The sequence below is a fragment of the Cibotium barometz genome, chromosome 34 (assembly GCF_041138505.1).
Source record: "Cibotium barometz isolate CiBa-2024 chromosome 34, ASM4113850v1, whole genome shotgun sequence".
NCBI classification, from domain to species: Eukaryota; Viridiplantae; Streptophyta; class Polypodiopsida; order Cyatheales; family Cibotiaceae; genus Cibotium; species Cibotium barometz.
Genome location: NC_141079.1, coordinates 17,033,123 through 17,177,301, shown reverse-complemented (window position 1 = coordinate 17,177,301; position 144,179 = coordinate 17,033,123).

Below are 144,179 nucleotides of genomic sequence, written 5' to 3'. Positions count from 1 at the left end.
AAGATGACGTCGTCTGCACAGCACCTAGTATAAGCTATGGTGGCTCTGGTAGTAGCAGGTATAGCTATAATGCAATAATGCTATAATGGCGGATGGTCTGCAGTTATAGCTATAATCCAAGCATCATTTGTAGATGCATAATGTGTGGCGAAAGACTAGATTGAGTAGCGCTGATGGCAGACGTATGTGTACAAGGAACTATGGCGGAAGCTGAGCTTGAGTAGAGACAGAAGAGACTGAGTAGGGCTGCTGGCTAGCGATGGGGCAGAGACTGTGTGGCTAGTGACGGAAGAGACTGCAGCAGCTGGTGGCTAGCGACAGAAGAGTAGGGCTGCTGGCTAGCGATGGCATTTTTGGTAGCATTCCAGTCCATTATGCGCATAATACACAGCCCTTGAGGCTTTGAAGACGGCCATTGATCTTCGTTTTGCTACCATTTGAATCTATTGCTTCAAAGCCATAGAAGGCTAGCACAAGATCCATTCCATTTGGTTGATGCAGCAGCTTGAGCAGCATTTGCACTTGGCATCCACATTCATTTTGGTGATTTCTCGGATCTTTTTAGTGATGAGGGATTCTAATCAAGGAGATTTTGGATGGCTTGGATTCTATCTACATCAAGCTTCATGTCAAGGGAATGCTTCATCAACTAGCTTTATGTGCCAAGTAGTAAGAGGCCTTCCAAGTAGTAAGAGGCCTTCCAAGTTTCCAATCAATTTCATTGAAGAATCAAGGATTGTCATCCCTTTAAAACCCTAATCATGCACATGATGGTGAGCTTCTTGCCATTGAGGAGCAACTAGGGAAGCTTATCCATTATTCATTGCAATTCCATGGTTGTAATGATGACATCTTCATGAACTATTGAAGGGATATTGAAGCATTTAGACACATTACATCCCATTGATGATGTCTATGCTTCTATTGGCATAACCTATGAGATGGTGTAGATATTGACTCACATACTCTTGATGGTTATGATGGATGTGATTCTATGCATTGAAGGAGCTTGATGTGTGATTGGAATCAATTGGTAATGCTACATTCAAATGCAAGTTATGCCATTTGATGCCAATTACTCATAAGCAGCTTTTGGGAGTGATACCGATTGGATATTGATGTCATTGGTATATGGTATTACCTCACTTGTGCTTATTGATTGATGTTGGATCTTTGGATGAATGGTGGACATTTGGAGCTATGTGGATAAGCATGAGTTCATGCATAATGGTTTATGAGTATATTGTAATGGGCATGAGTCATGTCACATCCTTGTAAGTGATCCACCTCATTTTCATATTCAAGCTATATGCACCTCACAATTGTTTTTACTCACTTCAATTTCCAGAAACTAGATATGTTGGTGAGGGTACCTCGGGTGTTGGCGGAGAGGACCAAGGGAGGAGCATGGCTTGAATCCACTGTGCCGTGAGTGCCGTGGGGTAAAGCGGTACGGTGGAGGATTAGGTGTGGAGATGAAGACTTGGCCTCAACCCGTGCCTTGGTTCGAACTAGGTACGGGGGTGAGAAGAGCTTGGCCAGGAGATCGGCAAGCTTCAACGCGCTACACCGATGATCTTCTTCGCACAATCATCCTCTTGGTTTATGTACATGGCAATGGCGCTTTAATATGGACATCTCATGGGAATTGATTTTGCATTATGCCATGGGAAACGTATGGTGAATGCTTGGAATTGCAAGGAATTTATATGCCTTTTGGTGATGCAAGTTGAGGCACATGCTATGTAATGGATGGGAATTCATAAGAGGATTATGGATTTTTGCAATGCTACTTGAGAAAAATTGAGATTTAGCTCCTAATTTAAAGGAAACTATGTCAAAATTTTCTCAAATTTCTATCATACATGGACAATTGAAGCTTGTGAAGCATAATTTACAGACCTTGGGATGCCAATGAGGTGTGGAAGGTGTTGACATTGGTTTGGGAGTCAATTGGGCGCACAAAAAGGGTCACTTTAGCAAGAATCTGCAAAAACCCTAATTCAATCCCAACCCTTTTGGACTGAATTAAAAGGGACCATATGAGCTCTTAGTGCTTCCTTAGAGCTACCCAACAAGCCCTTAACCTCTGCATTTTGATATCTCTTTAGGGTAGAATTTAGGGTGTTTGCAGAAACAATAAACCGTAATTCAGTCACAGGGGTTTGAAGGTCTTCTAGATCTAATTATATAGGCTTATAGTACTCATCGAAGGCTTTCATTTGAGCTAAAAAGTTTTGCATTTGGATATCTCTAGCTCAAGTTGTACCCAAAATACCGTTTCAGCCTATAACCCTATAAACCCTAAAACAAAGAATAGTAGCACACCTCATCTCTTTTGGGTCTTTGCATAGTGGCCTAATACACTTCATTAGCTCTCCAACAAGCTTTAGATCACTTCAATCAGACATCCCTACCTCAATTTAGAGCCAAATTACTGAAACGAAGGTTTCCATGGGGCCGAAGCCAAAAGGGCGACCGAGGCGCAACACTTTGGCGCAACACTTTGTATAGGGTGAAGAGGCACTGATGGAACAAGGAATTTTGGATGCTTTGGAGGATAACTTTTTACTCTAACGTAGTCAAGACCATTACTGATCACGTTGATCCGACTGCACCTATAAAGATACTCGGTCGGATCAAGGATGAAACTTGCACTTGAATCATTGGGATCAACGCTTTTTTCCCCATCAAGAGGCACAGCTATTGATTCCTATCCATAGAACAATTACTATTCGGAATTTATTTTATCTATCGTAATAACAAAAATTGAGTCTCGATTTACGGATCCATCAGTCCAGCCTAACCCCATCCAGTCCCATGGGTTAGCCAAATATGCTGGACATTTTGAGAGGCTCGGGAGGAATCTTACAATCAAGGGATAAAGATACTCATATAGAATGCATTATCAGTTAACAATTCATTCAGAATATCTCATTCATATCTTTAACACAACAATGGTCCATTGGACTGAGTTTTTTTTCCATTTGAAGAGTCCTCCATGGGGATTTTAATTTTTTTATATTTTTAATTTATTAACCCTTAACTTGATCCACTGATCAAAAGTTAACAGTAGTAATCTGCCAGCACAATCCACTAATCTCATAGTGATTTGTTGAGGTCATTAACGTCATTCCAGTTAAGAACATCATCATAGGGACTCGTCCCATTTGCGGTTTCACTCAGCTTATTACATTTCAACCAAATTTCAGGGATTATCATTTTTCAATCAGAATCCAAATCAACTCATCAGTTCTCAACCAGAATTAAAAATCATATCAACCACATTCGAATTCATCATCTAGATAGCATTAATGCTTATAATTTTAAGTCTTAGATTTACTCATATATACTGCCAGTAAAGAGCTGCAGTTATACCCTCGGTATATACGGGTAGTCATGGTTCTTGGAACTATAAGGTAAATACCATCATGTCTAGGCCTCAAAAAAGTCAAGGATTCCATACAATTGCGGTACTTCCATCTGAAGACCCAATTACCAATTTACGAATTTCAGTTTGAATATCAATTTGTATGAATTTTATCACACAATTACAACCTTTTAGTGCCTCTTGATAAATTTTTAACATATTTGGCTTCTTGGTTGATCCCCATTAGCCAAATGGCTCTGATACCAACTGTAAGATCCCCGTCCCCACCGCGCAATGGATTCGGGGTGCTAGCAGCGGAAGTAGCACTTCTTGCACGGGGCAGGGTCCCACACTCGAGGCCTCGCCCACAGATATCTGGACAAGAGACTAATCCATCGGTTTTTCCAAAACCAAACCCGAAAAAACTTCCTTTGCCCGGAAAGCACGGGCGATTCCACCAGGATAACTTTTTCCTAACATAGTCAAAAGCCTTAACTAACTGAGCTCATCTGACCGAACCCGTAAGTCCCATAGTCAGATCAGGGAAAAAGACTGTACTTGGATCATAGAGACCAACACTTTTTTCCTCATTGAGAGGCACAGCCGTTGATTCTTTTCCATAGAATAATTTTTGTCCGAAATTTACTTCATCTATCGAACTAAACAGAAATTGAGTCTCGATTTACGGATCCATCAGTCTAGCAGTCCCATGGGTTAGCCAACCGCCCAACCACTGTAGTGATGGGATCCAATTAGGAATTTGGTTAGGTTTTGTCTCGGGTACCAGGGAAAAGAGTTCCCAAGTCCCCTAGCCGGAAGTTCATGCAAACATAAAACTAGTCACACCACTTACACACCCAATATGAAATTACCTTTTTTTCAGCATCAACTATCTTTAAAACAATCCTTTAATGAAACCATTGTCACTGATCACAATCCTCAAAATCTCTGGTTGAATCCTTATTTCCAATCAATCCTTCATCGGTGAACTTATGGCATCATTGGCAACCAGAACGCTCACCACCTATTCACACAGGGGGCTTTTCGATAGTTCCTAGCTCATAGCAACCGGCAATATTTTCACATAACAAAATGGAATCTCCGTGGAAGATCAGCAAGATCAACCAACAGATCCATATTGTGAGATCCCTGTTCCCACCGAGCAACGGATTCAGGGTACTAGCAGCGGAAGTAGCACTTCTCGCGCGGGACAGGGGTCCCACACTCGGGGCCTCGCCCACGGATATCCGGACAAGAGACTAATCCATCGGTTTGTCCAAAACCGAAACCGGAAAAAACTTCCTTTACCCGGAAAGCACGGGCGATTCCACCAGGATAACTCTTTATTCTAACGTAGTCAAGATCATTACTGATCAAACTGATCTGACTGCACCTTTAACGGTACTTGGTCAAATCAAGGAAGAACTTGCACTTGGATCATTGGGATCAACGCTTTTTTCCCCATCAAGAGGCACAGCCGTTGATTCCTATCCATAGAACAATTTCTATCCGGGATTTACTTCATCTATCGTAATAATAGAAATTAAATCTCGATTTACGGATCCATCAGTCCAGCCTAACCCCATCCGATCCCATGGGTTAGCCAACCGCCCAACCACTGTAGTGATGGGATCCAATTTGGAATTTGGTTAGGTTTTGTCCCGGGTACCAAGGAAAAGAGTTCCAAGGCCCCCTAGCCGGAAGTTCATGCAAACATAAAACTAGTCATACCACTTACACACCCAATATGAAATTGCCTTTTTCTTAGCATCAACTAGCTTTAAAACAATCCTTTAATAAAACCATTATGTCACTGATGACAATCCTCAAAGTCTCTGGTTGAATCCTTATTTCCAATCATTCTTTCATCGGTATACTTATGGCATCATTGGCAACCAAAACGCTCACCACCTGTTCTCTCAGGGGCCTTTTCCATGGTTCCTAGCTCATAGTAACCGGCAATATATTCATATAATAGAATGGAGTCTCCTTGGAAGATCAGCAAGATCAACCCACAGATCCATATAAAAGAGCCATGGACTCATCTGTTGAGGACCAGCAAGGTCAATCAACCAGATCCATGCCCGGTTTCAGAAAACAACTCTTACTTCTTATTCCAATATCTTCCACGACGCACGTGTGGGTATCTTCGGCGACCCAGAGCCCGAGCACCGTATGGTCAGCACCCTCTAGGATCCTTCGCAGGTGACCTAGCGCTTCACTCATAGGCCGCTTCCTTGGTCCCTCATCCACCGTACCGGAAGCTCACCATTTAAATCGAGCCGAGGCTGGTCAAGACCTCGATCGACCTTGCTACGCGAGACGTCCTCCATTGACTCTCCGTCAGCAGTTGCAACTTTATCAGTTCAGTCTTCATGACCTTAATCCTCAAGACGGTCAAAATGCTTCTCCAGCATTCTTGACATAAAATAGTCATTTACAAACAGTCACAAATACAGTTTCTATAACGAACTCTTGTCTTTCCATATTATCCACTCTCGGACCACATTACTTATTCCACATTCCATTCAATGTGTACTCGTTCTCATCCATTCACTCATATAGACTACACATTATCTCACATACACCTTCATATTCATTATTCTACATACATATCCATGTTCGTACGTCCACATCATACATCCAATTTCACATTCATACATACGCATCTACATGCATACATCCACATCCACATTCATACATCCATACCTCCATTTCCACATCCACACATCCACATTCATATTCATACATCCACATTCACATGCATACATCCATTTTCACATCCTCATTCATACATCCACATTCACATACATACATCCACATCCGTATCTACATCTATACATCCACATCCACATCAACATTCACATTCATACATATACATCTACATGTATACATCCATTTTCACATCCTCATTCATACATACACATCCACATACATACATACACATCCGTATCTACATCCATACATCCACATCCACATCCACATTCACATTCATACATATACATCTACATGTATACATACACATCCGTATCTACATCCATACATCCACATCCACATCCACATCAACATTCACATTTATACATATACATCTACATGTATACATCCACATCACATTCATACAACCATATTACATCCATTCTCGTCCTAACACATCCCATATACATCTTTACACATCCTAACTCATCTTAACACATTCTATCACATCTCATACACATCTTATCACATCTTTTTACATCTCATACACCTCTTATCACATCCTATCACTTTCCATACGCATCTTATCAAATCTTATCACATCTCATACACATCTTATCACATCTTTTTACATCTCATACACCTCTTATCACATCCTATCACTTTCCATACGCATCTTATCAATTCTTATCACATCTCATACACCTCTTATCACATCTTATCACATTTCATATCTTTTTTTTAAAAGAGAATTCTTATATTTGATATAAGATTTCTCTACACATTTATTTATACATAAATTCCATTTAAAGAGACTAACACTTTCGAAATTAAAATCAATCTTTTATGCATCTTCTTATGCATAATTTCAATTTGGTAGGGAATTACACTTTTAGAATAAAAGAATTTCTCTTATGCATCTAAGTTAAGCATAAAATCCATTTATGAGGAAAATCACACTTTTAGTATAAAAAGAATATCTTTTATGCATACCTATATGCATGAAATCCAATATGATAAAAGTAACACTTTTGATATAAAAATTTTTCCTTTATGCATACTTCTATGCATGAAAATTAAAAATGATAAAAGTAACACTTTTGATATAAAAATTTTCTTTTATGCATACTTTTATGCATGAAAATTAAAAATGATAAAAGTAACACTTTTGATATAAAAAAAAATTTCTTTTATGCATACTTCTATGCATGAAAATTAAAAATGATAAAAGTAACACTTTTGATATAAAAAATTTTCTTTTATGCATACTTCTATGCATGAAAATTAAAAATGATAAAAGTAACACTTTTGATATAAAAATTTTCTTTTATGCATACTTCTATGCATGAAAATTAAAAATGATAAAAGTAATACTTTTGATATAAAAATTTTTCCTTTATGCATACTTCTATGCATGAAAATTAAAAATGATAAAAGTAACACTTTTGATATAAAAAATTTTCCTTTATGCATACTTCTATGCATGAAAATTAAAAATGATAAAAATAACACTTTTGATATAAAAATTTATCCACTATGCATACTTCTATGCTTGAAATAAAAATGGTAAAAATAACACTTTTGATATAAAAATTTATCCATTATGCATACTTCTATGCATGAAATAAAAATGGTAAAAATAACACTTTTGATATAAAAATTTATCCATTATGCATACCTCTATGCATGAAATAAAAATGGTAAAAATAACACTTTTGATATAAAAATTTATCCATTATGCATACCTCTATGCATGAAATAAAAATGGTAAAAATAACACTTTTGATATAAAAATTTATCCATTATGCATACCTCTATGCATGAAATAAAAATGGTAAAAATAACACTTTTGATATAAAAACTTATCCTTTATGCATGATATTAAAATTTAATTTCTCCATGATTGTAATGAAATTCTTTCAATTAATCTAGGATGATAATTCCTAGAATATGGTAGGAAGTCCTCTTTTTATGCTTTGAATGAGATTATTTTATGCATAATTTTTATAAAAATTTTGCCATAGCTCCGCTGCTATGACTGATAAATCTCAATTTTTCTAAGGGATAATGCTTATCATTAAGGAAATAATTAAAATAATCTCTAATTAGATTATTAATCCATAATGGATTGAATCATACATAAACTAAAAGCATAGAAAAAAGCCATTAATTTGGCCTCAAGCATAGCTTAATCTTGGGTTAAGGAAAAGCTTTATGAAAAGCTTGATTTGGATTGAGAATGGGTCATGAGTATGACCATTTCTTGAGTGAGAGAGAGAATTTACATAAAAATCATTAGAATTTAAACATAAATGAAAATTAACTTCAATAACATTATGTAACTCTTCACTACTATTCAAACTTCAATAGCATTTAAAAAAAACCATACCAATTAAACTTCTCAAGCTTGAGAGGGGTTGAGAAGAGAGAAACATTGAGAAATTATAGAAAGATCAATATTCACTAATTACCTTACAACTTGCTTGATTCTTTGTTCACGGTAGAGGCCCCCAACCATGTTACCATATTATAGTAGTGATGTGTGTGAACACACTTAGGACCGCCGGGGCACTTTTTCCCTCACTAGGAGGTTTTTTCCCCCGTGCATTGTATATACGCCCATTATCTTCTAGGGCTTGTTATCTTTCATTTTTGGCACTCATAATACACTACTGTGTTGTGCTCAAGCTTCCTCATCTTCTTGAAGTTGTGTGTGCATTCCTGCAACCCTAATTCCAACAATTGGTATCAGAGCAGGCTTCCTCCTCCCGGGCAGCATCACCGGCACCTGCCGCTTCATCTCCTCCGATTGCAACGAGGTTTCACGAGCGTCTGCAGGTTAGTATATGCCGTGGGAGAGCCCGTAGGGCTTGGTCGTTTCAGAATTTTGATCTGAAGTCATTTCGCCCTCCATTTTTGCATTCCAAGTACTGCGCAGGCAAAATCGTCCTACTGTGCAGATTTTCTGTCAAGATTAAAATCTGCAGGACAGGTGCCCATTCGTCTGTTTTGGGCTGTGCTATATAGCACAGGTCGATTTTATACAGGTTTACCTCTTGCAGACAGCATTTACATCTAGTAGTACAGTCATTGGCCATGGCTGACAACAATGATGTATTCCGCATGTTGGCTGCTGAGGATAAGTTGGATGGCACCAACTATCCATTGTGGGCATATATGATGCGACATGTATTGGTAGCAAAGGGGTTATGGAATATTGTGCAGGGTATTGATGCACGTCCTATTGTGGCTGGGAATGCTGCAAACACATCAGAAACAGGTACTGTTGATGATGGTGCAGGCACAAGTGCTGTAGCAGCTGTTCGAGAACCACCACTTTCAGCAGAGCAGATTCGTTGGGATGGTAGAGATGCGCAGGCTCATGCCTTGATTGCGCTGTCTGTCAAACGTACCATTATCCCACATATTCGCTCCTGCAGGACTTCTAAGGATGCTTGGGATGTACTTGCCACATTGTATCAGGCAAGAAATGAGGCTCGTGTTGCTTATCTCCGAAAACAGTTGGAGAATGAGCATATGAACGAAGGTGATTCTATGGATAGCTTTTTGACAAAGATCAAGGATTTCAAAGAGCAGCTCATTTCTGCAGATGAAATCCTGTCAGACAGTTCACTTGTGCAGACTGTTTTGAATGGTCTACCAGATTCTTATCAGGGTTTTGCTTCCACTCTTCGCTTGATGATGAAAGGCAATCCCAATGCCTTATCATTTGAGGAGTTAGTTTCTGTTTTGCTGCAAGAAGACCAGTCAAGGCAAAACAAGAATAGTATGCGTGTCGCAGATCAAGCTTTCGGTGCTAGTCAGAGAAGCGGGAAAGGTAAAGCTGGCTTTTCTTCTAGTAAGCAGAAATTTGCAAATGCTGCGCAACCAAAGAAGGAAGACAAAGATGAGAAGAAGGGTGACAAACAGAAGACATTTTGCAAGTACTGTAAGGGAAATGATCATGTCATCAAAGCGTGTCCTAAGCTGGCTGCGAAAGAGGCTAAGAAGAAAGAGGCTGGTATGGCTGTTGCAGATGCCTCTCCTTCTAACAATGAATCTGCTAATGTTGTGCTAGATACAGAATGGGCATTCAATGCGCAGTGCAGTTATGACCCATCTTTGCATGACACATGTATGTCTGCAGTAGATTCAGATGTATGGTACTTTGACAGTGGTGCCACTAAGCATATCACCTCGCAGCGCAGTTTATTCACTTTCCTTGAGTCTGCTCCCACAGGGAATACTGTCACTTGTGCCAATAACTCCTCTTATCCCGTTAAAGGAGTTGGACAGATTGTGCTGAATGTTGCAAATGGCAACACCTTTACACTTTTTGATGCATTGTATGTGCCAGGGATCAAAAAGAATCTGCTGTCAGTCTCCGCATTTGCCAAAACAGGTTTGGTTGTAAAATTTGTGGATGACAGATGTACTGTTCATGATCTCTCTTGTGGTGACATCATTGTAGCATCTGGTTCACTATGTCGAGGGCTGTATAAGCTCAATATGGATGGCAAATGTGTAGAGGATTCAGCATGTGCTATTATGGATACGCAGGCTATTTCAAATGCAAAACTGTGGCATGCACGTTTTGGTCATCTGAATTTTGCAAGTTTGCTGCGCCTGCAGAAATCTGAAATGGTGTCTTCTTTGCCTAAGCTTGAGGCACCTGTCAAGCATGTTTGTGAGGGCTGCATATTGGGTAAAATGCAGCGTGCTTCCTTTCCCAAAGATGGATCAGTGAGAGCTGAACGCAGATTGCAGCTTGTTCACAGTGATGTTTGTGGTCCCATGCAAACTCCATCATTTGGAAACTACCTTTACTTCGTGACTTTCATTGATGATTTTACCAGGCATGCATGGGTATATCCTTTGAAGGCAAAGTCCGAAGTGTTTTTGTGCTTCAAACAGTTTTTGGTTATGGCTGAAAATGTGTCAGAAAGTAAGATGGGCACCCTCCGTTCAGATCGAGGGGGGGAGTATATGTCTTCAGAATTTAATGCATTTCTGGCTGAGCGTGGGATAAAACACCAATGTACAGTGCCGTATACACCACAGCAAAATGGTGTGGCTGAGAGAAAAAACAGGTCTCTCATGGAAATGGCAAGATGTATGGTTAAGAGTCAAAGTCTACCACATGGTTTTTGGCTTGAGGCTGTCATGTGTGCCACTTATGTACTAAACAGGTGTCCCACCAAAGCATTACAGGTTGTCACTCCATATGAGGCTTGGCATGGCCGCAAGCCATCTGTTGGCCATTTACGTGTTTTTGGTTGCCTGGCATATGCATTAGTACCTGTGCAACATCGCAGAAAATTGGATGACAAAGCTGTCAAATGTATTTTTGTTGGATATAGTGCTGAGAGCAAAGGCTATCGTTTGTATCATCCACAGACAAAGCGCATTTTGGTTAGCCGTGATGTTGTATTTGTGGAAGATGCAGTTCAGCCCTTGGTTTCATGTACTAAGGAGACAGATATCAGCTCACGTGATGTCTATGATACATTGTTGCCTCTTTTCAGTGGTGCACAGTCAAGTGCAATACCTCATGAGGCAGTTTTTCAGCCTATGCAGGTTTTAAATGATGGCACAGATCAGCCTATATCTGATGCAGATGTGCATGATGCACTTGAGGATGAGAGACATGAGATTGAGGGCTCTAGGAATATGCCTAGATGGCTGGTGCAGACTTTGCGTGACAGCAAGTTGGATGCCCCTTTGTCTAGTCGCACTCGTTCTGGCTCTCATGGTGCCTCTTATGCGTCAGATTGTTATGCATTGGCTGTTTCTAGTATGTGCGATGAAAGTGAGCCTGTTTCATTTGATGAGGCACAAAGTTCAGAAAATTGGATGGCTGCTATGCAAGCAGAATACGATGCTATTATGAAGAATGGTACATGGTCTTTATGTGACTTGCCCCCTGGCAAGAAGGCCATTGGCACTAAGTGGGTATACAAATTGAAGCGTAAGCCTGATGGCACAGTGGATCGCCATAAGGCTAGGCTTGTTGCAAAAGGTTATGCTCAAGAGAAGGGCATTGATTTTGATGAGACTTTTGCTCCCACATGTCGTATGACCACTGTTCGTAGCATCTGTGCATTAGCAGCTCATAATGGTTGGAATGTACATCAGCTGGACATAAAGACTGCGTTCTTAAATGGAGATTTGCATGAGGAGGTGTATGTATCGCAGCCTCGTGGTTTTGTTCAAAGAGGGCAGGAAAACAAAGTGTGCAGGTTAAAAAAGGCTTTATATGGTTTAAAGCAAGCTCCAAGAGCTTGGTATGAAAAAATACATGCATATTTGACTGCACATGGGTTTCAGAATAGTCCAACAGAAAGCACTTTGTATGTTAAACGTGTGGATGGTGTACATCTAATCATTGCTCTCTATGTCGATGACATGCTGCTCACAGGACCAAATAAGAGTCATATTGCTGATTTTAAGGCTGATTTGAATGCCTCTTTTGAGATGTCAGATTTGGGGCATTTGCATCATTATTTGGGGATACAATTTAAGCAGTGTGATGGAGGTATTGCTTTGTGTCAGACAAAGTATATTGAAACATTGTTGCGGAGATTTGGCCTTGAAGACTGCAAGCCTATTGCTACTCCAATGGAGACAGGTTTGAAGTTGAGTCTTCATGATGCTGGAGATCACTTTGATGTCACACTCTATCAGACAGCTGTTGGTTGCCTCATTTATGTATGCATTACGAGGCCAGACATTCAGTTTGCAGTCTCACAGGTGAGCAGATTTATGCATAGCCCAGGCATTAAGCATTGGCAGGCAGTGAAGCGTATCTTTCGCTATTTGAGTGGTACTCGGCATCTTGGGTTGTTTTATCCCAAGGGGGGATCATTGCCGCCAGATTTACATGCTTTTTCAGATTCTGACTGGGCTGGTTGTTATGACACACGCGTGTCCACGAGTGGTTTTTGCTTCATGCTTGGAAGCTCATGCATATCATGGTTGAGCAAGAAGCAGCCTACTGTGGCCACTTCTAGTTGTGAAGCTGAGTACAGGGCAGCTTTCACAGCTACGGTTGAGTGTGTGTGGCTCAGACGCCTTATGGCTGATTTGGGTGTTGGGCAGCCATCTGCCACCACCATCTTCACTGACAGTCAGAGCGCATTGGCAGTTGCGCGGAACCCAGTGTTCCATGCTCGTACGAAGCACATTGAGGTGCACTACCATTATGTCAGGGAGAGACTCTCTGCAGGAGAGATCAGTTTGGCTTATGTGCCAACACAGGATAACCTTGCAGACCTTTTCACAAAGGCTCTGCCTCGTGAGAAGTTCGAAGCTTTTCGCAAAGCTTTGGGCTTACTCCCTTTTGTGGATTCGTCCACATAGCTAGACACTTCCCTATACATGAGTGCTAGCTCTTGTTCACCGCATCACTCCAGGGGGGATTTGTTACCATATTATAGTAGTGATGTGTGTGAACACACTTAGGACCGCCGGGGCACTTTTTCCCTCACTAGGAGGTTTTTTCCCCCGTGCATTGTATATACGCCCATTATCTTCTAGGGCTTGTTATCTTTCATTTTTGGCACTCATAATACACTACTGTGTTGTGCTCAAGCTTCCTCATCTTCTTGAAGTTGTGTGTGCATTCCTGCAACCCTAATTCCAACAAACCAATCAATTGGTTAAGTATGTTGATGGAGCCACTAATGGGGATTGAAGAAAGAGGGAAGCTCCAAAAACTAGTGAATTATTAAATGAATTCACAGTTCTTGGCTTAGGTGGAGTAGAGTAACGATGCATAAACACTATCTATTTTTCAACAAGGGGGAGGCTTCTATTTATAGGAAAAATTGAGCTCCTAACCAAACAAACTGATTCTAGAATTTTCTAAATCAGTTTGGTCAATATTTGACCATTTTTAGCTCAGTTAAGCTAACTTTTTGGAACTAGACTTGAATGAGGAGAGAGGAGAGATGAAATATCTCAATTTTTATGAGTTTAAAACTCATTCAAGCATGTGAAATATGCACCTCCTTTAAAGAACTCCCCTTCCTTACATATGTGTCGTAATGGAATCATTTTAATATTGCTCATAGTTTTTTTACTAATAAACCTTGTACATTTTCAACTCTTCATCTTATGTGAAATATGCACCTCCTTTAAAGAATTCCCCTTCCTTACATATGTGTCATAATGGAATCATTTTAATATTGCTCATAGTTTTTTACTAATAAACCTTGTACATTTTCAACTCTTCATCTTATGTGAAATATGCACCTCCTTTAAAGAATTCCCCTTCCTTACATATGTGTCATAATGGCATCATTTTAATATTGCTCATAGTTTTTTACTAATAAACCTTGTACATTTTCAACTCTTCATCTTATGTGAGCATTTACTCATTTTTGGATACCCAAAATATCTCATATTTTTAATATTGCTCATAGTTTTTTACTAATAAACCTTGTACATTTTCAACTCTTCACCTTATGTGAGCATTTACTCATTTTTGGGTATCTTCTTTTTACAAATTTGGATTTATCTCTTCCCTACACATGGATTGATGCTATTGGCCCATAGGAACCTTAATTGGACCATAGTCTAAAGATTTCTGAAAATCTAGACCCTTAGACTAAGGTTCTTTATACCTATTTCCAATTAATTCCAATTGCACATTGGAAAATTCTTTTTGAATTTCTGTTTCAGGGGAACTCATCTCAATTATAAGAGATATTTTTCTATCCAAAAATATTCAAAATCTGAATATTCTCTCTCTAGAATAATTTTCCTCTCTCTAGGCTAAAATAGTTAGCAACAGGGTCTTTATATTTCTGAAGAGGGTTGATTACAGGGGAAGATACTAGACATCAAAGAGGGGTTGGGGGAGGAATCTTACATTCTACCCCACTTAAAAAACGCGAGATGTCCTCATCTCGCAACTTGTGATAATTTCGCAAGATTCACGAATATGAGACTTAGAGAAAAATTTTAATCAAGATTAACCACCAAGATAAGTCTTAAAGAGAGCAAGATTCAAAATACGAACAAGATTTAAACTTTATTCATTCTCGAAACTTATACAGTAAAGATAGAGGAACTCTTTACACTTCCATAAGCCCGTCCATCATATGGTCACAAAAGCAGTCCTCACAAGCTGCACAAGTATAAGGTAACTCATCTATGGGAATGATTCTGTGGGTTATTGCTGCGCCTATCTCAGTGGTATGAGGTGTTCTAACAAAAGGACCTCTGAGAGGCAAGCCAAAAACGGGGTAAAGGCATATCTTCTCATGAGGAAGAAAACACGCCAGTAAGAAGACCCGCTCAGAAAACCCAAGATGTCTTGATCTCATGACGCAGTAGTATCGAGGACCCAAACCCAAGGCTTCGATAACCATGGCCAAGCGGACATTGTTACGAAAGTGCTGCTGACCCCAGGGTGTTACCCTAGTTATGTCTTGATAGGTCCGCCATTTGGTCTGCGCTACAGAAGTTCCTAGGTGAGGAAAAAGTGAGCGCTCATACTGTTCTATAAAATCCTTCTTCACAGACTCACTTGCGTCTTGAAGGTGAGGAATCATTATGGATAAAACTAATTCTTGTTGCCAAGCCATGAAGGAGATTAAGAAAGAAAGGAGATGGATGGGAGTAAGATTACTGTGAACGACAAGTAAAAGTTGCGACTTATATAAAGGAAGGAGCTAGCGTAACTTAGAAGCCAACGGTAACTTGCCACTGAAGTTTTACCGTCTTTCCATGATTTGGATTTGGCACATTTTTCTATAGAAGGCATTCAGAACTTTGAGATGAGGAGATAAAAGAAGGTGAGATTACTGTGAACGACAAGTAAAAGTTGCTACTTATATAAAGGAAGGAGCTAGCGTAACTTAGAAGCCAACGGTAACTTGCCACTGAAGTTTTACCGTCTTTCCATGATTTGGATTTGGCACATTTTTCTATAGAAGGCATTCAGAACTTTGAGATGAGGAGATAAAAGAAGTTCGTAAGCTAAATCACCTACTTTCTTTGGTCCACAATATCTGGGAGATAACTTCTTATACTTCCCAAGAGATAAAGAACTTCTTTTGGGCCGTACTCGAATGAAGACCAAAACCTTGATATCCAAAACATCGATTCTCACTTCTGAACTCATTGTTCTGAATCTTAAAACAGGTGGGACTCTTGAGAAGTATTCAGGGAAAAGGTTCTTCCTTTTTTAAACAGAATCTTTCTTTTATTTTAGAGAGAGAATAATTATAAGATCAGAAAGGGAGATTCTTACTCCTGTATACCTCGTTGGGGGAGAATCTTACATTCTACCCCACTTGAAAAGTGCGAGATGTCCTCATCTCGCAAGGTAGAGGACAACTCTTTTTCTAAAGATCCAATTTATTCTGGGGTTCCTTATATTCTGGTCAACCCAACAGAATACGGAGATAATTATCCCTTATATAGAACTCATCATTAAATAACAATTCATTCAGATCATATCATTCATATCTTTAACACGATAATGGTCCATTAGACTGAAAATTTTCCTTCTGAACATTCCTCCACAGGAATTTTAACTAAAATTCCTCCACAGGAATTTTAGTTAAGCAAGTTCTCAATTTGTCATCCCTTAACTTAATCTACCGTCTCAAGTGTTAACAGTAGCAATCTGACAGCACAATCCACTAATCTCATAGTGATTTGGTGAAATCATTATCATCATTCCAGTTATGAATATCATCACTGGGACTCGTCCCATTCATCCTCATTGTGGTTTCGCTCAGCTTATTACATTTCAACTAAATTTCGAAAATCGTCATTTTTCAATCAGAATCCAATTCAATTCATCAATTCTCAAACAGAATTAAAAATCATATCAACCACATTCGAAATCATCATCTGGATAGCATTAACGCTTATAATTTCAAGTCTTAGATTTACTCGTATATACTGTCGGTAAAGAGCTGCAGTTATACCCTCGGTATATACGGATAGTCATGATACTCGAAACTATAAGGTAAATACCATCATGTCTAGGTCTCAAGCAAGTCAGGGTTCCATACAATTGCGGTACTTCCAATTGAAGACCCAATTATTAATTTACGAATTTCAATTTGAATTAACAATTTGTATGAATTATATCAAACAATTACAACCTTTTTGTGCGTCTTGATAAACTTTTGACATAATTTGCTCCTCAGTTGATCTTATTGGAGATCTATGACTTAAGTCTGATAAATAGATTTTTCTTTATCCGATCGTCCGTTAAAAAAAACATTTGTATATTTATATACAAGTTGCAATAATTACATAGAGTGGCTCGGCTCCAAAATTCAAAATCTCTTCGAGAGACGCATAAGACGACGGTACTCGGCCATAGTCATGCCCTGTTACATAAGTTCTCTAACTGCGAAGGGAGCTATTATTTTCTCCTTAGGGATAAATCGACTAAGGAGTCTATAAATTCGACATGAAAGTCTGAAATTTCGAGGTGTCGAATGATATAGAATGACACCACGCACCATTTTCAGCTTTAACAGGATCATAGTCAATGAGAGATTCTGCCACAGCATTGTATGGTGGTTGCAATGGGCGTGGACATATTGCCCTGCAAACCACTTATGTTGTATTCTCTCCGCTGGGGTAGGAAAATATAAATCCGCGAAATGGCGTGCGAGTCTTGCTCGGCTTGTTTGAGTTGAAGTGGAAGAGATGAGATGCTCGAAGGCAAATGCAATCATATCTTGAGACTGGGTGAGGTCGGGAATACCAGATAAATGTGGAACTTCCATCTATAAAAACAATTTCTTTGATTAAAATTTCTTCATTAAAGAAGCTTACGGGATGAAAATACATTATGAAAATGCTGTTTCTGAATTCTTATTACCAATTTCAGATAAGAATTTAATTATCTTTATTAGCTTTCAAAAGCTGCTCTGATACCAACTGTGAGATCCCTGTTCCCACCGAGCAACGGATTCAGGGTACTAGCAGCGGAAGTAGCACTTCTCGCGCGGGACAGGGGTCCCACACTCGGGGCCTCGCCCACGGATATCCGGACAAGAGACTAATCCGTCGGTTTGTCCAAAACCGAAACCGGAAAAAACTTCCTTTACCCGGAAAGCACGGGCGATTCCACCAGGATAACTCTTTATTCTAACGTAGTCAAGATCATTACTGATCAAACTGATCTGACTGCACCTTTAACGGTACTTGGTCGAATCAAGGAAGAACTTGCACTTGGATCATTGGGATCAACGCTTTTTTCCCCATCAAGAGGCACAGCCGTTGATTCCTATCCATAGAACAATTTCTATCCGGGATTTACTTCATCTATCGTAATAATAGAAATTAAATCTCGATTTACGGATCCATCAGTCCAGCCTAACCCCATCCGATCCCATGGGTTAGCCAACCGCCCAACCACTGTAGTGATGGGATCCAATTTGGAATTTGGTTAGGTTTTGTCCCGGGTACCAAGGAAAAGAGTTCCAAGGCCCCCTAGCCGGAAGTTCATGCAAACATAAAACTAGTCATACCACTTACACACCCAATATGAAATTGCCTTTTTCTTAGCATCAACTAGCTTTAAAACAATCCTTTAATAAAACCATTATGTCACTGATGACAATCCTCAAAGTCTCTGGTTGAATCCTTATTTCCAATCATTCTTTCATCGGTATACTTATGGCATCATTGGCAACCAAAACGCTCACCACCTGTTCTCTCAGGGGCCTTTTCCATGGTTCCTAGCTCATAGTAACCGGCAATATATTCATATAATAGAATGGAGTCTCCTTGGAAGATCAGCAAGATCAACCCACAGATCCATATAAAAGAGCCATGGACTCATCTGTTGAGGACCAGCAAGGTCAATCAACCAGATCCATGCCCGGTTTCAGAAAACAACTCTTACTTCTTATTCCAATATCTTCCACGACGCACGTGTGGGTATCTTCGGCGACCCAGAGCCCGAGCACCGTATGGTCAGCACCCTCTAGGATCCTTCGCAGGTGACCTAGCGCTTCACTCATAGGCCGCTTCCTTGGTCCCTCATCCACCGTACCGGAAGCTCACCATTTAAATCGAGCCGAGGCTGGTCAAGACCTCGATCGACCTTGCTACGCGAGACGTCCTCCATTGACTCTCCGTCAGCAGTTGCAACTTTATCAGTTCAGTCTTCATGACCTTAATCCTCAAGACGGTCAAAATGCTTCTCCAGCATTCTTGACATAAAATAGTCATTTACAAACAGTCACAAATACAGTTTCTATAACGAACTCTTGTCTTTCCATATTATCCACTCTCGGACCACATTACTTATTCCACATTCCATTCAATGTGTACTCGTTCTCATCCATTCACTCATATAGACTACACATTATCTCACATACACCTTCATATTCATTATTCTACATACATATCCATGTTCGTACGTCCACATCATACATCCAATTTCACATTCATACATACGCATCTACATGCATACATCCACATCCACATTCATACATCCATACCTCCATTTCCACATCCACACATCCACATTCATATTCATACATCCACATTCACATGCATACATCCATTTTCACATCCTCATTCATACATCCACATTCACATACATACATCCACATCCGTATCTACATCTATACATCCACATCCACATCAACATTCACATTCATACATATACATCTACATGTATACATCCATTTTCACATCCTCATTCATACATACACATCCACATACATACATACACATCCGTATCTACATCCATACATCCACATCCACATCCACATTCACATTCATACATATACATCTACATGTATACATACACATCCGTATCTACATCCATACATCCACATCCACATCCACATCAACATTCACATTTATACATATACATCTACATGTATACATCCACATCACATTCATACAACCATATTACATCCATTCTCGTCCTAACACATCCCATATACATCTTAACACATCCTAACTCATCTTAACACATTCTATCACATCTCATACACATCTTATCACATCTTTTTACATCTCATACACCTCTTATCACATCCTATCACTTTCCATACGCATCTTATCAAATCTTATCACATCTCATACACATCTTATCACATCTTTTTACATCTCATACACCTCTTATCACATCCTATCACTTTCCATACGCATCTTATCAATTCTTATCACATCTCATACACCTCTTATCACATCTTATCACATTTCATATCTTTTTTTTAAAAGAGAATTCTTATATTTGATATAAGATTTCTCTACACATTTATTTATACATAAATTCCATTTAAAGAGACTAACACTTTCGAAATTAAAATCAATCTTTTATGCATCTTCTTATGCATAATTTCAATTTGGTAGGGAATTACACTTTTAGAATAAAAGAATTTCTCTTATGCATCTAAGTTAAGCATAAAATCCATTTATGAGGAAAATCACACTTTTAGTATAAAAAGAATATCTTTTATGCATACCTATATGCATGAAATCCAATATGATAAAAGTAACACTTTTGATATAAAAATTTTTCCTTTATGCATACTTCTATGCATGAAAATTAAAAATGATAAAAGTAACACTTTTGATATAAAAATTTTCTTTTATGCATACTTTTATGCATGAAAATTAAAAATGATAAAAGTAACACTTTTGATATAAAAAAAATTTCTTTTATACATACTTCTATGCATGAAAATTAAAAATGATAAAAGTAACACTTTTGATATAAAAAATTTTCTTTTATGCATACTTCTATGCATGAAAATTAAAAATGATAAAAGTAACACTTTTGATATAAAAATTTTCTTTTATGCATACTTCTATGCATGAAAATTAAAAATGATAAAAGTAATACTTTTGATATAAAAATTTTTCCTTTATGCATACTTCTATGCATGAAAATTAAAAATGATAAAAGTAACACTTTTGATATAAAAAATTTTCCTTTATGCATACTTCTATGCATGAAAATTAAAAATGATAAAAATAACACTTTTGATATAAAAATTTATCCACTATGCATACTTCTATGCATGAAATAAAAATGGTAAAAATAACACTTTTGATATAAAAATTTATCCATTATGCATACTTCTATGCATGAAATAAAAATGGTAAAAATAACACTTTTGATATAAAAATTTATCCATTATGCATACTTCTATGCATGAAATAAAAATGGTAAAAATAACACTTTTGATATAAAAATTTATCCATTATGCATACCTCTATGCATGAAATAAAAATGGTAAAAATAACACTTTTGATATAAAAATTTATCCATTATGCATACCTCTATGCATGAAATAAAAATGGTAAAAATAACACTTTTGATATAAAAACTTATCCTTTATGCATGATATTAAAATTTAATTTCTCCATGATTGTAATGAAATTCTTTCAATTAATCTAGGATGATAATTCCTAGAATATGGTAGGAAGTCCTCTTTTTATGCTTTGAATGAGATTATTTTATGCATAATTTTTATAAAAATTTTGCCATAGCTCCGCTGCTATGACTGATAAATCTCAATTTTTCTAAGGGATAATGCTTATCATTAAGGAAATAATTAAAATAATCTCTAATTAGATTATTAATCCATAATGGATTGAATCATACATAAACTAAAAGCATAGAAAAAAGCCATTAATTTGGCCTCAAGCATAGCTTAATCTTGGGTTAAGGAAAAGCTTTATGAAAAGCTTGATTTGGATTGAGAATGGGTCATGAGTATGACCATTTCTTGAGTGAGAGAGAGAATTTACATAAAAATCATTAGAATTTAAACATAAATGAAAATTAACTTCAATAACATTATGTAACTCTTCACTACTATTCAAACTTCAATAGCATTTAAAAAAAAACCATACCAAGTAAACTTCTCAAGCTTGAGAGGGGTTGAGAAGAGAGAAACATTGAGAAATTATAGAAAGATCAATATTCACTAATTACCTTACAACTTGCTTGATTCTTTGTTCACGGTAGAGGCCCCCAACCAATCAATTGGTTAAGTATGTTGATGGAGCCACTAATGGGGATTGAAGAAAGAGGGAAGCTCCAAAAACTAGTGAATTATTAAATGAATTCACAGTTCTTGGCTTAGGTGGAGTAGAGTAACGATGCATAAACACTATCTATTTTTCAACAAGGGGGAGGCTTCTATTTATAGGAAAAATTGAGCTCCTAACCAAACAAACTGATTCTAGAATTTTCTAAATCAGTTTGGTCAATATTTGACCATTTTTAGCTCAGTTAAGCTAACTTTTTGGAACTAGACTTGAATGAGGAGAGAGGAGAGATGAAATATCTCAATTTTTATGAGTTTAAAACTCATTCAAGCATGTGAAATATGCACCTCCTTTAAAGAACTCCCTTCCTTACATATGTGTCATAATGGAATCATTTTAATATTGCTCATAGTTTTTTTACTAATAAACCTTGTACATTTTCAACTCTTCATCTTATGTGAAATATGCACCTCCTTTAAAGAATTCCCCTTCCTTACATATGTGTCATAATGGAATCATTTTAATATTGCTCATAGTTTTTTACTAATAAACCTTGTACATTTTCAACTCTTCATCTTATGTGAAATATGCACCTCCTTTAAAGAATTCCCCTTCCTTACATATGTGTCATAATGGCATCATTTTAATATTGCTCATAGTTTTTTACTAATAAACCTTGTACATTTTCAACTCTTCATCTTATGTGAGCATTTACTCATTTTTGGATACCCAAAATATCTCATATTTTTAATATTGCTCATAGTTTTTTACTAATAAACCTTGTACATTTTCAACTCTTCACCTTATGTGAGCATTTACTCATTTTTGGGTATCTTCTTTTTACAAATTTGGATTTATCTCTTCCCTACACATGGATTGATGCTATTGGCCCATAGGAACCTTAATTGGACCATAGTCTAAAGATTTCTGAAAATCTAGACCCTTAGACTAAGGTTCTTTATACCTATTTCCAATTAATTCCAATTGCACATTGGAAAATTCTTTTTGAATTTCTGTTTCAGGGGAACTCATCTCAATTATAAGAGATATTTTTCTATCCAAAAATATTCAAAATCTGAATATTCTCTCTCTAGAATAATTTTCCTCTCTCTAGGCTAAAATAGTTAGCAACAGGGTCTTTATATTTCTGAAGAGGGTTGATTACAGGGGAAGATACTAGACATCAAAGAGGGGTTGGGGGAGGAATCTTACACATATAAAAGAGTCATGGACTCATCCGTTGAGGACAAGCAAGGTCAATCAACAAGATCCATGCCCAGTTTTAGAAAACAACTCTTAGTCCTTGATTCCATATCTTCCACGATGCACGTGTGGGTATCTTCGGCGACCCAGAGCCCGAGCATCGTATGGTCAGCACCCCCTAGGATCCTTCGCAGGTCACCTAACGCTTCACTCATAGGCCGCTTCCTTGGTCCCTCATCCACCGTACCGAAAGCTCACCATTTAAATCGAATCGAGGCTGGTCAAGACCTCGGCCGACCATGCTACGCGAGATGTCCTCCGTTGACTCTCCGTCAGCTGTTGCAACTTTATCAGTTAGGTCTCCACGACCTTAATCACAAGACGGTCAAAATGCTTCCCCAGCATTCTTGACATAAAACAGTCATTTACAAACAGGTCACAAATACACTTTCTATAATGAACTCTCGTCTTTCCACATTATCCCTCTCATCAGTCCACATTACTTATTCCACATTCCATTCATATGTGTACTCATTGTCATCCAATCACATCATTTTCCATCTCATCACCTCAGGTTCATTCACATCACATATCATTTATTCACATCCCAATTCACATGTCATCACATCTCATCCATTCACTCATATCGACGTCACATCATTTCACATACACATTCACATTCATTATTCTTCATACACATCCACATTCATACATCCATATCCATACATCCACTTCCACATCCGCATTCATACATACACATCCATATCTACATCCACATTCATACATCCACATCCACATCCATACATCCATTTCCACATCCACATTCACATCCATACATCCATTTTCACATCCACATTCATACATCCATATCCACATCCACATCCCCTTTCACATTCATATATCTACATCCACATTCACATCCACATCCACATCTACATTCATACATCCACACATTCCCATTCACATTCATACATCCACATCCACATCCACATCCACATTTATATATCCACATCCACATCATCCATGCATCCATTTACATCAACCCACATCATTTACACATCAAACCACATCATCCATACATCAATCTACATTAACCTACATCATTCACACATCAAACCACATCATCCATTCACATCCGATTCACATGCCGTCATTCATTCACATCCCTTATCATTCATTCATATCACGATTCACATTCCTTCACATCCTATACCATTCATTCACATCCTAATTCACAGGACTTCACATCCATTCATCCATTTTAATTTATCTGATTCATTTTAATTTATCTGATTCATATCACTTCCATCCACCCATTTATATCTATCTGATTCCTATCACATCACATCACATCTATTTATAGAATGTAAGAGAATTCTAATTTATTTGATATAAAGATTCTTTACGCATCTAATTAGGCATAAAGACAACTTTAGTAGGAATAACACTTTTATAAAAATCCTTTTATGCATCTATTTAGGCATAAATTCAATTTTAAGAAAAATAACACTTTCAAATTAAAAAATAACCTTTTATGCATTTTACTATGCATAAATTCCATTTTAATGAGAATAACACTTTAAAAATAAAAATAAATCTTTTAAGCATTTTACTATGCATAAATTCCATTTTAATGAGAATAACACTTTCAAAATAAAAATAAATATTTTATGCATCTATCTATGCATAAATTCAATTTCAATGAAAATAATACTTTCAAAATAAAAATAAATCTTTTATGCATCTTTCTATGCATAAAATCAAAATTGACGAAAATAACTCTTTTGAATTAAAAATAAAATTCTTTATGCATCTATTTATGCATAAAAACAAAATTGATGAAAATAACTCTTTTGAAATAAAAATAGATTTCTTTATGCATCTTTCTATGCATAAAATCAAAATTGATGTAAATAACTCTTTTGAATTAAACATAAAGTTCCTTATACATTTATTTATGCATAAAAACAAAATTGATGAGAATAACACTTTTGGATTAAAATAAATTCTTTATGCATCTTCCCATGCATAAATTTAATTTACTAGGAATTACACTTTTAGAATGAAAGAATTTCTCTTATGCATCTTCCCATGCATAAAAACTAAATCCAATGAAAAATATCTCTTTTAAAATAAAAACTTTCTTTTATGCATAAATTCAATTCTGATGAAAGTCACGCTTTTATAATAAAACAATTTCTTTTATGCATCTAATTTATGCATAAAAATCATTTATGATAAAAAACATACTTTTAATATATAAAAAATCTTTTATGCATATGTTTATGCATACAAATCATTTATGATGAAAATCACTCTTTTAATATAAAAGAATTTCTTTTATGCATCCCTTTATGCATAAAAATCATTTATGATGAAAATCACACTTTTAATATATATATATATATATATATATATATATATATATATATATAATCTTTTATGCATATGTTTATGCATACAAATTATTTATGATAAAAATCACTCTTTTAATATAAAATAATTTCTTTTATGCATCCCTTTATGCATAAAAATCATTTATGATGAAAATCATACTTTTAATATAAAAAAAATCTTTTATGCATATGTTTATGCATACAAATCATTTATGATAAAAATCACTCTTTTAATATAAAAAATTTCTTTTATGCATCCCTTTATGCATAAAAATCATTTATGATGAAAATCACACTTTTAATATATAAAAAATCTTTTATGCATATAAATCATTTATGATGAAAATCACTCTTTTAATATAAAAGAATTTCTTTTATACATCCCTTTATGCATAAAAATCATTTATAATGAAAATCACACTTTTAATATTAAAAAAATCTTTTATGCATATGTTTGTGCATACAAATCATTTATGATGAAAATCACTCTTTTAATATAAAAGAATTTCTTTTATGCATCTCTTTATGCATAAAAATCATTTATGATGAAAATCACTCTTTTAATATAAAATAATTTCTTTTATGCATACAAATCATTTATGATGAAAATCACTCTTTTAATATAAAAGAATTTCTTTTATGCATCCCATTATGCATCACACTTTTAATATATAAAAAAATCTTTTATGCACATGTTTATGCATACAAATCATTTGTGATGAAAATCACTCTTTTAATATTAAAGAATTTCTTTTATGCATATGTTTATGCATACAAATCATTTATGATGAAAATCACTCTTTTAATATAAAATAATTTCTTTTATGCATCCATTTATGCATAAAATCATTTATGATGAATATAACACTTTTATAATCAAATTAACAATTTCAATATGCTTCCTTCTATGCATAGAATTTAATTCTAAAGAAAGTAACACTTTTTTTAATAAAATATTTTTAGTATGCATTTTTCTATACCTAGGATGAAAAATAACACTTTAAGAGTACATATACGATGGGAATTACTTTTTTTGAATTAAAAAAATAAAACTTATTTTACGTAATTTTAGAAATATTTGCCATAACCTCCTTTGTATGGCTGACCATTTTTCAATTTTTACTCTCTAAAATTAATTAGAATTTTACCAAGAGTATTTAAATCATTCTAATGTAAACATTTTCTACTTATTTAAGAGAAACATTATGAAAAACTTGATTTTATCCATTAATCATTCATCTAGGCCCACTTTTGCTAATGAATGCTAATGATAGTGATTAAGTGCTAATCATAGTAATTAAGAGAGCTAAATCTTGGAGCCTTCAATTGAGCTTGTGGAAGTAGACATTGAAGGGGATTTTTACACCGGCTTGTTTCCCTTGATGAGGACAAGTGTCATATAAAGAGAAATTAGCTCTAATTATCAAAAAATGGGTGCAACCTTTTGATTTCAGGCGACTAGTTTTTTCTTTATAGCAGCCAACATACTGAATCATTAAACTTAAGATTTGTTTTGTAGATGCCTTAGGGTATGTGTAACACACACCTAGTAGGGTTTGAGCCAATTTAAGCTATCGTGGGAGGGCAGCGAATTGACTGAGAAGGTAACGATAACTTTTCTGCTTCTGTGAGCTAACGAGGCGACAAAATTAGCTGGTTCCTTGTAAGTGGGAAGTCGCCTTGATGTAATAAAGCTATAGCCAAAAAGGTTTGAGCAAAGGTGATGAGAGTTGGGAGAAATGGGCTTGGCAAATCAGCACCACAAAGAGGGCAAGAGGATAAGATTATGATTAGTGATTAAAAAATTAATTATTGAAGGGTAACTAATATGGACTTAGTAATGTGGGAATAGGGAAGGCTACCATGTTGAAAGTCATGGATATCATGTGCATGATCAAGGTGATTAGTGTTAATCTTATACTAATCTAATATGATTAGTATACTAATCTAATATGATTAGTATACTAATCTACTGTGATTAGAGTGAATTAATCTAAGGTGGATGTAATCTAAGTTTACTTATGTTGGTGAAGTGCAATAGACTCAAGCACAATTAGGTTACAAGATTAAGACTTGTACTCATAAAGAAGCTTGAGATGTGTGCAAGTGATATGATTTCATTGCTTGAAATGGCCCCTTTTTATATGAGGAGGTACACCCTTGGCTTGTACATCAATGTGAGATAAATCCCTTTGCTCATGTGGCTTCATGATAGGCTTTGCACTTTCTTGGCTTACTTAACTCACTCCCTATCTCTTCTTTATGCTCTTCTCAATGCTCTTCAATTTGTCTTCTTTCCACTTGAGGGTAAACATGGCCTTCTCCTACTTTGCATGCATCTCTGCTATCCTATCTTGATTGTCTTCTTCATCTTCTTTTTTATTTTCTTCATTCATTATCACCTTAGGTTGTGTGTTACTGGCGAGTGATGGGCTACGAGAAGCGGACGGGTGTCTCAGGGCCGACACAGAAAGGAAGAGCGCTATGCTGTCGGGAAGATTAATGGTGGTGGTAGTCAAAGCCAACATGTAATGATGGCACTGATAGGAGCAGAGACCATGAAGATGGTGGACGTGGGCACCATTTCAAAGCTAGCTACAACAGGTAAATGATAATGTGGAGGGTATGGTAATAGCCAACACGGAGGACAACAGAGCCACAATAGCTTCAGGTTAACATGAACACGGCGGAGAAGCATGGTGGTATAGAGCACCATGGTTGCTTGGAGGCCAAGGCCAAGATAGCACTGGGGGCTTTGGTAGCTACAATATCTCTTGATGGTGATGGCATAGTTGAGCAGAAATGAGAGGCGACAAAAAAATAGGCAACATAGGTGCATTAAGGATCTGGAGAGGCATGGACAATCTTTGATACAACTTATTGAAATTAGGGCACCCAGGAGATGAGAAAAGCTAAGGATGGTGAAAGATGTCCAGGGTGTCTGTCTGTGTGTAGAGAGAGAGAGAGAGAGAGAGAGAGAGAGAGAGAGAGAGAGAGAGAGAATTGCTCAACTCAAATGATGAATTAATTAATGATATGTTGAAGCTTAGTGCATGCTTTGTAGGCACTTGCCTTATCTTTTGACTAAGTTACACACACTAAAAAATTGACACATGGCATTCTCCATGACATAATATCTAGTATTAAGTAGCTATTCACACACACACATACACTCATCACAATTATAAGAGAGTGTTCATGGACACACAAACTGGGGTTTACACACAAGAAGGCATACATGCACACATGAATACCCAATAGTTGGATGGCCCTTGACTAAGTTGCTTATGAAAAATCAGCAAAGTTGCAATCTCAGTAGTACCAAAGGGTTCTTCATGTTGTCGATTCTCTAACGACTCACTTGAGGAAGATGTGTCTGTGAACTTGCCATTACAAGCAAGTTCTAGTTCTACTACTATGTCTGGGCCAGCAGCAAAAGCTGAGAGTAGCAGTGTACGTCCATGGTCAGGACGTTTGAGGCATGAGAGTGTGAGCACTGGGAGTAGTGCTATGGATAAAGGCAAGAAGAAAGTCGAAGGAATTGGGATCACAGGTTATGAGTCATCTAGCTCTGAGAGTTTGGATGAGGAGCTCGGCATACCTGTTTTACGCACACCTGGTGCTAGGCAGGACAGATATGTGCCACCACATGCTAGAGTTACAGGTGTACAGAGTGACCCGCATGCATTGCAGAGATCCCAGAGAGTCAGATATCCAGTTGAAAGATTGACATATAGAGATTTTGCTATGCACTATGCATACATGACATCTATGGTAAAGCATGTGGAACCTACATGCTATACAGAGGCTATTGGAGAGCATGTATGGGAGAAAGCCATGGATGAAGAGATGGATGCTTTGGACAAAAATGATACATGGGAATTGGCTGAGTTACCTCAAGGAAAGAATGCAATTGGTTGCAAATGGGTGTACAAGGTAAAGTGCAAGTCAGATGGCAGCCTAGAGAGACATAAGGCAAGGCTGGTCGCTAAAGGATATGCACAAACTTATGGTCTTGATTATGATGAAACTTTCAGCCCAGTGGCTAAGATGGCTACAGTGAGGTCTATCATTGCACTAGCAGCACAAAAGGGTTGGGCTTTACATCAAATGGATGTAAAAAATGCTTTCTTGAATGGTGAACTACAAGAAGAGGTGTACATGGAACAGCCAGAAGGAGATGTACATCCAAAATATCCTACTTTTGTTTGCAGGTTAAAGAAAGCAATCTATGGTTTGAAGCAAGCACCTCGTGCTTGGAGTGACAAGATCAGCAGATATCTTGTCAGTATTGGATTTGTGGTTGGAAATGCAGACTCTTCACTTTATGTGAAGAAGACACATGATGGTATCGTGATGATAGTCATTTATGTTGATGATTTGATTATCACAGGTGATTGTGGGAAAGGCATTGATGAGGTTAAGGCCTCTTTATGCAAAGAGTTTGATATGAAAGACCTTGGTGATTTAAGGTTCTTTCTTGGCATTGAGGTGATAAGAACAAGCAAGGGTATATGGTTGGTGCAAAGGCAATATGCACTTGACATGCTGGCAAAGTATGGTATGACAGCATGCAAACCAATGTTGACACCATTAGAGCAAAACATGAAGCTTAGGGCTGATTTGGGTGATGAGCTTGATGATATCACCATGTACAGGAAAATGGTTGGTAGCCTTATCTACATGACCATTACGAGGCCAGATCTCAGTTATGCAGTTGGTTTGGTGAGTCAGTTTATGCAGAGTCCTCGTAAACCTCACTTGGATGCTGTGAGACGTATTCTGAGATACGTCAAAACTACCGTGCATTATGGTCTTTTCTATGAGGCAGGAAAAGACATGCATGTCTATGGATATACAGATGCAGATTGGGCCGGTAGTGCATATGACAGGAGGTCTACCAGTGGCTATGTTTTCAGCCTTGGTAGTGGAGCTGTGAGTTGGAGCAATAAAAAGCAACCTACAGTTGCTTTATCTACCACAGAGGCAGAGTATCGTGGAGCAGCCATAGCTGCATGTGAGGCTATGTGGTTGAAGAAGTTGCTAGATGATGTCCGGTTACAGAGTGATATGCGAGTTGTCATTCATTGTGACAACATGAGTAGTATTCAGCTTGCTAGCAACCCAGTTTATCATGCCAGGACCAAACATATTGAGGTTCACTATCACTTCATCAGAGAGAAAGTGCTAGATGGGCATGTTGATTTGACATATGTGCAGACAGATGAGCAGGTTGCAGATATCTTTACCAAAGCACTTGGTAAGGATAAGTTCAAGTATTTCCGTACTAGATTGGGAGTCCTAGAGATGGACATGTCGAGCTTGAGGGGGAGTGTTGAAATGTCAAGCTCGTATACAGCTGGAGGATAGCACATGGGTGCTGACAGAGTGACAGTATGGTAGATAGATATCGTGTGGTGTGTTTATGACCGCGTCCAGCTGGTCATGTGTGGTGTGGACATTACATTAGGTTTACTTTGTAGTGTGGACATAACACTATGTTGTGTTCTCTTTTGTGTGTGTGAGAGAGATGGTGACTATGGCTTCTCTCCTTCTTTATGATTGATGGATATGGATTAGGGTTTGCTTCTCTTGTGTGTGCTCCTCCCTGCTTCTGTTTTTTATCAATATTCACCACCTCTAGATGAAGAGCAACTCATGGCCAGGTTCATTCGAGGAATGAACGAACCCTTGGACACACTGGTCAAAAATGCCAAGCCAATGTCCATGGCTGAAGCAGTAAGAATGGCAAAGGATTTTTCCAAAGCCTTTGTAGTAAAGGTCCCGCCAAAGCCTGCACCCTCTAACTTTAAAAGATTCCAAGCCCAGGGAAGTACTTCAAACTTTCCACCCCCGAAGAGGCAGCAAGGCCCGAATCAGAATCAGGATGCAGGAAGATTCAGAAGTGAAGGAAGACCCTTCCCCCAGAATACTTTTTCAGGAGCCCCACCTCTTTCAAGAAATCAGAGGGATGAGCTCAGAACTAAAAACCGATGTTTTGGATGCCAGAGTTTTGGTCACCAGTTAAAAGACTGCCTGACTCCTGCCATGTCAAGGAGACAGGGAAGTCAAGGACCCCGAATTCAGAGACCAACCCCTTCATACCAATCTAATCAAGGTCCGTCTCGCCCAAGCTAGGGAAACCCCAAAAGAACTCCAACTCAGCCATCTGTCTCTGTCTAGAGTAACCTCAGAACTCCTTCCCAGAACTGGGGCAACCAAAGAGAAAGAGTTCCACCTCAGACTGCAAGTAGCCAAAGTAGTCACAATTTCAGATGTAGTAGAAGAGGAACGAGGGTAGATCTATGATGCCATTGAAAATCAAGGGCCTAACCCCATCATCCATACTCCACCAGAGTATCAAGGTAAGCCTTTTAAGCTTTTGATTGATTCTAGCAGTTCTCATTCATTCATTTCCCCTGGATGCTTGCGTAAGCTAGTCTTAGAACAGAAATCAGGGAAATCTATGCAAGTTGAATTGGCCAGTGGGAAGATTCTTTTCACTAACCATGAGACAGATCTTATCCAGTTCAAACTAGATGGTAATGTAACCGACTATCAGTTCAAAGTCTTACCTCTGGGAGTTTTTGACGGGATCCTTGGAATGGATTGGCTCCACAAAAATCAAGCTGACATACACTGTCACAATAAATGACCTTCACGAGAACAAAGTTCAAGGAACTGGAGTTTCCGGATCCCCAGACCTTCAGTTAGTAAAAGCTTCCAAGTTGTTGAAAGGACTTAGGAAGAAGCAGCAAATTTATGTTGTCAAAATGAACCCAGTAGACTCAAATCTTAAGGCTAAAGAACCAGAATGGTTAAGTGAATTTGATGATCTATTCCCAGCAAAACTAACTGAAATGCCACCAATCCGGGAAGTAGATCATGTGATTGAATTGACCCCCGGAGCTCAGCCCGTAGCCCTGCGCACGTACAAAATGCCAGTTCCTGAAGCCATTGAACTCAAGGAACAGCTTAGACAGCTGTTAGAATAAGGGTTTGTAAGACCCAGTGTTTCACCTTGGGGTGCGCCAGTTCTCTTTCAGAAAAAGAAAGATGAAACGCTTAGACTCTGTGTGGACTACAGAGGTCTGAATCAGCACAGTTAGGAATAAGTATCCTATCCCAAGAATTGATGAGCTTTTGGATAGGCTAAATGGAGCCCAGATCTTCACAAAGATAGATCTCAAATTCGGGTATTACCAGATCAGGATCAATGATCAAGATATACCAAAAACAGCCATCAATACTTGCTATGGGCATTATGAATTTACTGTCATGCCGTTTGGATTGACAAATGCCCCAACTACATTCAATCGCTTAATGCAGGACATTCTCAGAGAATACTTGGATGATTTTGTTCTAGTTTTCTTTGATAACATTCTGATTTACTCAAGGAATGCAACTGACCATGAGACTAAAGTTCTTGAGATTCTAAGGAAGCACCAACTCTTTGCCAAAAAGAGCAAATGCACTTTCTCTGCCGACCATGTTGAATACTTGGGCTTTCTGGTATCCAAAGATGGAATTTCTCCAGATTCCACAAAAGTCCATGTTCAATTTCACTAACTCGTGAATTTGGTCAAAGTCTCTACACAAAAGAATTTGTAGTCTCTATAGAATGTGAAAGACGAGTCGTAGGGGTCGGCAAAGCCTTACCACAGACTATCTTAAATGGTGTTGTCTTAGTAGTAGCAGTATGGACGGTTATTATATGCAAATTGCAAAATATGTAAATACTTATCCCATTGCTTTAGGCTGAGATGAAAGATAAGAAATAATACTAATTTACATAACTTTCAGAGTAAGGTCTCCCTTTTGGAGGGTAGATGTGATTGAACATCTCATGGACTAAGTTTGAATCCCTTATATAGGGTTGCCCAAGGATCATCTTATATGATCCTATTGAAAGGCTCATCACCACAAAAGATAGGCAAAAAATCAAGCCAAGGTTTTGATTTTCGCATTACATAATAGGACACCAAGTGACGTAGCATTATTTTCATCAGCTAAACTTCACCGAGAGATTGGTATTGTCTAGATGAGGGTTTCCCCAAGTTTCCTGACAACTCCCTTGCTAATAATGCTAACTACAATGCCACCATCTAAGGTTGCAATGAGTTGTTTGCCTTTGTAAGCAACATTGTGTTCATTTTCTCACTCTCAAAGTAGTGTCTTAACTTGTTTATGGGAACCTTGGGTAATCCTCATTTGGATTTTATCTTTCTCTATCACCTCAAGGATTGATTGAATGGGCCTTAGAGATTTTCTCTATTTTGTTCTCTCTATGTGGGCTCTTAAAATTCCTTCCAGGTTGGTGTGTAAGATCTTTCTATAAATGTGAAATTATTTATAACAAAAAACTTATGGGCACTTGGACTTCATAGGATAGAAAAGCAATGAGATTAGTGATGTCTATCACTTACTAGTCATATCCACTAGGTAATGGGCTAGGACGTGGTATGGTAGGGACTCAAATTTTCCTTGTTCCAACAATTAGTAATAACAACACATCAAGTATGCAAAAGTGCAATGGGGGTTGGAGGTGATTGTTGGAAAGGGGCTAGACTCGTTCAGCTGCTCTGCTGATGTGGGTAGCTATTATTAGAAATTTAGCAACCTATTGGTAGCCTTAGCAATGGAAGCATTGTATAGGGCCTGTTGTTGTAGTTGGGGTTATTTATGTCTTGAGCCTTGAGCCTTTGGTATGTTGGCTATTATAGCTTAGGGTTATTTATTTCTTGAGCCTTTGGTATAGCTATACATGGTTATTCATGTCTTGATCCTTTGGTATGTTGGCTAATATAGCTTAGGGTTATTTATTTCTTGACCCTTTGGTATAGCTATACATGGTTATTCATGTCTTGATCCTTTGGTATAGCTACATGAGTTTGGTAATAAATGGTTATTTATGTCTTGATCCTTTGGTATAGCCATACATATGGTATTTATGTCTTGATCCTTCATAGTATAGCTACATAAGTGTGGTATACTTACGTCAAAGTTTGCAAGGTCTGGATGGGATTTTAAGAGTTCACTCTCACATAATAAACAAGAGGCACATTCACCAAGTATCCTACAGTTTACTCTCAACTCTCTCTCTCTCTCTCTCTCTCTCTCTCTCTCTCTCTATCTCTCTCTCTCTCTCTCTCTCTAACACACAAGAAACTCGAATTGGCACAGAGGGGGACTGTTCCTTAGATGATGAGAAAAAGTCACTTATATACGATTGGCCCTTATTCACCCAAAAACCTTATTGTAAGCTTGGTTATTGGCCACCAAGAATCCTACGTCTCTCTAACATAATTGGCTACTTGATCACCAAAAAACCTACATCTTGCTAAATTTTATCGTAATTCTCTTCTAGTATGCATTTAAGTATTGAGATATCTCCCTTTGAGGCTCTTTATGGGTATCAAGTGCTTGTGTGTTCCATAGTTTTCCAAGAAGACAAGGTGGTAAACCCATCAGCTAAAAGAAGAGTTGGAAAAAATGAAACAACTTCTTCAACTATATAAGGGCAATATGAAGAAAGCCCAAGAGGTTATAAAGGCTAATGCAGATGAGCATAAGCATGATGTAAAGATTTAAGAAGGAGATTATATACTCTTGAACCTACCAAAGAGCTACCACAACACTTTCAAGGGTTCCACTAATCCCAAGTTTGCTCATAGGTACTATGGTCTATACTTGGTACTCAAAAGGGGTTGGTGATTTTTCCTGCAAGCTTGGCCTCCCTCACTCTACAACAATAATCCATGATGTATTTCATTCGTATAATCCCAAGAAGTATATGGCTTCTATCCCTGGAGAAGTGGAAGAGTTTCCACCTATGGGTGAAGAGGGAGAAAACATTTATGAGCCAGAGAGGATTTTGGGAAAGAAGGACAAGAGTAGAGGAGCTCCTCATCAAATGAAAGTATTTACCCTTGGGGATGATGTCATCATCAGTCACCACTCATCTTATCATGTCGTATGTTTAGATATTCAGTGTTGTGTTTGATGACATCATTTAGGAAATGAGTGCCATGATCTGAAACCAACTCAGAGGGAGTTTTAAAACTACAAATTGTTTTCTCAATTAAAAAATCAGTCGTTGTTTGGGCATTATCCTTTCTTACCGCACAAGCCTTGTACTATTCGCAATAAAAAATAATCAGTTGCAACTATAATGTAATTCGTTTGTATACAAGCTTTCCTATGGGCAATAACAAGGTCTATCTATGGAGGATGTTTCTTGACCATGTGGTATGATTGATTGAAGGTTCACTCAATAATTTCTTTGGAGGCTTTATTCATGGGACCATATGGAAATCAAGGATATTTATTTTCTCACACTTGGAGGATCTAGTTCTATATCGAGTATGAGCATGGTTACTTTTGGAGATCTTCCTATCTTTTTTTTTGGTCTAATGGATATAATAAAACCTTCACTTCTCATTGATGTATAATTATAATTATAATTATAATTATATATATATATATATATATTAGATTTGAGGATAAAATCTTTGGGAAGGGATGGCTCGTAATGAAGTAACAACTTCATTAGTTAGATTTACGATGGTGTGAGTGGATGAGATTTTGGTAAGAACTAAATAAAATTTTTGGTATCCATTTAATATTTTTAATAGGATGATTCTTGAAAGTCACAAGATACTTGACATAAGTGCTGCATATGTGTGTGTAGTGATGGTCTCATGGTCAATGATAGACTCAGGCACAAGATGTTTTTCTTCATCTACTAACTCAGTAGGCTCTTCTAATATTGGATGAGAAGGGTAGAGGTCCTCAAAATGGTCTCAAAAACATGAAAAGAATAATGAATATGTCAATTGGAAGGTAGCTCCAACTTAAATGCGCTCTCATTTATATTGGCAATAATCATCTTGAAAGGTACATAAAATCTAGGAGCTAACTTTACCATAGGGTTGGTCCCTATGGACTTAAGTCTCATTTTCTCAATACGAATAAGCAAATAGTTGTCTTCATTGAAGATGATGACATGTTTATGTTTACTATTTGTATACTTCATGTACTTCTGTCGAGCATTTTGAATGTTCAATTTCACTAACTCGTGAATTTGGTCAAAGTCTCTACACAAAAGAATTTGTAGCTTCTATAGAATGTGAAAGACGAGCCGTAGGGGTCGGCAAAGCCTTACCATAGACTATCTTAAATGGTGTTGTCTTAGTAGTAGTAGTGGTATGGACGGTTATTATATGCAAATTACAAAATATGTAAATACTTATCCCCCTGCTTTAGGCTGAGATGAAAGATAAGAAATAATAATAATTTACATAACTTTCAGAGTAAGGTCTCCTTTTTGGAGGGTAGATGTGATTGGCCATCTCATGGACTAAGTTTGAATCCCTTATATAGGGTTGCCCAAGGATCATCTTATATGATCCTATTGAAAGGTTTATCACCACAAAAGATAGGCAAAAAATCAATCCAAGGTTTTGATTTTCGCATTACATAATAGGACACCAAATGACATAGCATTATTTTCATCAGCTAAACTTCACCGAGAGATTGGTATTGTCTAGGTGATGGTTTCCCCAAGTTTCCTAACGACTCGCTTGCTAATAATGCTAACTACAATGCCACCATCTAAGATTGCAATGAGTTGTTTGCCTTTGTAAGCAACATTGTGTTCAGTTTCTCACTCTCAAAGTAGTGTCTTAACTTGTTTATGGGAACCTTGGGTAATCCTCATTTGGATTTTATCTTTCTCTAGCACCTCAAGGATTGATTGAATGGGCCTTAGAGATTTGCTCTATTTTTTTCTGTCTATGTGGGCTCTTAAAATTCCTTCCAGGTGTGTAAGATCTTGCTATAAATGTGGAATTATTTACAACAAAAAACTTATGGGCACTTGGACTTCATAGGATAGAAAAGCAATGAGATTAGTGATGTCTATCACCTACTAGTCATATCCACTAGGTGATGGGCTAGGACGTGGTATGGTAGGGACTCAAATTTTCCTTGTTCCAACAATTAGTAATAACAACACATCGAGTATGCAAAGGTGCAATGGGGGTTGGAGGTGATTGTTGGAAAGGGACTAGACTAGTTCAGCTATTACTGATGTTGGTAGCTATTATAGAAATTTAGCAACCTATTGGCAGCCTTAGCAATGGAAGCATTGTATAGGGCCTGTTGTTGTAGTTGGGGTTATTTATGTCTTGAGCCTTGAGCCTTTGGTATGTTGGCTATTATAGCGTATGGTTGTTTATGTCTTGTAGCTTAGGGTGATTTATTTCTTAAGCCTTTGGTATAGCTATACATGGTTATTCATGTCTTGATCCTTTGGTATAGCTACATGAGTTTGGTAATAAATGGTTATTTATGTCTTGATCCTTTGGTATAGCCATACAGGTAGCACTAAGGCTACTTTCACGGGGGAAGTAGAAAGTGATGCTACCTAGGATTAGATGCTTGGTTGTTTCTTTAGCAATCATGATTAACATATTTTAAGAAATGGGCACAATATAAGTTAACACATGGTTATAAGTGGGGACACCACAAACCAAACCATATTTCTTTGAGAGGATATAGATGTCGGTATCTAATGGGGGGGTTGTTAAGTATTATCTTGCTGCCCAGTATTAGCTAAGTTTATTCAATGAGATTTTAATGATTGAGGGTATAATAAGATTCTACTACTATGGCAAAGGGCCACTGTATAGAACTAGCATCGTTTCCCATTTTTGCTAAGGCATACTTGGGGATTCGCTAGCTTTCATGGTGCTATTATGGGCTTTTGTTCCCAAAGGAGGTACTAAAAGTTGCTTTAACACTTGCATCACATGGATCAAACACGAAGCTTATCATAGATTTGCTTCATGTATTAGTTGATGCCAAGAATAGATCTCTTCAATCGGGAATAGATTATTATAGATATGCCTCATGTGTAGTAGTTGAGGCCAATAATAGATCTGTTCGATGGGAAGCAAGTGATAGTGTGTAAGTGGTTGAGGTGGCCTCATAAGTTTGCTTCTTTCATGGATTATTTAGAATATGCCATCATTGACTCCCATTTTGTCATCTTGTTTTCATGTATCTAATGGTCTCTTTCCTTAGTGCCATATGGAGGAAACTTGTTGTAAGGCAACCTTACAAATTTTGTATGTATTTGAACATGTACATAAGGAGGATTATCTTAACTTTTCCATCTTATTTAGAGACCTACATTCTTCTTCTTCAAACTAGGTCTTGCTGAAACGATCAGAATAGCTTTCAAGCTTTTTATAGGTTTAGTATATTCCTTTGATAGAGGTTATAATTCTTATCCTCAATTCCACACATTAATTATTAAAGTTTTGAAGTTCTCTTTTTATGTAGGACTTGAATTTTATGGTTTTTGCCTTGTTTGATGTCATTTTTTTAGAAGACGCATCATAATTTGGTATATATTTTTCACACAAAACCTCACAAATAAACCTTTGCCTTTCAATCATATGTTGTTTCCCTTTTCATGTAGGAGTTGGTGGATTTTATGGTTTTGCCTTGTTTAAGAGAGTTCATCTTACACATACTTTTCACACCAAAAAGTAAAGATGTTCCTCTCCCTTTGGATCATCTACTGTAAAAATGAGCCCCTACTTAGGCTCTTTTTTTTAAGGAAACAAATAAAAGCTCACTTACTCATCACTTGGTTGTTCTGATCTTTGAATGCTACAATGATGATTCATGTGTTATTGTTGAAGAAGCACGTGAAACCTACTAAAAAGAGTGGTGTCATAATGTTTGAAGCCTTTGGATGTTACGTCGAAGTTTGCAAGGTCTGGATGGATTCTTAAGAGTTTAGAGGGAAATTTTTTTTGAAGCAAAAAATGAGCCACACCTAATCAAGAGTTGGTGATTTTCACATGCCAAATTTCTTATAATTATCAACTCTAGTCTTAGTGTGTTAGAATTGTTTGCAACATGTTGTTACTACTTTCTTCAAGGGTGGCTTTACCAAGAGGCTACAACAGTTAGTCATATTAAAACGACAAGTGTGAGCCTACCACAACAAGCTCAGTATCCTCACGAGTTAAAGGTCAACAATGACTACTTTGAAAAGCTGTCCCTCCAAATTCCTCTCCTTATTTACACCGCTAGGAGGTTCGCATGCACCCACAAGGACTCTCACTCTTGCTCACTCTCACATAATAAACAAGAGGCACATTCACCAAGAATCCTACAGTTTACTCTCAACTCTCTCTCTCTCTCTCTCTCTCTCTCTCTCTCTCTCTCTAACACACAAGAAACTCAAATTGGCACAAAGGGGGACTGTTCCTTAGATGATGAGAAAAAGTCACTTATATATGATTGGCCCTTATTCACCCAAAAACCTTATTATAAGCTTGGTTATTGGCCACCAAGAATCCTACGTCTCTCTGTAAGGTTCCCCCCTTCTAAAATAGGAGAAACACTTAAGATAGTCTACTAAGTCTTAACTTGGAGAAAATTTCCTATTTATCGACACCTTGACCATGTAGAGATTCAAGGATACGATTCATAGGTAAGACCTAGTCCTATCCCGCAGGGGAAGCGTGATCTTCTAAAAATCAAATCACCCATAGGGTAATAAATTGGGCAACTACTAGACTTGATTTCTAGAGGCAATGCTTTTCTCCTCATCCATGCAAGGCACAACCGCTAACCTAGTCTTCTAGAGTAGAGTTGTCCAAGAACCTAGTTATCTAGCGTAGGGCTTTCACTTAATCTATTGGAAAGCTACTCGACTAATCGGGTCCACCCGTCCGTAGGATGGTGCCATGGAGGCATTCCATCCTCCCACTTTCCACCCTACTCACGCGTCAATTTGTTTTCTAATTAATCCTACCACACTGTTTTGACATAAATAAATATGTTCCTTAATTAAGGCCCTTTTCACAAGGTTTGTTAAAACAGCCTTTTTACACAATACAATCATGCCAAAAATTATTGAATACAACAGCATCACACAATTCATAACTTCATACAATTTTATGTCATTATTTTTAAAAGGAAAAGATACACACTAATATAAAAAAAACTCTTCTTTAAAATATAACCAAGCTAACCTGGCCACCATTTCCTTGAGGAGCTTGAAAAGGGAGGGTTGGAGCCGCGCATCGGGAGCATCTTCCCTAATCTCGTTATTGTGCGCTCCTCTCAAGGCAATATTCTGACATTTTTGGGATGGGGCCATCTTGGATGTCGACTTGTAGGGCTCACTGCCGCGGTTGAAACGCTTTAGTCGGATCTCAATTCTAAGATTGTTTGCTCACCGTATGAGCAAAAGACTATTGCGCATGAACCCTTTCTTAAGGCAAAAACCTCTTATTAAAGTCTACGTAAAATGGGGGGCGGGGGGGGGGATTGTGAGATGTCCTTAAGACAAAAACGTTTTGCTAAAAGGGAGAAGGGCTGAGGGTTGCTGTAAGTCTCTTCACACGGGGGGGAGAAGAGTTAAGGACACTGCCTCCAAGCAAGAGGGGGATGGAGGAAAATTGCCTTATGTGAAAAGAGGCAAATGAGGGGGTGTGAGAGGGGTGTGAGAGGGGTGGCTGCAAGGGGCAGTTGTACTACAGCAAGCACACTGCAAAGGGACAGACGACGGTACGGACGGCGGTACAACAAGGCATACGCTGCACAGAAATGCGTGTTGCCTGTGGAGCACCCCGGGGGTTTATATAGCTGTGGGGTATGGGTACGGGCACTGCGCAAAGCAAGGACGAAAGGATGGTGTACCGTCAAAGGCTATGGATCAGTGGCCTGCATGGGTCTAGGGGAAAGGTACGGTGTTAGTTATCAGGGAAAGGAGGTACCTTATCTGGTCTGGGGCAGCATGGGTGTCCACGTAGCTGTACGTGTGGACCACACAGTGGGCGGCCGTCCTTTGGTTCTTGTGCGGCCATCATACAGGCACCCTGGTAAGTGTGTATACGGTCCAAAATTTGGGGTGGGATCCCCAAATTTGGGACGTCCATCTCGATTTATGTGTCGGACCACCCCGGGGGGCGATTTTTTTTTTAATCCGGGAGGTTCTCTTGGTCATTGGGGTTCAGATCGTTCGTCAATCGGACACCCGGTCGTGCATTTATTAAGGTTTAAAGGTCGTCGCTTTTTAACTAAAATGACTGAAATTTACGTATAAGCTTGATCCGGTGTCCGTTTTGGATGCTGTAAAATCCTATAATAGGGTAAAATCGCGCGTAGATTCCAAATTTTGACTCAAAATTTGAAGATTCTAAGTAGAAATGACTCAAATAATAAAATCATTTATTTTTATACCATAAAAACTCATAAATTTATCTATTACATGAACATTTCTTTATTTGTGAAGATGGGTATGTTACATCCTTCCCCCCTTAAAGAAATCGAGATGTCCTCATCTCATCATGAATTGGGGATAATCCTTTAAGAGTGTAGCTTCATCTTCCCAAGTTGCATCCTCTTCAGGGTAATCTTTCCACTATACTAGATGTTCTACAAGAGTTCTATTTCGGAGTTGCCTTTGCCTAGAATCTATGATGCTACAGGGCTGTAATTCAAGGACTCCTTGAGTAGGGATTACAACTTGTTCATCATCAAGAATATGATCGAGACTGGATACATATGGTTTTAACAAACTTACATGAAATACATTGTGGACTTTGATATGGGGGGCTGGGAGTTGGAGTTTATAGGCACTTTTACCTAGACACTTGATAACTGTATAGGGACCACAATACCTAGGGCTAAGTTTTTTATATTTCCCAAGTGATAGAGAACTTCGTTTGGGTCACACTCGTAGAAGAACTCTGTCTCCTTCCTTGAAGATCCTTTCAGACCTCTTGGTGTCAGCATAATGCTTTTGTCGATCTTGGGCAGCTTTAATATCCTTTTGGATTGCCGTGGTTTGTTCCTCCATCTCTTCAAGCATTTTCCTGGATGCCTCAACTCTTATGGTCGGATCAGAGAAATTTAGAGGAGACAAGCTTGCCCATAGAGTGCTTTGAATGGTGACATTCCTATGCTCTGATGATAAGATGCATTGTAGGCAAATTCTACCAGAGGAAGGTATTGAATCCACCTTCTTGGTTCCCGTCCACAATATGCTCTGAGAATGTCTTCAATTACTTGATTGACTCTCTCAGTCTGGCCATCGATCTTTGGATGATGAGTTGTGCTAATGCAAAGTTGGATGATGAGCTGTGCTAAAGCAAAGTTGAGTTCCCAGGGCTTGAAATAAGGACTGCCAGAACTTTGAAGTGAAGTCAGAATCCCGATCACTTACTATCCTTTTTGGGAGACCATGAAGTTTGAGGACTTCCTTGATGAATATTCGAGCAACATCAGAAGCTTTGAAGGTCTTCTTCGCTGGTATAAGGTGAGCTACTTTGGTAAGTAAGTTCACTACTACCAGAATGGAGTCATATCCTCCTTGAACTGTGGGGAGACTTGTGACAAAATGTCGAAGTCATGTTCTTGTAGAATTTCAATCCATCTCCTTTGCTGCATGTTGAGGTTAGGCTGGGTGAAGATCCACTTTAGACTTTTGTGGTCAGTTACAAGCTGGAATTTTTCCCCCAAGAGATAATGTCTCCATAATTTGAGGCAATGAACAACTGCTAAGAGCTCCAAATCATGGGTGGCATAATTTGCTAAATTGCTTCATATTGCTTCATCTTGCAAGAAGTATAAGCGACTGGTCTTCCTTCTTGGCCTAAGACACCACCAAGTGCTAGACTACTAGCATCAGTAACTACTTCAAATTCCTTGACGAAATCAGGAAGTTTCAGGACTGGGGCAGAAGTAATAATGATCTTGAGCTGATCAAAACTATTTTGATGGATTGGCAGCCACACTATTTTACAATCCTTCTTAAGAAGATCCGTCAAAGGTGCAGCCTACCAAGGCATAATCTTTGATAAAAATCCTATACCATCTCGTGATTCCCAAAAACCCACGAACTTCATGAACTGATTTAGGGGGTGGCCACTCCAGAATATCCTTGACCTTGGCGGGGTCTACTGAAATGCCATCTTTGGAGACGATGAATCCAAGATACTCAATTTGATGAGTAAAGAAGGTACATTTGCTCTTCTTGGCATAGAGTTTGTGTTTGCGCAATAATTGCAGAACTCTATGCACATGCTCTTCACGAACTGATTTAGAGGGTGGCCACTCCAGAATATCCTTGACCTTGGCGGGGTCTACTGAAATGCCATCTTTGGAGACGATGAATCCAAGATACTCAATTTGGTGATGAGTAAAGAAGGTACATTTTCTCTTCTTGGCATAGAGTTTGTGTTTGCACAATAATTGCAGAACTCTACGCACATGCTCTTCATGCTCTTCCATTGATTTGGAGTAGATTAAGATGTCATCAAAGAAAACAAGCACAAATTAATCCAAGTAAGGACAGAATATATCTTGCATTAGGCGGTTGAAGGTTGCAGGAGCATTGGTTAACCCGAATGACATTACAGTAAACTCATAGTGGCCATAACGGGTATTGAAGGTTGTCTTGGGTATATTTGCTTCCTTGACTTTGATATGATAGTAACCAGACCTCAAATCTATTTTTAGAAGACTTTGGCCCCATGAAGCCTGTCAAGAAGTTTGTCGATGCGAGGGATAGGATACTTATTCTTAACAGCAGCCAATGACTTGATTTAGCCCTCAATAATCTATGCAGAGGCGGAGAGTTCCGTCCTTCTTTTTTTGGAAAAGAACAGGTGCCCCCCAACAAGGAGAGCTACTGGGGCGTACGAATCCTTGCTCAATGAGTTGGGAAAGTTGCTCTTTAAGTTCAATGGCTTCAGGAAACGGACATTTTATAGGGCGTTTTTACAACGGGTTGAGCTCTAGGGATCACCTTGATTTCATGATCGACTTCTCGAGGAGGCGGTAGCCCTGTAAGCTTGTCAGGGAAGATGTTAGAGAATTCTTGGAGCCAAGAGGGTTCTGTCTCCATACTAGGTTCAATGGCTTTGTTGAGCTTGACTAAGAAAACTTGCTGACCTTTACGTGTTCCCTTGAGAAGATGTTTTGCCTTGACTACCTTAGATTTAGGTTTTCCTGTTATCCCCTGAACAGATATTACTTGGCCATGCTCATTTTCAAAAGTGATACTCCCTTGATTACAATGAATGCTAGCTTTGTTTGCAATTAACCAATCCATCCCAAGGATTCCATCATAAATTCCTAATGGCAAGACTCTAAAGTGGCCATGAGTTTGCTCATTACCCAGCTCAAAATCAAGGTTTCCTATAGAGTGGCGAGATACTACTTCTTTTCCACTGGCTAACTCTACAGCCATTCTTCTAGCTGTTTTTTGACTGAAGTTTAATTTTTGCAAACACCTAGGAGAAAGAAATGAATGGGTACTGCCACAATCAATCAAAAGCTGAAATGGCTTACTTTGATGAGTAGTTGGTGTTTGGATTACACCAAATTGTTTATTCAGACCTTGGTGTTCTACTATCGCATGGACGGTGGCACGCTCTTCTTTAGCCATTTCCAAGGTCGGTTCTTCACTTATAATACAGGCGGTCCTAGCAACTGCTCCTCCGCGACCTCTGCCACACCCACCGCCTCTTGCACCTTGGTGGATAGGGGTTCCACGGCCTTGATTTCCTCTACTACCTTGGGGAAATAATGTTGCCATCTTGGGAAAGTTGGCTCTAAAGTGTCCCGGCTCATTGTACTCAAAACACAGAGGGCCTTCTTTGGAAGAAGCAACATACGAGCGAGGGACAAAAGAGTTGCCTTGTCGCCCTCTGTTGTAGTAGAGGAAATTCTGTTGGGGTTTCTTATAGGGTTGATCTTTAGGATTTGCCTCAGGGTAGGATCTCTTTTAATGCTTAGGTTTGTCAGTCCTCATTTCTTTCACAAGGGGCTTTGCTCGTATGAGAGAATCCTGTAATGTGCTTGGCCTCATTTCTTTAAGGCAGGAATCTAAGGGTTCATTTAACCCTTGGCAAAAATGAGCCACTTGCTGGGAAGTAGTCATAGCTGGGGCATACTTCCGAAGAGTGATAAATTTGGAATAGTAGTCCTCAAGAGTTAAGTTGCACTGCCTAAGACTAAAAAACTCATTCATCTTTATGGATTCATGGGATGGGGGAAGATATATTTCTTTCACTGTCTGCTTGATGTCTTCCCACGTTTGAGAATGCTCAGTGACTTCCTTGTCACGGCACCACTGTTTCCACCAGAGTTTAGCATCTCTGATGAGGCGAAACCGTGCAAGCATAGACTGATTTGCTACTCCAGTATCGGCGGTAGAGAAATAATCGTCCATCGCCTCAATCCAGACTTCAGCATCCTTCTCAACCTTTGAGCCTTCTCCTTTAAAGGAGGGAGGTTGCATTTGCTTGAGCAGGAGCTTCTTCTCCTGGGTATCAGTGTAAAGCACATTGGGAAGTGGAGGGTGATCGTCCTAGCCATCATTGTAAAAACAATTTTAAGATTACAAGATTCATTTTTGCACAACGCAGTCGGTGGTAAGGTTCCCAATTCAATCTGCTCGGATGAAGAAATATCTCGGCCCACGACTCCAAAAATCTCTACCCCATCCTCTTTCAATACGAGAGAAATGAGGGAGGGACATCTTCTCTAGTATCTACACCATGGTGTCACGGAACTCGAAACTTGAGGAGTGACTAGCAGTCTCGAAGATGCATTGGAAAACTAGAAACTTCGAGTAGGCATCTTCCTCTTCCTACAATCATTCAAACATCAATTCAACTTGTTTGTTTTAGTAGGATGTTTTTATTAATCAGCATTATGTTAGGTAAAACATTCCTTAAATGGTAATTCCTAGGAGCAAAGATCGGCTCTGATACCAATTGTAAGGCTCCCCCCTTCTAAAATAGGAGAAACACTTAAGATAGTCCACTAAGTCTTAACTTGGAGAAAATTTCCTATTTATTGACACCTTGACCATATAGAGATTCAAGGATACGATTCATAGGTAAGACCTAGTCCTATCCTGCAGGGGAAGCGTGATCTTCTAAAAGTCAAATCACCCATAGGGTAATTTATCATAAATTGGACAACTACTAGACTTGATTTCTAGAGGCAACGCTTTTTTCCTCATCCATGCAAGGCACAGCCCCGCTGACCTAGTCTTCTAGAGTAGAGTTGCCCAAGAACCTAATTATCTAGCCTAAGACTTTCACTTAATCTGTTGGAAAGCTACTCGACTAATCGGATCCACCCGTCCGTGTAGGATGGTGCCATCGGGGCATGCCATCCTCCCACTTTCCACCCTACTCACGCGTCAATTTATTTTCTAATTAATCTTACCACACTGTTTGTTGACATAAATAAACATGTTCCTTAATTAAGGCCCTTTTCACAAGGTTTGTTAAAAGAGCCTTTTTACACAATACAAACAGCTCTTTAATTGTAAAACAATAGGGTTCAAGGGGGATATTCTTGAAACAAAGGGGTTAAGAAGGTACAAGGGTAGGTTCGGAGCTTAGTACTATTGGAGAGGCATTTGCTCAATGCTCCATCCTTGGATGTGCTCTATTTTGTAAGGCCCCTTTATGTTTGGACCCTTGATCCAAAACATGCTGGAATAGGCACAAAAGGAAAAGCAAGAAAAATTGGCATACGAAAGGTTAAGAAAAGAAGCATAAGACGAGGCTAAGGCTAAGCCAAGGCCAAATGAAGTGGATAGATACTCCAGATAAACATGGCTAGTCTAACCTTGATTGAGGAGACGAGGACCTTGAGATCGAGCCTATGTGGCTCAAAGTAGGGCTCTCTATTTGGGGGGGCCACAACTAATCTCCTCATAATGATTGACTCGAGGGGGCAAGTCACAACTTGCCCCACAACTAATCTCCTCGAACCCTCCCTTTTCAAGCTCCTCAAGGAAATGGTGACCAGGTTAGCTTGGTTATATTTTAAAGAAGAGTTTTTTTATATTAGTGTGTATCTTTTCCTTTTAAAAATAATGACATAAAATTGTATGAAGTTACCAATTGTGTGATGCTGCTGTACTCAATAAATTGCATTGAAATTGTTATCTTTAAAGAGTGCAAGTTTTTCTTGGCTTCAACGCTAACTTCGTTCCGTGCTTGTGTAGTCGGGCAGCGTCATTAGCAAATCCTGGGAATGGCCCAAGGTATCCCTCATACCATTGGGAGAATAAGGTTCGCCGATTGAGGCGAGAGGTTATGATGTTGCCTAGTTCTGAGGGCCCAGGCTAGTGCGGTAAATAAGCCCACCCTAGTGTGCAAACATCCCTCTGAGGGGCGGGAGGATCGAGCGATGGAGCCTGAGAGGGCGACAGGCCGGCTTGATTCCTCGTCGTCAGCGACGGCCGATGATGAGGTGTATGGTCCCGTAGGGTTTTGCCCAGCATGTAGAGGCTAGAAGGCCAAATTCTAGATCATCAGCAGAATAAAGGAAAAGAATAAGAGAGCCGGTTTGGCTTGTATGGAATTGATTCATGTATAAATTTTTGATATATATATCTTGTGGTGAGCCATTAGCTACTACGACACTGTAATAAGATAATCCTCCTTATGTACATGTTCAAAAATACATACGAAATTCCTAAGGTTGCCTTACAACAAGTTTCCTCCATATGGCACTAAGGAAAGAGACCATTAGATCCATGAAAACAAGACGACAAAATGGGAGTCAATGATGGCATTCAAGAACATAAACAGGGCATGATCTCTAGTTATTTGAAGCTTTTGGGCTAGAATAGTGAAACTCTATGCACTACCTCTATCAACCAATGCTCTCCAAGCCCATCTTCAACATGGAGAGGAAAATGTTTACCAAATAAGTTTCTATCCTCCGGGTGAGTCGGTACAAGAAAAAACAAACTATATGTAAAGCCACAAAGCCTAAAAACCTTAAAATTTTTTTAGATATAATAGGAGCTGAATATTGCCATGGGGAGACTAGTAGCAAATGTTGGAGATGTTAAACCCAAAGAAAATACAGAGTCTCAAGGAAATAATGGTGTGGAGAATTCATAAGCATCAAAGCCAGTATTTGACATGCTGTGAGAACATTTCCTATGTATACTAACATGACCCTAGGAACCGATGGAAAGGTTTATGGGGTCACTACATAGCATAAAGCTATCATTAGTAAACGGTTTCATTCACCAATCAAAATATGTGTGGATTATGCAAAAAAATAAGGGCTTAAAGGAGCTTACTTATCATAAGATTTCATTGAATGTGTTATCAAAGAACGAGAATGCGAGTAAATCTAGTACCATGTGGCTCACTATACATCCATGCTTTTTTATTAAGTAGTGCTTGAAAATAGCATTCCATTTTTTGTGTGCTTACATCACAAATTGTGCTTGTGTAAAAGTGACCAAGGAGACACACGTATATGCTATTATTCTAAATAATCCATGAAAGAAGCAAACTTATGAGGCCACCTCAACCACTTACACACTATCACTTGCTTCCCAATCGAACAGACCTATTATTGGCCTCAACTACTACACATGAAACATATCTATAATAATCTATTCCCGATTGAAGAGATCTTTTCTTGGCGTCAAAACTAATACATGAAGCAAATCTATGATAAGCTTCGTGTTTGATCCATGTGATGCAAGTGTTAAAGCAACTTTTAGTACCTCCTCTGGGAACAAAAGCCCATAATAGCACCATGCAAGCCAGCGAATCCCCAAGTGTGCAGCAAAAATGGAAAACGATGCTAGTTCTATACAGTGGCCCTCTGCCATAATAGTAGAATCTTGCTATACCCTCAATCGTTAAAAATCTCATTGAATAAACTTAGCTAATACTGGGCAGCAAGATAATACTTAACAACCCCCCCATTAGATACCGACATCTATATCCTTTCAAAGAAATATGGTTTGGTTTGTGGTGTCCCCACTTATAACCATGTGTTCTCTTATATTGTGCCCATTTCCTAAAATATGTTAATCATGATTGCTAAAGAAACAACCAAGCATCTAATCCTAGGTAGCATCACTTTCTTCTTCCCCCATGAAAGTAGCCTTAGTGCTACCTATACCACCTAATACGCAACCCCCAGTTGACAATACACCTCAAGGAGCTCCAAATCCAATCCTCAAGGGCGTGTATATAGAAGAATGCACAATATTGAAAGTAGGGTCATACCCATCACAATTTATTACCAAACTTATGTAGCTATATTAAAGGATCAAGACATAAATACTATGTATGGCTATACCAAAGGATCAAGACATGAATAACCATGTATAGCTATACCAAAGGCTCAAAAAATAAATACCCCTAAGCTACAAGACATAAATAACCCTAAGCTATAATAGCCAACATACCAAAGGCTCAAGACATAAATAACCCCAACTACAACAATAGGCCCTATACAATGCTTCCATTGCTAAGGCATCCAATAGGTTGCTAAATTTCTATAATAGCTACCAACATCAGAGCTGAACTAGTCTAGCCCCTTTCCCCAACAATCACCTCTTACCCCCATTGCACCTTTGCATACTCGATGTGTTGTTATTACTAATTGTTGGAACAAGGAAAATTTGAGTCCCTACCATACCGCGTCCTAGCCCATCACCTAGTGGATATGACTAGTAAGTGATAGACATCACTAATCTCATTGCTTTTCTATCCTATGAAGTCCAAGTGCCCATAAGTTTTTTGTTGTAAATAATCCAACATTTATAGCAAGATCTTACACACCTGGAAGGAATTTTAAGAGCCCACATGGACAGAAAAAAATAGAGCAAATCTCTAAGGCCCATTCAATCAATCCTTGAGGTGCTAGAGAAAGATAAAATCCAAATGAGGATTACCCAAGGTTCCCATAAACAAGTTAAGACACTACTTTGAGAGTGAGAAACTGAACACAATGTTGCTTACAAAGGCAAACAACTCATTGCAATCTTAGATGGTGGCACTGTAGTTAGCATTATTAGTAAGCGAGTTGTTAGGAAACTTGGGGAAACCCTCACCTAGACAATACCAATCTCTCGGTGAAGTTTAGCTGATGAAAATAATGCTACGTCACTTGGTGTCCTATTATGTAATGCGAAAATCAAAACCTTGGCTTGATTTTTTGCCTATCTTTTGTGGTGATGAGCCATTCAATAGGATCATATAAGATGATCCTTGGGCAACCCTATATAAGGGATTCAAACTTAGTCCATGAGATGGCCAATCACATCTACCCTCCAAAAAGGAGACCTTACTCTGAAAGTTATGTAAATTATTATTATTTCTTATCTTTCATCTCAGCCTAAAGCAGTGGGATAAGTATTTACATATTTTGTAATTTGCATATAATAACCATCCATACTACTACTACTACTAAGACAACACCATTTAAGATAGTCTATGGTAAGGCTTTGCCGACCCCTACGGCTCGTCTTTCACATTCTATAGAGGCTACAAATTCTTTTGTGTAGAGACTTTGACCAAATTCACGAGTTAGTGAAATTGAACATTCAAAATGCTCGACAGAAGTATATGAAGTATACAAATAGTAAACATAAACATGTCATCATCTTTGAGCTAGGGAGCAACATTGTCTTAATGAGATATTGACTAGCACATCACCATTCTCAACAACATCAATATCAAGAAGTTTATTTTCTGCACCAAAAGAATCTTCATCTTGATCCATTGGGACTAGTTTTGTACCTAGCATTCGACTGCGCTTATAATAAAAAGAAAAAATAAAATTTTGTGATGCAACCATGTACTTCAGTTACATAGAAGGTTGGACAACCTCACAAAACACTGAACTACATGTCTTCTTATCCCAACCTTTATCCAGAAATTGTGGCATGCATGCCAGACTTGTTGCTTTAACTGTGAACATTGTTTTTGAAACCTTCACTGGAAAGGTATTAAACAAGTCTACAAAAACTGTGAGAGGCATGCATAAAGAAATTTTTATTATCCTTGTGGCAATATTGGGTCTCAGAGCTTTCTGTACTTCTTTGAAAAGCTTGGCCCTATATGTCTCTGTAACACTAAAATGTGGGAGAGGCCAATCCACTGAATTCCATGCTGAAAGGTCTTGTTTTCTTAACACACCATGTGTGTTAGCATTGTCCAGCAACAACTGATAAAAATGATCAGTAAAAAATATACCCGATTGAGCTAGCTCTATTGCACATCGACCTTGGTATTGTTGTTCTCCTATCGATCCATGCAAAACATCTATAAATCCCAGAATACAATCGATGTTTTGCCATGTCTCATATGATGAAGGGTATAAATCTGAAATAAAATAACACAAGAATGTCAATAAGCAAAGAAAGAAAGCTTCATCTTAAAAATCCATACACCTCATAAAGAACAAAACCACAATAGAAAAATATACAATTAGGCCTGTGTTGTGGAAGATCATATGGATAGTCTCGCAAGACAAGTTCTTTATGCATGTACACATGCTGAATCAAAACTTCTTTCATCGATATCTTCCCTCTGGTGATTTTAAAATCTCGTACTCTTCCCTTCCATGACGCCAAGAAAATGTTTTTTGTCTGGGGTCTCTTTCTTTTGCTAGGTTGCATGAGCACCCATGCTCCTTTCAAAACAGTAAACCTTTCCCAAGTTCCTTCCGTTTTGATTGTACTTGAATTCTCTACCGAAGAAATAGAAGAAGCAGGTCGACGGGGTAAGGATGTGTGGTATAATTCTGCCTTCATAGCATTATCATCCACAAAGCGTCTTCCACAAGAACGGCCATAATTTTTATTCACCATGGAGACCTTGTGAATCTGTAACAACAGCAAAGTAATGTAAACAAGATAACAAAGTGAAGTTTCAAGAAAGAGAAAGTGGGTAGACAGACAGTTGACAAGAAACATCTTACTCTAAGCCAAACAAGATCAAGGGAGCAGTTTTGGAAAAGAAGAGGCTACTGCACAATGAGGCAGCAGTGGTATAGAATGGTAGACCTTTCAAAGGAAAGGCAGCACAACATTTCAAAGTTCAAAGGAAGGTGGAAGCAAGAAGGCCCTTGTCAGAGAAAATTTCAGACTAGATTCTATCTTCATGTCTAAAGATCTTGTGAGAATAAAAAACCAATCTCCACATTAATGTAGCACACTTGTACCTACATGAAGTATTGTTTCTTTTATCTATTTTCTCTTATTTTTGTGAATTTCCAACGTTACGTTAGCCCTCTGTTGATTGGTTGAGAGCTTATTTTTCCAAACCGTAAAAGGCCCCAAAATGAGCTCCCTTTTTTTCCTAATGGCTTGTAGAGTTAGAGAAGTTTATGTGGGAGTAATTCCTCCAAGGAGTGTTCATCGCAAAGAAGCCTAAGGGCACTCGCATTAGTAAATCTCTGAAAAGATCTATAATGCCCAAGGAGGGAAACCCTTATGACATATCTATTGTTGTCTCCCTCATCTTTTGCTTTGTACCAACTAGCAAGCTCATCAAACACCACATCTCGTGAGATGACTACTTGTCTAGTTTGAGGGTTATAACATTTGTAGGCCTTTCGATCCTGTGCATATCCAACAAATACACATTTCTCTGCCTTAGGATCCAACTTCCGTCTTCTTTCATCAGGCACATGGACATAAGCTACGTATCCAAAGACTTTGAGATGTCCAATGTCTGGCCTGTAACCTGTAAGCCGCATCTCTGGCGTGCTTCCATGAATGGCTGCTGTAGGTGTTTTGTTCAGGATATACACTGCAGTACCACATGCTTCTGCCCAATAGTAATCTGGCATGCTCTTTTCATTGAGCATTGCCCTTGCCACTTCACATATGACTCGATTCTTTCTCTCAGCCACACCATTCTGCTGAGGTGTATACCTGCATGTCAACTGTCTTCTTATCCCATGCTTCCGCAAGAAATGCTCAAAAGCTTTTGAGGTGTATTCACCACCTCCATTTGTTCTCAAACATTTAATCCAACAGCCATATTGCTTTTCTACAAGAGCTTTGAAATCCATGAACTTTTCTAGCACTTCACTCTTCTCTTTCAAAAAATATATCCATGTCATCCTGCTGAAGTCATCTATAAATGTCACATAGTATAGACTTCCTTTGATAGATGGATTTTGTGCAGGGCCCCATACATCACTGTGTACTATCTCAAGTGGCCTGTTACTCATATTTCCTTCTCTAGGAAACCTCAACCTTGCCTGCTTTCCAAACTGACAGGCTTCACAAACATGCATATGTCCATCATATTTGAATCGAGGCAATCCACTGACAATGCCTCTTGTTTGCATGTTCTTTAATCTCTGTATATTGACATGTCCAATCCTCTTGTGCCACATGTCAATGTCCTGCACAATCCCATTGCTCTTTGAAAACATGGCTGAGCTCAATTCTGGTATGCCTGCATCCCAATTTGAACAACCTTCCTTCCTTCTTGCCCTTGGCAATCAATCTACAGCCATGCTTAAAGTCTTCCACAAAACAGCCATTCTCATTGAATCTTACTTGTAGTCCCTGCTCAACCATTTGGCCTACTGATGCCAAATTCTTTGTGATGGATGGTACATATAACACTTCTGACATATTCTTCACATTTCCATCATGCATCCTCAAAGGCACACTGCCAACATGTGTTATAAGATGCTGAGTATCATCTCCTGTGACCACATAACCATTTGTATCCACCAATGGTTGCATCTTCTCAAACCACTCACCATGACATGTCATGTGGTTTGAGGCACCTGAATCCATATACCATGACTCATCTCCAGCATTCTGAGAATCCATTGTCCCCATAATGTGCTTCATTGCAAAAAGATGATTTGAACTCCCATCATTGTTACTGGTAGATGCATAATTTCCATGTTGTGGTCTTCCATTCCTCACATCATTCTGCTTTTTGTAACAATCTTTTGCCATATGTCCAAGTTTGCCACAATAGTGACATTCAATCCCATTCAAATTTTGTTGAGGACCTTGCCATCGTCCTCTACCACGAGCACCTGTTCCAAATCTCCCCCTATGGGATTGAAATCCACGACCTCCACGTGATCCAAATGATGACTGTGAATTCTGAAAATTTTGATTTGATTGTGGTTGAGTAGACCTGTCATTCCAACCACGTCCTCCACGGCCTCGAGGGGTAAATCTCCCCCTGCCTCGAAAGCCTCTAGATGAGTAAAAAGCCTGATTCCTTGCATGCTCATCATTGCTTGACGAGGATGCACCACCTGTAACACTCATACCACCAAGGCCAAGCTTCAATTCTTCCACAATGAGCAATGACACAAGCTCATTAAAGTCTAGCATTCCTCCCAACCTTACTGAGATGGAAGTATCAAAAGATTTGTATTCTTTGCCTAAACCACGCAATGTGAGAGCAACCAAATCATCATCATCCATTGGGGCATGGATTGATGACAAGGAATCTGCATAACCCTTGATTTCCTGAACATACTCATGTATACTCCTATTCCTTCGTGTTACACTGTGAATCTGTTGCTTTAGTTGTATCTTCCTTGCACCAGTGTCTGTCTCATACATTCGGCACAATATACCCCAGGCTTCTTTTGGTGTATCTGCATCTTGGATATGAATAAGCAAGGCATCTGTTACACATATTGAAAAATAATGCAACACTTTCGAAGACCGCTCTACCCATTGCTTGTGAGCCAGTAACTGAGCATTATTTGGTTGAGGAGGTAGATATGGCTCCGGGTCTTCCTCCGAGACGAGACTCCATAAACCTTTGCCTTTCAAAAAACTCTTCATTCGAAACTTCCACACTTGAAAGTTAGTGCGGTCAAGCTTCTCTCCAACAATCTGTATCGGACCATCTCCCATTGTTGCAAAAATATAGTAGATGTACCCCTTTGACAAATTGTATACAGGACCTGTAAAGCTTCAAATCTCTCCAAATCACATCAAATGCTTGCAAATTGTGTGCATTAACATCCCACAATGATTCACCAACAATGTACACTCGATCAAAGTTGAACCAAATGATACTCCTTCACAAAAAATTTTCTGGTTTTTTTCTCGCCATCGCCAGTAACCAGTCAAGATTATGCTCTAAATCCTTCAAATCTTGTCCAAATTCAATGATTCAACTTGCATTGGCTTCCCAACACATTGCTCCAACATATCCTAGAAGGGTTTGATCAAATTCTTCAAGGTGAATGAGAACCACCAATTTTTGTAGCTCCCTGGTTTGCTTTTTTCTGCATCTGTCAGGTACCACCTCTCACTAAAAATGCTCTATCTCCTTCAAATCTTATCCAAATTCAAAACTTTATGAATCAAAAGCTTAGCAACTCATAGGAATCTACTTGTACCAAAGGAATTAGGCCAATTTGATATACACAAGGATTAATGCCTTGATTAATAATGCTCTGTTTCTGGACAGACTTTCTGCAAACCTGCAAACCTCTACTAATTGAGTTCAATGAGCTCCAAATACATCAAATGAGCTGCAAACAAGCATCACAAGGCCTTAGAAATGTCTTTGCTAACTTCCCCAAGCTTTGAATGGCATCAAATGGAGTAACAATGAATGAATTAGTCCAAATACTATGCAACCTGTCCAAGAACCTGCTCCAGCATGCGCCGCCTGCTCCTGGAGCTCTAGGAGAGAGGGGTTATCACTATTGAGTTGATAGATCTCTTAGAAATGACCTAATCTATCATGGGTATGAAGGGCTAGCTCTAATTTTGAGTAAACTTGCCACATTTGATCCTCCACGGGGCATATGTTCTCTGGTTTGCAGGAGTCAAAAAAAACCAGAATTTTTCTTTCACAAATCACCTGAAATACATCAATGTTTCATGCAATGGTTTGCTCCAGTGTTGCTAATACATGTGCCCTTTCACAATACATGAGAACCTCTGTGTTTCCTTTGTATTTGCCCCAATACTTTTGACAAAATACATTCCTTCACAAGCTTTCCATGAAAGCTTCAAAACCAGAAATTTTCTGCTTGCTTTATGCACTTCAATCTTCACTGAACTTGCTCTTTGATACCTACAATCCGCAGAGGGGGTCTTGCTACACTCACCAATGGTCCTTAGCTCTCAGATCTGATGCCGATGTGTGCTCCATAGCTTCTCCTTTGCTCCAAGCTCCAATGGCTCCTTCACAGCTTTTTCTTCTTCTTCCCTCTTCTCTCACTCACTCTCACAACACAGCTAATGAGCTCTTGGCTCTGATACCATGATAAAAAACAGAAGCAGGGAGGAGCACACACAAGAGAAGCAAACCCTAATCCATATCCATCAATCATAAAGAAGGAGAGAAGCCATAGTCACCATCTCTCTCACACACACAAAAGAGAACACAACATAGTGTTATGTCCACACTACAAAGTAAACCTAATGTAATGTCCACACCACACATGACCAGCTGGACGCGGTCATAAACACACCACACGATATCTATCTACCATACTGTCACTCTGTCAGCACCCATGTGCTATCCTCCAGCTGTATATGAGCTTGACATTTCAACAAATATTTGAGTAGAAGAGCAAAGGCCTGGTGATATTCCTCGATGGTTTTGCTCTCCTGCTTTAGCTCTAAAAATTTGTTCATTTTGGTTTCCAAAAATCCAGGGGGACAAAATCTCTTTCTTAGATAGGTTTTTAGATCATTCCAGGATAGTATTTATGGCCAGACGGTTAGTGTCACAGTGGTTCCTCCATGCTACCCTGGCTGTTTCCACTATTTTGAGCCAGGCAAGAGCCATTTTGCTCCGCTCATTGTAGCCTGTGACCTCAAAATATTCGTCCATGCCTAGGTTCTCCCCTTCTCCTTTGAAGGGTCCTGGCTGAGTCCTATGAAGAGCCTTGCAAACATCAGGGTCAAGCTCGTCATCTTCAGAGAGAGGGTCTGGCTGACGGCCACGATTTCCTCGTCTCATGATTCTGCCAAAAATTTATATATTATTGAATTTTTATTTTGATATCATCCATGAGATCCTAAGACTTAAGAGGTTCGAAAAAATAATTTCTTAAACAAGACAATGATCTTATTGGAGATCTATGACATATGTCCGATAATAGATTTTTCTTTATCAGATCATTCATAAACAATCATTTATTCAACAGGGAATTTTTCTCTGGAAAATATTTCTTTATTTATATAAAAGTTGTAATATACACATAGAGCAGCTCGCGACTCCAGAATCACCGCCTCAGTCGTAATCGCATAAAGAAGCGAAACTGCGAAGAAGACATACCATGGTATACACGATTCATTACACAAAGAGGTGCTCTAATTCTATTTCTCAGGATAAAGCGGCTAAGAAGTCTAAAAAATCGGCATGAAGTTTTGAATTCCTGGGTGAATGATCACATAGTAGAACGTGCTGAACAAGCCCTAGTCTTATCAGAATCATGGCCAAGGAAATATTTTGCCTGAGCCTCGGATGTTGACTGGTACTGATGTTAATACACCGTCCTCCATAGAACCACATATACCGACGTCGCTCAAGAGGATCAGGAAAGTAAAGACTCTCAAAATGGCGAGCGAGTCTCACTCTGCTCATTCAGGTCGTAGCAGAGTTGATGAGGTGATCAAATGCAAAAGCTATCATATCCTGACTCTGAGAGAGTCCAAGAATTCCAGATAGGATCGGGGTGTCCATCTATAAATTTCCAATTCGATTTATAAGTTTTCAATTTTTGAAGTTCATTCACATAGTATTAACAAGTGAAAAACATTTCATTCCCAGATTTCTATAAAAAAAATTTAGGTAATTTCCGCTATGATACCAATTGTGAGATCCCTCTGCCCCCTCCACGCATTGGATTCCCGGTAGCTGACAGCGGAAGCAGTCCCCTCATGTGCGGGGGCAGGGTTTCTCACTCGGGGCCTCGCCCACGAATGTCCGGGCACGAGACTAGGCTGGTGGTCACTCCGAAAATCGAAATCGGGAAAATTTCCCATGCCTGGAAAGCGGGGACGATTCCACCTTTTTGAATTTTTCTTAATGAGTTTTTTAACGAGATCAAAATCTAAACTATCCTCCACCTGAATAAACCAGATAGAAGGAAACTATCATTGATATAATTTGATCATCTGAGCAATTCAACGCTTTTTTCTAATCAAGATTAGGCGCAGCCGTTGATCCACTCAATCGAGAATTTTATCAGGGAATTAACTATCTACTCGAATCCTAGCGTAATTCTAAGATTTTTCAGTTAGATTATTAAAACTCCACTGATTCCAGCCTACCCCATCCGGCCCATGGGTTAGCCACCACCCTGCCACTGGAATCGGTAGATCCAAACAAGTACTCACCCACCCATAATTGAAATTCCTTTCTTAACTTTAGCTTTAGAAAATAGATACGCACATACTCCTCTTTAAAACTTTTAAAAAAAATCCATTGACAAACAATTCACTGGTTACACATGTCATACTTCAAAATTTCCATTGAGTCTTTGTTTCTCACAAAACAGTATCACTCTGTTGAGACCAGCGAGTCAACAATGAGATCCAGTGATAGATTACAATAACATTGGTCTGTCATACAATATCTTCCTCGACATACGTATGGGTGTCCTCGGCACCGCGAGCCCGTGCATCACCTAGTCAGAACCCTCCAGGATCCTCCTTAGGTGTCCAGGCACTTCACTCAAGGACCACTTTGTCGGCCCTCGCCCATCGTACCGGAAGCGCACCATTTTAACCATACCGAGGTTGGTCAAGACCTCGGCAGGCTTTGCCGCGTGAGCTGTCCCTCGAACACTCCCCGCCAGCTATTGCAACCGAACTTCCCTTAGATAAACATATATGCCAAATGCTCCCTCCGTAAGACAGTCTTTTAAGAAAACAGGGTTTCTATGCAAGTTTATAGTTTTGATTTTGTTTGAATACCATGAATAAATCTTAAATCCGTATCCCAATACTTCTAGATCCAGGTCTGAATTCCAAACAGAATTCCTCGAATTCTGTTAACTTGATCCTCAAATCAAAATCAAAAGTCTTAACTTAGTTTCAGATTCGGTGGGTGATTTGAGTACATTTTTCCTGAACTGAGCACATCGTCATTGACGAAGGAATTAGGTCTTGGTCAATAGTCAGAATCAGAGTTTGAGTCTGGAAAAGTTCTTCCTAAACTATCTTTCTCGAAAGATACTATTTCAATTTCTCTTTTTCTAAATTTTGTTTGAACGAATATTTGCTTTACAGATTTCAAAAACATGAATTTCTTATGAGGAATAAAATAATCATTTATCTCAATCTCCGACTTCAATAGTTTAATTGAATTTTCTCATTACCATCTTAGTGAATATGAAACGGTAGCATTTCTTCTCACAGATTATCTACTTATTCATTTTTTTAATTTTTATAAAAATTAAACAGAGGATTAAGGAAAACCCTTATTTAATTATAAAGATTCTATATGCATCTAATTATGCATAAAATCCGATTCTGATGAAAGTCACACTTTTATCATCATAAAAATTCATTTATGATGAAAATCACTCTTTTAACATGAAGAATTTCTTTTATGCATATGTTTATGCATACAAATCATTTATGATGAAAATCACTCTTTTAATCAAAAAATATCTTTTATGCACCCATTTACACATAAAAACCATTTATGATGAAAATCACACTTTTAATATAAAAAATTTCTTTTATGCACCCATTTATGCATAAAAATCATTATGATGAAAGTAACACTTTTATAAAAAAAAAATAATCTTTTATGTATACTTCTATGCATGAAAATCAAATATGATAAGAGTAACTCTTTTATAATAAAAAAATAATCTTTTATGCATACTTCTATGCATGAAAATCAAATATGATAAAAGTAACACTTTTATAATAATAATAATAATCTTTTATGCATACTTCTATGCATGAAAATTCAAATATGATAAAAGTAACACTTTTATTAAATAAAAAAATCTTTTATGCATAGTTTTATGCATAAAAATTAAATATGATAAAAGTAACACTTTTATAATTAAAAAAAAATCTTTTATGCATACTTCTATGCATGAAAATCAAATATGATAAAAGTAACACTTTTATAATTAAAAAATAATCTTTTATGCATACTTCTATGCATGAAAATCAAATATGATAAAAGTAGCACTTTTATAATAATAAAAAATCTTTTATACATACTTCTATGCATGAAAATCAAATATGATAAATGTAACTCTTTTATAATAAAAAATAATCTTTTATGCATACTTCTATGCATGAAAATCAAATATGATAAAAGTAACACTTTTATAATTAAAAAAATAATCTTTTATGCATACTTCTATGCATGAAAATTCAAATATGATAAAAGTAACACTTTTATAAAAAGTAATAATCTTTTATGCATAAAAATCAAATATGATAAAAGTAACACTTTTATAATTAAAAAATAATCTTTTATGCATACTTCTATGCATGAAAATCAAATATGATAAAAGTAACACTTTTATAATAATATGCATACTTCTATGCATGAAAATCAAATATGATAAAAGTAACTCTTTTATAATTAAAAAAATAATCTTTTATGCATACTTCTATGCATGAAAATCAAATATGATAAAAGTAACACTTTTATAATTAAAAAAATAATCTTTTATGCATACTTCTATGCATGAAAATTCAAATATGATAAAAGTAACACTTTTATATAAAAAAAATCTTTTATGCATAAAAATCAAATATGATAAAAGTAACACTTTTATAATAAAATTAAGATTCTTTTATACAAATAATCAAAATGCATCTTCTATGCATGAAAATGACACTTTAGAATATAGAAATCATAAGGATTACTCTTTTAGAATAATGAAAGATAATACTTATTTCCAAATTTTTAAAAAATTTTGCCATAACCTCCTTTGTATGGCTGACCATTTTTTAAATTTTTTAGTCTCTAGAATTAATTAGAAATGCACCAAGAGTGTTTAAATGATTCTAAAGTAACATTTTTCTACTTATTTAAGAGAACATTATGAAAAACTTGATTTTATTCATTAATCATTCACCTAGGATAAAGAATGGTTGGATTTACTAGAGAAGAGAGGGGAATGCCTTTTGTAATGAGGCATAACATCATTTGCAATGTAGAGAAGACAAAAATCATAAAAAAACCATAAAATGAATGGAAAAGAGAAGAATCTCCAACTTACTTAGGAATTTGAGAGCTTTCCTTTGGCTTGATGGTTTGAGGGTTCTACTCTTGTTTGAGACAAGAGTGGCCACCAATCTTCTAGAAGAAGGAAGCTCAAAAACTAATGAATTATGAATACAATTCACTATTTTTGGCACTTGGGAGTGACAGGGTAACAGTGAAAAACACTATTGAGTTTCAACAAAGGGGAGGGCTTCTATTTATAGGAAAAAGGGAGCTTCTAACCAAGCCAACTAATTCTACAATTTTCCAGATCAGTTTGGATAATTTTTGACCATTTTTAGGTCAGTTTTGCTCACTTTTTGGATCTAGTTGAAACAAGAGAGAGGAGAGATAAAAATATCTCATTATTTGGGAGTTTAAAACTCATTCAAGCATGTGAAATAGGAGCCTCCTTCATGAGGGAAATTCCCCCATGCAGAGGTGTCAAAAATGCATCATTACTTCTAAATATTTTCCTTTTTTAACTATTAACCTTGTCCTTAGTCAACTCTTCATCTTATGTGAGTATTTACTCATTTTTGGGGGATTTTTCTTTTATTTCTTCATTTATCTCCTCCCTACATCTGGATGAATCTTATTGGTCCATAGAAACCTTAATTTAAAATTTCGAAAAAATCTTCACCCCCAGGATAATGCTTCTTGAACAGATTATACTTAATTTCTAATGCACCTTCTGAAAATCTTTTTGAACTTCTGTTTCAGGGGAACTTATTTTAATAAGATGAGATATTTTCTATCCAACAATATTGAAAAACTAAATTATCACTCTCTAGAAGATTTTCTCTCTCTAGGCCAAAACTGGCATAAACAAGATCTTTTATATTTCTGAAGAGGGATTTGATTAGAGGGAAAGATGCTGGACATCTTGAGAGGCTGGGGAGGAATCTTACAAAAATGGTCTCAAAAACATGAAAAGAATAATGAATATGTCAATTGGAAGGTAGCTCCAACTTAAATGCACTATCATTTATCTTGGCAATAATCATCTTGAAAGGTACATAAAATCTAGGAGCTAACTTTACCATAGGGTTGGTCCCTATGGCCTTAAGTCTCATTCTCTCAATACGAATAAGCAAATAGTTGCCTTCATTGAAGATGATGACATGTTTATGTTTACTATTTGTATACTTCATGTACTCGTGAATTTGGTCAAAGTCTCTACACAAAAGAATTTGTAGCCTCTATAGAATGTGAAGGACGAGCCGTAGGGGTCGGCAAAGCCTTACCATAGACTATCTTAAATGGTGTTGTCTTAGTAGTAGTAGTAGTAGTATGGACGGTTATTATATGCAAATTACAAAATATGTAAATACTTATCCCACTGCTTTAGGCTGAGATGAAAGATAAGAAATAATAATAATTTACATAACTTTTAGAGTAAGGTCTCCTTTTTGGAGGGTAGATGTGATTGGCCATCTCATGGACTAAGTTTGAATCCCTTATATAGGGTTGCCCAAGGATCATCTTATATGATCCTATTGAAAGGCTCATCACCACAAAAGATAGGCAAAAAATCAAGCCAAGGTTTTGATTTTCGCATTACATAATAGGACACCAAGTGACGTAGCATTATTTTCATCAGCTAAACTTCACCGAGAGATTGGTATTGTCTAGGTGAGGGTTTCCCCAAGTTTCCTAACTCGCTTGCTAATAATGCTAACTACAATGCCACCATCTAAGATTGCAATGAGTTGTTTGCCTTTGTAAGCAACATTGTGTTCAGTTCCTCACTCTCAAAGTAGTGTCTTAACTTGTTTATGGGAACCTTGGGTAATCCTCATTTGGATTTTATCTTTCTCTAGCACCTCAAGGATTGATTGAATGGGCCTTAGAGATTTGCTCTATTTTTTTCTCTCTATGTAGGCTCTTAAAATTCCTTCCAGGTTGGTGTGTAAGATCTTGCTATAAATGTGTGGAATTATTTAAATCAAAAAACTTATGGGCACTTGGACTTCATAGGATAGAAAAGAAATGAGATAAGTGATGTCTATCACTTACTAGTAATATCCACTAGGTGATGGGCTAGGACGCGATATGGTAGGGACTCAAAGTTTCCTTGTTCCAACAATTAGTAATAACAACACATCGAGTATGCAAAGGTGCAATGGGGGTTGGAGGTGATTGTTGGAAAGGGGCTAGACTAGTTCAGCCTGCTGATGTGGGTAGCTATTATTAGAAATTTAGCAACCTATTGGCAGCCTTAGCAATGGAAGCATTGTATAGGGCCTGTTGTTGTAGTTGGGGTTATTTATGTCTTGAGCCTTGAGCCTTTGGTATGTTGGCTATTATAGCTTAGGGTTATTTATTTCTTGAGCCTTTGGTATAGCTATACATGGTTATTCATGTCTTGATCCTTTGGTATGCTGGCTATTATAGCTTAGGGTTATTTATTTCTTGAGCCTTTGGTATAGCTATACATGGTTATTCATGTCTTGATCCTTTGGTATAGCTACATGAGTTTGGTAATAAATGGTTATTTATGTCTTGATCCTTTGGTATAGCCATACATGGTATTTATGTCTTGATCCTTTATAGTATAGCTACATAAGTTTGGTAATAAATTGTGATGGGCTGAAACTCTTCATTGAGTAAAGTGAAATGACTTAGGTGTGAGTCCACTCCACACATACTTGCATACAGTGTCATAGTAGCTAATGGCTCACCATCTAACAGCTCTTTAATTGTAAAACAATAGGGTTCAAGGGGGCTATTCTTGAAACAAAGGGGTTAAGAAGGTACAAGGGTAGGTTCGGACCTTAGTACTATTGGAGAGGCATTTGCTCAATGCTCCACCCTTGGATGTGCTCTATTTTGTAAGGCCCCTTTATGTGAGGAGTAGCCATTGTGGTGGTGAGCACCCGAGCACCTTGAATAATTCCCACTTTAGACACTAGATGGTGGCAGATGGTTAGGAGATGACTTAGGTAGACTTAACACTCCTCTGCCACGCGTAGGATGCATGCTTGTAAGGTCTATGTGATTGCATTATTAGTGAGTGCTCGGGGGGTTGCGGAGCTAGAAGGTCTCAGAAGATGGATGTGGGGGCTATGTTAAGTTCCTATTAGGCTTAGTTGTAATCTAATATGGTCCTACTCAAATGATATGGTCAGTTGGTCCTTGTGGACAAAGTTGTGGATATGGCCATACTGACCTTGGGTACTATATATAGACTAGTTTGGCAACCTTAGTTTATTATCAAGCTCATTGTGTTTGAGGACTCTTTTAAGAAATGACATCTTCCTTAAAAGCTCCTTATCTAGCACATGGGTGGATGGATGTCATCAGCTTGTAATCAAGTTTGCAAGCCAAAATATTATTTACTCCCTACTTCTTTCTGTACTTCAGTGTTTTGTATTGTGTTGATGGCCCTACTTTCAATACTATGCATTCTTCTATATACACGCCCTTGAGGATTGGATTTGGAGCTCCTTGAGTTGTATTGTAAACTTGGGGGGTTGAGTGTTAGGTGGTATAGGTAGCACTAAGGCTACTTTCACGGGGGAAGAAGAAAGTGATGCTACCTAGGATTAGATGCTTGGTTGTTTCTTTAGCAATCATGATTAACATATTTTAGGAAATGGGCACAATATAAGAGAACACATGGTTATGAGTGGGGACACCACCAACCAAACCATATTTCTTTGAGAGGATATAGATGTCGGTATCTAATGGGGGGGTTGTTAAGTATTATCCTGCTCCCAGTATTAGCTAAGTTTATTCAATGAGATTTTTAATGATTGAGGGTATAACAAGATCCTACTACTATAGCAGAGGGCCACTGTATAGAACTAGCATCGTTTCCCATTTTTGCTAAGGCACACTTGGGGATTCGCTGGCTTGCATGGTGCTATTATGGGCTTTTGTTCCCAAAGGAGGTACTAACACTTGCATCACATGGATCAATCACGAAGCTTATCATAGATTTGCTTCATGTATTAGTTGACTCCAAGAATAGATCTCTTCAATCGGAAATAGATTATTATAGATATGCCTCATGTGTAGTAGTTGAGGCCAATAATAGATCTATTCGATTGGGAAGCAAGTGATAGTGTGTAAGTGGTTGAGGTGGCCTCATGAGTTTGCTTCTTTCATGGATTATTTAGAATAGCATATAAGTGTCTCCTTGGTCACGTTTACACAAGCACAATTTGCGATGTAAGAACACAAAAAATGCAATGCTATTTTCAAGCACTACTTAATAAAAAGCCATGGATGTATAGTGAGCCACATGGTACTAGATTTCTCATTCTTTGATAACACATTCAGTGAAATCTTGTGATAAGTAAGCTCCTTTAAGCCCTTATTTTTTTGCATAATCCACACATATTTTGATTGGTGAACGAAACCCTTTCCATCGGTTCCTATGGTCATGTTAGTATACATAGGAAATGTTCTCAGCATGTCAAATACTGGCTTTGATGCTTATGAATTCTCCACACCATTATTTCCTTGAGACTCTATATTTTCTTTGGGTTTAACATCTCCAACATTTGCTACTAGTCTCCCCATGGCAATATTCAGGTCCTATTATATCTGAATATTTTTTAAGGTTTTTAGGCTTTGTGGCTTCACATATAGTTTTTTTTTTCTTGTAATGATTCACCCGGAGGATAGAAACTTATTTGGTAAACATTTTCCTCTGCATGTTGAAGATGGGATTGGAGAGCATTGGTTGATAGAGGTAGTGCATAGAGTTTCGCTATTCTAGCCCAAAAGCTTCAAATAACTAGAGATCATGCCCTGTTTATGTTCTTGAATGCCATCATTGACCCCATTTTGTCGTCTTGTTTTCATGGATCTAATGGTCTCTTTCCTTAGTGCCATATGGAGGAAACTTGTTGTAAGGCAACCTTAGGAATTTTGTATGTATTTTTGAACATGTACATAAGGAGGTTTATCTTAACTTTTCCCTCTTATTTAGAGACCTACATTCTTCTTCTTCAAACTAGGTCTTGCTGAAACGATCAGAAGAGCTTTCAAGCTTTTTATAGCTTTAATATATTCCTTTTATAGAGGTTATAATTTTTATCCTCAATTCTACACATTAATTATTAAAGTTTTGAAGTTCTCTTTTTATGTAGGAGTTGAATTTTATGGTTTTTGCCTTGTTTGATGTCATTTTTTTAGAAGACGCATCATAATTTGGTATATATTTTTCACACAAAACCTCACAAATAAACCCTTGCCTTTCCATCATATGTTGTTTCCCTTTTCATGTAGGAGTTGGTGGATTTTATGCTTTTGCCTTGTTTAAGAGAGGTATCTTCATCTGACACATATTTTGCGCACCAAAAAGTAGAGATTTTTCTCTCCCTTTGGATCATCTACTGTAAAAATGAGCCCCTACTTAGGCCCTTTTTTAAAGGAAACAAATAAAAGCTCACTTACTCATCACTTGGTTGTTCTGATCTTTGGACTGGATGGATTTTTAAGAGTTTAGAGGAAAAAAAATTTTGAAGCAAAAAATGAGCCACACTTGGTCAAGAGTTGGTGATTTTCACATGCCAAATTTTTTATAATTATCAACTCTAGTCTTAGTGTATTAGAATTGTTTGTAACATGTTGTTACTACTTTCTTCAAGGGTGGCTTTACCAAGAGGCTACAACAGTTAGTCATATTAAAACGACAAGTGTGAGCCTACCACAACAAGCTCACTATCCTCACGAGTTAAAGGTCAACAATGACTACTTTGAAAAGCTGTCCCTCCAAATTCCTCTCCTTATTTACACCGCTAGGAGGTTCGCATGCACCCACAAGGACTCTCACTCTTGCTGACTCTCACATAATAAACAAGAGGCACATTCACCAAGAGTCCTACAGTTTACTCTCAACTCTCTCTCTCTCACTCTCTCTCTCTTTCTCTCTCTAACACACAAGAAACTCAAATTGGCACAAAGGGGGACTGTTCCTTAGATGATGAGAAAAAGTCACTTATAGATACGATTGGCCCTTATTCACCCGAAAACCTTATTGTAAGCTTGGTTATTGGCCACCAAGAATCCTACGTCTCTCTAACATAATTGGCCCCTTGATCACCAAAAAACCTACATCTTGCTAAATTTTACCGTAATTCTAGTAAGCATTTAAGCATTGAGATATCTCCCTTTGAGGCTCTTTATGGGTATCAAGTGCTTGTGTGTTTCATAGCTTTCCAAGAAGACAAGGTGGTAAACCCATTAGCTAAAAGAAGAGTTGGAAAAATTGAAACAACTTCTTCAACTATGTAAGGGCAATATGAAGAAAGCCCAAGAGGTTATAAAGGCTAATGCAGATGAGCATAAGCATGATATGTAAAGATTTAAGAAGGAGATTATATACTCTTGAACCTACCAAAGAGCTACCACAACACTTTCAAGGGTTCCACTAATCCCAAGTTTGCTCATAGGTACTATGGTCTATACTTGGTACTCAAAAGGGTTGGTGATTTTTCCTGCAAGCTTGGCCTCCCTCATTCTACAATAATCCATGATGTATTTCATTCGTATAATCCCAAGAAGTATATGGGTTCTATCCTTGGAGAAGTGGAAGAGTTTCCACCTATGGGTGAAGAGGGAGAAAACATTTATGAGCCAAAGAGCATTGTGGGGAAGAAGGACAAGAGAGTTAAGGAATAGAAGCATAGAGGAGTTCCTCATCAAATGAAAGTATTTACCCTTGGGGATGATGTCATCATTGGTCACACCACTCATCTTATCATGTCTTTTGTTTAGATATTCAGTGTTGTGTTCGATGACATCATTTAGGAAATGAGTGCCACGATCTAAAACCAACTCAGAGGGGTTTTTAAAACTACATATTGTTTTCTCAATTAAAAAATCAGTCGTTGTTTGGGCATTATCCTTTCTTACCGCCGCACAAACCTTATATTATTCTCAGTAAAATAATCAGTTGTTACAACTATAATGTAATTCGTTTGCCTACAAGCTTTCCTATGTGCAATAACAAGGTCTGTCTATGGAGGATGTTTCTTGACCATGTGGTATGATTGATTAAAGGTTCACTCAATAATTTCTTTGGAGGCTTTATTCATGGGACCATATGGAAATCAAGGATATTTATTTTCTCACACTTGGAGGATCTAGTTCTATATCGAGTATGAGCATGGTTACTTTTGGAGATCTTCCTATCTTTTTTTTTGGTCTAATGGATATGATAAAACCTTCACTTCTCATTGATGTATAACTATATATATAAATATATATATTAGATTTTGAGGATAAAATCTTTGGGAAGGGATGGCTCGTAATGAAGTAACAACTTCATAAGTTAGATTTACGATGGTATGAGTGGATGAGATTTTGGTAAGAACTGAATAAAATTTTTGGTATCCATTTAATATTTTTAATAGGATGATTCTTGAAAGTCACAAGATACTTGACATAAGTGCTGCATATGTGTGTGTAGTGATGGTCTCATCGTCAATGATAGACTCAGGCACAAGATGTTTTTCTTCATCTACTAACTCAGCAGGCTCTTCTAATATTGGATGAGAAGGGTAGAGGTCCTCAAAATGGTCTCAAAAACATGAAAAGATTAATGAAATTGTCAATTGGAAGGTAGCTCCAACTTTCTTGCACTATCATTTATCTTGGCAATAATCATCTTGAAAGGTACATAAAATCTAGGAGCTAACTTTACCATAGGGTTGGTCTCTATGGACTTAAGTCTCTCATTTTCTCAATACAAATAAGCAAATAAATGCCTTCATTGAAGATGATGACATGTTTATGTTTACTATTTGCATACTTCATGTACTTCTGTCGAGCTTTTTGAATGTTCAATTTCACTAACTCGTGAATTTGTCAAAGTCTCTACACAAAAGAATTTGTAGCCTCTATAGAATGTGAAAGACGAGCCGTAGGGGTCGGCAAAGCCTTACCATAGACTATCTTAAATGGTGTTGTCTTAGTAGTAGCAGTATGGACGGTTATTATATGCAAATTGCAAAATATGTAAATACTTATCCCACTGCTTTAGGCTGAGATGAAAGATAAGAAATAATAATAATTTACATAACTTTCAGAGTAAGGTCTCCCTTTTGGAGGGTAGATGTGATTGGCCATCTCATGGACTAAGTTTGAATCCCTTATATAGGGTTGCCCAAGGATCATCTTATATGATCCTATTGAAAGACTCATCACCACAAAAGATAGGCAAAAAATCAAGCCAAGGTTTTGATTTTCGCATTACATAATAGGACACCAAGTGACGTAGCATTATTTTCATCAGCTAAACTTCACCGAGAGATTGGTATTGTCTAGGTGAGGGTTTCCCCAAGTTTCCTAACAACTCGCTTGCTAATAATGCTAACTACAATGCCACCATCTAAGATTGCAATGAGTTGTTTGCCTTTGTAAGCAACATTGTGTTCAGTTTCTCACTCTCAAAGTAGTGTCTTAACTTGTTTATGGGAACCTTGGGTAATCCTCATTTGGATTTTATCTTTCTCTAGCACCTCAAGGATTGATTGAATGGGCCATAGAGATTTGCTCTATTTTTTTCTCTCTATGTGGGCTCTTAAAATTCCTTCTAGGTTGGTGTGTAAGATCTTGCTATAAATGTGTGGAATTATTTAAAACAAAAAACTTATGGGACTTGGACTTCATAGGATAGAAAAGCAATGAGATTAGTGATGTCTATCACTTACTAGTCATATCCACTAGGTGATGGGCTAGGACGTGGTACGGTAGGGACTCAAATTTTCCTTGTTCCAACAATAACAACACATCGAGTATGCAAAGGTGCAATCGGGGTTGGAGGTGATTGTTGGAAAGGGGCTAGACTAGTTCAGCTGCTGATGTGGGTAGCTATTATTAGAAATTTAGCAACCTATTGGCAGCCTTAGCAATGGAAGCATTATATAGGGCGTGTTGTTTTGTAGTTGGCGTAATTTATGTCTTGAGCCTTGAGCCTTTGGTATGTTGGCTATTATAGCTTAGGGTTATTTATTTCTTGAGCCTTTGGTATAGCTATACATGGTTATTTGTGTCTTGATCCTTTGGTATGTTGGCTATTATAGCTTAGGGTTATTTATTTCTTGAGCCTTTGGTATAGCTATACATGGTTATTCATGTCTTGATCCTTTGGTATAGCTACATGAGTTTGGTAATAAATGGTTATTTATGTCTTGATCCTTTGGTATAGCCATACATGGTATTTATGTCTTGGTCCTTTATAGTATAGCTACATAAGTTTGGTAATAAATTGTGATGGGCTGAAACTCTTCATTGAGTAAAGTGAAATGACTTAGGTGTGAGTCCACTCCACACATACTTGCATACAGTGTCATAGTAGCTAATGGCTCACCATCTAAGAGCTCTTTAATTGTAAAACAATAGGGTTCAAGGGGGCTATTCTTGAAACAAAGGGGTTAAGAAGGTACAAGGGTAGGTTCGGAGCTTAGTACTATTGGAGAGGCGTTTGCTCAATGCTCCACCCTTGGATGTGCTCTATTTTGTAAGGCCCCTTTATGAGGAGTAGCCACTGTGGTGGTGGTGAGCACCCGAGCACCTCGAACAATTCCCACTTTAGATGTGAGATCCCTGTTCCCACCGCGCAACGGATTCGGGGTACTAGTAGCGGAAGTAGCACATCTAGCGTGGGAAGGGTCCCACACTCGGGGCCTCGTCCACACGGATATCTGGACAAGAGACTAATCCGTCGGTTTTTCCAAAACCGAACCCGAAAAAACTTCCCTTACCCGGAAAGCACGGACGATTCCACCAGGATAACTTTTTACTCTAACGTAGTCAAGATCATTTTTGATCACGCTGATCCGACTGCACCTATAAAGATACTCGTTCGGATCAAGGAAGAAACTTGCACTTGGATCATTGGGATCAATGCTTTTTTCCCCATCAAGAGGCACAGCCGTTGATTCCTATCCATAGAACAATTACTATTCGGGATTTATTTTATCTATCGTAATAACAAAAATTGAGTCTCGATTTATGGATCCATCAGTCTAGCCTAACCCCTTCCAGTCCCATGGGTTAGCCAACTGCCCAACCACTGTAGTGATGGGATCCAATTAAGAATTTGGTTAGGTTTTGTCCCGGGTACCAAGGAAAAGAGTTCCAAGGCTCCCTAGCCGGAAGTTCATGCAAAAATAAAACTAGTCACACCACTTACACTCCTAATATGAAATTGCCTTTTCACAGATTCAACCAGTTTTAAAACAATCCTTTAATAAAACCATAGTATCACTGATCACCATCTTCCAAATTATCCGGTTGATTCTTAATTTCCCATCATTCCTTCATCAGAGTATCTATGGCATCATTGGCAACCAGAACGCTCACCACCTGTGTCCACTCACAGGGGCCTTTTCAATAATTCCTAGCCCATAATACTCGGCAATATAATCACTTATAAAAATCAAGATGGACTCTCGTTGAAGATTAGCAAGATCAACCAATAGATCCATATAAAGAGCCATGGACTCATCCATTGAAGAGACCAGCAAGGTCAATCAACCAGATCCATGCCCGATTTCAGAAAACAACTCTTACTCCTTGTTTCAATATCTTCCTCGATGCATGCGTGGGTATCCTAGGCGACCCAGAGCCCGAGCACCGTATGGTCAGCACCCTCTAGGATCCTTCGCAGGTGACCTAGCGCTTCACTCATAGGCCGCTTCCTTGGTCCCTCATCCACCGTACCGGAAGCTCACCATTTTAATCAACCCGAGGCTGGTCAAGACCTCGGTCGACCTTGCTACGCGAGACGTCCTCCATTGACTCTCCGTCAGCAGTTGCAACTTTATCAGTTAGGTCTCCACGACCTTAATCACAAGACGGTCAAAATGCTTTCCCAGCATTCTTGACATAAAACAATCATTTACAAACAGCATTTACAAACAGTTTACAAATACAGTTTCTATATTAACTCTCATTTTTCCACATTATCCCTCATCAACCCACATTACTTATTCCACATTCCATTTATATGTGTACTCATCCAATCACATCATTTTCCATCTCCTCACTTTAGATTCCTTCACATCACATATCATATATTCACATCTATACATATATCTACATCTACATCCACATCCATACATCCACATCTACATCCATGCATCCATTTTCACATCCACATCTACATGCACATTCACATCTTTACATCCACATCTATATGCATACATTCATATCTACATGCATACATCCACAACACCATGCATACATCCACATCCACATTCACATTCACATCCATACATCTACATCTACATGCATACATCCACATCTCCATGCATACATCCACATCCACATTCACATTCACATTCACATCCATACATCTACATCTACATGCATACATCCACATCTCCATGCATACATCCACCTCCATATTCACATTCACGTCCATACATCTACATCTACATGCATACATCCACCTCCACATTCACATCCACATCTATACATCTACATCTACATGCATACATCCACATCCACATTCACACTCACATCCATACATCTACATCTACATGCATACATCCACATCTCCATGCATACATCCACATCCACATTCACATTCACATCCATATATCTACGTCTACATGCATACATCCACCTCCACATTCACATCCACATCTATACATCTACATCTACATGCATACATCCACATCTCCATTCATATCCACATCTATACATCTACATCTACATCTACATGCATACATGCACATCTCCATTCACATCCACATATATACATCTACATGCATACATCCACATCTCCATTCACATCCACATCTATACATCTACATCTACATGCATACATCCACATCTCCATTCACTTCCACATCTATACATCTACATGCATACATCCACATCTCCATTCACATCCACATCTATACATCTACATCTACATGCATACATCCACACCTCCATTCACATCCACATCTATATATCTACATCTACATGCATACATCCACACCTCCATTCACATCCACATCTATACATCTACATCTACATGCATACATCCACATCCACATCTCCATTCACATCCACATCTACATCTACATCTACATGCATACCTCCACACCTCCATGATTACAATAAAATTCTTTTAATTAATCTAGGATGATAATTCCTAGAATATGGTAGGAAGTCCTCTTTTCATGCTTTGAATGAAATTATTTTATGTGTAATTTTTATAAAAATTTTGCCATAACTCTGCTGCTATGACTGATAAATCTCAATTATCTAAAAAGATAAAGCTTATTACATTAAGAGAATGATTAGAATGATCTCTAATTGGATCATTAATCCATAATGGATTGAATCATCAATATTCATGAAATACATAAACTAAAAGCATAGGGAAAGCCATTAATTTAGTCTTAAGTATAGATTATCTTGGATTAAGAAAAAGCTTTATGAAAAGCTTCATTTAGATTGAGAATAGATCATGAGTATGACCATTTCTTGAGTGTGAGAGAGATATTACATAAAAACCATTAGAATTAAGCATAAATGGAAATTTATGTAATTCTTTACTATCATTCATTAATTACTTCAATAGCATTCAAAAAAACCATTTCAATTAGGCTTCTCAAGCTTGAGAGGGGTTGAGAAGAGAGAAACATTGAGAAATTAGAGAAAAGATAAAAATTCACCACACTTACCTTACAAATTGCTTGATTCTTTGTTCACGGTAGAGGCCCCCAACCATTCAATTGGTTTAGTATGTTGATGGAGCCACCAATGGAGATTGAAGAAAGAGGGAAGCTCCAATTTCTTACAAATTGGAGAGAATTTTAGAGAATAGTAAATATTAGCATTATTTCAACATAGTTCTAGAATAGTAAAATTCTCCTCCTTTTTTTCAAAGGACTCATGTTCTATTTATAGGAGAGGGAGGCTCTAACCAAGGCTAACTGATTTCTAGAATTTTCCAGATTCAGTTTGGTTGAATTTGGACTAGATTTGGACCTAGTTTGGTTACTTTTTTTATTCGGTTTGGTTCCTTTTTTATTTGGTTTGGTTCAAGAGAGAGGAGAGATAAAAATATCACATTATCTTTGAGTTTAAAACTCATTCAAGCATGTGAAATATGCACCTCCTTTAATGGACTCCCCTTCCTTACATATGTGTCAAAATGGAATGATTATACCCAAAATATCTCATATTTTTAATATTGCTCATAGTTTTTTACTAATAAACCTTGTACATTTTCAACTCTTCATCTTATGTGAGCATTTACTCATTTTTGGATACCCAAAATATCTCATATTTTTAATATTGCTCATAGTTTTTTACTAATAAACCTTGTACATATTCAACTCTTCATCTTATGTGAGCATTTACTCATTTTTGGATACTCAATTTATCTCATTTTTTTGATATTACTCATAGTTTTTTACTAATAAACCTTGTACATATTCAACTCTTCATCTTATGTGAGCATTTACTCATTTTTGGGTATCTTCTTTTACAAATTGGATTTATCTCCTCCCTACACATGGATTGATGCTATTGGCCCATAGGAACCTTAATTAGACCATAATCCAAAAATTTCTGAAAATCTAGACTCTTAGACTAAGGTACTTTATACCCATTTCCAATTGCACATTGGAAAGTTCTTTTTGAATTTCTGTTTCAGGGAAACTTATTTTAATAATATGAGAAATTTTTCTATCTAAAAATATTCAAAATCTTAAAATTCTCTCTCTAGAATATTTTCTCTCTCTAGGTTCAAACAGTTATAAACAAGATCTTTTATATTTCTGAAGAGGGATTTAATTACAGGGGGAAATGCTGGACATCTTGAGAGGCTGGGGAGGAATCTTACATTAGACTCTAGATGGTGGCCAGATGGTTAGGAGATGACTTAGGTAGACTTAACACTCCTTTGCCACGTAGGATGCATGCTTGTAAGGTCTATGTGATTGCATTATTAGTGAGTGCTCAGGGGGTTGCGGAGCTAGAAGGTCTCAGAAGATGGATGTGGGGGCTATGTGATTGCATTATTAGTGAGTGCTCAGGGGGTTGCGGAGCTAGAAGGTCTCAGAAGATGGATGTGGGGGCTATGTTAAGTTCCTATTAGGCTTAGTTGTAATCTAATATGGTCCTACTCAAATGTTATGGTCAGAGTTGGTCCTTGTGGACAAAGTTGTGGACATGGCCAACCTACGTCCATACCGACCTTGGGTACTATATATCATCTAGTTTGGCAACCTTAGTTTATTATCAAGCTCATTGTGTTTGAGGACTCTTTTAAGAAATGACATCCTCCTTAAAAGCTCCTTATCTAGCACATGGGTGGATGGATGTCATCAGCTTGTAATCAAGTTTGCAAGCCAAAATATTATTTACTCCCCACTTCTTTCTGTACTTCAGTGTTTTGTATTGTGTTGATGGCCCTACTTTCAATACTGTGCATTCTTCTATATACACGCCCTTGAGGATTGGATTTGGAGCTCCTTGAGTTGTATTGTAAACTTGGGGGGTTGAGTGTTAGGTGGTATAGGTAGCACTAAGGCTACTTTCACGGGGGAAGAAGAAAGTGATGCTACCTAGGATTAGATGCTTGTTGTTTCTTTAGCAATCATGATTAACATATTTTAGGAAATGGGCACAATATAAGAGAACACATGGTTATGAGTGGGGACACCACAAACCAAACCATATTTCTTTGAGAGGATATAAATGTCGGTATCTAATGGGGGGGTTGTTAAGTATTATCCTGCTACCCAGTATTAGCTAAGTTTGTTCAATGAGATTTTTAACGATTGAGGGTATAACAAGATCCTACTACTATAGCAGAGGGCCACTGTATAGAACTAGCATCGTTTCCCATTTTTGCTAAGGCACACTTGGGGATTCACTAGCTTGCATGGTGCTATTATGGGCTTTTGTTCCCAAAGGAGGTACTAACACTTGCATCACATGGATCAAACATGAAGCTTATCATAGATTTGCTTCATGTATTAGTTGACGCCAAGAGTAGATCTCTTCAATCGGGAATAGATTATTGTAAGATTCCTCCCCAGCCTCTCAAAATGTCCAGCATCTTCCCCTGTAATCAATCCCCTCTTCAGAAATATAAAAGACCTTGTTTCTAACTGTTTTAACCTAGAGAGAGAACGTATTCTAGAGAGAGAATATTCAGATTTTTAATATTTTTGGATAGAAAATTATCTCATCTTATTAAAATAAGTTTCCCTGAAACAGAAATTCAAAAAGAACTTTCCAATGTGCAATTAGAATTTATTGGAAATGGGTATAAAGGACCTTAGCCTAAGGGTCTAGATTTTCAGAAATTTTTGGATTATGGTCCAATTAAGGTTCTTATGGGCCAATAGCATCAATCCATGTGTAGGGAGGAGGAGATAAATCCAATTTTGTAAAAGAAGATACCCAAAAATAAGTAAATGCTCACATAAGATGAAGAGTTGACTATGTACAAGGTTTATTAGTAAGAAACTATGAGTAATATCAAAAATATGAGATATTTTGGGTATCCAAAAATGAGTAAATGCTCACATAAGATGAAGAGTTGAAAGTGTACAAGGTTTATTAGTAAAAAACTATGAGAAATATTAAAAATATGAGATATTTTGGGTATCCAAAAATGAGTAAATGCTCACACAAGATGAAGAGTTGAAAATGTACAAGGTTTATTAGTAAAAAAACTATGAGCAATATTAAAAATATGAGATATTTTGGGTATAATGATTCCATTTTGACACATATGTAAGGAAGGGGAGTTCTTTAAAGGAGGTGCATATTTCACATGCTTGAATGAGTTTTAAACTAAAAAATAATGTGATATTTTTATCTCTCCTCTCTCTTAAACCAAACCAAATCAAAATAGAACCAAACCGAATCAAAAAGTAACCAAACTAGATCCAAATCTAGTCCAAATTCGACCAAACTGAATCTGGAAAATTCTAGAATTCAGTTAGCTTTGGTTAGAGCTTCCCTCTCCTATAAATAGAACATGAGTCCTTTGAAAAAAAAGGAAGAATTTTACTATACTAGAGTTATGCTAAAATAATGCTAGTTTTTACTATTCTCTAAAATTCTCTCCAAATTGAAGAAATTAGAGCTTCCCTCTTTCTTCAATCCCCATTGGTGGCTCCATCAACATACTTAACCAATTGATTGGCTGGGGGCCTCTACCGTGAACAAAGAATCAAGCAATTTGTAAGGTAAATGGTAAATTTTGATCTTTTCTATAATTTCTCAAGGTTTCTCTCTTCTCAACCCCTCTCAAGCTTGAGAAGCTTAATTGGAATGGTTTTTGAATGCTATTGAAGTTAATTGATGAATGGTAGTGAAGAGTTACATAATTTGATGAATGCTATTGAAGTTAATTGATTAATGATAGTTAAGAGTTACATAAATTTCCATTTATATTTAATTCAAATGGTTTTTATGTAATTTCTCTCTCTCACTCAAGAAATGGTCATACTCATGACCCATTCTCAATCCAAATGAAGCTTTTCATAAAGTTTATCCTTAATCCAAGATTAATCTATACTTGAGGTCAAATTAATGGCTTTTTTCTATGCTGTTAGTTTATGTATTTCATGAATATTGATGATTCAATCCATTATGGATTAATGATCCAATTAGGGATCATTCTAATTATTTTCTTAATGATAAGCTTTATCCCTTAGAAAAATTGAGATTTATCAGTCATAGCAGCAGAGCTATGGAAAAATTTTTATAAAAATTACGCATAAAATAATTTCATTCAAAGCATGAAAAGAGGACTTCCTACCATATTCTAGGAATTATCATCCTAGATTAATTGAAAGATATTCATTGTAAGCCTAGAGAAATTGATTTTTATATTATGCATAATTGAAATTCATGCATAGAGGTATGCATAAGAGATGAATATTTTATTATAAAAGAGTTACTTTTAGCATATTGGATTTCATGCATAGAGGTATGCATAAAAGATATTCTTTTTATACTAAAAGTGTGATTTTTCATCATAAATGGATTTTATGCATAACTTAGATGCATAAGAGAAATTCTTTTATTCTAAAAGTGTAATTCCTACCAAATTGAATTTATGCATAAGAAGATGCATAAAAGATTGGTTTTTAATTCAAAAGTGTCATTCTCATCTAAATTGAATTTATGCATAGGAAAATGCATAAAAGATTGAAATTTAATTCAAAAGTGTCATTTTCATTTAAAATGAATTTATGCATAAGAAGATGCAAACACAAGATGTTTTTCTTCATCTACTACTAACCCAGTAAGCTCTTCTAATATTCAATGAGAAGGGTAGAGGTCCTCAAAATGGTCTCAAAAACATGAAAAGAATAATGAATATGTCAATTGGAAGGTAGCTCCAACTTAAATGCACTATCATTTATCTTGGCGCAATAATCATCTTGAAAGGTACATAAAATCTAGGAGCTAACTTTACCACCATAGGGTTGGTCTCTATGGACTTAAATCTCATTTTCTCAATATGAATAAGTAAATAGTTGCCTTCATTGAAGATGATGACATGTTTATGTTTACTATTTGCATACTTCATGTACTTCTGTCGAGCTTTTTTAATGTTCAATTTCACTAACTCGTGAATTTGGTCAAAGTCTCTACACAAAAGAATTTGTAGCCTCTATAGAATGTGAAAGACGAGCTGTAGGGGTCGGCAAAGCCTTACCATAGACTATATTAAATGGTGTTGTCTTAGTAGTAGCAGTATGGACGGTTATTATATGTAAATAGTTATCCCACTACTTTAGGCTGAGATGAAAGATAAGAAATAAGAATAATTTACATAACTTTCAGAGTAAGGTCTCCCTTTTGGAGGGTAGATGTGATTGGCCATCTCATGGACTAACTTTGAATCCCTTATATAGGGTTGCCCAAGGATCATCTTATATGATCCTATTGAAAGGCTCATCACCACAAAAGATAGGCAAAAGTTCAAGCCAAGGTTTTGATTTTTGCATTACATAATAGGACACCAAGTGACGTAGCAGCATTATTTTCATCTGCTAAACTTCACCAAGAGATTGGTATTGTCTAGGTGAGGGTTTCCCCAAGTTTCCTGACAACTCCCTTGCTAATAATGCTAACTACAATGCCACCATCTAAGATTGCAATGAGTTGTTTGCCTTTGTAAGGAACATTGTGTTCATTTTCTCACTCTCAAAGTAGTGTCTTAACTTGTTTATGGGAACCTTGGGTAATCCTCATTTGGATTTTATCTTTCTCTAGCACCTCAAGGATTGATTGAATGGGCCTTAGAGATTTGCTCTATTTTTCTCTCTCTATGTGGGCTCTTAAAATTACTTCGAGGTTGGTATGTAAGATCTTGCTATAAATGTGGAATTATTTACAACAAAAAACTTATGGGCACTTGGACTTCATAGGATAGAAAAGCAATGAGATTAGTGATGTCTATCACTTACTAGTCATATCCACTAAGTGATGGGCTAGGACGCGGTATGGTAGGGACGCAAATTTTCCTTGTTCCGACAATTAGTAATAACAACACATCGAGTATGCAAAGGTGCAATGGGGGTTGGAGGTGATTGTTGGAAAGGGGCTAGACTAGTTTAGCTTCTGCTGATGTTGGTAGCTATTATTAGAAATTTAGCAACCTATTGGCAACATTAGCAATGGAAGCATTGTATAGGGCCTGTTGTTGTAGTTGGGGTTATTTATATCTTGAGCCTTGAGCCTTTGGTATGTTGGCTATTATAGCTTAGGGTTATTTGTTTCTTGAGCCTTTGGTATAGCTATACATGGTTATTCATGTCTTGATCCTTTGGTATGTTGGCTATTATAGCTTAGGGTTATTTATTTCCTGAGCTTTTGGTATAGCTATACATGGTTATTCATGTCTTGATCCTTTGGTATAGCTACATGAGTTTGGTAATAAATGGTTATTTATGTCTTGATCCTTTGGTATAGCCATACATGGTATTTATGTCTTGATCCTTTATAGTATCGCTACTACATAAGTTTGGTAATAAATTGTGATGGGCTCAAACTCTTCATTGAGTAAAGTGAAATGACTTAGGTGTGAGTCCACTCCACACATACTTGCATACAATGTCGTAGTAGCTAATGGCTCACCATCTAACAGCTCTTTAATTGTAAAACAATAGGGTTCAAGGGAGCCATTCTTGAAACAAAGGGGTTAAGAAGGTACAAGGGTAGGTTCGGAGCTTAGTACTATTGGAGAGGCATTTGCTCAATGCTCCACCCTTGGATGTGCTCTATTTTGTAAGGCCCCTTTATGAGGAGTAGCCATCGTGGTGGTGTTGAGCACCCGAGCCCCTCGAACAATTCCCACTTTAGACACTAGATGGTGGCCACATGGTTAGGAGATGACTTAGGTAGACTTAACACTCCTCTGCCACGTAGGATGCATGCTTGTAAGGTCTATGTGATTGCATTATTAGTGAGTGCTCGGGGGGTTGCGGAGCTAGAAGGTCTTAGAAGATGGATGTGGGGGCTATGTTAAGTTCCTATTAGGCTTAGTTGTAATCTAATATGGTCCTACTCAAATGATATGGTCAGAGTTGGTCCTTGTGGACAAAGTTGTGGACATGGCGGACCTACGTCCATACCAACCTTGGGTACTATATATCGTCTAGTTTGGCAACCTTAGTTTATTATCAAGCTCATTGTGTTTGAGGACTCTTTTAAGAAATGACATCCTCCTTAAAAGCTCCTTATCTACCACATGGATGGATGAATGTCATCAGTTTGTAATCAAGTTTGCAAGCCAAAATATTATTTACTCCCACTTCTTTCTGTACTTCAGTGTTTTGTATTGTGTTGATGGCCCTACTTTCAATATTGTGCATTCTTCTATATACACGCCCTTGAGGATTGGATTTGGAGCTCCTTGAGTTGTATTGTCAACTTGGGGTTGAGTGTTTGGTGGTATAGGTAGCACTAAGGCTAGTTTCACGGCGGGGGAAGAAGAAAGTGATGCTACCTAGGATTAGATGCTTGGTTGTTTCTTTAGCAATCATGATTAACATATTTTAGGAAATGGGCACAATATAAGAGAACACATGGTTATGAGTGGGGACACCACAAACCGAAGCATATTTCTTTGAGAGGATATAGATGTCGGTATCTAATGGGGGGGTTGTTAAGTATTATCCTGCTACCCAGTATTAGCTAAGTTTGTTCAATGAGATTTTTAACGATTGAGGGTATAACAAGATCCTACTACTATGGCAGAGGGCCACTGTATAGAACTATCATTGTTTCCCATTTTTGCTAAGGCACACTTGGGGATTCGCTGGCTTGCATGGTGCTATTATGGGCCTTTGTTCCCAAAGGAGGTACTAAAAGTTGCTTTAACACTTGCATCACATGGATCAAACACGAAGCTTATCATAGATTTGCTTCATGTATTAGTTGACGCCAAGAATAGATCTCTTCAATCGGGAATAGATTATTATAGATATGCCTCATGTGTAGTAGTTGAGGCCAATAATAGATCTGTTCGATTGGGAAGCAAGTGATAGTGTGTAAGTGGTTGAGGTGGCCTCATAAGTTTGCTTCTTTCATGGATTATTTAGAATAGCATATAGGTGTGTCTCCTTGGTCACTTTTACACAAGCACAATTTGCGACGTAAGCACACAAAAAATGCAATGCTATTTTCAAGCACTACTTAATAAAAAAGCATGGATGTATAGTGAGCCACATGGTACTAGATTTCTCGTTCTTTGATAACACATTCATTGAAATCTTGTGATAAGTAAGCTCCTTTAAGACCTTATTTTTTTGCATAATCCACACATATTTTGATTGGTGAACGAAACCCTTTACTAATGATAGCTTTATGCTATATGTAGTGACCCCATAAACCTTTCCATCGGTTCCTATATGGTCATGTTAGTATACATAGGAAATGTTCTCAGCATGTCAAATACTGGCTTTGATGCTTATGAATTCTCCACACCATTATTTCCTTGAGACTCTGTATTTTCTTTGGGTTTAACATCTCCAACATTTGCTACTAGTCTCCCCATGGCAATATTCAGCTCCTATTATATCTGGAAAATTTTTAAGGTTTTTAGGCTTTGTGGCTTCACATATAGTTTTTTTTTTCTTGTAATGATTCACCCGGAGGATAGAAACTTATTTGGTAAACATTTTCCTCTGCATGTTAAATATGGGCTTGGAGAGCATTGGTTGATAGAGGTAGTGCATAGAGTTTCGCTATTCTAGCCCAAAAGCTTCAAATAACTAGAGATCATGCCCTGTTTAAGTTCTTGAATGCCATCATTGACTCCCATTTTGTCGTCTTGTTTTCATGGATCTAATGGTCTCTTTCCTTGCCATATGGAGGACACTTGTTGTAAGGACCTTAGGAGTTTTGTATGTATTTTTGAACATGTACATAAGGAGGATTCTCTTACCTTTTCCCTCTTATTTAGAGACCTACATTCTTCTTCTTCAAACTAGGTCTTGCTGAAACGAAATCTTTTTATAGCTTTAATATATTCCTTTTATAGAGGTTATAATTCTTATCCTCAATTCCACACATTAATTATTAAAGTTTTGAAGTTCTCTTTTTATGTAGGAGTTGGATTTTGTGGTTTTTGCCTTGTTTGATGTCATTTTTTTAGAAGACGCATCATAATTTGGTATATATTTTTCACACAAAACCTCACAAATAAACCCTTGCCTTTCAATCCTATGTTGTTTCCCTTTTCATGTAGGAGTTGGTGGATTTTATGGTTTTGCCTTGTTTAAGAGAGGTGTCTTCATCTGACACATATTTGGTGCACCAAAAAGTAGAGATTTTCCTCCCCCTTTGGATCATCTACGTAAAAATGAGCCCCTACTTAGGCCCTTTTTTTTAAGGAAACAAATAAAAGCTCACTTACTCATCACTTGGTTGTTCTGATCTTTGAATGCTACAATGATGATACATGTCTTATTGTTGATGAAAAAGCAGGTGAAACCTACTAAAAAGAGTGGTGTCATAATGTTTGAAGCCTTTGGATGTATTTACGTCAAAGTTTGCAAGGTCTGGATGGAATTTTAAGAGTTTAGAGGAAATTTTTTTTTGAAGCAAAAAATGAGCCACAATTGGTCCTCAAGAGTTGGTGATTTTCACATGCCAAATTTTTTATAATTATCAACTCTAGTCTTAGTGTGTTAGAATTGTTTGCAACATGTTGTGACTACTTTCTTCAAGGGTGGCTTTACCAAGAGGCTACAACAGTTAGTCATATTAAAATGACAAGTGGGAGCCTACCACAATAAGCTTAGTAACCTCACGAGTTAAAGGTCAACAATGACTACTTTGAAAAGTTGTCCCTCCAAATTCCTCTCCTTATTTACACCGCTAGGAGGTTCGCATGCACCCACAAGGACTCTCACTCTTGCTCACTCTCACATAATAAACAAGAGGCACATTCACCAAGAATCCTACAGTTTACTCTCAACTCTCTCTCTCTCTCTCTCCCTCTCTCTCTCTCTCTAATACACAAGAAACTCAAATTGGCACACAAAGGGGGACTGTTCCTTAGATGATGAGAAAAAGTCACTTATATATGATTGGCCCTTATTCACCCAAAAACCTTATTGTAAGCTTGGTTATTGGCCACCAAGAATCCTACGTCTCTCTAACATAATTGGCCCCTTGATCACCAAAAAATCTACATCTTGCTAAATTTTACCGTAATTCTAGTAAGCATTTAAGCATTGAGATATCTCCCTTTGAGGCTCTTTATGGGTATCAAGTGCTTGTGTGTTCCATAGCTTTCCAAGAAGACAAGGTGGTAAACCCATTAGCTAAAAGAAGAGTTGGAAAAATGGAAACAACTTCTTCAACTATGTAAGGGCAATATGAAGAAAGCCCAAGAGGTTATAAAGGCTAATGCAGATGAGCATAAGCATGATGTAAAGATTTAAGAAGGAGATTATATACTCTTGAACCTACCAAAGAGCTACCACAACACTTTCAAGGGTTCCACTAATCCCAAGTTTGCTCATAGGTACTATGGTCTATACTTGGTACTCAAAAGGGTTGGTGATTTTTCCTGCAAGCTTGGCCTCCCTCATTCTACAATAATCCATGATGTATTTCATTCGTATAATCTCAAGAAGTATATGGGTTCTATCCGTGGAGAAGTGGAAGAGTTTCCACCTATGGGTGAAGAGGGAGAAAACATTTATGAGCCAGAGAGGATTGTGGGGAAGAAGGACAAGAGAGTTAAGGAATAGAAGCATGGAGGAGTTCCGCATCAAATGAAAGTATTTACCCTTGGGGATGATGTCATCATCGGTCACACCACTCATCTTATCATGTCATATGTTTAGATAATCAGTGTTGTGTTCGATGACATCATTTAGGAAATGAGTGCCATGATCTGAAACCAACTCAAAGGAAATCTTAAAACTATAAATTGTTTTCTCAATTAAAAAATCAGTCGTTGTTTGTGCATTATCCTTTCTTACCGCACAAGCCTTATACTATTTTCAGTAAAATAGTCAGTTGCAACCATAATGTAATTCATTTGCCTATACAAGCTTTCCTATGTGCAATAACAAGGTCTGTCTATGGAGGATGTTTCTTGACCATGTGGTATAATTGATTAAAGGTTCACTCAATAATTTCTTTGGAGGCTTTATTCATGGGACCATATGGAAATCAAGGATATTTATTTTCTCACACTTGGAGGATCTAGTTCTATATCGAGTATGAGCATGGTTACTTTTGGAGATCTTCCTATCTTTTTTTTGGTCTAATGGATATGATAAAACCTTCACTTCTCATTGATGTATAATTATATATATAAATATATATATTAGATTTTGAGGATAAAATCTTTGGGAAGGGATGGCTCGTAAATGAAGTAACAACTTCATTAGTTAGATTTACGATGGTATGAGAGTGGATGAGATTTTGGTAAGAACTAAATAAAATTTTTGGTATCCATTTAATATTTTTAATAGGATGATTCTTGAAAGTCACAAGATACTTGACATAAGTGCTGCATATGTGTGTGTAGTGATGGTCTCATGGTCAATGATAGACTCAGGCACAAGATGTTTTTCCTTATCTACTACTAACTCAGCAAGCTCTTCTAATATTCAATGAGAAGGGTAGAGGTCCTCAAAATGGTCTCAAAAACATGAAAAGAATAATGAATATGTCAATTGGAAGGTAGCTCCAACTTAAATGCACTATCATTTATCTTGGCGCAATAATCATCTTGAAAGGTACATAAAATCTAGGAGCTAACTTTACCACCATAGGGTTGGTCTCTATGGACTTAAATCTCATTTTCTCAATATGAATAAGCCAATAGTTGCCTTCATTGAAGATGATGACATGTTTATGTTTACTATTTGCATACTTCATGTACTTCTGTCGAGCTTTTTGAATGTTCAATTTCACTAACTCGTGAATTTGGTCAAAGTCTCTACACAAAAGAATTTGTAGTCTCTATAGAATGTGAAAGACGATCTGTAGGGGTCGGCAAAGCCTTACCATAGACTAAATGGTGTTGTCTTAGTAGTAGCAGTATGGACATTTATTATATGCAAATTGCAAAATATGTAAATACTTATCCCACTGCTTTAGGCTGAGATGAAAGATAAGAAATAATAATAATTTACATAAGTTTCAGAGTAAGGTCTCCCTTTTGGAGGGTAGATGTGATTGGCCATCTCATGGACTAAGTTTGAATCCCTTATATAGGGTTGCCCAAGGATCATCTTATATGATCCTATTGAAAGGCTCATCACCACAAAAGATAGGCAAAAAATCAAGCCAAGGTTTTGATTTTTGCATTACATAATAGGACACCAAGTGACGTAGCAGCATTATTTTCATAAGCTAAACTTCACTAAGAGATTGGTATTGTCTAGGTGAGGGTTTCCCCAAGTTTCCTGACAACTCCCTTGCCAATAATGCTAACTACAATGCCACCATCTAAGATTCCAATGAGTTGTTTGCCTTTGTAACATTGTGTTCATTTTCTCACTCTCAAAGTAGTGTCTTAACTTGTTTATGGGAACCTTGGGTAATCCTCATTTGGATTTTATCTTTCTCTAGCACCTCAAGGATTGATTGAATGGGCCTTAGAGATTTGCTCTATTTTTTTCTCTCTATGTGGGCTCTTAAAATTACTTTGAGGTTGGTATGTAAGATCTTGCTATAAATGTGGAATTATTTACAACAAAAAACTTATGGGCACTTGGACTTCATAGGATAGAAGAGACAATGAGATTAGTGATGTCTATCACTTACTAGGACGCGGTATGGTAGGGACTCAAATTTTCCTTGTTCCAACAATTATTTACAACAAAAAACTTATGGGCACTTGGACTTCATAGGATAGAAAAGCAATGAGATTAGTGATGTCTATCACTTACTAGGACGCGGTATGGTAGGGACTCAAATTTTCCTTACTAGTCATATCCACTAAGTGATGGGCTAGGACGCGGTATGGTAGGGACTCAAATTTTCCTTGTTCCAACAATTAGTAATAACAACACATCGATTATGCAAAGGTGCAATGGGGGTTGGAGGTGATTGTTGGAAAGGGGCTAGACTAGTTTAGCTTCTGCTCATGTTGGTAGCTATTATTAGAAATTTAGCAACCTATTGACAGCATTAGCAATGGAAGCATTGTATAGGGCCTGTTGTTGTAGTTAGGGTTATTTATGTCTTGAGCCTTGAGCCTTTGGTAATTGGCTATTATAGCTTAGGGTTATTTATTTCTTGAGCCTTTGGTATAGCTATACATGGTTATTCATGTCTTGATCCTTTGGTATGTTGGCTATTATAGCTTAGGGTTATTTTTTTCTTGAGCCTTTGGTATAGCTATACATGGTTATTCATGTCTTGATTCTTTGGTATAGCTACATGAGTCTGGTAATAAATGGTTATTTATGTCTTGATCCTTTGATATAGCCATACATGGTATTTATGGCTTGATCCTTTATAGTATAGCTACATAAGTTTGGTAATAAATTGTGATGGGCTCAAACTCTTCATTGAGTAAAGTGAAATGACTTAGGTGTGAGTCCACTCCACACATACCTGCATACAGACAGTGTCGTAGTAGCTAATGGCTCACCATCTAACAGCTCAAGGGGGTTCAAGGGGGCTATTCTTGAAACAATAGGGTTCAAGGGGGCTATTCTTGAAACAAAGGGGTTAAGAAGGTACAAGGGTAGGTTCGGAGCTTAGTACTATTGGAGAGGCATTTGCAAATGGTCAATGCTCCACCCTTGGATGTGCTATTCTTGAAACAAAGGGGTTAACAAGGTACAAGGGTAGGTTCGGAGCTTAGTACTATTGGAGAGGCATTTGCTCAATGCTCCACCCTTGGATGTGCTCTATTTTGTAAGGCCCCTTTATGAGGAGTAGCCATTGTGGTGGTGAGTACCCGAGCACCTCGAACAATTCCCACTTAAAACACTACATGGTGGCCAGATGGTTAGGAGATGACTTAGGTAGACTTAACACTCCTTTGCCCGCCACGTAGGATGCATGCTTGTAAGGTCTATGTGATTGCATTATTAGTGAGTGCTCGGGGGGTTTCGGAGCTAGAAGGTCTCAGAAGATGGATGTGGGGGCTATGTTAAGTTCCTATTAGGCTTAGTTGTAATCTAATATGGTCCTACTCAAATGATATGGTCAGTTGGTCCTTGTGGACAAAGTTGTGGATATGGCCATACTGACCTTCGGTACTATATATAGACAAGTTTGGCAACCTTAGTTTATTATCAAGCTCATTGTGTTTGAGGACTCTTTTAAGAAATGACATCCTCCTTAAAAGCTCCTTATCTACCACATGGGTGGATGGATGTCATCAGCTTGTAATCAAGTTTGCAAGCCAAAATATTATTTACTCCCCACTTCTTTCTGTACTTCAGTGTTTTGTATTGTGTTGATGGCCCTACTTTCAATATTGTGCATTCTTCTATATACACGCCCTTGAGGATTGGATTTGGAGCTCCTTGAGTTGTATTGTCAACTTGGGGTTGAGTGTTAGGTGGTATAGGTAGCACTAAGGCTACTTTCACGGGGGAAGAAGAAAGTGATGCTACCTAGGATTAGATGCTTGGTTGTTTCTTTAGCAATCATGATTAACATATTTTAGGAAATGGGCACAATATAAGAGAACACATGGTTATGAGTGGGGACACCACAAACCAAAGCATATTTCTTTGAGAGGATATAGATGTCGGTATCTAATGGGGGGGTTGTTAAGTATTATCCTACTGCCGAGTATTAGCTAAGTTTATTCAATGAGATTTTTAACGATTGAGGGTATAACAAGATTCTACTACTATGGCAGAGGGCCACTGTATAGAACTAGCATCGTTTCCCATTTTTGCTAAGGCACACTTGGGGATTCACTCGCTTGCATGGTGCTATTATGGGCCTTTGTTCCCAAAGGAGGTACTAAAAGTTGCTTTAACACTTGCATCACATGGATCAAACACGAAGCTTATCATAGATTTGCTTCATGTATTAGTTGATGCCAAGAATAGATCTCTTCAATCGGGAATAGATTATTATAGATATGCCTCATGTGTAGTAGTTGAGGCCAATAATAGATCTGTTCGATTGGGAAGCAAGTGATAGTGTGTAAGTGGTTGAGGTGGCCTCATAAGTTTGCTTCTTTCATGGATTATTTAGAATAGCATATAAGTGTGTCTCCTTGGTCACTTTTACACAAGCACAATTTGCGACGTAAGCACACAAAAAATGCAATGCTAGTTTCAAGCACTACTTAATAAAAAAGCATGGATGTATAGTGAGCCACATGGTACTAGATTTCTCGTTCTTTGATAACACATTCATTGAAATCTTGTGATAAGTAAGCTCCTTTAAGCCCTTATTTTTTTTGCATAATCCACACATATTTTGATTGGTGAACGAAACCCTTTACTAATGATAGCTTTATGCTATATGTAGTGACCCCATAAACCTTTCCATCGGTTCCTATATGGTCATGTTAGTATACATAGGAAATGTTCTCAGCATGTCAAATACTGGCTTTGATGCTTATGAATTCTCCACACCATTATTTCCTTGAGACTCTGTATTTTCTTTGGGTTTAACATCTCCAACATTTGCTACTAGTCTCCCCATGGCAATATTCAGCTCCTATTATATCTGAAAATTTTTTAAGGTTATTGGGCTTTGTGGCTTCACATATAGTTTTTTTTTTCTTGTAATGATTCACCCGGAGGATAGAAACTTATTTGGTAAACATTTTCCTCTGCATGTTAAAGATGGGCTTGGAGAGCATTGGTTGATAGAGGTAGTGCATAGAGTTTCGCTATTCTAGCCCAAAAGCTTCAAATAACTAGAGATCATGCCCTGTTTAAGTTCTTGAATGCCATCATTGACTCCCATTTTGTCGTCTTGTTTTCATGGATCTGATGGTCTCTTTCCTTGCCATATGGAGGAAACTTGTTGTAAGGCAACCTTAGGAGTTTTGTATGTATTTTTGAACATGTACATAAGGAGGATTCTCTTACCTTTTCCCTCTTATTTAGAGACCTACATTCTTCTTCTTCAAACTAGGTCTTGCTGAAATAAAATCTTTTTATAGCTTTAATATATTCCTTTTATAGAGGTTATAATTCTTATCCTCAATTCCACACATTAATTATTAAAGTTTTGAAGTTCTCTTTTTATGTAGGAGTTGGATTTTATGTTTTTTGCCTTGTTTGATATCATTTTTTTAGAAGACGCATCATAATTTGGTATATATTTTTCACACAAAACCTCACAAATAAACCCTTGCCTTTCAATCATGTGTTGTTTCCCTTTTCATGTAGGAGTTGGTGGATTTTATGGTTTTGCCTTGTTTAAGAGAGGTGTCTTCATCTGACACAAATTTTGTGCACCAAAAAGTAGAGATTTTCCTCCCCCTTTGGATCATCTACGTAAAAATGAGCCCCTACTTAGGCCCTTTTTTTTAAGAAAACAAATAAAAGCTCACTTACTCATCACTTGGTTGTTCTGATCTTTGAATGCTACAATAATGATACATGTCTTATTGTTGATGAAGAAGCAGGTGAAACCTACTAAAAAGAGTGGTGTCATAATGTTTGAAGCCTCTGGATGTATTTACGTCGAAGTTTGCAAGGTCTGGATGGATTTTTAAGAGTTTAGAGGAAATTTTTTTTTGAAGCAAAAAATGAGCCACAGTTGATCCTCAAGAGTTGGTGATTTTCACATGCCAAATTTTTTATAATGATCAACTCTAGCCTTAGTGTGTTAGAATTGTTTGCAACATGTTGTGACTACTTTCTTCAAGGGTGGCTTTACCAAGAGGCTACAACAGTTAGTCATATTAAAATGACAAGAGTGAGCCTACCACAACAAGCTCAGTATCCTCACGAGTTAAAGGTCAACAATGACTACTTTGAAAAGTTGTCCCTCCAAATTCCTCTCCTTATTTACACCGCTAGGAGGTTTGCATGCACCCAGAAGGACTCTCACTCTTGCTTACTCTCACATAACAAACAAGAGGCACATTCACCAAGAATCCTACAGTTTACTCTCAACTCTCTCTCTCTCTCTCTCTCTCTCTCTCTCTCTCTCTCTCTCTCTCTCTCTAACACACAAGAAACTCAAATTGGCACAAAGGGGGACTGTTCCTTAGATAAATGAGAAAACGTCACTTATATACGATTGGCCCTTATTCACCCGAAAACCTCATTGTAAGCTTGGTTATCGGCCACCAAGAATCCTACGTCTCTCTAACATAATTGGCCCCTTGATCACCAAAAAACCTACATCTTGCTAAATTTTACCGTAATTCTAGTAAGCATTTAAGCATTGAGATATCTCCCTTTGAGGCTCTTTATGGGTATCAAGTGCTTGTGTGTTCCATAGCTTTCCAAGAAGACAAGGTGGTAAACCCATTAGCTAAAAGAAGAGTTGGAAAAAATGAAACAACTTCTTCAACTATGTAAGGGCAATATGAAGAAAGCCCAAGAGGTTATAAAGGCTAATGCAGATGAGCATAAGCATGATGTAAAGATTTAAGAAGGAGATTATATACTCTTTAACCTACCAAAGAGCTACCACAACACTTTCAAGGGTTCCACTAATCCCAAGTTTGCTCATAGGTACTATGGTCTATACTTGGTACTCAAAAGGGTTGGTGATTTTTCCTGCACGCTTGGCCTCCCTCATTCTACAATAATCCATGATGTATTTCATTCATATAATCCCAAGAAGTATATGGGTTCTATCCCTGGGGAAGTGGAAGAGTTTCCACCTATGGGTGAAGAGGGAGAAAACACTTATGAGCCAGAGAGGATTGTGGGGAAGAAGGACAAGAGAGTTAAGGAATAGAAGCATAGAGGAGTTCCTCATCAAATGAAAGTATTTACCCTTGGGGATGATGTCATCATCCATCACACCACTCGTCTTATCATGTCGTATGTTTAGATATTCAGTGTTGTGCTCGATGACATCATTTAGGAAATGAGTGCCACGATCTGAAACCAACTCAGAGGGAGTTTTAAAACTACAAATTGTTTTCTCAATTAAAAAATCAGTCATTGTTTGGGCATTATCCTTTCTTACCGCACAAGCCTTATACTTTTCTCAGTAAAATAGTCAGTTGCAACCATAATGTAATTCGTTTGCCTACTACAAGCTTTCGTATGTGCAATAACAAGGTCTGTCTATGGAGGATGTTTCTTGACCATGTGGTATAATTGATTAAAGGTTCACTCAATAATTTGTTTGGAGGCTTTATTCATGGGACCATATGGAAATCAAGGATATTTATTTTCTCACACTTGGAGGATCTAGTTCTATATCGAGTATGAGCATGGTTACTTTTGGAGATCTTCCTATCTTTTTTTTGGTCTAATGGATATGATAAAACCTTCACTTCTCATTGATGTATAATTATATATATAAATATATATATTAGATTTTGAGGATAAAATCTTTGGGAAGGGATGGCTCGTAAATGAAGTAACAACTTCATTAGTTAGATTTACGATGGTATGAGAGTGGATGAGATTTTGGTAAGAACTAAATAAAATTTTTGGTATCCATTTAATATTTTTAATAGGATGATTCTTGAAAGTCACAAGTAAAATCTTTGGGAAGGGATGGCTCGTAAATGAAGTAACAACTTCATTAGTTAGATTTATGATGGTATGAGAGTGGATGATATTTTGGTAAGAACTGAATAAAATTTTTGGTATCCATTTAATATTTTTAATAGGATGATTCTTGAAAGTCACAAGATACTTGACATAAGTGCTGCATATGTGTGTGTAGTGATGGTCTCATGGTCAATGATAGACTCAGGCACAAGATGTTTTTCTTCATCTACTACTAACTCGGCAAGCTCTTCTAATATTCAATGAGAAGGGTAGAGGTCCTCAAAATTGTCTCAAAAACATGAAAAGAATAATGAATATGTCAATTGGAAGGTAGCTCCAACTTAAATGCACTATCATTTATCTTGGCGCAATAATCATCTTGAAAGGTACATAAAATCTAGGAGCTAACTTTACCACCATAGGGTTGGTCTCTATGGACTTAAATCTCATTTTCTCAATATGAATAAGCAAATAGTTACCTTCATTGAAGATGATGACATGTTTATGTTTACTATTTGCATACTTCATGTACTTCTGTCGAGCTTTTTTAATGTTCAATTTCACTAACTCGTGAATTTGGTCAAAGTCTCTACACAAAAGAATTTGTAGCCTCTATAGAATGTAAAAGACGAGCCATAGGGGTCGGTAAAGCCTTACCATAGACTATATTAAATGGTGTTGTCTTAGTAGTAGTAGTATGGACGGTTATTATATGCAAATTGCAAAATATGTAAATACTTATCCCACTGCTTTAGGCTGAGATGAAAGATAAGAAATAATAATAATTTACATAACTTTCAGAGTAAGGTCTCCCTTTTGGAGGGTAGATGTGATTGGCCATCTCATGGACTAACTTTGAATCCCTTATATAGGGTTGCCCAAGGATCATCTTATATGATCCTACTGAAAGGCTCATCACCACAAAAGATAGGCAAAAAATCAAGCCAAGGTTTTGATTTTTGCATTACATAATAGGACACCAAGTGACGTAGCAGCATTTTTTTCATAAGCTAAACTTCACCGAGAGATTGGTATTGTCTAGGTGAGGGTTTCCCCAAGTTTCCTGACAACTCCCTTGCCAATAATGCTAACTACAATGCCACCATCTAAGATTGCAATGAGTTGTTTGCCTTTGTAAGCAACATTGTGTTCATTTTCTCACTCTCAAAGTAGTGTCTTAACTTGTTTATGGGAACCTTGGGTAATCCTCATTTGGATTTTATCTTTCTCTAGCACCTCAAGGATTGATTGAATGGGCCTTAGAGATTTGCTCTATTTTTTTCTCTCTATGTGGGCTCTTAAAATTACTTCGAGGTTGGTGTGTAAGATCTTGCTATAAATGTGGAATTACTTACAACAAAAAACTTATGGGCACTTGGACTTCATAGGATAGAAAAGGAATGAGATTAGTGATGTCTATCACTTACTAGTCATATCCACTAAGTGATGGGCTAGGACGCGGTATGGTAGGGACTCAAATTCTCCTTGTTCCAACAATTAGTAATAACAACACATCGAGTATGCAAAGGTGCAATGGGGGTTGGAGGTGATTGTTAGAAAGGGGCTAGACTAGTTCAGCTTGTGCTGATGTTGGTAGCTATTATTAGATATTTAGCAACCTACTGGCAGCATTAGCAATGGAAGCATTGTATAGGGCCTGTTGTTGTAGTTGGGGTTATTTATGTCTTGAGCCTTGAGCCTTTGGTAATTGGCTATTATAGCTTAGGGTTATTTATTTCTTGAGCCTTTGGTATAGCTATACATGGTTATTCATGTCTTGATCCTTTGGTATGTTGGCTATTATAGCTTAGGGTTATTTATTTCTTGAGCCTTTGGTATAGCTATACATGGTTATTCATGTCTTGATCCTTTGGTATAGCTACATGAGTTTAATAATAAATGGTTATTTATGTCTTGATCCTTTGGTATAGCCATACATGGTATTTATGGCTTGATCCTTTATAGTATAGCTATATAAGTTTGGTAATAAATTGTGATGGGCTCAAACTCTTCATTGAGTAAAGTGAAATGACTTAGGTGTGAGTCCACTCCACACATACTTGCATACATGGCTCACCATCTAACAGCTCTTTAATTGTGAAACAATAGGGTTCAAGGGGGCTATTCTTGAAACAAAGGGGTTAAGAAGGTACAAGGGTAGGTTCGTCGGAGCTTAGTACTATTGGAGAGGCATTTGCTCAATGGAGTACCCGAGCACCTCGAACAATTCCCACTTAAAACACTAGATAGTGGCCAGATGGTTAGGAGATGACTTAGGTACACTTAACACTCCTTTGCCCGCCACGTAGGATGCATGCTTATAAGGTCTATGTGATTGCATTATTAGTGAGTGCTTGGGGGGTTTCGGAGCTAGAAGGTCTCAGAAGATGGATGTGGGGGCTATGTTAAGTTCCTATTAGGCTTAGTTGTAATCTAATATGGTCCTACTCAAATGATATGGTCAGTTGGTCCTTGTGGACAAAGTTGTGGATATGGCCATAGTGACCTTCGGTACTATATATAGACTAGTTTGGCAACCTTAGTTTATTATCAAGCTCATTGTATTTGAGGACTCTTTTAAGAAATGACATCCTCCTTAAAAGCTCCTTATCTACCACATGGGTGGATGGATGTCATCAGCTTGTAATCAAGTTTGCAAGCCAAAATATTATTTACTCCCCACTTCTTTCTGTACTTCAGTGTTTTGTATTGTGTTGATGGCCCTACTTTCAATATTGTGCATTCTTCTATATACACGCCCTTGAGGATTGGATTTGGAGCTCCTTGAGTTGTATTGTCAACTTGGGATTGAGTGTTAGGTGGTATAGGTAGCACTAAGGCTACTTTCACGGGGGAAGAAGAAAGTGATGCTACCTAGGATTAGATGCTTGGTTGTTTCTTTAGCAATCATGATTAACATATTTTAGGAAATGGGCACAATATAAGAGAACACATGGTTATGAGTGGGGACACCACAAACCAAACCATATTTCTTTGAGAGGATATAGATGTCGATATCTAATGGGGGGGGTTGTTAAGTATTATCCTTCTGCCCAGTGTATTAGCTAAGTTTATTTAATGAGATTTTTAACGATTGAGGGTATAACAAGATTCTACTACTATGGCAGAGGGCCACTGTATAGAACTAGCATCGTTTCCCATTTTTGCTAAGGCACACTTGGGGATTCGCTAGCTTGCATGGTGCTATTATGGGATTTTGTTCCCAAAGGAGGTACTAAAAGCTGCTTTAACACTTGCATCACATGGATCAAACACGAAGCTTATCATAGATTTGCTTCGTGTATTAGTTGACGCCAAGAGTAGATCTCTTCAATCGGGAATAGATTATTATAGATATGCCTCATGTGTAGTAGTTGAGGCCAATAATAGATCTGTTTGATTGGGAAGCAAGTGATAGTGTGTAAGTGGTTGAGGTGGCCTCATAAGTTTGCTTCTTTCATGGATTATTTAGAATAGCATATAAGTGTGTCTCCTTGGTCACTTTTACACAAGCACAATTTGCGACGTAAGCACACAAAAAATGCAATGCTATTTTCAAGCACTACTTAATAAAAAAGCATGGATGTATAGTAAGCCACATGGTACTATATTTCTCGTTCTTTGATAACACATTCATTGAAATCTTGTGATAAGTAAGCTCCTTTAAGCCCTTATTTTTTTGCATAATCCACACATATTTTGATTGGTGAACGAAACCCTTTACTAATGATAGCTGTAAGATTCCTCCCCAGCCCCTCAAGATATCCAGCATCTTTCCCTGTAATTAATTCCCTCTTCAGAATTATAAGAGATCTCGTCTCTGCCTGTTTTGACATAGAGAGAGAAAATATTCTAGAGAGAGAATATTCAGATTATGAATATTTTTGGATAGAAAAATAACTCATCTTATTAAAATAAGTTCCCTTGAAACAGAAATTCAAAAAGAATTTTTCAATGTGCAATTGGAATTAGTTGAAAATAGGTATAAAGGACCTTAGCCTAAGGGTCTAGATTTTCAAAAAATTTTGGATTATGATCCAATTAAGATTCCTTTGGGCCAATAAGATCAATCCATGTGTGGGGAGGAGATAAATCCAATTTTGTAAAAGATGATACCCAAAAATGAGTAAATGCTCACATAAGATGAAGAGTTGAAAATGTACAAGGTTTATTAGTAAAAAACTATGAGCAATATTAAAAATATGAGATATTTTGGGTATCCAAAAATAAGTAAATGCTCACATAAGATGAAGAGTTGAAAATATACAAGGTTTATTAGTAAAAAAACTATGAGCAATATTAAAAATATGAGATATTTTGGGTATAATGATTCCATTTTGACACATATGTAAGGGAGGGGAGAAGAATTCTAGAGTTATGCTGAAATAATGCTAGTTTCTACTATTCTCTAAAATTCTCTCCAAATTGAAGAAATTGGAGCTTCCCTCTTTCTTCAATCCCCATTGGTGGCTCCATCAACATACTAAACCAATTGATTGGTTGGGGGCCTCTACCGTGAACAAAGAATCAAGCAATTTGTAAGGTAAGTGTGGTGAATTTTGATCTTTTCTATATTTTCTCAATGTTTCTCTCTTCTCAACCCCTCTCAAGCTTGAGAAGCTTAATTGAAATGGTTTTTTTGAATGCTATTGAAGTAATTAATGAATGATAGTAAAGAATTACATAAATTTCCATTTATGCTTAATTCTAATGGTTTTTATGTAATATCTCTCTCACACTCAAGAAATGGTCATACTCATGATCATTTCCCAATCCAAATGAAGCTTTTCATAAAGTTTTTCCTTAATCCAAGATTAATCTATGCTTAAGACCAAATTAATGGCTTTCCCTATGCTTTTAGTTTATGTATTTCATGAATATTGATGATTCAATCCATTATGGATTAATGATCCAATTGGGGATCATTCTAATTATTTCCTTAATGATAAGCTTTATCCCTTAGAAAATTTGAGATCTATCAGTCATAGCAGCGGAGCTATGGCAAAATTTTCATAAAAATTACGCATAAAATAATTTCATTCAAAGCATGAAAAGAGGATTTCCTACCATATTCTAGGAATTATCATCCTAGATTAATTGAAAGATATTCATTGTAATCCTAGAGAAATTGATTTTTATATTATGCATAATTGATTTTCATGCATAGAGGTATGCATAGAAGATGATTATTTTATTATAATAGAGTTAATTTTAGCATAATTGAATTTCATGCATAGAGGTATGCATAAGAGATGAATATTTTATTATAAAAGAGTTACTTTTAGCAAAATTGAATTTCATGCATAGAGGTATGCATAAGAGATGAATATTTTATTATAAAAGAGTTACTTTTAGCATAATTGAATTTCATGCATAGAGGTATGCATAAGAGATGAATATTTTATTATAAAAGTGTTACTTTTAGCAAAATTGAATTTCATGCATAGAGGTATGCATAAGAGATGAATATTTTATTATAAAAGAGTTACTTTTAGCATAATTGAATTTCATGCATAGAGGTATGCATAAGAGATGAATATTTTATCATAAAAGAGTTACTTTTAGCAAAATTGAATTTCATGCATAGAGGTATGCATAAGAGATGAATATTTTATCATAAAAGAGTTACTTTTAGCATAATTGAATTTCATGCATAGAGGTATGCATAAGAGATGAATATTTTATTATAAAAGAGTTACTTTTAACATAATTGAATTTCATGCATAGAGGTATGCATAAGAGATGAATATTTTATTATAAAAGTGTTACTTTTAGCATAATTGAATTTCATGCATAGAGGTATGCATAAGAGATGAATATTTTATTATAAAAGAGTTACTTTTAGCATAATTAAATTTCATGCATAGAGGTAAGCATAAGAGATGAATATTTTATTATAAAAGTGTTACTTTTAGCATAATTGAATTTCATGCATAGAGGTATGCATAATAGATAATTATTTTATTATAAAAGTGTTACTTTTAGCATAATTGAATTTCATGCATAGAGGTATGCATAAAAGATATGGGAAGTGATAAGATGTGATAAGATGCATATGAGATGAGTTAGGATGTGATAAGATGAGTTAAGAAGTGATAGGATGTGTATGGGATGAGGTAAGAAGTGTATGTGATGGGATAAGATGTATATGGGTTGTGATAGGGTGAGAATATGGATGTGAATGTGGATGGGTATGTATGGATGTATGCATGTAGATGTGGATGCATGTGTGGATGTATGGATGTGAATGAGGATGTGGATGTGGATGCATGGATGTAAATGTGGATATGTATGTATGGATGTATGCATGTAGATGTGAGTGTGAATGTGGATGTATGGATGTAAATGAGGATGTGGATGTAGATGCATGGATGGGATGTGGATGTATGCATGTAGATGTGAATGTACGCATATAGATGTGGATGTATGGATGTAAATGTGCATGTAGATGTGGATGTATGGATGAGGATGCATGAATGTGCATGTAGGTGTGGATGTGAAAATAGATGCATGGATGTAGATGTGGATGTATGGATGTGAATGTGGATGTGGATGTGGATATATGTATGGATGTGAATATATGATATGTGATGTGAAGGAATCTGAAGTGATGAGATGGAAAATGATGTGATGGGATGAGTACACATATAAATGGAATGTGGAATAAGTAATGTGGATTGATGAGGGATAATGTGGAAAAATGAGAGTTAATATAGAAACTGTATTTGTAAACTGTTGTAAATGCTGTTTGTAAATGACTGTTTTATGTCAAGAATGCTGGGAAAGCATTTTGACCGTCTTGTGATTAAGGTCGTGGAGACCTAACTGATAAAGTTGCAACTGCTGACAGAGAGTCAATGGAGGACGTCTCGCGTAGCAAGGTCGACCGAGGTCTTGACCAGCCTCGGTTCGATTAAAATGGTGAGCTTCCGCCGGTACGGTGGATGAGGGACCAAGGAAGCGGCCTATGAGTGAAGCGCCAGGTCACCTGTGAAGGATCCTAGAGGGTGCTGACCATACGGTGCTCGGGCTCTTGGTCGCCTAGGATACCCACGCGTGCGTCGAGGAAGATATTGGAACAAGGAGTAAGAGTTGTTTTGTGAAACCGGGCATGGATCTGGTTGATTGACCTTGCTGGTCTTCAATGGATGAGTCCATGGCTCTTTATATGGATTTGTTGGTTGATCTTGCTGATCTTCAACGAGAGTCCATCTTGATTTTTATAAGTGATTATATTGCCGAGTATTATGGGCTAGGAACTATTGAAAAGGCCCCTGAGTGGACAGGTGGTGAGCGTTCTAGTTGTCAATGATGCCATAGATACTCTGATGAAGGAATGATGGGAAATTAAGAATCAACCGGATAAATTGGAAGATTGTGATCAGTGGTACTATGGTTTCATTAAAGGATTGTTTTAAAACTGGTTGAATCTGTGAAAAGGTAATTTCATATTGGGTGTGTAAGTGGTGTGGCTAATTTTATGTTTGCATGAACTTCCGGCTAGGGGGGCCTTGGAACTCTTTTCCTTGGTACCCGGGACAAAACCTAACCAAATTCCAAATTGGATCCCATCACTACAGTGGTTGGGCGGTTGGCTAACCCATGGGACTGGATGGGGCTAGGCTGGACTGATGGATCCGTAAATCGAGACTCAATTTCTGTTATTACGATAGATAAAGTAAATCTCGAATAGTAATTATTCTATGGATAGGAATCAACGGTTGTGCCTCCTTGATGGGGAAAAAAGCGTTGATCCCAATGATCCAAGTGCAAGTTTCTTCCTTGATCTGACCGAGTATCTTTATAGGTGCAATCGGATCAGCTTGATCAGTAATGGTCTTGACTACGTTAGAGTAAAAAGTTATCCTGGTGGAATCGCCCGTGCTTTCCGGGTAAGGGAAGTTTTTCCGAGTCCGGTTTTGGAAAAACCGACGGATTAGTCTCTTGTCCGGATATCCGTGGACGAGGCCCCGAATGTGGGACCCCTGTCCCGCGCGAGAAGTGCTACTTCTGCTGCTAGTTCCTGAATCCGTTGCTCGGTGGGAACAGGGGGATCTCACAGTTGGTATCAGAGCGAATTGGCTAATAAAGATCAACTGAGAAGACAAATATGTCAAAAATTTATCAAGAAACACAAAAAGGTTGTAATTGTGTGATATAAGTCATACAATTTTCAAACTGAAATTCGTAATTTGGTAGTTGGGTCTTCAGATGGAAGTACCACAATTATATAGAATTCCTGACTTGCTTGAGGCCTAGACATGATGGTATTCAGCTTATAATTCCAAGGGCCGTGACTACCCGTATATACCAAGAGTATAACTGCAGCTCTTTAGTGACAGTATATACGAGTAAATCTAAGACTTGAAATTATAAGCGTTAATGCTATCCAGATGATGATTTTGAATGTGGTTGATATGATTTTTAATTCTGTTTAAGAATTGATTAATTGATTTGGATTCTGATTGAAAATTCTGATTGAAAAATGATGATTTCTGAAATTTAGTTGAAATATAATAACCTGAACGAAACCACAATGAGGATGAATGGGACGAGTCCCTGTGATGATATTCATAACTGGAATGATGATAATGAATTCAGCAGATCACTATGAGATTAGTGGATTGTGCTGTCAGATTGCTACTGTTAACACTTGACCGGTAGATCAAGTTAAGGGATGCCAAATTGAGAACTTGCTTGACTGAAATTTTCGTGGAGGAATGTTCAGAAAGAAATTTTCGGTCTAATGGACCATTATCACATTAAAAATATGAATTTTATGATCTGAATGAATTATATTTAATGATGAGTTCTATATAAGGGATATTTATCCCAGTATTCTGTTGGGTTGACCAGAATATAAGGAACCCCATAATAAAATTGGATCTTGAGAAAAAGAGTTGTCCTCTACCTTGCGAGATGAGGACATCTCGCACTTTTTTAAGTGGGGTAGAATGTAAGATTCCTCCCCAGCCTTCGAGGTATACAGGAGTAAGAATCTCCCTTTTTGATCTTATAATTATTCCCTCTCTAAAATAAAAGAAAGATTCTGTTAAAAAAAGGAAGACCCTTTCCCTAGAATACTTCTCAGGAGTAACGCCTGTTTTAAGGATTCAGAACAATGAGTTCAGAAGTGAAAATCGGACTTTTGGATACCAAGGTTTTGGTTTTCATTCGAGTTCGGAAAAACTTCCTTCACCCGGAAAGCACGAACGATTCCACCAAGATAACTCTTTACTCTAACGTAGTCAAGACCATTACTGAACAAGCTGATCCGACTGCACCTATAAAGATACTCAGTCAGATCAAGGAAGAAACTTGCACTTGGATCATTGGGATCAACGCTTTTTTCCCCATCAAGAGGCACAGCCGTTGATTCCTATCCATAGAACAATTACTATCCGAGATTTACTTTATCTATCGTAATAACAGAAGTTGAGTCTCGATTTACGGATCCATCAGTCCAGCCCAACCCCATCTAGTCCCATGGGTTATCCAACCTCCCAACCACTGTAGTGATGGGATCCAATTAGGAATTTGGTTAGGTTTTGTCCCGGGTACGAGGGAAAAGAGTTCCCAGGTCCCCTAGTCGAAAATTCATGCAAACATAAAACTAGTCACACCACTTACACACCCAATATGAAACTGCCTTTTTCTCAGCATCAACTAACTTTAAAACAATCCTTTAATGAAACCATTATGTCAGTGATGACAATCCTCGAAATCTCTGATTGAATCCATATTTCCAATCATTCATTCATCGGTGTACTTATGGCATCATTGGCAACCAGAACACTCACCACCTATTCACTCAGGGGCCTTTTCAATAGTTCCTAGCTCATAGTACCCGACAATATTTTCACATATAAAAATCAAGATGGAATCCTCGTTGAAGATCACCAAGATCAATCAACAGATCCATATAAGAGAGCCATGGACTCATCCGTTGAGGACCAGCAAGGTCAATCAACCAGATCCATGCCCGGTTTCAGAAAACAACTCTTACTCCTTGTTCCAATATCTTCCACGATACACGTGGGTATCTTCGGCGACCTAGAGCTTCATTCATAGGCCGCTTCCTTGGTCCCTCATCCACCATACCGGAAGCTCACCATTTAAATCGAACCGAGGCTGGTCAAGACCTTGGTCGACCTTGCTACGCGAGACGTCCTCCATTGACTCTCCGTCACAGCAGTTGCAACTTTATCAGTTAAGTCTCCATGACCTTAATCCAGAAGACGGTCAAAATGCTTCCCCAACATTCTTGACATAAAACAGTCATTTACAAACAGTCACAAAATACAGTTTCTATATCGAATTCTCGTCTTTCCACATTATCCCTCCTCAGTCCATATTACTTATTCCACATTCCATTCATATGTGTACTCATTCTCATCCATTCACTCATATCGGATGACACATTATTTCACATACACATTCACATTCATTATTCTACATACATATCCATGCTCGTACATCCACATCATACATCCAATCCCATATCCACATTCATACATACACATCCATATACATACATCCACATCCGTATCTACATCCATACATCCACATTCACATTCACATTCATACATACACATCTACATGCATACATCCATTTTCACATTCATACATCCACACTCCCATTTCCACATCCACACATCCACATTCACATTCATACATCACATCCACGTACATACATCCACATCCGTATCTACATCCATACATCCATATCCATATCCATATCCACATTCACATTCATACATCCATTTTCACATTCCCATTCATATAACCACATACGCCTTCCCATCTATTCTTTTACATCACATCCATTCTCGCCCTATCACAACCCATATACATCTTATCCCATCACATACCCTTCTTACCTCATCCCATACACATCTTATCACATCTTAACTCATCTTATCAGATCCTAACTTATTTCATAAGCATCTTATCACATCTTATCACATCTCATACAGCTCTTATCACATCCTATCACATCTTATATCTATTTATAGAATACAAGAGAATTCTTATATTTGATATAAGATTTCTTTACACATTTATTTATGCATAAATTCCATTTGAGGAGACTAACACTTTCGAAATAAAAAACAATCTTTTATGCATCTTCCTATGCATAAATTCATTTTAAATAAAAATGATATTTTTGAATCAAAATTCAATCTTTTATGCATCTTCCTATGTATAAATTCAATTTAGATGAGAATTGACACTTTTGAATTAAAAGTCCATCTTTTATGCATCTTCCTATGCATAAATTTAATTTAGATGAGAATGACACTTTTGAATTAAAAATCAATCTTTTATGCATCTTCTTATGCATAAATTCAATTTGGATGAGAATGACACTTTTGAATTAAAAATCAATCTTTTATGCATCTTCTTATGCATAAATTCAATTTGGTAGGAATTACACTTTTAGAATAAAAGAATTTCTCTTATGCATCTAAGTTATGCATAAAATCCATTTATGATGAAAATCACACTTTTAGTATAAAAAGAATATCTTTTATGCATACCTCTATGCATGAAATCCAATATGATAAAAGTAACACTTTTACAATAAAATAATCAACTTTTATGCATACCTCTATGCATGAAATTCAAATATGATAAAAGTAACACTTTTATAATAAAATAATCAACTTTTATGCATACCTCTATGCATGAAATCCTAATATGATAAAAGTAACACTTTTATAATAAAATAATCAACTTTTATGCATACCTCTATGCATGAAATCCTAATATGATAAAAGTAACACTTTTATAATAAAATAATCAACTTTTATGCATACCTCTATGCATGAAATTCAATTATGACAAAAGTAACACTTTTATAATAAAATAATCAACTTTTATATATACCTCTATGCATGAAATTCAATTATGATAAAAGTAATACTTTTATAATAAAATAATCAGCTTTTATGCATACCTCTATGCATGAAATTCAAATATGATAAAAGTAACACTTTTTTAATAAAAATTATCTTTTATACACATAATCAAAATGCATCTTTTATGCATGAAAATGATACTTTAGAATATAGAAAACATAAGGATTACTCTTTTAGAATAATAAAAGATGAATTTTATTTCACTAATTTCTAAAAATTTTGCCATAACCTCCTTTGTATGGCTGACCATTTTTCAAATTTCTAAGTCTTTATAACTAATTAAAAGTGCAGCAAAAGTATTGAAATTATCCTAAAGTAAACATTTTTCCACTTAATTGAGACAAACATTATAAAAACTTGACATTGATCAATTAACCATTCAATTAGGATAGAGACTGGTTAGTTTTGCTAGAGAAGAAAAGGGGAATGCCTTTTTGTAACGAGGCATAACATTTTTAGAGAAGTCATAAAGCATAAAAACCATTTAAAGCCATAAAAACCATAAAATAAGTGAAAAGAAGAATCACCAACTTACTAATGACTTTGAAAGCTTTCCTTTGGCTTGATGGTTTGAGGGTTCAACTCTTGTTTGAACAAGAGTGGCCAACCAATCTTTGGAAGAGAGAAATGTCAAAAACTAGTGAATTATTAATAAATTCATAGTTCTTGGCTTGGGTGGAGTAGAGTAACAGTGCATAAAACACTATTGATTTTCAACAAGGGGGAGGCTTCTATTTATAGGAAAATTTGAGCTCCTAACCAAACAAACTGATTCTAGAATTTTCCAAATCAGTTTGGTCAATTTTTGACCATTTTTCGGTCAGTTAAGCTAACTTTTTGGAACTAGAATTGAATTAGGAGAGAGGAGGGATGAAATATCTCAATTTTTCATGATTAAAAACTCAATTTGTACATGTGAAGTAGGCGCCTCATTAAAGGGCCTCCCCTTCCTTACATATGTGTCAAAAATGGAATCATTATACTCGGGGGAGTGTTCCTTAGATGATGAGAAAAAGTCACTTATATACGATTGGCCCTTATTCACCCGAAAACCTTATTGTAAGCTTGGTTATTGGTCACCAAGAATCCTACGTCTCTCTAACATAATTGGCCCCTTGATCACCAAAAAACCTACATCTTGCTAAATTTTACCGTAATTATAGTAAGCATTTAAGCATTGAGATATCTCCATTTGAGGATCTTTATGGGTATCAAGTGCTTGTGTGTTCCATAGCTTTCCAAGAAGACAAGGTGGTAAACCCATTAGCTAAAAGAAGAGTTGGAAAAAATGAAACAACTTCTTCAACTATGTAAGGGCAATATGAAGAAAGCCCAAGAGGTTATAAAGGCTAATGCAGATGAGCATAAGCATGATGTAAAGATTTAAGAAGGAGATTATATACTCTTGAACCTACCAAAGAGCTACCACAACACTTTCAAGGGTTCCACTAATCCCAAGTTTGCTCATAGGTACTATGGTCTATACTTGGTACTCAAAAGGGTTGGTGATTTTTCCTGCACGCTTGGCCTCCCTCATTCTACAATAATCCATGATGTATTTCATTCGTATAATCCCAAGAAGTATATGGGTTCTATCCCTGGAGGAGTGGAAGAGTTTCCACCTATGGGTGAAGAGGGAGAAAACATTTATGAGCTAGAGAGGATTGTGGGGAAGAAGGACAAGAGAGTTAAGGAATAGAAGCATAGAGGAGTTCCTCATCAAATGAAAGTATTTACCCTTGGGGATGATGTCATCATTGGTCACACCACTCATCTTATCATGTCGTATGTTTAGATATTCAGTGTTGTGTTCGATGACATCATTTAGGAAATGAGTGCCACGATCTGAAACCAACTCAGAGGGAGTTTTAAAACTACAAATTGTTTTCTCAATTAAAAAATCAATCGTTGTTTGGGCATTATCCTTTCTTACCGCAAAAGCCTTATACTATTCTCAGCAGTAAAATAATTAGTTGTTGCAACTATAATGTAATTCGTTTTCCTCAAGCTTTCCTATGTGCAATAACAAGGTCTGTCTATGGAGGATGTTTCTTGACCATGTGGTATGATTGATTGAAGGTTCACTCAATAATTTCTTTGGAGGCTTTATTCATGGGACCATATAGAAATCAAGGATATTTATTTTCTCACACTTGGAGGATCTAGTTCTATATCGAGTATGACCATGGTAACTTTTGGAGATCTTTCTATCTTTTTTTTGGTCTAATGGATATGATAAAACCTTCACTTCTCATTGATGTATGATTATATATATATTAGATTTTGAGGATAAAATCTTTGGGAAGGGATGGCTTGTAATGAAGTAACAACTTCATTAGTTAGATTTACGATGGTATGAGTGGATGAGATTTTGGTAAGAACTAAATAAAATTCTTGGTATCCATTTGATATTTTTAATAGGATGATTCTTGAAAGTCACAAGATACTTGACATAAGTGCTGCATATGTGTGTGTAGTGATGGTCTCATGGTCAATGATAGACTTAGGCACAAGATGTTTTTCTTCATCTACTAACTCAGCAGGCTCTTCTAATATTGGATGAGAAGGGTAGAGGTCCTCAAAATGGTCTCAAAAACATGAAAAGAATAATGAATATGTCAATTGGAAGGTAGCTCCAACTTAAATGCACTATCATTTATCTTGGCAATAATCATCTTGAAAGGTACATAAAATCTAGGAGCTAACTTTACCATAGGGTTGGTCTCATAGGGTTGGTCTCTATGGACTTAAGTCTCATTTTCTCAATACGAATAAGCAAATAGTTGCCTTCATTGAAGATGATGACATGTTTATGTTTACTATTTGCATACTTCATGTACTTCTCTCGAGCTTTTTGAATGTTCAATTTCACTAACTCGTGAATTTGGTCAAAGTCTCTACACAAAAGAATTTGTAGCCTCTATAGAATGTGAAAGATGAGCCACCGTAGGGGTCGGCAAAGCCTTACCATGGACTATCTTAAATGGTGTTTCTTAGTAGTAGCAGTATGGACGGTTATTATATGCAAATTGCAAAATATGTAAATACTTATCCCACTGCTTTAGGCTGAGATGAAAGATAAGAAATAATAATAATTTACATAACTTTCAGAGTAAGGTCTCCCTTTTGGAGGGTAGATGTGATTGGCCATCTCATGGACTAAGTTTGAATCCCTTATATAGGGTTGCCCAGGGATCATCTTATATGATCCTATTGAAAGGCTCATCTCACCACAAAAGATAGGCAAAAAATCAAGCCAAGGTTTTGATTTTCGCATTACATAATAGGACACCAAGTGATGTAGTAACATTATTTTCATCAGCTAAACTTCACCGAGAGATTGGTATTGTCTTGGTGATGGTTTTCCCAAGTTTCCTAACAACTCCCTTGCCAATAATGCTAACTACAATGACACCATCTAAGATTGCAATGAGTTGTTTGCCTTTGTAAGCAACATTGTGTTCATTTTCTCACTCTCAAAGAAGTGTCTTAACTTGTTTATGGGAACCTTGGGTAATCCTCATTTGGATTTTATCTTTCTCTAGCACCTCAAGGATTGATTGGGCCTTAGATATTTGCTCTATTTTTTTCTCTCTATGTGGGCTCTTAAAATTCCTTCCAAGTTGGTGTGTAAGATCTTGCTATAAATGTGGAATTATTTACAACAAAAAACTTATGGGCACTTGGACTTCATAGGATAGAAAAGCAATGAGATTAGTGATGTCTATCACTTACTAGTCATATCCACTAGGTGATGGGCTAGGACGCGGTATGGTAGGGACTCAAATTTTCCTTGTTCCAACAATTAGTAATAATAACACATCGAGTATGCAAAGGTGCAATGGGGGTTGGAGGGGTGATTGTTGGAAAAGAGGCTAGACTAGTTCAGCTGGTGTGCTGATGTGGGTAGCTATTATTAGAAATTTAGCAACCTATTGGCAGCCTTAGCGATGGAAGCATTGTATAGGGCCTGTTGTTGTAGTTGGGGTTATTTATGTCTTGAGCCTTGAGCCTTTGGTATGTTGGCTATTATAGCTTAGGGTTATTTATTTCTTGAGCCTTTGGTATAGATATACATGGTTATTCATGTCTTGATCCTTTGGTATGTTGGCTATTATAGCTTAGGGTTATTTATTTCTTGAGCCTTTGGTATAGCTATACATGGTTATTCATGTCTTGATCCTTTGGTATAGCTACATGAGTTTGGTAATAAATGGTTATTTATGTCTTGATCCTTTGGTATAGCCATACATGCCATTTATGTCTTGATCCTTTATAGTATAGCTACATAAGTTTAGTAATAAATTATGATCGGCTCAAACTCTTCATTGAGTAAAGTGAAATGACTTAGGTGAGTCCACTCCACACATACTTGCATACAGTGTCGTAGTAGCTAATGACTCACCATCTAACAGCTCTTTAATTGTAAAACAATAGCGTTCAAGGGGGCTATTCTTGAAACAAAGGGGTTAAGAAGGTACAAGGTGTAAGATTCCTCCCCCAACCCCTTTTTGATGTCTAGTATCTTCCCCTGTAATCAATCCCTCTTCAGAAATATAAAGGCCTTGTTCTAACTGTTTTAGCCTAGAGAGAGAAAAATATGCTAGAGAGAGAATATTCAGATTATGAATATTTTTGGATAGAAAATTAACTCATCTTATTAAAATAAGTTCCCCTGAAATAGAAATTTAAAAAGAATTTTCCAATGTGCAATTGGAATTAATTGGAAATAGGTATAAAGAACCTTAGCCTAAGGGTCTAGATTTTCATAAATCTTTAGACTATGGTCCAATTAAGGTTCCTATGGACCAATAGCATCAATCCATGTGTAGGGAGGAGATAAATCCAAATTGTAAAAAGGAAATACCCAAAAATGAGTAAATGCTCACATAAGATGAAGAGTTGAAAATGTACAAGGTTTATTAGTAAATAAACACATATGTAAGGAAGGGGAGTTCTTTAAAGGAGGTGCATATTTCACATAAGATGAAGAGTTGAAAATGTACAAGGTTTATTAGTAAATAAACACATATGTAAGGAAGGGGAGTTCTTTAAAGGAGGTGCATATTTCACATAAGATGAAGAGTTGAAAATGTACAAGGTTTATTAGTAAAAAAACTATGACACATATGTAAGGAAGAGGAGTTCTTTAAAGGAGGTGCATATTTCACATAAGATGAAGAGTTGAAAATGTACAAGGTTTATTAGTAAATAAACACATATGTAAGGAAGGGGAGTTCTTTAAAGGAGGTGCATATTTCACATAAGATGAAGAGTTGAAAATGTACAAGGTTTATTAGTAAAAAAACTATGACACATATGTAAGGAAGAGGAGTTCTTTAAAGGAGGTGCATATTTCACATAAGATGAAGAGTTGAAAATGTACAAGGTTTATTAGTAAAAAACTATGAGCAATAAAATTTTGACACATATGTAAGGAAGGGGAATTCTTTAAAGGAGGTGCATATTTCACATGCTTGAATGAGTTTTAAACTCAAAAATAATGTGATATTTTTATCTCTCATCTCTCTTGAACCAAACCAAATCAAAATGGAACCAAACCGAATCAAAAAATAACCAAACTAGGTCCAAATCTAGTCCAAATTCAACCAAACTGACTTGGAAAATTCTAGAATCAGTTTGTTTGGTTAGGAGCTCAAATTTTCCTATAAATAGAAGCCTCCCCTTGTTGCAAAATATATAGTGTCTTATGCTTTGTTACTCTACTCCACCTAAGCCAAATTAGATAGAGACTTATGCTTTGTTACTCTACTCCACCTAAGCCAAATTAGATAGTGTCTTATGCTTTGTTACTCTACTCCACCTAAGCCAAATTAGATAGAGTCTTATGCCTTGTTACTCTACTCCACCTAAGCCAAATTAGATAGAGTCTTATGCTTGTTACTCTACTCCACCTAAGCCAAAATATAGAGTGTCTTATGCATTGTTACTCTACTCTACCTAAGCCAAGAGTTGTGAATTCTTTAATAATTCACTAGTTTTTGATACTTCTCTCTTTCTTCAATCCCCATTGGTGGCTCCATCAACATACTAAACCAATTGATTGGTTGGGGGCCTCTACCGTGAATAAAGAATCAAGCAAATTATAAGGTAAGTATATTGAATTTTGATCTTTCTATAATTTCTCAATGATTCTCTCTTCTCAACCCCTCTCAAGCTTGAGAAGTTTAATTGGTATGGTTTTTTAAATGCTATTGAAGTTAATTGGTGAATAGTAGTGAAGAGTTACATAATTTAATAAATGCTATAGAAGTTAATTTCCATTTATGTTTAAATTCTAATGGTTTTTATGTAATTTCTCTCTCTCACTCAAGAAATGGTCATACTCATGAACCATTCTCAATCCAAATGAAGCTTTTCATAAAGTCTTTCCTTAATCCAAGATTAAGCTATGCTTGAGGCCAAATTAATGGCTTTTTGCTATGCTTTTAGTTTATGCACATTGATGATTCAATCCATTATGGATTGATGACCCAATTAGAGACCATTCTAATTGTTTTCTTAATGATCCAATTAGAGACCATTATGGATTGATGATCCAATTAGAGACCATTCTAATTATTTCTTTAATAATGAGCTTTATCCCTTAGAAAAAAATTGAGATTTATCAGTCATAGTAGCGGAGCTATGGCAAAATTTTTATAGAAATTACGCATAAAATAAATTCATTCAAAGTATAAAAAGAGGAATTCCTACCATATTCTAGGAACTATCATCCTAGATTAATTAAAAGAATTTTATTATGCATGTAGATGTGGATGTGGATGGGGATGTATGCATGTAGATGTAGGTGTATAGACGTAGATGTGGATGTAGAGGTGGATGTATACATGTAGATGTAGATGTATAGATGTAGATGTGGATGTGGAGGTGGATGGATGCATGTAGATGTAGATGTATAGATGTAGATGGGAATGGAGATATGGATGTATGCATGTAGATGTAGTTGTGAATGGAGATGTATATGTATCCATGTAGATGTAGATGTATAGATGTAGATGTGGATGTGGATGGGGATGTATGCATGTAGATGTAGGTGTATAGACGTAGATGTGGATGTGGAGGTGGATGGATGCATGTAGATGTAGATGTATAGATGTAGATGGGAATGGAGATATGGATGTATGCATGTAGATGTAGTTGTGAATGGAGATGTATATGTATACATGTAGATGTAGATGTATAGATGTAGATGTGGATGTGGATGGGGATGTATGCATGTAGATGTAGGTGTATAGACGTAGATGTGGATGTAGAGGTGGATGTATGCATGTAGATGTAGATGTATAGATGTGGATGTGAATGTGGAGTGGATGTATGCATGTAGATGTAGATGTATGGAGGTGAATGTGAATGTGGATGTGGATGTATGCATAGGGATGTAGATGTATGCATGTAGATGTGAATGTACGCATATAGTTGTGGATGTATGGATGTGAATATACGATTGTGATGTGAGGGAATCTGAAGTGATGAGATGGAAATGATGTGATGGGATGAGTATACATATAAATGGAATATGGAATAAGTAATGTAGATTGAGGAGGGATAATGTGAAAAAATGAAAGTTAAAATAGAAATTGTATTGTAAACTGTTTGTAAATGCTGTTTGTAAATGCTGTCTGTAAATGATTGTTTTATGTCAAGAATGCTGGGGGGAGCATTTTGACCGTCTTGTGATTAAGGTCGTGATGAGAAAGTTGCAACTGCTGACGGGGAGTCAATGAAGGATGTCTCGCGTAGCAAGGTCGGCCGAGGTCTTGACCAGCCTCGGTGCGATTAAAATGGTGAGCTTCCGGTACGGTGGATGAGGGGCCAAGGAAGCGGCCTATGCGTGAAGCGCTAGGTTACCTGCGAAGGATCCTAGAGGGTGCTGACCATACGGTGCTCGGGCTCTGGGTCGCCTAGGATACCCACGCGTGCGTCGAGGAAGATATTGGAACAGAGTTGGAGTTGTTTTCTGAAATCGAGCATGGATCTGGTTGATTGACCTTGCTGGTCTTCAATGGATGAGTCCATGGCTCCTTATATGGATCTGTTGGTTGATCTTGCTGATCTTCAACGAGAGTCCATCATGTTAAGTGATTATATCGCCAAGTATTATGGGCTAGGAACTATCGAAACGGCTCCTGAGCGTTCTAGTTGCCAATGATGCCATAGATACTCTGATGAAGGAATGATGGGAAATTAAGAATCAATTGGATAAATTGGAAGATGGTGATCAATGATACTATGGTTTTATTAAAGGATTGTTTTAAACTGGTTGAATCTGGTTGAAAAAGGCAATTTCATATTGGGTGTGTGAGTGGTGTGACTAGTTTTATTTTGCATGAACATCCGGCTAGGGGGCCTTGGAACTCTTTTCCTTGGTACCCGGGACAAAACCTAACCAAATTTTTAATTGGATCCCATCACTACAGTGGTTGGGCGGTTGGCTAACCCATGGGATTGGATGGGGTTAGGCTGGACTGATGGATCCGTAAATCGAGACTCAAACTTTTGTTTTTACGATAGTAAAAAAAAAAAAAAAAATCCCGGACAGAAACTGTTCTATGGATAGGAATCAACGGCTGTGCCTCTTGAATGGGGAAAAAAGCGTTGATCCCAATGATCCAAGTGCAAGTTTCTTCCTTGAACTGACAAGTATCTTATAGATGTAATCGGATCATCTCGATCAGAAATGATCTTGACTACGTTAGAGTAAAAAGTTATCCTGGTGGAATCGCCCGTGCTTTCCGGTAGAGGAAGTTTTTCCGGGTTCGGTTTTGGAACAACCGACGGATTAGTCTCTTATCCGGATATCCGTGGGCGAGGCCCCGAGTGTGGGACCCCTGTCCCGTGCGAGAAGCGCTACTTCCGCTGCCAGTACCCTGAATCCGTTGCTCGGTGGGAACAGGGATCTTACAGTTGGTATCAGAGCATTTGGTTAATAAAGATCGACTAAGAAGACAAATATGTCAAAAATTTATCAAGAAACACAAAAAAGTTATAATTGTGTGAGATAATTCATACAATTTGATATTCAAACTGAAATTCGTAATGTGGAAATTGGGTCTTCAGATGGAAGTACCACAACTATATAGAATCCCTGACTTGCTTGAGGCCTAGACATGATAGTATTTATCTTATAATTCCAAGGGCCGTGACTACCCGTATATACCGAGAGTATACTGCAGCTCTTTACTGACAGTATATACAAGTAAATCTAAGACTTGAAATTATAAGCGTTAATGCTATCTAGATGATGATTTCGAATGTGATTGATATGATTTTTTAATTCTGTTTGAGAATGGATGAATTGATTTGGATTCTGATTGAAAATGCTGATTGAAAAATGTTGATTTTTAAAAATTAGTTGAAATATAATGAAACCACAATGAGGGGGAATGGGACGAGTCCCTGTGATGATATTCATAACTAAAATGATGATAATGAATTCAGCAAATCACTATGAGGTTAGTGGGTTGTGCTGTTAGATTGCTACTGTTAATACTTGACCGGTAGATCAAGTTAAGGGATGTCAAATTGAGAACTTGCTTGACTGAAATGTCCGTGGAGGAAGGTTCCGAAGGAAACCTTGCGGTCTAATGGATCATTATCATGTTAAAGATATGAATGATATGATCTGAATGAATTATTATTTAATGACGAGTTCTATATAAGGGATATTTATCCCAGTGTTCTGTTGGGTTGACCAGAATATAAGGAACCCCAGAATAAAATTATATCTTAAGAAAAAGAGATGTCCTCTACCTTGCGAGATGAGGACATCTCGCACTTTTTAAGTGGGGTAGGATGTAAGATTCCTCCCCAGCCTTCGAGGTATATAGGAGTAAGAATCTCCCTTTCGGATCTTATAATTATTCCCTCTCTAAAATAAAAGAAAGTTTCTGTTTAAAAAAGGAAGACCCTTTCCCTAGAATACTTCTCAGGAGTCCCACCTGTTTTAAGGCTTTAGAACAATGAGTCCAGAAGTGAGAATCGGTGTTTTGGATACCAAGGTTTTGGTTTTCATTCGAGTACGGCCCAAAAGAAGTTCTTTATCTCTTGGGGAGTATAAGAAGTTATCCCCCAGATATTGTGACCCTTATATCTGAATTCAATGAAAGTAGGTGACTTAGCCTACAAGTTTCTTTTATTCCCTCATCTCAAAATTCTTAATGCCTTCTATAGAAAAATGTGTCAAACTCAAATCATGGAAAGACGGTAAAACTTCAGTGGCAAGTTACCGTTGGCTTCTAGGTTACGCTAGCTCCTTCCTTTATATAAGTCGTAATTTTTACTTGCCGCTCACAGTAATCTTACTCCCATCAATCTCTTTTCTTTCTTAATCTCCTTCATGGCTTGGCAACAAGAATTAGTTTTATCCCTAATGATTTCTCACCTTCAAGACGCAAGAGAGTCTGTGAAGAAAGACTTTATAGAACAGTATGAGCGTTCACTTTTTCCTCACCTAGGAACTTCTGTAGCGCAGACCAAATGGCGGACCTATCAAAACATAACTAGGATAACACCCTGGGGTCAGCAACACTTTCGTAACAATGTCCGCTTGGCCATGGTTATTGAAGCTTTGGGTTTGGGTCCCCGAATACTACTGTGTCATGAGATCAAGGCATCTTGGGTTTTCTGAGCGGGTCTTCTTACTGGCATGTTTTCTTCCTCATGAGAAGATATGCCTTTACCCCGTTTTTGGTTTGCCTCTCAGAGGTCCTTTTGTTAGATCACCTCATACCACTGAGATAGGTGCGGCAATAACCAGCAGAATCATTCCCATAGATGAGTTACCCTATACTTGTGCAGCTTGTGAGGACTGCTTTTGTGACCATATGATGGACGGGCTTATAGAAGTGTAAAGAGTTCTTCTATCTTTACTGTATAAGTTTCGTGAATGAATAAAGTTTAAATCTTGTTCTTATTTTGAATCTTGCTCTCTTTAAGACTTTTCTTGGTGGTTAATCTTGATTAAAATTTTTCTCTAAATCTCATATTCGTGCATCTTGTAAAATTATCCCAGTTTGCGAGATGAGGACATCTCGCATTTTTTAAGTGGGGTAGAATGTAAGATTCCTCCCCCAACCCCTTTTTGATGTCTAGTATCTTCCCCTGTAATCAATCCCTCTTCAGAAATATAAAGGCCTTGTTCTAACTGTTTTAGCCTAGAGAGAGAAAAATATGCTAGAGAGAGAATATTCAGATTATGAATATTTTTGGATAGAAAATTAACTCATCTTATTAAAATAAGTTCCCCTGAAATAGAAATTTAAAAAGAATTTTCCAATGTGCAATTGGAATTAATTGGAAATAGGTATAAAGAACCTTAGCCTAAGGGTCTAGATTTTCATAAATCTTTAGACTATGGTCCAATTAAGGTTCCTATGGACCAATAGCATCAATCCATGTGTAGGGAGGAGATAAATCCAAATTGTAAAAAGGAAATACCCAAAAATGAGTAAATGCTCACATAAGATGAAGAGTTGAAAATGTACAAGGTTTATTAGTAAATAAACACATATGTAAGGAAGGGGAGTTCTTTAAAGGAGGTGCATATTTCACATAAGATGAAGAGTTGAAAATGTACAAGGTTTATTAGTAAATAAACACATATGTAAGGAAGGGGAGTTCTTTAAAGGAGGTGCATATTTCACATAAGATGAAGAGTTGAAAATGTACAAGGTTTATTAGTAAAAAAACTATGACACATATGTAAGGAAGAGGAGTTCTTTAAAGGAGGTGCATATTTCACATAAGATGAAGAGTTGAAAATGTACAAGGTTTATTAGTAAATAAACACATATGTAAGGAAGGGGAGTTCTTTAAAGGAGGTGCATATTTCACATAAGATGAAGAGTTGAAAATGTACAAGGTTTATTAGTAAAAAAACTATGACACATATGTAAGGAAGAGGAGTTCTTTAAAGGAGGTGCATATTTTACATAAGATGAAGAGTTGAAAATGTACAAGGTTTATTAGTAAAAAACTATGAGCAATAAAATTTTGACACATATGTAAGGAAGGGGAATTCTTTAAAGGAGGTGCATATTTCACATGCTTGAATGAGTTTTAAACTCAAAAATAATGTGATATTTTTATCTCTCATCTCTCTTGAACCAAACCAAATCAAAATGGAACCAAACCGAATCAAAAAATAACCAAACTAGGTCCAAATCTAGTCCAAATTCAACCAAACTGACTTGGAAAATTCTAGAATCAGTTTGTTTGGTTAGGAGCTCAAATTTTCCTATAAATAGAAGCCTCCCCTTGTTGCAAAATATATAGTGTCTTATGCTTTGTTACTCTACTCCACCTAAGCCAAATTAGATAGAGACTTATGCTTTGTTACTCTACTCCACCTAAGCCAAATTAGATAGTGTCTTATGCTTTGTTACTCTACTCCACCTAAGCCAAATTAGATAGAGTCTTATGCCTTGTTACTCTACTCCACCTAAGCCAAATTAGATAGAGTCTTATGCTTGTTACTCTACTCCACCTAAGCCAAAATATAGAGTGTCTTATGCATTGTTACTCTACTCTACCTAAGCCAAGAGTTGTGAATTCTTTAATAATTCACTAGTTTTTGATACTTCTCTCTTTCTTCAATCCCCATTGGTGGCTCCATCAACATACTAAACCAATTGATTGGTTGGGGGCCTCTACCGTGAATAAAGAATCAAGCAAATTATAAGGTAAGTATATTGAATTTTGATCTTTCTATAATTTCTCAATGATTCTCTCTTCTCAACCCCTCTCAAGCTTGAGAAGTTTAATTGGTATGGTTTTTTAAATGCTATTGAAGTTAATTGGTGAATAGTAGTGAAGAGTTACATAATTTAATAAATGCTATAGAAGTTAATTTCCATTTATGTTTAAATTCTAATGGTTTTTATGTAATTTCTCTCTCTCACTCAAGAAATGGTCATACTCATGAACCATTCTCAATCCAAATGAAGCTTTTCATAAAGTCTTTCCTTAATCCAAGATTAAGCTATGCTTGAGGCCAAATTAATGGCTTTTTGCTATGCTTTTAGTTTATGCACATTGATGATTCAATCCATTATGGATTGATGACCCAATTAGAGACCATTCTAATTGTTTTCTTAATGATCCAATTAGAGACCATTATGGATTGATGATCCAATTAGAGACCATTCTAATTATTTCTTTAATAATGAGCTTTATCCCTTAGAAAAAAATTGAGATTTATCAGTCATAGTAGCGGAGCTATGGCAAAATTTTTATAAAAATTACGCATAAAATAAATTCATTCAAAGTATAAAAAGAGGAATTCCTACCATATTCTAGGAACTATCATCCTAGATTAATTAAAAGAATTTTATTATGCATGTAGATGTGGATGTGGATGGGGATGTATGCATGTAGATGTAGGTGTATAGACGTAGATGTGGATGTAGAGGTGGATGTATACATGTAGATGTAGATGTATAGATGTAGATGTGGATGTGGAGGTGGATGGATGCATGTAGATGTAGATGTATAGATGTAGATGGGAATGGAGATATGGATGTATGCATGTAGATGTAGTTGTGAATGGAGATGTATATGTATCCATGTAGATGTAGATGTATAGATGTAGATGTGGATGTGGATGGGGATGTATGCATGTAGATGTAGGTGTATAGACGTAGATGTGGATGTGGAGGTGGATGGATGCATGTAGATGTAGATGTATAGATGTAGATGGGAATGGAGATATGGATGTATGCATGTAGATGTAGTTGTGAATGGAGATGTATATGTATACATGTAGATGTAGATGTATAGATGTAGATGTGGATGTGGATGGGGATGTATGCATGTAGATGTAGGTGTATAGACGTAGATGTGGATGTAGAGGTGGATGTATGCATGTAGATGTAGATGTATAGATGTGGATGTGAATGTGGAGTGGATGTATGCATGTAGATGTAGATGTATGGAGGTGAATGTGAATGTGGATGTGGATGTATGCATAGGGATGTAGATGTATGCATGTAGATGTGAATGTACGCATATAGTTGTGGATGTATGGATGTGAATATACGATTGTGATGTGAGGGAATCTGAAGTGATGAGATGGAAATGATGTGATGGGATGAGTATACATATAAATGGAATATGGAATAAGTAATGTAGATTGAGGAGGGATAATGTGGAAAAATGAAAGTTAAAATAGAAATTGTATTGTAAACTGTTTGTAAATGCTGTTTGTAAATGCTGTCTGTAAATGATTGTTTTATGTCAAGAATGCTGGGGGGAGCATTTTGACCGTCTTGTGATTAAGGTCGTGATGAGAAAGTTGCAACTGCTGACGGGGAGTCAATGAAGGATGTCTCGCGTAGCAAGGTCGGCCGAGGTCTTGACCAGCCTCGGTGCGATTAAAATGGTGAGCTTCCGGTACGGTGGATGAGGGGCCAAGGAAGCGGCCTATGCGTGAAGCGCTAGGTTACCTGCGAAGGATCCTAGAGGGTGCTGACCATACGGTGCTCGGGCTCTGGGTCGCCTAGGATACCCACGCGTGCGTCGAGGAAGATATTGGAACAGAGTTGGAGTTGTTTTCTGAAATCGAGCATGGATCTGGTTGATTGACCTTGCTGGTCTTCAATGGATGAGTCCATGGCTCCTTATATGGATCTGTTGGTTGATCTTGCTGATCTTCAACGAGAGTCCATCATGTTAAGTGATTATATCGCCAAGTATTATGGGCTAGGAACTATCGAAACGGCTCCTGAGCGTTCTAGTTGCCAATGATGCCATAGATACTCTGATGAAGGAATGATGGGAAATTAAGAATCAATTGGATAAATTGGAAGATGGTGATCAATGATACTATGGTTTTATTAAAGGATTGTTTTAAACTGGTTGAATCTCGTTGAAAAAGGCAATTTCATATTGGGTGTGTGAGTGGTGTGACTAGTTTTATTTTGCATGAACATCCGGCTAGGGGGCCTTGGAACTCTTTTCCTTGGTACCCGGGACAAAACCTAACCAAATTTTTAATTGGATCCCATCACTACAGTGGTTGGGCGGTTGGCTAACCCATGGGATTGGATGGGGTTAGGCTGGACTGATGGATCCGTAAATCGAGACTCAAACTTTTGTTTTTACGATAGTAAAAAAAAAAAAAAATCCCGGACAGAAACTGTTCTATGGATAGGAATCAACGGCTGTGCCTCTTGAATGGGGAAAAAAGCGTTGATCCCAATGATCCAAGTGCAAGTTTCTTCCTTGAACTGACAAGTATCTTATAGATGTAATCGGATCATCTCGATCAGAAATGATCTTGACTACGTTAGAGTAAAAAGTTATCCTGGTGGAATCGCCCGTGCTTTCCGATAGAGGAAGTTTTTCCGGGTTCGGTTTTGGAACAACCGACGGATTAGTCTCTTATCCGGATATCCGTGGGCGAGGCCCCGAGTGTGGGACCCCTGTCCCGCGCGAGAAGCGCTACTTCCGCTGCCAGTACCCTGAATCCGTTGCTCGGTGGGAACAGGGATCTTACACAAGGGTAGGTTCGGAGCTTAGTACTATTGGAGAGGCATTTGCTCAATGCTCCACCCTTGGATGTGCTCTATTTTGTAAGGCCCCTTTATGAGGAGTAGCCATTGTGGTGGTGAGAACCCGAGCACCTTGAACAATTCCCACTTTAGACACTAGATGGTGGCTAGATGGTTAGGAGATGACATAGGTAGTCTTAACACTACTCTGCCACCACGTAGGATGCATGCTTGTAAGGTCTATGTGATTGCATTATTAGTGAGGGCTCGGGGGGTTGCGGAGCTAGAAGGTCTCAGAAGATGGATGTGGGGGCTATGTTAAGTTCCTATTAGGCTTAGTTGTAATCTAATATGGTCCTACTCAAATGATATGGTCAATTGGTCCTTGTGGGGGACAAAGTTGTGGACATGGCCATACCGACCTTGGGTACTATATATAGACTAGTTTGGCAACCTTAGTTTATTATCAAGCTCATTGTGTTTGAGGACTCTTTAACAAAATGACATCCTCCTTAAAAGCTCCTTATCTAGCACATGGGTAGATGGATGTCATCAGCTTGTAATCAAGTTTGCAAGCCAAAATATTATTTACTCCCCACTTCTTTCTGTACTTCAGTGTTTTGTATTGTGTTGATGGCCCTACTTTCAATATTGTGCATTCTTCTATATACACGCCCTTGAGGATTGAATTTGGAGCTCCTTCAGTTGTATTGTCAACTTGGGGGGTTGAGTGTTAGGTCATATAGGTAGCACTAAGGCTACTTTCACGAGGGAAGAAGAAAGTGATGCTACCTAGGATTAGATGCTTGGTTGTTTCTTTAGCAATCATGATTAACATATTTTAGGAAATGGCACAATATAAGAGAACACATGGTTATGAGTGGGGACACCACAAACCAAGCATATTTCTTTGAGAGGATATAGACGTCGGTATCTAATGGGGGGGTTATTAAGTATTATCCTGCTGCCCACAGCATTAGCTAAGTTTATTCAATGAGATTTTTAACGATTGAGGGTATAACAAGATTCTACTACTATGGCAGAGGGCCCCTGTATAGAACTAGCATCGTTTTCCATTTTTGCTAAGGCACGCTTGGGGATTCACTGGCTTGCATGGTGCTATTATGGACTTTTGTTCCCAAAGGAGGTACTAAAAGTTGCTTTAACACTTGCATCACATGGATCAAACACGAAGCTTATCATAGATTTGCTTCATGGATTAGTTGACGCCAAGAAAAGATCTCTTCAATCAGGAATAGATTATTATAGATATGCCTCATGTGTAGTAGTTGAGGCCAATAATAGATTTGTTCGATTGGGAAGCAAGTGATAGTCTGTAAGTGGTTGAGGTGGCCTCATAAGTTTGCTTCTTTCATGGAATATTTAGAATAGCATATAAGTGTGTCTCCTTGGTCACTTTTACACAAGCACAGTTTGCGATGTAAGCACACAAAAAATGCAATGCTATTTTCAAGCACTACTTATTTAATAAAAAGCATGGATGTATAGTGAGCCACATGGTACTAGATTTCTCGTTCTTTGATAACACATTCAGTGAAATCTTGTGATAAGTAAGCTCCTTTAAGCCCCTATTTTTTTGCATAATCCACACATATTTTGATTGGTGAACAAAATTCTTTACTAATGATAGCTTTATGGTATGTAGTGACCCCATATCGGTTCATATGGTCATGTTAGTATACATAGGACATGTTCTCAGCATGTCAAATACTGGCTTTGATGCTTATGAATTGTCCACACCATTATTTCCTTCAGACTCTGTATTTTCTTTGGGTTTAACATCTCCAACATTTGCTACTAGTCTCCCCATGGCAATATTCAGCTCCTATTATATCTAAAAATTTTTCTAGGCTTTGTAGTTTCACATATAGTTTTTTTTTTCTTGTAATGATTCAGCCGGAGGATAGAAACTTATTTGGTAAACATTTTCCTCTGCATGTTGAAGATGGGCTTGGGTTGATAGAGGTAGTGCATAGAGTTTTGCTATTCTAGCCCAAAAGCTTCAAATAACTAGAGATCATGCCTTGTTTATGTTCTTGAATGCCATCATTGACTCCCATTTTGTCGTCTTGTTTTCATGGATCTAATGGTCTCTTTCCTTAGTGCCATATGGAGGAAACTTGTTGTAAAGGCAACCTTAGGAATTTTGTATGTATTTTTGAACATGTACATAAGGAGGATTATCTTAACTTTTCCCTCTTATTTAGAGACCTACATTCTTCTTCTTCAAACTAGGTCTTGCTGAAACGATCAAAACAGCTTTCAAGCTTTTTATAGCTTTAATATATTCCTTTTATAGAGGTTATAATTCTTATCCTTAATTCCACACATTAATTATTAAAGTTTTGAAGTTCTCTTTTTATGTAGGAGTTGGATTTTATGGTTTTTGCCTTGTTTGATGTCATTTTTTTAGAAAACGCATCATAATTTGGTATATATTTTTCACACAAAACCTCACAAATAAACCCTTGCCTTTCAATCGTATGTTGTTTCCCTTTTCATGTAGGAGTTGGTGGATTTTATGGTTTTGCCTTGTTTAAGAGAGGTGTCTTCATCTGACACATATTTTGCGCACCAAAAAGTAGAGATTTTCCTCTCCCTTTGGATCATCTACTGTAAAAATAAGCCCCTACTTAGGCCCTTTTTTTTAAGGAAACAAATAAAAGCTCACTTACTCATCACTTGGTTGTTCTTATCTTTGAATGCTACAATAATGATACATGTGTTATTGTTGAAGAAGCAGGTGAAACCAAAAAGAGTGGTGTCATAATGTTTGAAGCCTTTGGATGTACTTACGTCGAAGTTTGCAAGGTCTAGATGGATTTTTAAGATTTTAGAGGAAAAAAAAATTGAAGCAAAAAATGAGCCACACTTGGTCAAGAGTTGGTGATTTTCACATGCCAAATTCTTTATAATTATCAACTCTAGTCTTAGTGTCTTAGAATTGTTTGCAACATGTTGTTACTACTTTCTTCAAGGGTGGCTTTACCAAGAGGCTACAACAGTTAGTCATATTAAAACGACAAGTGTGAGCCTACCACAACAAGCTCAGTATCCTCATGAGTTAAAGGTCAACAATGACTACTTTGAAAAGCTATCCCTCCCAATTCCTCTCCTTATTTACACCGCTAGGAGGTTCGCATGCACCCAGAAGGACTCTCACTCTTGCTTACTCTCACATAACAAACAAGAGGCACATTCACCAAGAATCCTACAGTTTACTCTCAACTCTCTCTCTCTCTCTCTCCCTCTCTCTCTCTCTCTCTCTCTCTCTCTCTCTCTCTCTCTAACACACAAGAAACTCAAATTGGCACAAAGGGGGACTGTTCCTTAGATGATGAGAAAAAGTCTCTTATATACGATTAGCCCTTATTCACCCGAAAACCTTATTGTAAGCTTGGTTATTGGCCACCAAGAATCCTACGTCTCTCTCTAACATAATTGGCCCCTTGATCACCAAAAAACCTACATCTTGCTAAATTCTATCGTAATTCTAGTAAGCATTTAAGCATTGAGATATCTCCCTTTGAGGCTCTTTATGGGTATCAAGTGCTTGTGTGTTCCATAGCTTTCCAAGAAAACAAGGTGGTAAACCCATTAGCTAAAAGAAGAGTTGGAAAAAATGAAACAACTTCTTCAACTATGTAAGGGCAATATGAAGAAAGCCCAAGAGGTTATAAAGGCTAATGCAGATGAGCATAAGCATGATGTAAAGATTTAAGAAGGAGATTATATACTCTTGAACCTACCAAAGAGCTACCACAACACTTTCAAGGGTTCCACTAATCCCAAGTTTGCTCATAGGTACTATGGTCTATACTTGGTACTCAAAAGGGTTGGTGATTTTTCCTGCACGCTTGGCCTCCCTCATTCTACAATAATCCATGATGTATTTCATTCGTATAATCCCAAGAAGTATATGGGTTCTATCCCTGGAGGAGTGGAAGAGTTTCCACCTATGGGTGAAGAGGGAGAAAACATTTATGAGCTAGAGAGGATTGTGGGGAAGAAGGACAAGAGAGTTAAGGAATAGAAGCATAGAGGAGTTCCTCATCAAATGAAAGTATTTACCCTTGGGGATGATGTCATCATTGGTCACACCACTCATCTTATCATGTCGTATGTTTAGATATTCAGTGTTGTGTTCGATGACATCATTTAGGAAATGAGTGCCACGATCTGAAACCAACTCAGAGGGAGTTTTAAAACTACAAATTGTTTTCTCAATTAAAAAATCAGTCGTTGTTTGGGCATTATCCTTTCTTACCGCACAAGCCTTATACTATTCTCAGTAAAATAATCAGTTTGCAACTATAATGTAATTCGTTTGCCTACAAGCTTTCCTATGTGCAATAACAAGGTCTGTCTATGGAGGATGTTTCTTGACCATGTGGTATGATTGATTGAAGGTTCACTCAATAATTTCTTTGGAGGCTTTATTCATGGGACCATATGGAAATCAAGGATATTTATTTTCTCACACTTGGAGGATCTAGTTCTATATCGAGTATGAGCATGGTTACTTTTGGAGATCTTCCTTGTTTTTTTTGTCTAATGGATATGATAAAACCTTCACTTCTCATTGATGTATAATTATATATATATTAGATTTTAAGGATAAAATCTTTGGGAAGGGATGGCTCGTAATGAAGTAACAACTTCATTGGTTAGATTTACGATGGTATGAGTGGATTAGATTTTGGTAAGAACTAAATAAAATTCTTGGTATCCATTTGATATTTTTAATAGGATGATTCTTGAAAGTCACAAGATACTTGACATAAGTGCTGCATATGTGTGTGTAGTGATGGTCTCATGGTCAATGATAGACTTAGGCACAAGATGTTTTTCTTCATCTACTAACTCAGCAGGCTCTTCTAATATTGGATGAGAAGGGGTAGAGGTCCTCAAAATGGTCTCAAAAACATGAAAAGATGTATTTGAGATGTTTTTCTTCACCTACTAACTCAGCAGGCTCTTCTAATATTGGATGAGAAGGGGTAGAGGTCCTCAAAATGGTCTCAAAAACATGAAAAGAATAATGAATATGTCAATTGGAAGGTAGCTCCAACTTAAATGCACTATCATTTATCTTGGCAATAATCATCTTGAAAGGTACATAAAATCTAGGAGCTAACTTTACCATAGGGTTGGTCTCTATATGGACTTAAGTCTCATTTTCTCAATACAAATAAGCAAATAGTTGCCTTCATTGAAGATGATGACATGTTTATGTTTACTATTTGCATACTTCATGTACTTCTGTCGAGCTTTTTGGATGTTCAATTTCACTAACTCGTGAATTTGGTCAAAGTCTCTACACAAAAGAATTTGTAGCCTCTATAGAATGTGAAAGACGAGCCGCCGTAGGGGTCAGCAAAGCCCTACCATAGACTATCTTAAATGGTGTTGTCTTAGTAGTAGCAGTATGGACGGTTATTATATGCAAATTGCAAAATATGTAAATACTTATCTGACTACTTTAGGCTGAGATGAAAGATAAGAAATAATAATAATTTACATAACTTTCAGAGTAAGGTCTCCCTTTTGGAGGGTAGATGTGATTGGCCATCTCATGGACTAAGTTTGAATCCCTTATATATCGGGTTGCCGAAGGATCATCTTATATGATCCTTTTGAAAGGCTCATGGACTAAGTTTGAATCCCTTATATAGGGTTGCCCAAGGATCATCTTATATGATCATCTTATATGATCCTATTGAAAGGCTCATCACCACAAAAGATAGGCAAAAAATCAAGCCAAGGTTCTGATTTTTGCATTACATAATAGGACACCAAGTGACGTAGCAGCATTATTTTCATTAGCTAAACTTCACCGAGATATTTGTATTGTCTAGGTGAGGGTTTCCCCAAGTTTCCTGACAACTCCCTTGCCAATAATGCTAACTACAATGCCACCATCTAAGATTGCAATGAGTTGTTTACCTTTGTAAGCAACATTGTGTTCATTTTCTCACTCTCAAAGTAGTGTCTTAACTTGTTTGTGGGAAACTTGGGTAATCCTCATTTGGATTTTATCTTTCTCTAGCACCTTAAGGATTAATTGAATAGGCCTTAGAGATTTGCTCTATTTTTTTCTCTCTATGTGGGCTCTTAAAATTCCTTCCAAGTTGGTGTGTAAGATCTTGCTATATAAATGTGGAATTATTTACATCAAAAAACTTATGGGCACTTGGACTTCATAGGATAGAAAAGCAATGAGATTACTGATGTCTATCACTTACTAGTCATATCCACTAGGTGATGGGCTAGGACGCGGTATGGTAGGGACTCAAATTTTCCTTGTTCCAACAATTAGTAATAACAACACATGGAGCATACAAAGGTGCAATGGGGGTTGGAGGGGTGATTGTTGGAAAGGGGCTAGACTAGTTCAGCTGCCTGCTGATGTGGGTAGCTATTATTAGAAATTTAGCAACCTATTGGCAGCCTTAGCAATGGAAGCATTGTATAGGGCCTGTTGTTGTAGTTGGGGTTATTTATGTCTTGAGCCTTGAGCCTTTGGTATGTTGGCTATTATAGCTTAGGGTTATTTATTTCTTGAGCCTTTGATATAGCTATACATGGTTATTCATGTCTTGATCCTTTGGTATGTTGGCTATTATAGCTTAGGGTTATTTATTTATTGAGCCTTTGGTATAGCTATACATGGTTATTCATGTCTTGATCCTTTGGTATGTTGGCTATTATAGCTTAGGGTTATTTATTTATTGAGCCTTTGGTATAGCTATACATGGTTATTCATGTCTTGATCCTTTGGTATAGCTACACGAGTTTGGTAATAAATGGTTATTTATGTCTTGATCCTTTGGTATAGCCATACATGGTATTTATGTCTTGATCCTTTATAGTATAGCTACATAAGTTTGGTAATAAATTGTGATGGGCTCAAACTCTTCATTGAGTAAAGTGAAATGACTTAGGTGAGTCCACTCCACACATACTTGCATACAGTGTCGTAGTAGCTAATGGCTCACCATCTAACAGCTCTTTAATTGTAAAACAATAGGGTTCAAGGGGGCTATTCTTGAAACAAAGGGGTTAAGAAGGTACAAGGGTAAGTTCGAAGCTTAGTACTATTGGAGAGGCATTTGCTCAATGCTCCACCCTTGGATGTGCTCTATTTTGTAAGGCCCCTTTATGAGGAGTAGCCATTATGGTGTTGAGCACCCGAGCACCTCGAACAATTCCCACTTTAGACACTAGATGGTGGCCAGATGGTTAGGAGATGACTTAGGTAGGCTTAACACTACTCTGCCACGTAGGATGCATGCTTGCAAGGTCTATGTGATTGCATTATTATTGAGTGCTCGGGGGGTTGCGGAGCTAGAAGGTCTCAGAAGATGAATGTGGGGGCTATGTTAACTTCGTCTTGGGCTTCGTTGTAATCTAATATGGTCCTACTCAAATGATATGGTCAATTGGGCCTTGTGGACATGGTCGACCTAACCTACGTCCATACCGACCTTGGGTACTATATATAGACTAGTTTGGCAACCTTAGTTTATTATCAAGCTCATTGTGTTTGAGGACTCTTTTAAGAAATGACATCCTCCTTAAAAGCTCCTTATCTAGCTTATGGGTGGATGGATGTCATCAGCTTGTAATCAAGTTTGCAAGCCAATATATTATTTACTCCCCCACTTCTTTCTGTACTTCAGTGTTTTGTATTATGTTGATGGCCCTACTTTCAATATTGTGCATTCTTCTATATACACGCCCTTGAGGATTTTATTTGGAGCTCCTTGAGTTGTATTGTCAACTTGGCGTTGAGTGTTAGGTGGTATAGGTAGCACTAAGGCTACTTTCACGAGGGAAGAAGAAAGTGATGCTACCTAGGATTAGATGCTTGGTTGTTTCTTTAGCAATCATGATTAACATATTTTAGGAAATGGGCACAATATAAGAGAACACATGGTTATGAGTGGGGACACCACAAACCAAACCATATTCCTTTGAGAGCATATAGATGTCGGTATCTAATGGGGGGGTTGTTAAGTATTATCCTGCTGCCCAGTATTAGCTAAGTTTATTCAATGAGATTTTTAACGATTGAGGGTATAACAAGATTCTACTACTATGACAGAGGGCCACTATATAGAACTAGCATCGTTTCCTATTTTTGCTAAGGCACACTTGGGGATTCGCTGGCTTCCATGGTGCTATTATGGGCTTTTGTTCCCAAAGGAGGTACTAAAAGTTGCTTTAACACTTGCATCACATGGATCAAACACAAAGCTTATCATAGATTTGCTTCATGTATTAGTTGACGCCAAGAATAGATCTCTTCAATCGGGAATAGATTATTATAGATATGCCTCATGTGTAGTAGTTGAGGCCAATAAAAGATCTGTTCGATTGGGAAGCAAGTGATAGTGCGTAAGTGGTTGAGGTGGCCTCATAAGTTTGTTGCTTTCATGGATTATTTAGAATAGCATATAAGTGTGTCTCCTTGGTAACTTTTACACAAGCACAATTTGCGATGTAAGCACACAAATGCAATGCTATTTTCAAGCACTACTTAATAAAAAAGCATGGATGTATAGTGAGCCACATGGTACTAGATTTCTCCTTCTTTGATAACACATATTTTGATAAGTAAGCTCCTTTAAGCCCTTATTTTTTTGCATAATCCACACATATTTTGATTGGTGAACGAAACCCTTTACTAATGATAGCTTTATGCTATGTAGTTACCCCATATCGGTTCCTATGGTCATGTTAGTATACATAGGAAATGTTCTCAGCATGTCAAATACTGGCTTTGATGCTTATGAATTCTCCACACCATTATTTCCTTGAGACTCTGTATTTTCTTTGGGTTTAACATATCCAACATTTGCTACTAGTCTCCCCATGGCAATATTCAGCTCCTATTATATCTGAAAATTTTTTAAGGTTTTTAGGCTTTGTGGCTTCACATATAGTTTTTTTTTTCTTGTAATGATTCACCCGGAGGATAGAAACTTATCTGGTAAACATTTTCATCTGCATGTTGAAGATTGGCTTGGGTTGATAGAGGTAGTGCATAGAGTTTCGCTATTCTAGCCCAAAAAGCTTTAAATAACTAGAGATCATGCCCTGTTTATGTTCTTGAATGCCATCATTGACTCCTATTTTGTCGTCTTGTTTTCATGGATCTAATGGTCTCTTTCCTTAGTGCCATATGGAGGAAACTTGTTGTAAGGCAACCCTAGGAATTTTGTATGTATTTTTGAACATATACATAAGGAGGATTATCTTAATTTTTCCCTCTTATTTAGAGACCTACATTCTTCTTCTTCAAACTAGGCCTTGCTGAAACAATCAGAACAGCTTTCAAGCTCTTTATAGCTTTAATATATTCCTTTTATAGAGGTTATAATTCTTATCCTCAATTCCACACATTAATTATTAAAGTTTTGAAGTTCTTTTTATGTAGGAGTTGAATTTTATGGTTTTTGCGTTGTTTGATGTCATTTTTTTAGAAGACGCATCATAATTTGGTATATATTTTTCACACAAAACCTCACAAATAAACCCTTGCCTTTCAATCATATGTTGTTTCCCTTTTCATGTAGGAGTTGGTGGATTTTATGGTTTTGCCTTGTTTAAGAGAGGTGTCTTCATCTGACACATATTTTGCGCACCAAAAAGTAGAGATTTTCCTCTCCCTTTGGATTATCTACTGTAAAAATGAGCCCCTACTTAGGCCTTTTTTTTAAAGGAAACAAATAAAAGCTCACTTACTCATCACTTGGTTGTTCTGATCTTTGAATGCTACAATGATGATACATGTGTTATTGTTGAAGAAGTAGGTGAAATCTATTAAAAAGAGTGGTGTCATAATGTTTGAAGCCTTTGAATGTACTTACGTCGAAGTTTGCAAGGTCTAGATGGATTTTTAAGAGTTTAGAGGAAAAAAAATTGAAGCAAAAAATGAGCCACACTTAGTCAAGAGTTGGTGATTTTCACATGCCAAATTTTTTAAAATTATCAACTCTAGTCTCAATGTGTTAGAATTGTTTGCAACATGTTGTTACTACTTTCTTCAAGGGTGGCTTTACAAAGAGGCTACAACAGTTAGTCATATTAAAACGACAAGTGTGAGCCTACCACAACAAGCTCAGTATCCTCATGAGTTAAAGGTCAACAATGACTACTTTGAAAAGCTGTCCCTCCCAATTCCTCTCCTTGTTTACACCGCTAGGAGGTTCGCATGCACCCACAAGGACTCTCACTCTTGCTCACTCTCACATAATGAACAAGAGGCACATTCACCAAGAATCCTACAGTTTACTCTCAACTCTCTCTCTCTCTCTCTCTCTCTCTCTCTCTCTCTCTCTCTCTCTAACACACAAGAAGCTCAAATTGGCACAAAGGGGGACTTTTCCTTAGATGATGAGAAAAAGTCACTTATATAGGATTGGCCCTTATTCACCCGAAAATCTTATTGAAGCATGTGATAAGTAAGCTCCTTTAAGCCCTTATTTTTTTGCAGGCTCTTCTAATATTGGATGAGAAGGGGTAGAGGTCCTCAAAATAATCTCAAAAACATGAAAAGAATAATGAATATGTCAATTGGAAGGTAGCTCCAACTTAAATGCACTATCATTTATCTTGGCAATAATCATCTTGAAAGGTACATAAAATCTAGGAGCTAACTTTACCATAGGGTTGGTCTCTATATGGAATTAAGTCTCATTTTCTCAATACGAATAAGCAAATAGTTGCCTTCATTAAAGATGATGACATGTTTATGTTTACTATTTGCATACTTCATGTACTTCTGTCGAGCTTTTTGGATGTTCAATTTCACTAACTCGTGAATTTGGTCAAAGTCTCTACACAAAAGAATTTGTAGCCTCTATAGAATGTGAAAGACGAGCCGCCGTAGGGGTCGGCAAAGCCTTACCATAGACTATCTTAAATGGTGTTGTCTTAGTAGTAGCAGTATGGACGGTTATTATATGATGCAAATTGCAAAATATGTAAATACTTATCCCACTGCTTTAGGAGGTTGAGATGAAAGATAAGAAATAATAATAATTTACATAACTTTCAGAGTAAGGTCTCCCTTTTGGAGGGTAGATGTGTTTGGCCATCTCAAGGACTAAGTTTGAATCCCTTATATAGGGTTGCCCAAGGATCATCTTATATGAACCTATTGAAAGGCTCATCATCACCGCAAAAGATAGGCAAAAAATCAGCCAAGGTTTTGATTTTCGCATTACATAATAGGACACCAAGTGACGTAGCAGCATTATTTTCATCAGCTAAACTTCACCGAGAGATTGGTATTGTCTAGGTGAGGGTTTCCCCAAGTATCTTGACAACTCCCTTGCCAATAATGCTAACTACAATGCCACCATCTAAGATTGCAATGAGTTGTTTGCCTTTGTAAGCAACATTGTGTTCATTTTCTCACTCTCAAAGTAGTGTCTTAACTTGTTTCTGGGAACCTTGGGTAATCCTCATTTGGATTTTATCTTTCTCTAGCACCTCAAGGATTGATTGAATGGGCCTTAGAGATTTGCTCTATTTTTTTCTCTCTATGTGGGCTCTTAAAATTCCTTCCAGCTTGGTGTGTAAGATCTTGCTATAAATGTGGAATTATTTACAACAAAAAACTTATGGGCACTTGGACTTCATAGGATAGAAAAGCAATGAGATTAGTGATGTCTATCACTTACTAGTCATATCCACTAGGTGATGGGCTAGGCCGCAGTATGGTAGGGACTCAAATTTCCCTTGTTCCAACAATTAGTAATAATAACACATCGAGTATGCAAAGGTGCAATGGGGGTTGGAGGGGTGATTGTTGGAAAGAGGCTAGACTAGTTCAGCTGCTGCTGATGTGGGTAGCTATTATTAGAAATTTAGCAAACTATTGGCAGCCTTAGCAATGGAAGCATTGTATAGGGCCTGTTGTTGTAGTTGGGGTTATTTATGTCTTGAGCCTTGAGCCTTTGGTATGTTGGCTATTATAGCTTAGGGTTATTTATTTCTTGAGCCTTTGGTATAGATATACATGGTTATTCATGTCTTGATCCTTTGGTATGTTGGCTATTATAGCTTAGGGTTATTTATTTCTTGAGCCTTTGGTATAGCTATACATGGTTATTCATGTCTTGATCCTTTGGTATAGCTACATGAGTTTGGTAATAAATGGTTATTTATGTCTTGATCCTTTGGTATAGCCATACATGCCATACATGGTATTTATGTCTTGATCCTTTATAGTATAGCTACATAAGTTTAGTAATAAATTATGATGGGCTCAAACTCTTCATTGAGTAAAGTGAAATGACTTAGGTGTGAGTCCACTCCACACATACTTGCATACAGTGTCGTAGTAGCTAATGGCTCACCATCTAACAGCTCTTTAATTGTAAAACAATAGGGTTCAAGGGGGCTATTCTTGAAACAAAGGGGTTAAGAAGGTACAAGGGTAGGTTCGGAGCTTAGTACTATTGGAGAGGCATTTGCTCAATGCTCCGCCCTTGGATGTGCTCTATTTTGTAAGGCCCCTTTATGAGGAGTAGCCATTGTGGTGGTGAGCACCCGAGCACCTCGAACAATTCCCACTTTGGACACTAGATGGTGGCCAGATGGTTAGGAGATGACAAAGGTAGTCTTAACACTACTCTGCCACCACGTAGGATGCATGCTTGTAAGGTCTATGTGATTGCATTATTAGTGAGTGCTCGGGGGGTTGCGGAGCTAGAAGGTCTCAGAAGATGGATGTGGGGGCTATGTTAAGTTCCTATTAGGCTTAGTTGTAATCTAATATGGTCCTACTCAAATGATATGGTCAGTTGGTCCTTGTGGACAAAGTTGTGGATTGGCGGCCCATGACATGACCGACCTACGTCCATACCGACCTTGGGTACTATATATAGACTAGTTTGGCAACCTTAGTTTATTATCAAGCTCATTGTGTTTGATGACTCTTTTAAGAAATGACATCCTCCTTAAAAGCACCTTTTCAATATGGTCCTACTCAAATGATATGGTCAGTTGGTCCTTGTGGACAAAATTGTGGACATGGCCGACCTACGTCCATACCGACCTTGGGTACTATATATAGACTAGTTTGACAACCTTAGTTTATTATCAAGCTCATTGTGTTTAAGGACTCTTTTGAGAAATGACATCCTCCTTAAAAGCTCCTTATCTAGCACATGGGTGGATGGATGTCATCAGCTTGTAATCAAGTTTGCAAGCCAAAATATTATTTACTCCCCACTTCTTTCTGTACTTCAGTGTTTTGTATTGTGTTGATGGCCCTACTTTCAATATTGTGCATTCTTCTATGTACATGCCCTTGAAGATTGGATTTGGAGCTCCTTGAGTTGTATTGTCAACTTGGGGTTGAGTGTTACATGGTATAGGTAGCACTAAGGCTACTTTCACGGGGGAAGAAGAAAGTGATGCTACCTAGGATTAGATGCTTGGTTGTTTCTTTAGCAATCATGATTAACATATTTTAGGAAATGGGCACAATATAAGAGAACACATGGTTATGAGTGGGGACACCACAAACCAAACCATATTTCTTTGAGAGGATATAGATGCCGGTATCTAATGGGGGGTTGTTAAGTATTATCCTGCTGCCCAGTATCAGCTAAGTTTATTCAATGAGATTTTTAATGATTGAGGGTATAACAAGATTCTACTACTATGACAGAGGGCCACTATATAGAACTAGCATCATTTCCCATTTTTGCTAAGGCACGCTTGGGGATTCGCTGGCTTGCATGGTGCTATTATGGGCTTTTGTTCCCAAAGGAGGTACTAAAAGTTGCTTTAACACTTGCATCACATGGATCAAACACAAAGCTTATCATAGATTTGCTTCATGTATTAGTTGACGCCAAGAATAGATCTCTTCAATCGAGAATAGATTATTATAGATATGCCTCATGTGTAGTAGTTGAGGCCAATAATAGATTTGTTCGATTGGGAAGCAAGTGATAGTGCGTAAGTGGTTGAGGTGGCCTCATAAGTTTGTTGCTTTCATGGATTATTTAGAATAGCATATAAGTGTGTCTCCTTGGTCACTTCTACACAAGCACAATTTGCGATGTAAGCACACAAAAAATGCAATGCTATTTTCAAGCACTACTTAATAAAAAAGCATGGATGTATAGTGAGCCACATGGTACTAGATTTCTCCTTCTTTGATAACACATTCAGTGAAATCTTGTGATAAGTAAGCTCCTTTAAGCCCCTATTTTTTTGCATAATCCACACATATTTTGATTGGTGAAGGAAACCCTTTACTAATGATAGCTTTATGCTATGTAGTGACCCCATATCGGTTCCTATGGTCATGTTAGTATACATAGGAAATGTTCTCAACATGTCAAATACTGGCTTTGATGCTTATGAATTCTCCACACCATTATTTCCTTGAGACTCTGTATTTTCTTTGGGTTTAACATCTCCAACATTTGCTACTAGTCTCCCCATGGCAATATTCAGCTCCTATTATATCTGAAAATTTTTTAAGGTTTTTAGGCTTTGTGGCTTCACATATAGTTTTTTTTTCTTATAATGATTCACCCGGAGGATAGAAACTTATTTGGTAAACATTTTCCTCTGCATGTTGAAGATGGACTTGGGTTGATAGAGGTAGTGCATAGAGTTTCGCTATTCTAGCCCAAAAGCTTCAAATAACTAGAGATCATGCCCTGTTTATGTTCTTGAATGCCATCATTAACTCCCATTTTGTCGTCTTGTTTTCATGGATCTAATGGTCTCTTTCCTTAGTGCCATATGGAGGAAACTTGTTGTAAGGCAACCTTAGGAATTTTGTATGTATTTTTGAACATATACATAAGGAGGATTATCTTAACTTTTCCCTCTTATTTAGAGACCTATATTCTTCTTCTTCAAACTAGGTATTGCTGAAACGATCAGAACAGATTTCAAGCTTTTTATAGCTTTAATATATTCCTTTTATGGAGGTTATAATTCTTATCCTCAATTCCACACATTAATTATTAAAGTTTTGAATTTTGTTTGCAACATGTTGTTACTACTTTCTTCAAGGGTGGCTTTACCAAGAGGCTACAACAGTTAGTCATATTAAAACGACAAGTGTGAGCCTACCACAACAAGCTCAGTATTCTCACAAGTTAAAGGTCAACAATGACTACTTTGAAAAGCTATCCCTCCCAATTCCTCTCCTTATTTACACCGCTACTAGGAGGTTCGCATGCACCCACAAGGACTCTCACTCTTGCTCACTCTCACATAATAAACAAGAGGCACATTCACCAAAATTCCTACAGTTTACTCTCAACTCTCTCTCTCTCTCTCTCTCTCTCTCTCTCTCTCTCTCTTTAACACACAAGAAACTCAAATTTGCACAAAAGGGGACTGTTCCTTAGATGATGAGAAAAAGTCACAGGCAGAGACAAGATCTCTTATATTTCAGAAAAGGGAATTGATTACAGGGGAATATGCTGGACATTTTGAGAGACTGGGGAGGAATCTTACATTCACTCCCACTTGAAAAACGCGAGATGTCCTCATCTCGCAAACTTGGGATAATTTCGCAAGATGCACGAATATGAGACTTAGAGAAAAATTAATTAAGATTAACCACAAAAAAAAAGTCTCAAACAAAGAGAGTAAGATTCGAGATAAGAACAAAATTTTAAACTTTATTCATTCTTGAAACATATATAGTAAAGATAGAAGAACTCTTTACACTTCCATAAGCCCGTCCATATATAGTAAAGATAGAAGAACTCTTTACACTTCCATAAGCCCGTCCATCATATGATCACAAAAGCAGCACTCACAAGCTGCGCACATATAAGGTAACTCATCTATGGGAATAATTCTGTTGATTATTGCCGCACCTATCTCAGTGGTATGAGGTGATCTAACAAAAGGACCTCTACGAGGCAAGCCAAAAACGGGGTAAAGGCATATCTTCTGATGAGGAAAAAAACACGCCAGTAAGAAGACTCGCTCAGAAAACCCAAGATGCCTTGATCTCATGACGCAGTAGTATCGGGGACCCAAACCCAAGGCTTCAATAACCATGGCCAAGTGGACATTGTTACGAAAGTGCTGTTGACTCGAGGGTGTTACCCTAGTTATGTCTTGATATGTCCGCCATTTGGTCTGAGCTACAGAAGTTCCCAAGTGAGGAAAAAGTGAGCGCTCATACTGTTCTATAAAATCTTTCTTCACAGACTCGCTTGCGTCTTGAAGGTGAGAAATCATCATGGATAAAACTAATTCTTGTTGCCAAGCCATGAAGGAGATTAAGAAGAAAGGAGATCGATGGGAGTAAGATTACTGTGAGCGACAAGTAAAAGTTACGACTTATATAAAGGAAAGAGCTAGCGTAACTTAGAAGCTAACGGTAACTTGTCACTGAAGTTTTATCGTCTTTCCATGATTTGGGTTTGGCACATTTTTCTATAGAAGGCATTAAGAATTTTGAGACGAGGAGATAAAAGAAGTTCGTAAGCTAAATCACCTACTTTCTTTGGTCCACAATATCTGGGAGATAACTTCTTATACTTCCCAAGAGAAAAAGAACTTCTTTTGGGCCGTACTCGAATAACTTCTTATACTTCCCAAGAGATAAAGAACTTCTTTTGGGCCGTACTCGAATGAAGACCAAAACCTTGATATCCAAAACATCGATTCTCACTTCTAAACTCATTGTTCTGAATCCTTAAAACACGTGGGACTCTTGAGAAGTATTATGGGGAAAGGTTCTTCCTTTTTTAAACAAAATCTTTCTTTTATTTTAGAGACAGAATAATTATAAGATCAGAAAGGGAGGTTCTTACTCCTGTATACCTCGAAGGCTGGGGGAAGAATCTTACATTCTACCCCACTTGAAAAGTGTGAGATGTCCTCATCTCGCAAAGTAGAGGACAACTCTTTTTCTTAAGATCCAATTTATTTTGGGGTTCCTTATATTCTGGTCAACCCAACAGAATACAGGGATAATTATCCCTTAAATAGAACTCATCATTAAATAACAATTCATTCAAATCATATCATTCATATCTTTAACACGATAATGGTCCATTAGACCGAAAAATTCCCTTCTGACATGGGAATTTCATTTAAGCAAGTTCTCAATTTGTCATCACTTAACTTAATCTACCGAGTCAAGTGTTAACAGTAGCAATCTGACAACACAATCCACTAATCTCATAGTGACTTGCTGAAATCATTATCATCATTCCTGTTATGAATATCATCACAGGGACTTGTCCCATTCATCCTCATTGTGGTTTCGCTCAGCTTATTACATTTCAACTAAATTTCAGAAATCATCATTTTTCAATCAGAATCCAAATCAATTCATCAATTCTCAAATAGAATTAAACATCATATCAACCACATTCAAATTCATCATATGGATAGCATTAACGCTTATAATTTCAAGTCTTAGATTTACTCGTATATACTGTCAGTAAAGAGCTGCAGTTATACTCTCGGTATATACGGTAGTCACGGCCCTTAGAATTATAAGGTAAATACCATCATGTCTAGGCCTCAAGCAAGCCAGGGATTCTATATAATTGCGGTATTTCCATCTGAAGACCCAATTACCAAATTACGAATTTCAGTTTGAATATCAAATTATATGAATTATATCACACAATTACAACCTTTTTTTGCTTCTTGATAAATTTTTGACATATTTGGTTTCTCAGTTGATCTTTATTAGCCAAATGCTCTGATACCAACTGTAAGATCCATGTCCCCACCGCGCAATGGATTCGGGGTACTGACAGCGGAAGTAGCACTTCTCGCGCGGGACAGGGATCCCACATTCGGGGCCTCGTCCACGGATATCCGGACAAGAGACTAATCTGTCGTCGGTTTTTCCAAAATCGGACTCGGAAAAACTTCCCTTACCCGGAAAGCACGGGCGATTCCACTAGGATAACTTTTTACTCTAACGTAGTCAAGACCATTACTGATCAAGCTGATCCGATTGCACCTATAAAGGTACTCGTCCGGATCAAGGAAGAAACTTGCACTTGGATCATTGGAATCAACGCTTTTTTCCCCATCAAGAGGCACAGCCGTTGATTCCTATCCATAGAACAATTACTATCCGGGATTTACTTTATCTATCGTAATAACAAAAATTGAGTCTCGATTTATGGATCCATCAGTCCAGCCTAACCCCATCCGATCCCATGGGTTAGCCAACCACCCACCAACGACTGTAGTGATGGGATCCAATTTGGAATTTGGTTAGGTTTTGTCCCGGGTACCAAGGAAAAGAGTTCCAAGGCCCCCTAGCCGGAAGTTCATGCAAACATAAAATTAGGCACACCACTTACACACCCAATATGAAATTGCCTTTTTCTTAGCATCAGCTAACTTTAAAACAATCCTTTAATGAAACCATAGTACCACTGATCACAGTCTTCCAATTTATCCGGTTGATTCTCAAATTTTCCATCATTCCTTCATCAGAGTATCTATGGCATCATTGGCAACTAGAACGCTCACCACCTGTCCACTGAGGGGCCTTTTCAATAGTTCCTAGCCCATAATACTCGGCAATATAATCACTTATAAAAATCAAGATGGACTCTCGTTGAAGATCAGCAAGATCAACCAACAGATCCATAAAAAGAGCCATGGACTCATCCATTGAAGACCAGCAAGGTCAATCAACTAGATCCATGCCCGGTTTTAGAAAACAACTCTTACTCCTTGTTCCAATATCTTCCTCGACGCACGCGTGGGTATCCTGGGCGACCCAGAGCCCGAGAACCGTATGGTCAACACCCTCTAGGATCCTTCGCAGGTGACCTAGTGCTTCACTCATAGGCCGCTTCCTTGGCCCCTCATCCACCATACCGGAAGCTAACCATTTTAATCGCACCGAGGCTGGTCAAGACCTCGGCCGACCTTGCTACGCGAGATGTCCTCCATTGACTCTCCGTCAGCAGTTGCAACTTTATCAGTTAGGTCTCCACGACCTTAATCACAAGATGGTCAAAATGCTTTCCCAGCATTCTTGACATAAAACAGTCATTTACAAACAGCATTTACAAACAGTATTTACAAATAGTCACATAATACAGTTTCTATATTAACTCTCATTTTTCCACATTATCCCTCATCAATCCACATTGCTTATTCCACATTCCAGTTATATGTGTACTCATCCCATCCCATCATTTTCCATCTCATCACTTCAAATTCCTTCACATCACATATCATATATTCACATCCATACCTGTATCCACATCCACATGCATACATCCACATCTACATGCATACATCCATACATCCACATACATACATCCATTTCCTCATTCCCATTCATATAACCCCATACGCCTTCTCATCTATTCTTTTTCATCACATCCATTCTCACCCTATCACAACCCATATTCATCTTATCTCATCACATACACTTCTTATCTCATCCCATACACATCTTATCACATCTTAACTCTTCTTATCACATCCTAACTTATCTCATATGCATCTTATCACATCTTATCACATCTCATACACCCCTTATCACATCCTAACTCATCTTATCACATCCTAACTCATCTCATATACATCTTATCACATCCTAACTCATCTCATATACATCTTATCACATCCTAACTCATCTTTTATGCATACCTCTATGCAAGAATTTCAATTGTGATAAAAGTAACACTTTTATAATAAAATAATCATTTTTTTGGTAATATTTTTATAATAATTTATTTATTTTTTTCATTTCTATGTACGAAATTCAATATGATGAAATAACATTTTTATAATAAAATAATCATTTTTTGTATTATTTTTATAATAAAATAAAAATTTATTTATTTTTTTCATTTCTATGCACGAAATTCAATATGATGAAAATAACATTTTTATAATAAATAATCATTTTTTTTCTTTACAGTTTTATAGTAAAATAATAAAATATTCGTCTTTTATGCATACCTTTATGCATGAATTTCAATTATGCTAAAAGTAACACTTTTATAATAAAATATTTATCTTTTATGCATACTTCTATGCATGAAATTCAATTATGCTAAAAGTAATACTTTTATAGTAAAATATTTATCTTTTATGCATGCCTCTATGCACAAAATTCAATTATACTAAAAGTAACACTTTTATAATAAAATATTCATCTTTTATGTATACCTCTTATGCATAAAATTCAATTATGCTAAAAGTAACACTTTTATAATAAAATATTCATCTTTTATGCATACCTCTATGCATGAATTTCAATTATGCTAAAAGTAACACTTTTATAATAAAATATTTATCTTTTATGCATAATATAAAAATTTAATTTTTCCATGATTACTATGAAATTCTTTCAATTAATCTAGGATGATAATTCCTAGAATATTGTAGAAAATCCTCTTTTCATGCTCTGAATGAAATTATTTTATGTGTAAATTTTTATAAAATTTTGCCATAGCTCCGCTACTATAACTGATAAATCTCAATTATTTTAAAAGATAAGGCTTATCTTTAAGGGAATAATTAGAATGATTCCTAATTGGATCATCAACCCTTAATGGATTGAATCAAAAATAATCATGGAATACATAAACTAAAAGTATAGATAAAAAAACTATTAATTTGTTCTTAAGTATAGATTAATCTTGGATTAAGAAAAAGCTTTATGAAAAGCTTCATTTGGATTAAGAATGGGTCATGAGTATGACTATTTCTTAAGTGAGAGAGAGAAAAAGCCATTAGAATTAAACATAAATAAAAATTTATGTAATTCTTTACTATCATTAATCAATTAATTTCAATAGCATTCAAAAACCATACCAATTAAGCTTCTCAAGCTTGAGAGGGGTTGAGAAGAGAGAAACATTGAGAAATTATAGAAAAGATAAAAATTCACCATACTTACCTTACAATTTGTTTGATTCTTTATTCACGGTAAAGGTCCCAACCAATCAATTGGTTTAGTATGTTGATGGAGCCACCAATGGGGATTGAAGAAAGAGGGAAGTTCCAATTTCTTTAATTTGGAGAGAATTTTAGAGAATAGTAGAAACTAGCATTATTTCAGCATAACTCTAGTATAGTAAAATTCTTCTCCCTTTTTTCAAAGGACTCATGTTCTATTTATAGGAGAGGGAAGCTCTAACCAAAGCTAACTGAATTCTAGAATTTTCCAAATTTAGTTTGGTTGAATTTGGACTAGATTTGGACCTAGTTTGGTTACTTTTTGATTCGGTTTGGTTCCATTTTGATTTGGTTTGGTTCAAGAGAGAGGAGAGATAAAAATATCACATTATTTTAGAGTTTAAAACTCATTCAAGCATGTGAAATATGCACCTCCTTTAAAGAATTCCCCTTCCTTACATATGTGTCAAAATGGAATGATTATACCCAAAATATCTCATATTTTTAATATTGCTCATAGTTTTTTACTAATAAACCTTGTACATATTCAACTCTTCATCTTATGTGAGCATTTACTCATTTTTGGATACTCAATTTATCTTATTTTTTTGATATTACTCATACTTTTTTACTAATAAACCTTGTACATATTCAACTCTTCATCTTATGTGAGCATTTACTCATTTTTGGATACTCAATTTATCTCATTTTTTAATATTACTCATAGTTTTTTACTAATAAACCTTGTACATATTCAACTCTTTATCTTAAGTGAGTATTTACTCATTTTTGGGTATCTTCTTTTACAAATAGGATTTATCTCCTCCCTACACATGGATTGATGCTATTGGGCCATAGGAACCTTAATTGGACCATAATCCAAATTTTTTTGAAAATCTAGACCCTTAGGCTAAGGTCCTTCATATCCATTTTCAATTAATTCTAATTGCACATTGGAAAGTTCTTTTTGAATTTCTGTTTCAAGGGAACTTATTTTAATAAGATGAGTCATTTTTCTATCCAAAAATATTCATAATCTGAATATTCTCTCTCTAGAATATTTTCTCTCTCTATGCCAAAACAGGCAGAGACAAGATCTCTTATATTTCAGAAAAGGGAATTGATTACAGGGGAATATGCTGGACATTTTGAGAGACTGGGGAGGAATCTTACATTCACTCCCACTTGAAAAACGTGAGATGTCCTCATCTCGCAAACTTGGGATAATTTCACAAGATGCACGAATATGAGACTTAGAGAAAAATTAATTAAGATTAACCACAAAAAAAAGTCTCAAACAAAGAGAGTAAGATTCGAGATAAGAACAAAATTTTAAACTTTATTCATTCTTGAAACATATATAGTAAAGATAGAAGAACTCTTTACACTTCCATAAGCCCGTCCATCATATGATCACAAAAGCAGCACTCACAAGCTGCGCACGTATAAGGTAACTCATCTATGGGAATAATTCTGTTGGTTATTGCCGCACCTATCTCAGTGGTATAAGGTGATCTAACAAAAGGACCTCTGAGAGGCAAGCCAAAAACGAGATAAAGGCATATCTTCTGATGAGAAAGAAAACACGCCAGTAAGAAGACTCACTCAGAAAACCCAAGATGCCTTGATCTCATGACGCAGTAGTATCGGGGACCCAAACCCAAGGCTTCAATAACCATGGCCAAGCGGACATTGTTACGAAAGTGCTGTTGACCCCAGGGTGTTACCCTAGTTATGTCTTGATAGGTCCGCCATTTGGTCTGAGCTACAGAAGTTCCCAAGTGAGGAAAAAGTGAGCGCTCATACTGTTCTATAAAATCTTTCTTCACAAACTCGCTTGCGTCTTGAAGGTGAGAAATCATCATGGATAAAACTAATTCTTGTTGCCAAGCCATGAAGGAGATTAAGAAGAAAGGAGATCGATGGGAGTAAGATTACTGTGAGCGACAAGCAAAAGTTACGACTTATATAAAGGAAGGAGCTAGCATAACTTAGAAGCCAACGGTAACTTGTCACTGAAGTTTTGAAAAGATGCAGGGGGGAAGAGAGCTTGAGCTCTTGCAAGCACACACACACACACTCACAAAACCCTAATAGAGAACACACAAGGTGAGAGGCTGAAAATCTTCTTCTTCTCTACTCAACACTCAACACACCATACACAAGAATAAGAGTACTCACAATATGAAAGGTACTCAACCAATACATACACGGGTTCTCTATAGTGTGAACCCGACTAAATGAGCTAGCGCTATAACTATGCCAGTCTCTAGAATGGCTGTCACACAGCCTGTCATCCCACTGGCCGCATATCTCCCATGATCTCACCAACCATGCCAGTGGTGTAAATGTGGGGCCTATCCCCCAGGTGGGTCATTCATCAGTGGCCACCGCCTCACTAGACGAGCTCGATATCTCAACACTCCCCCTCGAGCTCAACTCCATCTCATGTACACCAAGCGAAGCCCTGAATCTGCGGAGCCTTTCTGTACCCAATGCTTTGGTGAAGATGTCAGCTACCTGATCCTCTGTGCTAACATAAACAAGGTCAAGGTCTCCTGCTAAGACCTTCTCTCTGACGAAGTGGTAGTGGACCTCTATGTGCTTCATACGAGCATGAAAGACTGGGTTCCTGGCCAACTGTATACTGCTAATGTTGTCACAAAAAATGATAACTTGTCTATCCACTGATAGACCCAAATCTGCAAGTAGCTTTCTCAACCAAGCTACCTCACATGCTGCCATAGCAGCTCCTCTGTACTCGGCCTCCGTACTCGATAGAGCAACCGTAGGCTGCTTCTTGCTGCTCCAAGTCACAGCAGCACTCCCCAAAGAAAACATGAATCCACTGGTAGATCGTCTATCTGAGATACTACCAGCCCAATCAGCATCTGTGTACCCATGTACACATATCTCTGTCCCAGTCTCATAGAATAGTCCACAATGCAAAGTAGACTTCACATACCTCAGTATGCGTCTCACTGCATCCAAATGCGGTTTCCGTGGAACCTGCATAAACTAACTCACCAACCCAACAGCATA